Raw genomic sequence first — 143,134 nt, 5'->3', positions numbered from 1 at the left:
TTCATTTCTTCCTTTATTCGGAGCTACTGCCTCTCTGTTCCCAACACATTGTACATCTCAGGCATTCTTTCAGCCTTTCTGCTGCTCAAGGAGAACAAACCTACCTGCTGCAAGAAACATGACTCTCCCTGATGCCTGCTAGTGTTAAACCCCTGCTTTATTATTTTGGGACAGAAAACTCATCTTTCTCTTTTTACATGCTGCTGATCAGAAAGAAGGCATGTTACTGGAATATAAGGAGAAATATCTTTACTCCATAGATAAGTAGGGAGACAAAAAGATGTTATGCAAAAGCAGCTCCAAATCATTTCACTCCATTTCAGAAAAACAGTAAACTCATTTTTCTACTGCGCCCCATAAGAAATACTAACTCAAAGCCTCCCCCTCTGGGAATAAATTTCTTCTGTTAACAGACAGGGACTCAGATCCAAACCCTTTTTACCTTTAAATCCTCACACGTTATTCTATTTCATGCAAACAAAGTGTAAGTTAGGTATAAATAAGAATATAAATTCTGTATCACAGACAAGACACCTCTGTTTCTCTCCTTCTTTCACTCACTTGTCCACATTTGGTTTTGCAGCTTCTTCCTTTCTAGACCCACAGCAAACACCAGCAATCCCTGGTTGCTGCAGGTGCTTATTAATTTTGAAAGTGCCTGACAGATGTGTGCCTCAACATCTTCCCTTTTATCTTTTGGCCATTGCATAGAATGTTGTTACTTTATAGTGACTTTTAGCACTGTGTCTTAGCTGGGCACTCACAGTCCAGGAGTTCCAGCCTCACACAGCTCAGGCACAAACAGACTGGAGCTGGAGGAGGGCAGAAATCACTTCAGTCACTGTGTTTATCACAAATTTACCCAATGCAATCTACTTAACTGAAAACCAGAATGATATCCCTGGCATGATGGAATTTAGCTTTTCAGTACACATTTTCTCCAATTTGGCTTGAGAAACAAGGACCTTTTCCTGTAAAATTATGCAAAATGGAGACGCTGGAAATATGAAGAAGTAATTCCACAGGTGTAAAGTTGCACTATGGTGAAAATGAGTTTTCATACATCTAATTCTAATTGCATCCATGAAATAGGCATTTATAAGATTAGATTGCATCCATGAAATAGGCATTTATAAGATTAGTTCTACGTGGAAAAAACAAGTCCAAGGATAGCCTGTTCTGCTAATTTCTCTTTAATCATGTAAATTCTTAAAAGACATTCATGCATTTTAATTTACTCTCATTTAGATTATCTGTGTATCACTTTAATTAGGAATTTTGCCATTTTGATCTTCTGTCCAACTTAAAAGGTGTTCTTTGTCTTGGAAAAAAACAGAAGGAAGCCAAGTGATAAAAAAAAATATTATTTTCATTTTGCAATATTAAAAAAAATAAAATGGAACATACTCATAAAAAATGCAGCCAACCCTTTAAATTTAATTCAAATTTGCAGAAAATTTGTACCAAATAATCTGGGTTCTGGCTACAAAAACCTTATAAATAAATATTCCCGTAAGTAGTTTCAGTAAAAATTTTTTCAGAAACATTGAAAAAAAATTAAGTCTATTTTGCTGAAAAGTTTTATTTTTTCAACAAGAGAGTAATTCAGCGAAATAAGGCACGTACTTTTTGGGATCTAGGTGTGAAACAGCAGAAGCCACCTGAAAGCTTAGTACAGGATTACTTTAATCTTTGAGGGCGTGACTCCAAGCCCATTGATGTGAACTGATAATCTCCTATTGACTTCATTAGTTATAGGATTAAGTCCTTAAAAGATATCCACTTAGCTGGCAGAAGATCTTAACTTCAGACATCAGTGCACACATGACCTCTCCATGTCTGCATCTGCAGCACTACACCAATGTTTGGTGGAACAAGAGTGCAGCCCCAGCCCAGCAGGCAGCCCTACTGAGCTTTCCAATCCTCCTGGGTTTCCTTATAGGTGTTGCCAGCATTTCCACAAAATCTGCCTGACTTCTTGATGCTTTTTAAATGTCTAGCCATCAGCTGATGTTCAAGCTGAGTGAGTCTCCTGCTTCCCTGAGCTCTCAGAACTGAGAAAGTATCATCAAAGTGATCATTCTATGCTACAGACATTCACAAGCATTTAATATTCTGGCTTATATGCAAATAGTTTGTATCCTTACCTATTGTCTACTGCACACAGCCAGGCTTCCAGAAACAAAATTGTCAGACATTCTTGCACAGAGAGCAAGCTGCATTACTGGAGAAGAGATTTACTTCTACTGATAAGAAACAACTTTCCATCTGTTACACACTACCAAGAGGGTCCAGTGTATCATATAGTAAAGGTCCTTCTATGGTCTACAAGATTTTCCTATTTATTTTCATTTTGCAATGAAGTAAAAACTATTTTAAGGAAAAAATGCTTAAATTCTCAGGACATTTCAGAAAGGCAACATCAGCTAAAGCATGTGAATATACACAATAGCTGTGCTCACAGTATTCTTGGAAAGAAGGCAGAGAGAGTGGCTGCTTTGGAGACAGGTTTTTTATGTAGGATACATTTTACAGTAGGACAAAGGGTGCTTTGCATCACAAGGCAGTAACAAACAAGCCCATTTTCTGAATTTTCCTAGGAGGAGCTGCTAAAAAGAAAATGTTCTAGGCAGTCAAAACTGGTGTGCAGAATGACTTTAATTCATATCAAGACACACTGAGACCAGAAACCACCTGCTGTTAAGTCACCAGATCCAGCTTGTAGTGGTCCCCATTAGTACCAGGAGCAGTAACCCTACCCTGTGAATTATCCAGAAATGCTATTAGCTGTCCCCTACAAATTATACTGCAGAATTAAAACTTCAATTCCCCTTTGAGAACAATTAGATTATAATGGGAGCCAAGCAGAAAAGGAAATAACAAACTTCTGTCGCTTGAGAACATTACTATAGTGGCATTCCCCTGTTCAACTAGTTTTATTTCATAGTAGCTGTCAGGTGCTGTATGTACATTTGAAATGTGGGAAAATAGCTTAGAAAATATCACTCAAAGTAGGTTTAAGCATCTTCTGTAAACTGAATTACACTACTAAGCATATACAGGCACCGATCTAGCTGGGAGCACACACAAGTAATTGTAAGCATATGAGCCTCACTGAAGTCATGTGCTTAACTTTATTAATATAATTAATGTTTTCTTGGTTTGAGACCTTACAAGTCTTTGCAAGTCTACCTATACAGACTCTCTATGCTATATGTGCAGTTCTTTTTAGGGAGACAGCAGGACTGAAGTTCCCAACAAGAGAATTCAGTTGCTGTCTGTCACAAATTCTGTATAACCTGAAATCATTGCATCTTTGTGCCTCCACTTCCCATCAAAAAATTAGTGAAATCAATCCTTGTAAAAGCGCTTTGAGCTCTTAAAATGAAAAGTGCTATAAAAACTACAAATTATTATTATATTATTGAACACCATGTATGTATACACACTATTATGTAATATATAATATATGTATAATGCATATAAATTCTAACAAATGTATTTGTGTAATATCTGAGAAATGGAACAGTTGTATCTGGAAGTGATAAATACATAGAGTTGGATTTATTGTTAATCTGTGGATTTAATGATTTTTTTTAGACAAAAGGATGTTTAAGTGTATAATTGCTTTTCTTAATTTAATATATTTATGTAAATGCATGCCTGAAGTTCTGATTAGATAGTTATTCTGTGTCCCTTAAGCTAATAAAATATATTAAACTTTATCTTACTGTATAAGGTACACCTGCTGCTTTAATTTTTTTATTTTAATATTTTTATGACTAAATGCATAATTTAAAGTTCATGAAATTTTAATTCTAATCAGCTCTTTGATCTTTGCAGTAAAAGAAAAATGCCAGCCTTTTATATATTCTTTGAAATGTACACTAGTTTTATTTATATAAATTCTAAGATGCTTTCATAAAATGTGACTGAACACTGCTATTATTTTTGGAATGGGAAGTTTGGAATGGCGTTTCCTGGACAGAAAATGAAGACATCCATGTTGAAAAGATACCTGTTGCATGGCAAGCAGTATGTGAGTGGACATGCATCTGGAACAAGGGGACAGGCTTTGGAAGCACAGATATCTTGGAGAATTAGTTCAGCAACAGAGGGAGAAACATTGGGGTCATTTTTTTGTTGTTTATTTTGTATCTTCAGAGGAGCACATCAAATCAACAAATGTTAAATTCAGAGGTACCATTTCCAGTGGTTTAAATGAGTGCCATATAAAATGGATGCAATTTGGAATTCTTTCCTTTTCTCCCCATCCTAAGTAACAGATTATGTTCCATTGAACTCAACACCTGAGCACACACATGGGAGCAGGGCCAGCTCCACAGATCAGCCCTGTGGTTTATGATACTAGAGAACAGTTAATCATCACAACACTTCAATGCAAACTACACTTGCATCTGAGACAACAAAAACCACTTGGGACAGGGAGCTCTAAAGAGCCAAGGGCTTCTTCATACACACTAAGTTTGCTTTGGGAATGTGAAATGCTGTTGAATTAGTCTTGCACATTTAACTAACCTAAAGCCTTTAGCCTGTCCTGTGTTTATTTCTTATACTAAAGAATGAAGTATTACCAACTCTACAATATTGATGCTATCTCTACGTGTCAGATTGAAGCCAAAATAACCTTGAAATTTTCATGAAATTGTTTTTCCATTTTTCAGTTAGCTATACCATTAGTGATACGGGCTGGTGGCCAGCCAGAGAACTAGGATCCAAGGAAAATTTGAACTTCACCCAAATTTGAGGATATTTGGAAACTGTATTTTATTTCAGCTTTTCTATGAATAAATACAGCAGTTGCAGCTATGTTCTTTTAAACATATTTTCTTGAAAATTTTCTTCATTTGAAGAAGTGCTCAGAACAAGAAAACAGCTAAAATAATGGCAATAAATAATGAAGAAATGGCAAATAAATAATGAAGAAATCCCTGAGAATTGCTTAGATTTTTTACTGGGATCTATGTATTCATTTAGATATTAAAAAACATTCTGCAAGTTTTGTACATAATTACAATAAATACAGTGCAGCATGTAGTTCTGGTGACATCATGAGTCACTGAGTTTATTCTTGTAATTTATTAAGACGCTGTGAAAACCCACTGACATATTTATAAGCCTTGGAATTAACAGCTACCTTTCATTCCTTTTACAACACATAAGACATGAATTTTACTTAGAGAATTATATACACTCAGCTCCGTACGGCAGGACTGTAATTCTAGCTAAAGCTTCTGATGGTATCCTACACCTGAAGGGCCAAATTCTGAATCTGCTTTTGGATTTACCAAAGGGGGTATCCTTGGCCTCTTGAACAAGGCTTGTGTGGTTTGCCAAAAGCCATCAGAAATTTCAAAAGGAATTCAAAGCCTAAATGCACAATTCAGGAGCATTTTATGTTAATAATACAATTACTACTAATATATTTGAGTAAGTATTTAATCACTATTCCCAAAGCATATACTTTGAACAATCTTTTTATTTCCACATACAGCTCTGTTCCTTAAGTCCTTGGTTCTTTATTTGTTTTCTTATAGACATGTTGCTTCTCCCTTCTATTGCACTAAATTCAGTACATATTTACAAGTGTTTCAAGGGACTGATCATGGCACAAGTGCTTTTTTTTCTGTTTTACTTTAATGAAAACACTAAGTAATGGATCAGCCCCTGGTTTAACTGTAAATTAAAAATGCACCACAAGTAAGTAGGGTAGAATCTTTAGGATGCCAAAGAATCATTTTGGTCTCTGTGGTTGGATTTATTTATTTTGGGGGAAGGGTTGGTTTGAGTCATGTTTGATGACATGTCTACAGATGACATATGTCTCTGGCAGAACTGGGCAAAGTGGGACATAGCTTTGGTTTGAGAAACCTCACTCAACAGTGACTTCCTTGTTTCCTTGTTTTGGGGTGGTTTCTGGGGTTTTTTTAAGTTCTTTTTTTGTTTATTTTTTTGTCCTTCAGAGCTAGGACTACTCCTGGATTTTGCATGAATTCCAAAACTTTGGGCTAAAACAGTTGAATGATTGGCTCTTACACTGGTTCAGCATTCAATATTCAAAATTCAGATATTGACAATGTTTCAGTCATCTGCAACTCTTGCTTACCTTCCATTAGCACAAATTCACTTATATCAGCATTGTCAGGAGGCGAATCAGGCTCAGCAGTGACTTTCCCTTTTCACCCATTTTATATCACTTTAAATACATTTCACTCAGAAGTATCTGTCACACTGTCCCACAATGAAACTGGTGTCATTATCCTGGCACAGTTTGCTCCAGTTGCACACACTGGAGCCACATGTTTCACCTTTCACTGTGCACATTTGATTGCTCAGAGACAGACTGAGGGAGGCAATGTGGGATCTGTATGCCTGTTCTTCATCAGAACAAGAGGTGTGTTCTCCTTTCAGTATAAGAAAATTGGGATTCTGTGATATATATGCAAGCTCTTTCCACTTCAGGCAAGGGGAGCATACATGAAGCAAATGGCTGCCTTTGGTTCAGGAGATTTATAAAGAAGAGATCCAAACTGCACAAACCCTCCTGCAGTGGAATTCGTGCTTTCCTGGTGGGATGAATAGAACAGGTGCAGACACAGCTTTCAGGCCTTTAAACTACACCAGCCCAAATAAATTACAGCCACAGAGCATGTTTAGCAATTTCAGGCAAACATTAGAAATGCAATGCCCATGGTGCAGATAAAGTGCTTATGAAAAAGGTGGACGTAACATCTGTACTGGCACAGAACGCCTGTTCTGCAGTAATAGCTGCAAAATGCCTCCTATAAAGCATAGCACTGTTAGTACAGCTGCAGCTTTTAATAGCTATTGAATTTCTTGATCAGGGAAGCAGGTCCAGAGCAAGGGAAATGGACAAGTGAAACTATAAACTGCCATTTTACACCTATGAATGTAATATCAAATAAATGTGGCCGAACCCACTTTTATTTTTTTAAGAAATTCATCCCCAGAGAGGCTCGTGCTGGATCTTAGCTAGCAAGCCATCAGAAGGCACTTATGTCAGCCTAACCCTGAGGTTTCCAAGATGTATAGCTGTGCAGCCTACACACACACACACACATACACCTCTTGCTTATTGTATCTGTAACACAAACCTGCAGCCACACACACATGTTAATACCTCATGCATCATTTCTGCACTTACTCAGAGCTATTTGGTTCTAGATAGATGCAAACAAGCAGTGAAAAGGTAAAACAATAGGCAGCTTTTTAGATGGTTCTGCAAGAAAAAATGGCAACAAAGTGACTGAGTTGCACAGACTTCAGTATGGGCAACAGGATGCAACCAGTAAACTCATTACCATGTTAGCTTATTAAAATTATTCCAAAAAATACAGCTGTCTGGCATTTTCTCAGGTTTCTTATTTAAATACCTTAGTAGTGAGATGAATTCATGTCTAGGAGGCCCCTGTAAATTACTAGAATAATTTTTACTTTGCATTTGTAATTACAGCTTTTTGTTTCTGATGGAACTTCTAGGGAATTATCAGATTTTCAGTATACAGATAAACTGCATTTTAATATTTTTTAAGCTTATTGTCTTGCAAATTCTTCATGTCTTCTATTAGCCTGGAAATTAAATCCCTCACATAATACTGAGGCAGCAGTGGTTGCTGAAACTGCAGATTCACCCCAAATTACCCCAGATGGAACATTCTGAATATGCACAGAGTATTCTGACTTGGAGCCACAAGGATCGACAAGTCTAACTCTTCAGGAAAAGGCTCATATGGGATCGAACCTACAGCCTTGGTGTTGATGTCTCCCAAACACAGATTAGACTGGATTGGTTTGGTTGTTTTGTTGTGTTTGGGACCACTTTTTTCCCCAAAAGATAGCAGTTTTCAAGCTACATGCTATTAATGTCTACCCAAAATGTGGCTCAGGGCTGTGCCCTTCTGGGTCCCAAAGATCTTCGTCTACCCAATTTCCAGCACTACTTCAATATCCTGGCACCTGAACTCACTATGTTTCTTTTAATACAGCTACATTTTTTTTCTGGCTGGCATATATGCTCAGAAGTACCCGAACAAAATGGAGATAGATAATTATCTCCTTCTAAAAGCACTGCAGGATAAGACATACAACTGCCAAAGCTTGCTTGAGACCTTGGAGAATCCTGAAAAGTTAGTCATAGCCAGCACCTCAATTAACTTCATGGGTGGTGGTGCCAGTTGAATGATAAGAACACACTAAGATTCACAAAGAGGTGGATCTAACTGCTGGTTCCTTCCCAAGAAATTGTTTTGACTGTAGTCTTTCTGGTTGATTCCAAGGTAGAGTGAAGCCAGAAGTGATAAAAAGCAGTGGATCAAAAGAAGAGAGGGAAGAGCAGAGTCAGAATCTTCTGGCCTAGAAAGCTTATTTGAAAGTGTGAATTAGCCCACTAAATGATTCCTGCTAAGAAATTTGGATATTCACACTCTAGGAAGCAGGACCGAGTGCCCCATTGCCTCCTTCCAGTGAGTCAAACTCCCTTTTCTGCCTCTGAGCTCTGTTTTTCCAAGGTCTGTTTGCAGCAGGCAGCACTGACAATGCTGCCTCTTCCACACTTCTTCACTTAGCCCTCACTGGGGCAGAGCATCTCTGAAATCTGCAAGAAGTTTTGTAAAAGAATTAAGGGACAAAAGCCAAAGTGTTTGTTTATATGGAATAATCAGGGATTTTTAAAATTATTATTATTATTATTTCACATCATCTCCTCCAACCCTGGTAAAAGCCCACCTGCAGTGCTGCATCCAGCTCTGGGGATGCCAGCACAGGAATGACACAGAGTAGGTCCAGAGGAGATACACAAACATCCCTCATCATTGGAGGGATGATTTTCCTATGAGGAAAGCATGAGAGAGCTGGGGTTGCTCAGACTGGAAAAGGAAAGACACTGGTAAGACCCTGCTGGAGACTTTGAGTTCTTGAATGAGACTTGTAAGAAAGATGGGAACAAACTCTTGTGTGACAGGACAAGAGGCACTGGTTTCAAACTGAAGGAGGATTTAGATGAGATATGAGGACGAAGTTTTTTTACAAAGAGGTTGGTAAAAACACTGGCACAGGTTCCCTGGAGAAGTTGTGAATGGCCTATCCCTGGAAATATTCAAGGCTGGGCAGGGCTCTGAGCAGCCTGATGCAGCTGAAGACATCCCTGCTCATTGCACAGTGGTTGGACTGGATGGCCTTTAAAAGCCTCTCCTAACTCAGACTATTCTGTGACTGTGGTTTACAGTGTGGAGAAGACTAAACAGAAAAAGCACAAAGTTGTCACACAAACCACTAAGAAAATGTACAACATAAAAATTACCACCTGAGAGCTACAAATTTTTGGTTTTCAAAATCCACCTGCCAGAGGAAAGGTGTCACAGTCACAGAATAGATCCAGATCTGTGGATGTCCACAGGAGCTCTGCCTGTCCTTTCAGAGGTGCCATCACACCAACCCAAGAGATTAAAATCTGATGAGGCTGAACAGAGACTTCAGGAAGACAAGTTCAGACAGCAATGGGCTTCAGTGGAGCACATGACTATCTCTGTGAGTTTTGAGCTTCAGTCCCCTGACAAACTCCAAGGAAAATCTCAAAACAAAAGGTTTGCCAGATTATGGCAATAAGACATTAAAACCCCACAGAATTATACGACTCCTTTCATGCATCTTCTGAACAAGTAACAGAAAGCAATGAAGAGTTTTCTATGTTATAAAAGGAAATGAAAGTGAAGACAAGTGTTTGCTGAAGCTTTGAGTGACTACTGAGTTGAACGGAGGTCTGGGACACAGCTTTGAGTCAGCTGGAGTGTGAGCAGGAGCCCAGTGGTGGCATCAGGAAGTCTGGGGCAGCAAAGAGACATCCCAGGTGAGGCTGTGAAGCTCTACAGGACTGTTTGAACTATGACCTGTATCCTCAAGTGCCTACAGACACCTCACTCAGAAATGTGCTCTGCCTGCTGCAAACCCTGCCAACTGCAGCACAGGCACAGCAGAGGGCTCATCTGCAGCATCCTTACTCAGTTAAGCAGAACCTTCCAGAGATCAGAAAATGATCACTCAAATTAATAAGGATGAATTAATAATTCATATTAACCTTTTTATAAAGAGTAAAGAGAAGCAAATGAGATTCTGTCCTCTGACTGTTTTGAAAGCTGCCTGCTCAGAAAGAGTTTTCTTTCAATTATCTGTAATGGGAATATTAGCACATTTCCCTCAGTAATAAATATCTTACCAGAAATAGATAATGCTGATAAACTTTCCACAGCAGCTATAAGGGACAAGCAATTTTAAACAAAGTAATACTCTCTGCATTGCAAATATTTAGATTAACATAATCAGGGTAGTGATCAGCACTCCTATAAAATGACAGTGCACTATAGGATAATATTTGAAGTAAATAAACTGGATTTTTCCCATGTAAAATATTCTCACTGATTTCAATTAAATGTAAAATTCTCCTGCATTTTCTGCCTCTGTTCCCTACTATTACAAAATACCTGCTACATTGCATTTCAACGACACAGATAGGTTAGCTATTTTTACTTACCTCCTGCTTTGTATGTGGTCACAAAACATAAGGTTTGGCCTTCTTTCTGTTGCTTCTTGGTGACCAAATATTTCAAGTATTATTTTGGCTACAGCACAGTTTTGCACACACAGCATGTAAGCTGCTTAGCACAAAAAAGAAAAGGGATCTGCAGGCCCAAATCCTGCCACCAAGTGAAAAGAAATGAAGTTTAATCCCAAAACTCAACTATGTGTTGTATCAGATGTGTACACTTATGCACACCAGTGTATTTAACTCTTAAAATTTTGCATGCACAAAAATAACACTTATTTGTAAACTAGATAATCCTGCATCATCAGCTATATAAGTACAAACTACACATTTGTTAAAATATATTAAAGTGATGCCTCAGAAATATAGATGGTTTGACACATTAAGTCTAAGAATACATCTGGAGGGGGTAGTTCCATCTATCAAAAACTAAATATGTGTGAAAACACCTGGGAGTTGCTATTCCAACTTAAAAATTACAAGACACATTACAGAAGATGCTACCTGCAGTGTCCCATCCTCAACATCAACCAGCCATTACATCACAGATAAGAAATGAAAGAACATGGACCAGGAGGTTTCACATCCTAAAAAAGATTTAGGTCAAACTAATTTTTCAGTTTGTTTCTATCAAGGAATGACTGTAAGAATTTCCAAGCAATATACAGGGGAATACTTGGATAAAAGGAATGGGATAAAATCAAAGAAAAGGAATTAGAACCCAATTTTTTAAATCCTTGCATAGAAAAATGATGTCCTGAACAACCTAGAATGTCTGGCTTTTATTTCCTGGTCCTGCAAAATGCCCTACTTGCCAGCTTTACAAGTATAAGCCATTGGAATGGACACAGAGCATCTGCTTATGGATTTTTAAATTTCCCATAAATAATATTTTCAGAATCATATCTTGACAATAAAAATATTCTTTTCATTCCTACCTTCCTATGATATGACATGACAACCTCTCCAATGTTCAGGATACAAGAGAATCCTGCGTTATCCAGGAGAAATGTGTTTACATTTTTTTAGGCGTATCAGTCACTTGCAGTAGTTTTTTATTTCTCTCTTGATTAGTATATATCCTAATGCCTCAGAAGCCCAAATATGAATGTGAATAGATAAGCTAAAACCTGGGAATTTCAAGAGCAGTGAAGTGCATGCTTTCACCTCTCCCCCTTTTAAAAGTGTCAAATGCTTCCTGACACACTTGGGTCCTTGGAAATGGAACATATTTTCTCATTACGTTAATTAATGGGTCTGCCTGGGTGATATAATTCAGTATAAATTTCCTTTAGTATTCTGTCATACCTAAAAAGGATCTTATTTTTGTGATGTCTTTAAATTTTTATGACTTCTACTCTGTTTAGTCTGTGTGTAATCCTTCTTTTGAAACCTAATGTCCTAGAAAATCTGCAGGTTTCTCTCAAAACTGGCACACTCTGTAGTTTACAGTCATTTCATTTTCTTGCCTTCTTAGAACTCCCTGTAAGTCCTTAAGGTGCAGTTCACAGCTCAGGGAATTTATGATTCCATCTCCCACGTGAACCCGAGCCCTGTGATGTATTAAACCTGACAAGATGCCGCTCATTAATCTCTGAAATCCAGCCAGGTGTGATGTAATGAGGAGAGGCTTCCAGCTCAGAGAAGCCTAGCACAGCTCTCAGCTCAGCTTGATGGTGCCTTCCTTTACCTCATCTGGGAGAAGAAGTGCCTGGGTGGGGACTCTCCTGGAAGCATAATTCCAGAAAAATGTGGTTTGGGGAAAACAAGACAGGGGAATCTCTTGCCGTGCCAGTGCTTCTCAAACAGCTCAGCTTCTGCTTTCCTTTCATTTCCAGGTTAGAACACTAACTTGGTCATGCTGTCATGAACCACAACTTCCCAAGGAAATGGTTTGATGGGGTACATTTTTTATGTATGAAAAAAAAAAAAGGAGCATTTTAAACACTGGAGTCTCAGCTAGTGGAGGAAGCAAGAGCAGGCTCAGAACACAGAGCAGCAAGTACTACAATTTACACACAAATTCTATCTTAATCAAAACAAGGCTTTCATTTGGTTATGACAATTTACTCCTTTTTTTATTTTTATGAATAATTGCATCATTTCAACACAAAAAAGGGCAAAATCAAACCAGAGCAAATATAAGGAAAAGCTCAATATTTCCAGATCCTTAATGCCAATTTCAAAATAAATTGATAAATGTTATCAAATTTTACTTCATTAACAGCACATGGGGAATATATATTGAGTGAAAGTAAGACTTTGAAACTCATCCCTATGATGGCAATGGAAGAGACTGTGAATGAAACTCATATTCCTAAACTGAAAAAGAAACAGATATGTTTTTAAATATGGAAAGAAAGTGTGAAAATGAGTTTTTATACAGTCCATGATTTAGCATTTTGCATCCATGAAACTTTGAAATCCACATCCTAAAACAAGTTAGGCCACTAAGTAAACTTGCTGGTTGCAAATCATAACCAAGTTGGTCATTACAGTACTGCAAATGTGGTTGATTTTCAGAGGTTACTTGAATTGATTAATTTTATGCACCTGCAAATATAAATTTTGAGAACAAAGATAATTCCTACTATATCTACCCAGGAAACAAAAGACAGATCTTCTCAGAAGCATAAGAATTTGGGCAACCTTTGTACTACCTTTTGAAATTTCTAGGAAAGAATGCAGAGCAAGATTAGCCCTGCATTTTCTTCTGACCATGGAAAAGTTATGAGGAGAAGGCTCTTTTTTCAACTTGTCTTTCCAATTTTTTTGTAATTGTTTATTACTGCATTAAATTCTCTCTTGTCTATTTCAGAAGAGATTCTTCCTAGCTCTTCCTGACCTCCTCATCCATGGACAAAGTGAAAAACACAGGATAGAATAGTAAAAAAGATTGTGGAACTGGAAACAGATAGACTGGATAGCCAGGATTTCTATCCTTTACATGCACAGCTCCAGTCACTGAACACTGTCTTTAGAAGAGAAATTACATCAGTAAATAGATAGGAATACACTGGGATTAGTCTGCAGAAAAATATTATACCTAAAATTCTAAATGTCTAAAGGATTTACTGTATTTATGCTCATGACATTCAACTATTTTTGGCAAATATTCTGGCAATGTACTTTCAGAACTGAATAGGCAGATACTGATGGACATTTCCAGAAAGTGAATCATGTATTTAATGAGAAACCAGATTTTTAGAATTGCATTCATCCATTAGATTGGAAAATTCTCTTTTGGCTATATTATTTATCAAGCTAAGTTTGAATACAACATCAAATAAGTACTGCTGGTGAGTTGGTTGATTATCACAGAATCCCAGAACAGATTGTGTTGGAAGAGACCTTAAAGATCATCCAGATCCAGCCCCCATGCCATGGGCAGGGACACCTTTCACTAGACCAAGGTGCTCAGAGCCCCATCCAGCCTGGCCTTGAACACTCCAAGGATGGATTGTTCACACACCCACAGCTTCTCTGGGCAACCTGTGCCAGTGCCTCACCAACCTCACAGCAAATAATTTCTTCCTATTATCTAATCTAAACCTGCCCTGTTTCAGTTTGAAGCCATTGCCCCTCTCTCTGTCGTTCCATGCCCTTTTCAAAAGTCCCTCTCCAGCTCTCTTGCAGCCTCCTTTAGGTGTTGGAAGCTGCACTCAGGTCCCTCCAGAGCCTTCTCTTCTCCAGGCTTAATAGCCCCAGTTCTTACCATTAATTTAACTATATATCTCTTATTTAACTACATTAATTGAATTAAACATATAAAAATATTTAATGACTCACTCCAACCTCTTGAGAATATCTTAAATCTTCAGAATTACTTTGAACTCGCTCACAAAGAGAGAAAAAGTGATGCACATCAAATTAAATATCCCACAAGAAGAATTAATTTAGCAACGGTCAAGGTATGTTGCAACTTCCTCAGTTTAGATTGCATTCCTGCCCCGAGTTAACATTACATCAATTCTGGATCAATTCCTGCCTTGCAAGATAATCTGACACAAGAGTTCTTGTTTTTGCTAGAGGTGTGCCACCAATGCTTTATCCTGATCTGTCTCAGCCTTTCCAGACTGTTCTCTATTGCAGGAAAGGCATTTGGCAAAGCAAGAAATGTTTCTTGTTAGATAAATATTTAAGAAAGCAATAATTGTGAAACAAAAGTACTCCAAACCTCACACAATACTCACCACACTTGGATGCTTTTTTCCCCCAGCAATATCCAGATTTATCGCATTTCAAGTCTAAGAATAAAATTCCAATTTTCTTGATGCCTGGCTAACAATCTTCACTAAACTGCTGAACCCTGTAGGCCTCTTTTTGTACTAAAGCTACAATTTTTTAAGAATTCATTAGACCCAAGCATGATGGTACATCTGCGGTCAATCATTTCAGCTAAAGGTGGACCCAAACCCACTAGTGAATTAGTTACTTAATCCCAGGCTCTGTAAAAACTTGGATCCATCATGAAAACAACTGGTAGAACAAATCAAGAATACATACACTTCAGGAAAACATTAAACTGAAAATTTTGTCCACAAGAATGACAATTACAGAAACTGGCTGCAGCCTTAGCCTTGCAAATCAGGAACCACTGATGGTTTCAAGCTGAAAGAGAGGGCAGGTTTAGATTAGATATTAGGAAAGCATTCTTGACTGTGAGGGTGGTGAGGCACTGGATAAGATTGCCAGAGAAGCTGTGGCTGCTCCATCCCTGAAAGTGCTCAAAGCCACCTTGGATGGGGCTTTGAACAACCTGGTCGAGTGGAAGATGTCCCTGCCCAAGGCAGGGGGTTGGAAGTGGATGGTCTTTAAGGTCCCTTCCAATCCAAGCCATTCTACGATTGATTCTGTGTTCTATTCCATTCCAAATGATACTGAAGGATTTTGAAGGCTTAGATTCCTTTTAATGTTTTAAAAACATTAAGATTTATATGCTTTATGAGACACTTATCAAATTACTCACATAAGAAATAATGCAAGAGCTACTCTGAGCCAGGTTTCCCTCTCAAAAGTTCACTGATACATGGAGAATGAAATCTACAGCTGGAATTTTGTCTTTCCACAGTCTTTATGCTTCCCCTGCAGCAAAATAATGTTCTGGTTCGAAAAATATACACTAAAATATGTGATCAACAGATGTGGAAAAAACATGATTGGTATTATCCAACAGCTCCTTCTTTCTCTGCATTGTCTCAATCATTACTCTGTCCTCAGTTCTGTATGAACATCCATCCCTCCCAGACATATTTTGTGGCACAACCTCTCTTTACCTGAAAACAAACCCTGCTCTTTGCAGAAGCCTGTCTCGCTCCCCTCTGCAGATTCCCCTGAGCACAAATGCATGACTTACAGAAATGAGATATTTATTCACTTGTGCTGCACACCTGACCACACTTCTCAGTAAGTTTAATACAAAACCCCAGGTGAAGCAGAAGGCTTTTCTAAACATGTGGGAGTCTGTCATACCCATGCCCACAAACTATTTGCCCGTTGAGATATCCAAAATCTGTCACGGTCTTTAAAAAGTCAGCCTCTCCTGAAACAGAATCCTTCTCTAAACAGAGTGGGAGGTTAACTGATTTCATTCTATCTGCTTCTATTCTTTGATTTTATCTTTTAATATTAATATCCTTGAGACCACCCATCAGCTAACCTGCTTAACAAAACTTACTGCCCAGTTATCTGATCAACAATTGCAGTGAGGCAGAACTCCCTAAAAAGATCCATAAGGTAATTATTTAATTACATTCTTATATCATGGATAATTCAATTTAATTTTTTTATCTAAATATTCAAAACAATGTAGTGGATATAGGTTGATATTTAATATGGTGGGACACTTTAGCACTGAGATTTGATTCAACAAGAATCTTACTTAAGCCAAGTAGTTCTACTCAGATTAGTTTGCAAATAGTAAGCCCCAAATTTCTTACCTTTAGAACTTAGTAAAAAAAATTCATTCTCTTTAAATTTTGAAAACTTGATGTTTGTGATATAAATATAATTCCCATGCAATATACAAGATTTACTGAATGACCTAAAGTTAAAGGAGAATGAGAGGACTATTTTTGGTGGACTTGGTAGTGTTGATGTTTGAGCTTGATGATCCTAAGGGTCCTTTCCAATCTAAATGGTTCCATGATGCTATTTTTAAAAACTCTAAGGGGAAAACAAACCAAGAACCATTGTTGTATCTCTTTCTCCTATATTGCATATGCCATTTGTTTCAAACAGATTCTAAATGAAGGAAAGCTAAAATGGAGCATTGCTAAAGTTCTATGAAGCCTCATAATATTGTAAAGCAAAGGAGGCTTGCATTACAGACATTAAAATAGCTGACTTTTCCATTTGGAGAGCATATTACAGTCCAAAGCATAGGAACACGTTCTGAATGCATGTCTGCTCTGGAAATGCAGCTCGGTTGCAGGGCAGGAAATATGGGACTAATCACGTTTGCTTCGAGAGCAGGATTTATGGCTTGTAAAAGCACAGAATACATGCTATATATTGATTAAAGAAAAAAAGGCCCATCTAGTTGCATTGATGTGTTGTCAACACCCATGTCACCAAGTCCAGAAAACGTGCCACCTAGTGGAGCCTGTGCCCACCTCCTGCAATCCAGGGGCAGCCAGATCTGCTCTGGTGCCTCCTGCTACCTTGCCTGGGAGAACTGCTCTGCATTTTCCATTCCTCTCACTGCAAAGCATCCATCCTCCTCTGCCCTCCCTGCAAAACTTGCTCTGCTTACAATTTAACCAGAAGATTTCTAGGATATCTACTACTCGTGACTAAAAACACCTAAATAAACCCTGAACCAATACCAAAATTAGCGGAGCACAGAAAATTGCAAACAGGAAAAATCAAACACAGCACTCTCTCTGCTGTCTGCCTAAGAGTGGAATCTGAATGAGACATTATTCTAGTATAAGAAAATTTTTTCAGTATAAGATATTCCTGATTCTTTTCCCCTAACCAGAAGTAAAGGATTGAGATGATGAGGAAAGAGCCTTTCACTGCTAAACAGGAAAACAGACACATAATTCACATGCCTGGGGAAACAGCTGGGAAAATTAACCCGGAGGCTGAAGAAGGCAGATGAGACCAAATAACATCCAACTTCAGCTACCTAGAAGAGAGTAACTTCTGAGTCTAAATTCTACACTAATATGCAATATTCCACAGGATGACCTTATTTTCCAAAGATCCCAAGCATTTCTGATGGCAATACTATAATTGCTCCTATAAATTTATAGCACAAAACCAATCACCTCCATCTTTCACCAAAAGCTGATTGATTTTTTTTCCTGAATTTGAATACCAAAATATGTGGATTCTTTCAATCTTATGTTAAAATTAAAGAGTGGAATTGTTTTTTTATTAAGCATAATTGTATTAGTTATAGGAATAGTCCATGACAGAAGGCACTATGTCAGGGCCCTAGCTTGTAGATTGGAAAGGTAAAATGCTTGCACCTTAGGCAGGTGCAAAGATTAATAAATTATTCTATGATATCATGGAAACAAAAATTTCATTACTTCAAAAATATGCAAGTTAGGAGTTGTATACAATATTCAGTTAAATGTATGAAGTTCTCGGCGCTGAATTTCTCATGGAAGAATAATACTAGACATGTTCATAGATCCTAAAATACTCTGAAAGTTGTTTGGCGCCCTTTTCTCTAATTGCAGGAAACCATGAGGGTACTAAAATAACAAATAACTGACAGTGAGGGGTCATTTCACTGCACATTTGTCTTGTGCATGAAATTTCCTGAGTTTAAGGATCTTTGCTTCATGTAGTGGAAGGTACAGTAGGCAATAAACATAAGAAATGTCAGTAGAAATAGAAAAATGTCCAGAGAAATACAAAATACATTTACATACTGAGATTCTCTGACAGCTGCACCAACGTGCATTTCTAACAAGACCAGACCCACACAGATCTTAGAAGAATCACCTACAGACCATTTTCCCTTTATTCTTCAAAATTAGTTGTAAGTAAATACAACAGTGAGGAAGCAAAGGAACATAACCCAGCCCCCAGATAGCTCTGCATGGAACCATTGGGACTCTGGTCCAACGCACTACAAGCACAATTATGTGTTTCTGAAAAATGTGTAAGTATAGGCATTGCTTTAGCAGTCAGGGATTTATGGCAGTGCACAGGTTTCTAACACAGATCCAGCCAGGGCTCTGTTAAACTCTCTGTTTGTGCTTGGAGAAGGAGCAGTGTGTCCAGAGGAAACAGACTGGGTTTGGTGATAACAGGGGAATGCAGGCATTTCAGAAAACATCCATGAGTTAAGATCACAGGGATGGATATTAAGCATCTGCTCAGGAAAATGAACATCAGCTAGATTTTTATCATGTTGCCCTCTATGCTATGGTAAGGCCCAAATGCTCCACTTGAGTTGCAGCTGCTTTATTTGAGCAAACAAAAAATCAACCAAAGGTAAATTCCTGCCATGTATCCAGTCTGAAAGACTCAATGGGACAAGAAGCTACAGAATGCTTTCACATTCTGAAATAAGAAAAAAAACCTGGAAAAGAAGGTTGGTTTTCTTAGGTGAGACACAAAGACACACCTCCTCACCCCAAGATACAGCATGTTCTGGGGAACAAAAATAGGCTATATTTGTCATTTCTAGTAAAAAATAATTTCAGGTGGTTATTTTTTTCCCCTGCTGTCCCCAAGCCTACGTGCTTCTGCTGCCAGGACCCTAGCTTGCAGATTGTAAAGGTAAAATGCTTTCACCTTAGGCAGGTGCAACGATTAATAAGTTATTCTATAATATTGGCAGCTGCAAATTGCCCAACTAGTCTAGTGAAGATTAATTTCCTTTGCTCCCACATTGTCAAATGGTGATTTCCTCTTCTTGTAAGAATATTTGTTGTTCTGGTCAAAGTATAAGCAGAGCCACATTATTTCAGACTTTTGTGCAACTCAGTTTTCTCTCATGAGAAATGACAGATTCCTCAAGTTTGTGTCAGCTGAGAAAAAAAATCTAATCTAAAATGAAGAGCCTATTTCAAGGAGAAAGAATAAGCAAATTAGTTATCACACCTCTAATGTTTCCCCACAGATGTATTCCCTGTGCTGCCCAGCACTGCCCATGCTCACAGCCAGCCTGTGCTGACACACAGAGCTCCAGCAGCGAGCCTGGACCAGAGCATCCATCAGGAATTAACGAGGGATGAGAAAAGCAACTGGTAACAGTTAAAGCAAGTGTTCACAGGCTGCTTTGAATGGGTTGCTCTGCATTCTTTTGCAATGAACAGGGAAAGCTGTGATTGGCTCCATATGACTGGCAAAGGTGATGATTACATGACTTATGAGCAACCTGCCACAAAAAGCATTTATCTTGCAACATATGAGGTGTGTAGGAGGAAAGATGCTCCTCTAGAGGCACATCACACAGTAGTTACACACACAATTTAGTGAGGTGATTTTATAATCACCTCAATACTCATGTAAGCAAAGAACTTTTGCAGCCACAAGGCCATTGCAGGTATCAGAACTGCGGAGAAAGTAATGGATTTTATACTCCATTCCTGCTTTTAGAAACAAATTCCTATTAAATAATCTCACACCTTGGAACCAGCACAACGTGCCCAACTAATGACACAGGGATCCCACTTAGAGAAAGTGACAGAACTTTCCAAGTCAAAAGGAACAATCATGTTTGCTTCCTGCTGTGTGACACATTACCACAAAGGTCTCCTCTTGGCTTCTTCTGCTCTTTTCCAATCTATTGTAGTCTGGATTCCCTCTTACATTACAATTTTGGTTGTTTCCTCTTTCAAGTTAGGTTTCCAGATGTTGCTTACCCAATTTTTCCCTGCCACACAGCATCCTTTGCCTGAACTTCTCCACCATTCCCATCTGTATTTCCCCCCACTATTCAACTCACAATCTAAGTCAAGATTTTGAAACATGTTGTAAATTACATTAATTGGCAGTCCTTTCCTGCAGCTGTGTGCATTTCTTAAGACCACATACTTACAGGGCTTGGGGGCTGGTTCTTTTTTACCTTCTTTGGACACATTTTATACTAAACCAAATTGCACCTGGTTCCAGCACCACCTGAATAATCACACTGGTACCTTTCAGGGGTCCTAGCAGGGACAATTTTATAATAATTTTGTTCAGTATTCAAATGGGAGAGAGTTGGATCAGAAACTTATGAGGAAAACTGGATTATGCAGAACAGACTTGAATACTTCATGTTATCATAGGTAGCTCATCTATTTTTTCCTATGTGCTAAATACAAAAATACATTAATGAATAAAGAGCTTAAAAAAGGCGAGTTATGAGGTTCCCTGGTAAAAAAGTGAGGCTGCATGAGTATAGGCAAAGAGTTTTATTAGCCCTGCTAATAAGGAAAGTTTCTATTTTTATTTAGAATCAATTTAACCCACATAGCTTAGAAAATAATTATTTAGAAAATAATTTAGGTTAGCTTAAAATTACAATATTAATTTCAACAGTTCATTTTATAATACAGCCTCATAAATTAAAAGGAAAATCCTGAAATTATTCAAAGAAAATATGAATAAAACCTACAAGTCAGACCACAGCACTGTAGCATGCCAAAATAACACCCTGAATCTGTGCAATATCTTTGAGTCCTAAAACAAATTATTCAAGAAAAGATATCGTTTCTTTGCATATGCACTAGAAAAGAAAAGATATTGTGTCTTTGCATATGCACTAGAAAATGAGTAAGGAAAAAGTAACTAGGAAGAGAAAATTAGAGGGAAACATGTTTGAGTTCAGATATTATTGAGACTTTTCCATTTAAAACCAGGGGAAAAAAATCCCCTAGCTCTGTTGAAAAAATGAAAGAGTGCCATCTATATATGTGATTTATAGACATATCTGAACCAGAAAGCTCAAAGCCACTGTGGCAGAATACCTGTCACCAGTAAGGTTGTCTGCAGAAGACACATTTACTCTGACCTCCAACACCTCTTTCCCAGTACAGTTGAGTCTAAAATCTTGATTGCAAATCCAAGACACACCTGGAGTCACACAGGGAAACCAAAATTGCCTCCATCAGACATATCTGAGCTCCAGCAGTGATGCATCCTCCCCTGTTCAGTGATCAGTGCTGCAAATGAAGCCTGCTCATTCCCAGCTCTGTGTCCCTGTCCCTGCTGCCCTTTCCCTACACTCTGTAGTACCCTGGCTCTCCCCTGTACCCTTTTTCCTCTTTCCTTCATCACTTTCTTCTCACCAAATAATACAAATAATGACAACTGAGCTCAAACAAATGCTGTTCCTTCAAGGAGAGTAACTGCATGGTGGTCTCCATGCAGTTACCAATCTCCCCAATGATTGGAGGAACAAGGTATCCCTCAAATCTCTCTCCTCCTACCAAACAGATTTTAAATTAGTCAGTGTTTTAAAAAATATCACATGTCAAATTGTGAGTAGAGTGGAAAATGTAGTAAGTAATGCCTGTCTTCATGCATAGAAAAATAAATTTCAAATACTTGGTGGCTGCATTTCAATTTCTGTTGGCCGTACTGGACACTGGAGGGTAAAGAGGTTGACAAACAGCTTTCTTTTCATGTCTAGTAGAAAAATGATGCCACCTACTCCAAATCCTACAGCTTTTTGAGCTGTGAGACTCTATGGGCAACTTTTGAATGGCAGCATACTGACCAATTTACAGATGAATACTTGAATTCATGAAAAATAAAATAAGTTAATCTTATTTGTTTTCATCTGTTTTAGCAACAGATTTTGTTCACTTTTCCTCCAAGAATATACATTATTAAATCAGGTCTACAACTGCACTATCAAAAGAAGTACACGTCACTGATTTAAATTTTCCTACATATTTTTCTGTATCTTGCTGTGCTGCCAGGTTTCTAATACAGAGTTTCTGAAAACAAGGAGCTTGGTCAAGGTTTAAATTGATGAATATTTGAATGCAGTGAAGCTCCACAGCATTAGACCAGCAGGTCTGGTGATGTTGTGCACAAAGTAATGTTCTCTAGAAGTAACCCTGTTACAATTAAATTAACATGTAATCATACAGAAATTACATGCATTTTTTAGGATTACATACAAAACCCTGACAAGCCAAACTTATCTGAGGTTTGTCAGTGCCCCAACATGGCTTTACAGTGATTCACCAGCCTGCTGGCCAATCTATAATGAATTAAGAGAGCTTCAGCTGCATCCAGGGGTCAAAACCACTTGGGTTCAATTATCATCCAATCAACTAATAAAAATATAAATATTTTTATTTTAAAAAACAAACTTGCACTATCGATTGGGCTATGTGGTTTAAATCAGCTATGGAATTTGGACAAACAAGAACCATTTTACATAGCCAGCTGCACATCAAAAGTAATTTTGCAACACAAAAATTTTCTGGCCAGACCTGCCTTTCAGACAGTTATAGATCCCAGTGGAGGCATGGGAAGACCAGAGTTCAAATTCAGTTTACTATGGCAGTTCTCCCAGCTCTGAATCTCAGCCATGTGACTGGCAATGCTTACTGTCACCACAGGGGAGTCTTAAAAGGGAAAAGTGGTAGCTCTGACATTCAAAGAAAAAGCAAATACTACCACACAAAACTCGTGTAAGAGTAGAATGCTTCTCAGCAGAATTTCAAGCTGTTTCTCAGCATTGCGCTGGTATCTCATTGTTGCTTGAGAATGACTGCAGACATAGAATAAATTCTATTAACCCAGAAAAGTGCATTTGCCACCTTATCTGCCTCACTGAGCACACCCTGAATAAAGTGGATACACCATGAGGAGAAGGTAGGAGACACAATAACTGCATGTACATCAGCAAGCAGTGGTACTGAAGTCACTGCCCTGCTGACAGAGCAGTTACTACACTGGCAGCCTGGGGAACCAGACATGCTTGTACAAATACACTTCTTGAGACTTTCTCCTTCAGAATTGCTTTAGCTTGGGGCTGTGGATAGAACAGCAGTAGAGTATGGAGCATGCACTCCTGAAGTACAAGTTTCTCTTGGGAGGAATCCAGGTTTTGTCCTCAGGGACTTCACTGTGACACAAACCAAAAAGGCAGCAAGTGGAGACTACTGTGAGGTTTGTTTCAAAAGCACACCCATGATCTGTAATAAACATATACCTGAGGTTTAAAAGCATGGAAAAGTGTTTCAGGGGAAACAAAACAGTGCCTATTATGATCATCCTCAAATCAAAAATATTATCATCACAGCAACATATCCAGGCAATGGATTTAATACTTCTGTGCCTATCTTAGTGCAAATGCAATATTTGGAATGAATAGGTGGCATTTAAAATTTTGTTTTGCAAACTTTTCAAGTCCCTTCTTCCCAAATCCAACATTATACCTGTCTACCAATCACTATTCTTTTGTATTTTTCACATTAATGGGGGTTGGAAGGGACCTCTGGAGATCATCCAGTCCAACCCCCCTGCCAAGGCAGAGGCACCTGGAACAGGTGACACAGGAACACATGCAGGTAGCTTTGAAATGGCTCTATAGAGGCAGACTCCACAACCTCCCTGGGCAACCTCCCTGTTCCAGTGGTCTGCCACCCACAATATAAAGAGGTTCTTCCTCAGGTTTAGGTGGAACTTGTCGTGTTTTGGTTTGTGGCCATTGCTCCTTGTCCTGTCACTGGGCAGCACTGAAAATCACCATCCTCTTGGCACCTGCCTTTGAGATATTGATGTGCATGGTGAGATCCCCTTCAGCCTTCTCCAGACCAAACAGGCCCAGCTCCCACAGTCTCTCCTCATGAGAGAGAAGCTCCAGCCCCCATCATCTTTGTGGCCCTTCAGTGGAGCCTCTGCAGGAGCCCCTGGCCTTTCTTGTGCTGAGGGGCCCAGACACAGCACTGCAGGTGTGACCTCCCTAGGGCCGAGCAGAGGGGCAGGATCACCTCCCCCAGCTGCTGGCCATGGTCTTCCTGATGCTCCCCAGGACAGCAGGGTCCCTCCTGGCTGCAAGGACACACTGCCAGCTCCTGGTCAGCTTGTCATCCATCAGGACTCCCAGATCCTTTCCTGCAGAAATGCTCTCTTCTTATTTTCTTCTTCTTCTGTTAGTTTCTTTCAGTGAATTATTTATACTGAGTTCAGCACCATGAACTTAAGCACACAAACTACATGTTTATATCAATATAACTTGAGTATTGTTAATCAATCTGGAGACAAATAAGAAAAGGGAGCCCAGGCATTGTAACTTACACCTACAAAACATTTCTTATATCCCTATACACCCAGAAGCAACTGTAACACAGAGACTGAGAATTTTAAGGGACCAGGCACAGACACAGCATCTCTTCACTACTGAGAAGTATCAGAGATGAGAAGTGACAGTAAATCTAAATTCGGGATACTGACATTATTCAAACTGTGCTGCTTGTTTGTGACATCAGCTAGACTATGTAAATAGAGTACCTAATTCTGGCCAGTGCACAATAATAGCCAAGATGTGTATAAATGCTATTATCATAGAAGCTTGTTGAGAAATCAAAATACAGCATAATAACGCAAACAGTGTAGCTTGTGAGGAAAACCTACGCAACTGTGTAGTTGATTTATATTTCAATATTTGAACTAAGTGTCCAGCTTTCTATGCCAAAAGCACATCAAATATGATCAGATTGACAAGATACTTATTTTGGGGAGCAGTTTTGGAGAGCAGTCACCAGTACTGACACAAACAACCTCTCCTTAGAGGTCTTGGTTTTACTCATTTGTATAACTGGCAGTAATGACCTCCTCTCAGTTGTAGCATAATGGTGATTAAGCATTTAATCCAAACCTCTGGCAAGCTAATAAGCATTGCTAATCACAGACTGGAGGAACTGAGGAACAGGCTGACCCTGCAAAAAGAAACATTGTGTTTTACCTCTTCTGTCACTTCTGAAAATCTGTAAACTCATAAATGCAAAGTCATAAACTATAAAAGAAGATTACTGTTAGCGAACAAGAAAGATCCTTTCCATCCAAAATATTATTAAGATTTTGTGCAGGTCTTCTCGTTGCCAATTTTTCTCTGGGTAATTTAAAAGCAACTGGAAATAATGTTGTCATATAGCTGCCAATTTATACAGCATACACACAGATTTGAAAAACTTTCCCTGCAACTATCTTCAGCTTTGTCATTTTTCAATAATTCAGCATCATTCTCCACCAACAATAAAAATGCCACTGACACATCTTTTTGTAAAATGTGTCCCCAACTCTGTATTATAGAGACAGTGACAGCTATGACAATATGGCTTTGGCATTTAAACCATTTGGCATGGTTTTGCTATCAAAAGTGCATAGTGGAACAAAATGGTTCAAGAGTATCAAACAATACAGGAATTTTTCATCTTTAGATCATGTGTGACCTCCAGCCAGGCCATCCCTAGCTGGTGTGACAGTGACTCCCATAGAACAGACTGGTGTTTTAACAGTAACTATCACATAATCAACCATATCAATAGAATTACTGCAATAGTTGCAAACTTCTCTGAAAAAGCCAATCGAGAGTTCAAAAACCACATGGGCATTAAAAACCTACCAGACATTTGTACTCTTTTCAAATTACTTTCATAATTTCTTTTCAGTCTTACCTGCTGACAGCACTACAGCTTAAGGATAAGAACATTTAAACTTGTTTCAACAAGCTAACTCCAGGAGGAGAAACAATTCTGTGGAGGTATCAGCAAGATTAATTTGGTTAATTATCCTGCCAAAAAGCCAAGTGATTAGCTTAGCTAAGTGCCAAATGCAGGGAACATTGCACAAACACTGCTATGTGTGCTGAGCCTGTGCTGTACAATCACCAGATTGCCGGGCTGAACTGGGTTTGGGGGGCAAGGCTTTGGCACAGGGGTGCCTTCTGTGAGGAGCTGCTGTGTGATGCAGCCCATGCCAGCCTGGCTTTGGGATGACCCAGCTGCTGGCCAAGGCTGCCATGGTGGTAATGCCTCTGGGAGAATGCATTTGAGAAGGGGAAGGAGCCACTGAGCAGAAGCAAACAGCAGCCAGGAGAGAGGAGTGAGAATATGTGAGAGGAGCAGGCCTGCAGACAGCCAGGCCAGGGCAGAAGGAGGGGCAGGAGGTGCTCCAGGTGCCAGAGCTGAGGTTCCCCTGCAGCCCTGGTGCAGCCCATGGTGAGGCAGCTGTGCTCCTGCAGGACCATGGTGGAGCAGAGATCCACCTGCAGCCCATGGAGAAACCCAACTGGAGCAGGTGGGTGCCTGAAGGAGGATGTGACTCTGGGACAGGTGGGTGCCTGAAGGAGGATGTGACTCTGGGACAGGTGGGTGCCTGAAGGAGGATGCGACTCTGGGACAAGGCTGCACTGGAGCAGGCTCCTGGCAGGTCCTGTGCACAGAGGAGCCCACCTGGAGCAGGTTTGCTGGCAGGGGGGACCCACACTGGAGCAGTTCTTGAACAACTGCAGCTTGTAAGAAGGATTCAAGCTGGAAAACCACCCTCTGTGGGAGGAACCCCACACTGAAGCAGAGGAGTAGGAGTCCATCCCTGATCAGGAAGCAGTGGCAGAGACAACAGCCTGCAACGCCCCTTTCCTGTCCCTCTACGCTGCTGGATGGAGGGGAAGTTGGGAATCGGGAATCAAGTTAAGCCCAAGACAGAAGGAAGGTTGGGTTGAAGGTGTTTCTAAGATTTTATTTATCCTACTCTGATTTGCTTGGCAATAAATTGAATTAACTTGGCAATTAATTAACCCAGGCCTTGTCTGTTTTGTCTGTGACAGCAGTGGGTGAGCAACCTCTCCCTGTCCTGATCACCACTCACGAAGCTTTTGTTATATTTTCTGTCCCCTGTCCTGCTGATGGAGTGGCTTTGGTGGGCATCTGGCATCCAGCCAGGGTCAACCCACCACAAGAGCCTAAGTTCAAATGCCAAATGCTGGAAAACTGGTCTACACAAGATATGTGCACAGAACAAAATAATGAAATGAAGGACATAATTCAATTGCTGAGTCAAACTTGTAGTCATACTTTTTAAAATCATTTAGGAGATATATTTCTGATACATAGCTTATAGCTAAAATAATTATTAAGTTATTGCTCTCTCTGCATTATTGTCAGTTATTTTTAAAACAGCTGCAGAATTTCTTTTCAAAGAGAAAAGCAGTGTGCCATTTTTACCCTTCAGATTGGCAAAGTTCTGAAGAATACTACAAACATATCAAATGGTTTCTTTGCATGTTTTTCATCTAAATGAAATTTTCAACATACAAAAATTGCAAAATTTAGAAGGCGGTAGTTCACTTGAAGGCTTCTTCAAGTGCTTCCTAGCTCCAGCTACTTGGATTCCATGCAGTACCAATTTTTATCTCTGACAAGACTGTATTTCAATGATAAAGCCTAGCAACTGCACATAGAAAAAACAATAAAGATAAGAATATATGTCACAAGATGTAGCCCTCAGAAGGAATGGGACTATTATTCTACCATAAGTAGACAACTACCAATCTGATTGCAAAATAAAGTATTTCTGTTATTTTGAACAAATCAAAAATGGCCCACTGCAAGTGATTTTTTTTAACTTTCTTGTTAGAGTATGTAAAGAAAAAAATTATATATAGAGAAAAAACATTTTCATTCACAAGCTATAAAGAGTATCTCATTCTCCACATTATTTTAAATTTTGTTTTTAATGGGCAAAAAAATAGCTTGTATAGAGTGTACTTAATACTCTTTTAAATTAGGAAAGTCCTTCCTTGGAAAAGGGTCTTCCTAGTACAATTGCAACAGTCAAGCTGAGCCTCCATGGGAGCAATCAGGCTCACCAAGTTATTCATAAAGGCAGGAAAGACAAACTTGTTAAAAGGCTAACAAAGTTATGAGGAGGAGAACATGTTCTGATTCATGGCCCTGGCTGCAGTACAGCCAAAGGCACTGCTGTCCTCATGGGGAGAGTCAAAAGACACCAGGCTTTTAAAAGCCCAGAGGGCTAAAAGTGGATAACAACCAAAAGTAATGGCTTGAAGCCATCAGTACATTTCCTTCATTTGCAAAAAGGACTTCAATATGTGCTTGAAATGCTTTGTTTTAATTTGTTAGCTGTTCTGCAAAGGTCTCTTGATAATACAGAATTTTTCCACAATAAATGTTGGCCAGAACAAGTTTACTCTAGAGTTTTACTCTATCATTGAGCATTTACAAAATAAAATAAATTTAAATAAGTCAGGTTGGCCAAATGCAAACCACAAATCAAAAAAAACCACCAAGTAGGACCATCCTCCCTGCCAAAGCTTAATGTGACCTAATGGGAGAGCTGTAAGAGGTTAGAGTTGGTTTTTTATGTAGCTTCATGTAATATTTGGCAAACCAAACGGGCTGGGTCAGGACTCCTGATCCTTAAGCAAACATTTGATGTAATTTTTTTTCACTTTTTCACTATAATAATACTCTGCATTCTGCCCTCCTATGACCTCAGCCCCTTTTCCCCAGGGTGGGTCAGATTTAGAACCTCCTTCTTCACTTACGAGTGCCATTTGAATCAGTCCCTTCCAGATGTGCTTCACCTCCACCCACAGCAGGGCCTGCAGGTCCAGCAAAGTGCAGAGAGGGAAGGGAGCACAGGGAGCAGGAGCTGTGCCCTGGCAGCACATCAGTTGGCTCCCAGCTTCTGCCTGAGTTTATTATTCATAGCACTGGTGGGAGGGCAGGGGGCAGGGTGACTCACACAACATCTTGTCTAAATTGAAAACCAACACCAACCCACACCCCTGCAGCCGAGCTGTGGTGGGTCACTGTGGTCAGCTCTGCTTCCAGGGGGTGTCTGGGCCCCAGGGATTTTCTGCTCCAGGCTGAGCAGGTCACTCAATATCACTGAAATGGGAGAGGACAGCAAGTTTCTCTTTCCCTCCAACCCCTCCAGAGAAGTGACCTCCACTGCCTGTTCTCTCTGAGAGAAGTTACTTAATGCTTGTGACAAAAGTCAGCGTGAAGTTATTCAAAATATTTTATAACTTGCAGGAAATAGATAGGGGACAGTATAAAGACCCACCCCAGCACTCCAACTTAGTGCTACCCTAAAAATATATAAAATTAAATAACCATATTAACCAGAGTCCATCCAAGTAGAAAAAGGAATGTTATTTAGCCTGAACTCCACAATATTTCAAATGCAAGTGGACGAGAAAATTATGATCCTAACTACAGATTGAAAGAGTAATGTAGCATGGCAGAAGTAAAGAGCTGTGTTCTGTCAGGCACTGCTGTTGAGAAAACAATAGTTCAGCTGTGTAGGATTCAATAGCAACGTGTTTGCCTAGCAAAGAAAAAGTTAACATGTGTTCCAATGATATTTTAAACCAAAAATTCCAGTGTTTCTGCCACCATGAGATAACTACCTAAGGATACGTGTGTATCTTCAACAATGACAATATGACTTCTCTCACTTGCACTGCTGCCCAGGATTTCACTGTTTAACAGTTCTCTATCATCTCACCTTCTGCTTGCCTCTTTGTGCTATTTTTGATGACCAAATGCCTAATCCTGTTGTCAACACACCCTGCCCTGGAGAGGGTAAGGGCAAAGTGAAAAACCACAAAACCCCAGCACCTGGAACAGGTGCTCCCAATGAACAGGGAGCTGGGATGGGGATCCATCAGCACTAGCCCGGGGCTGCCAGGGACCTGTTCACTTGAGGAGTGATAGGAAGCTCCTGGGATGCTCGGGGTTGTTTCAGCACCTGGAGAGAAGCAAAGGCAGTGAGGACAATAGGGAATGTCCTGCCTGTGTGCTGCTGCAACCTCTACCTCCCAAGAGCTCCTTCTGCCTAGGATCCAACAGGGAGGAGATGCCCCATGTTTCCTGCTCAAGAGGGCCACAGTGGCCCCAAGTGGTAAGCAAGGAAAACTTCAAGCAGGAACCTGCAGGTCTTCCCACGGCGGAGCCAAGTCCAGAATTGAAGGAATGTGTGACAAAGCTGCCAAAAGTGTGACACTTGGCAGCTCTCCCAGCTGCCTTCCACTACTTCGCTTCTAGCCCCCAAAGTATCTGTGATGTGAGTAAGGGGCACTCTTAAGTAGCTGTTGGCCCTTTCCCACTGCAACTGCTTGGAAGGACTCTCGGCTTCTTCAGGCGTCACTGGGTTAAGGTGGAGAATGTGGCTCCTGGGCCCTCTGCCCACTCCTATTCAGATGGTGGAAAGCAGCACAGGAGATGGCTGGCCCCTCCTGAATTGAGGAAAGCTCATAGCAAAATTAGGCTCCCTTCTCCTCAAAGCTGCACAGAAGAAAATAAGGCAACAGCCAAAAATCTCTGCCCTCTCTTTCTCTGAACCCCGATGTCAATTGGAGTTAACTCCCACTGAGCTATGTTCCAGCTAAGGAGGGGAATAGTTCACTCTGTTCCACGAGCCAGTGTCCCCCCTGAGGTACAGACTGTGCCCTCACAATCTTCTTTCAGTACCTTCAATCCTGGCACCTTGGAAGTGAGAAACGTTGGCTTTAGCCCTTTTCCTTGTAGGTAGGATACTTGCACTCCAATGAAGTCACAAAAGCCATAACTATAGAAAAATCTCTCTCACCCTTGCTTATAAACTCTTTTCCTCTGGCTAAAATTAAATTTAAATTATTTCTTCTCAGTTTGTATTGATATTTCTAATATTTCATCTCCAGAGGGGGTAAAAACCCATCAAATTACCAAAGTGTTTCATATTAGGTTACGCTCTCCATTGAACTGAACAGCTCATTCACTCCTATCCATGTAAGGATAATTTTGTTTCACTGGTTAACATTAAAAAGTAATTATGTGTCATCTTTTACCCCAGAAGTTGAGCTTTGTACAAATATGCAGGTATTCAACCAACACAGCTAGCTACAAACCAAGGGAAAAGGACTGTTTGCATGCACTCAAAAGAACTCACAGAGGAGCAGAATAAAAATGGAAATATACTACACCTAGGTTATCACAAGAATAATTTAATTATTCAAATTATAATTTCAGTTGGCACAGATATATACACAATATTTATGAAATGTTTGAAATGTGTGAGCAGCACTTTCATATCTCACTGATAATTTGGAGGGCACAGGCATGCAATTAATTATGCAATTATCCAGAGGAAAAAGCAGCACTGCATTGTTTCAAGTGAACTCTTGCAGTTCTTTGGAACATTCCATCCTGCTACCCATCTGACATTACTGAGTTGAAATTGAGATATCTGACAAACAAGGTACATGCCACAGCTGGCTATTTTGTCATTTCTTTACAGCCCAAAAGATACAGCCTGATGCAGGGATTTATGTTCTTAGCCCTCCTGAGTCATTGGCTAATTGTGTGAAATCAGCAAAGTCTATTAATCCCTGTAGTAATCCCTGCTGGTAAAAAACTACCTTTTGTGATCTCTGAATGAAATGTAAGATATTGCCATTGCTTAGCTGACATGAGGAATTTAAAAGTAAGTTTTAAAACTGACAGGGCTATGTTAGGAAAACAACTTATATTTCCAAACTATAGACAGGTATTAATATAGAAGATATAGATGAAATATATTGAGGCCCAAATCCCTTCTCTGATTATCCCTCAGGAAGCTGTAGGCCAAAGTAAGACCATTTGTTTTACATGACCAATGTCTGACATTTGGACACTTCAAATTTAAATGTGTTCCCATATGGAATTTTTAATTGCATCTTGTCAGTGTGCTTTTAGTAGAAGTTGTCTTAACAGGGAACCATGAGGAATTTAGCTTAGTATGGAAGATAGTAATTTCTGCTGGAAAGCCCATGTAAGAATAACTGTGAAAAACCATACCTTTCCTTTTCTAGAATTCTGGGGTTGCATTTGGGCCTGAATGCCAGAAACCTAATGTTCCTTTTCCTACTGTCATCCCTAAAGAAGCAATCATATATATTAAAAAAAAAGTACAGAATTTTTATATTCCCACAATTTCTGTAAATGCAGCCACTTTCCATCTTCCTAAATTGAAAAACTTCACTCAAAAGTTAAGACTTCTCTTTTTTAAGATCCTTTCTCCATATTTATCTCCCTCTCAGCAGCACAAGTTCCTCAGGAGCATAACTCCACTCAAACACTCAAGCTCTATTTTCTCATCTGCTTCTGCATCTCAGGAGCCATTTCCTTCTGAGAGGAATTTCAAAATGGAAAATTGATTTTTTCAGTCAAGATCTGATGACTGAACCCTCCGTACAGTGTTCAGAGCATGGCAGGAAGTTGCCTTGCTTGAACTGGAAACTGTAAAGAGGGAATAATTTTCTTTAAATGTGCATCTCTTCCCTTGGTTCTCTTTGAGTTACTTAACTTAAAATTGCCATCTGTTTACACAGATTATTTTTAAGTATAGGGTTGAGGTTTTTGTCTTTCACAAATTTAATTTCCCCCATTTTAAAAAGAACTAGAATTTTTTTTTGAAGGAATGGGCTACTTGAGCACTGCCTTAATGTACAGGGAAGACTCCACTGGCCTGTTCTTATGTCTCTCATGAGTTTGTGTTCGATATTCAGTGGTCTCCAATAGAAACTTTATTGTATGGGTGAAAAGTAGCATGTCAGCACACAGCAGAGATGCTGCCCAAGAATTCAGTTTGCTTCAGAGCCCTGAAAAACACCACAGTGATTTTCAAGAAGTTGCTACTTTCACCACAAATCAAGGAGGTGATCCCAAGGGAGTATGGAAGCTCTGGTCATCATTCCACAGCCTGCTATTGTATCACAGGAGATAGGGACACAGAACAGTAATTCTTAACAAGTGTACAGAACTTCCAAATCTGCTTAAACACAGGGATTTTGTAGAACAGGATTAGTGAACTAAACCTGCTGTTCTAAACATCCAAACAAAAGTAGTTCAGCAACACAGTGGTACCATAATTGCATCAGGGGGCCTGTCAGAAAATTATTGAATAGCTGAAGCATTAGGTATTTTAAAATTTATTATATTTTGTGACCAAACTGGCAACTGCAGAGGGGTTGGGACTATATTACAGCGCAATAAAAACCTCATAAAACATTTAAACAAACTCACACATCTGCAGAGAGATGGGAGGTATTATGTAATGCAAGTCATTGCTAAAGTCACCTCTCACCCTATGAGCTGCTGCAGGAGCAATGCTCAGTATAAAGTACCTCTGTGGTTTCTCACTCTGTCTCACTCTCTCCAGCCCCCAAAACACACTCAAACATTCTTCTGCATGGATATTATTTACAAAAAGGACACCTTGGGTTTTTGAAAATAATTACAATTTTAAAAAAAAGTTGAAAATAAAAACTGAAAAAATCTGGAATTATTTTAGTTTAAAACAAACAAGTGTAGAGGCAGAGGAGATCCAAATCTCATTTCATCTTAATCCCCATACTAAGGAGGTCTTGGATACAGGTCTTTCCTTTAACTCATATCTAACAACCTCCAGAGGATTTCACTGGATTTAATAAAGAATATTCCGTGGACAAATTCTTGACCTACTTCCTAGGCTGGCATTCCTATTGTGTTTGTTCTTAGAAAATTTAACAAGAGCTCTACAGCATTCCTTTTGCAGATTGCCAGAAAGCTTATGTCTCAATTATATGCAAATGCAGATGATAATGTGTGAGGTAGGATCCACAATTTCACTCAGGGGACTACCTCAAAACCATTCCAACAATCAACAATACTCCATCCAAACCACAAAAGACAATGAGAGATGAGTGCTTGGAATGTTTTAAAAAATTATGGCCGCCAAATTGTTTGAAGGCAGTCAGGAATGTATACTGAGTTCTCATTAGAGTTCCTCCCTGGCTGCTCTCTTCACTGCAACATATTCAGATCAGCTCCCCAAAGACCCTTGATGAAATATTAAGTTACTGAGCTGGAAAAAACAAATATCTTCAAAGTTTCATTTCTTTCATTCTTGATTTTGTACTGACCTACTCTGAGACATGACCCAACATGGGATAAGAACACTCTGCAATGCAAAACAGCATAACCACCACCTTTCCTACTATTGAAAATAGCATTCTTTTTGCCAGCTGGAAGCTGAGAAGAAGCTTTGTAAAATGCTGAAATCCTTTGTAGCCTGGTGGTTTATATGAACAGATATTATCATAGAATACTGAAAACTTCCATCCACTTTGTTGTTAGCTTGTTTCTTTTCAGCTTTTATTTTCTAACTTAAAAATCACATTTTCACATATAAAGGTGCAGACCAACAGCATCTATAACCCAAACTGTTAGCAGTAAAACCACTATAAGTAGCATGATATGCTTCATCTTTCTCTAGACATTAGTAAGAATATTCCAACACAGGATAAAGGAATGAATAAGTGGGAAAAAATTCTACTTATAATGATGATTTCTAGGCTGTTAAATTGTTCCCAAAGAACAACTCAAGCACAACAATCTCTTTCCAGTTTTAAAAACATTTTTCAGAGCTATCATGAGCTAAAACATACTTCAAAAAAAGCTGCCAAAGTCAGCTAAACTCTAAATAACTTTATAACATCTCTCCTATATATTATTTGAATTATATATCAAAAGGTAAATTTACACAGTGTCTCTTGTTTACCAACCTACCATAAAATCATGCTGTGATCATGGATTGGAGAAGTTTTGAACTTTTTAATATTTTGGGAGAGACCTTGAAAGAGTTCCAGCTTTACCAGCTTATCTGACGAAACCAGCTTAGCTCTCCTATGAGACTCTTCCTCTCAAATCCCATACAGGGTAATGGAAAGCTGTTCAGTGAAGCACAGAACCCACCTGGCTTTGGGAAAAGCAATCTATAGGGGATATTCGGGTTGTAATGCCTCCATGACACCACAGAGTGGTGGGTGCAACAGTGTTTAAGCAGGAGAGGCATTCACTACCCAACCTACTTTTGGACTTCTGACTCAAGACTTTTCAATGTCTGTGATTGGTAAAGCTCAAATTCTCCTCCAGTGGTTTTGAAAGATCAACATTACCCTGTAAGACCTCATAAAACAAGCTCCTGGTCTTACAGTTTTGGGAGCTAGCCTAGCTAGACTCTGTAGGGAATGGGTTATCTCTGCTTAATCCTTCAGGCAGATCACTGCCAGCATGGTTCCCGCAAGAATTTAAAATAGTTCAGGACTAGTCATAGTTTATAAGGGCATTCAGGAACCACTGTGCTGGTTTGGGAGTGCAAAAGCTCAGCACTACTGTTGCTATCTTTCCTAACCATCTCTTGGTATGGCTGCTAACAGAGTGCTTTGTGTCAGTATTTTATGACTGTCTTTCGGCAGTCCTGCAGCTCCAAATTAGGCTTCTGGCCAAAAGGAAGGCTATGTGTTCAAAACAAAAACATTTAAATTACCTTTGCTGACATGAAAAAATCTGGAATGCCAGTGATGACTTAGATACATTCTAGGGTCCGTGCAATTTTTGAACTGAAAACTTTAAATATGGATATAGATGCATGTTCTATAGCTCAGTATCAGAAAGTAGTTCTGATGAATGTTTAGGGAGAAAGAAAAATAAGAAACATGCAAGCATAAACGACACTTCCATTGTCCCACATCTAGCCATGTGTGAATTAAGAAAGTTTCTGGGCTATTCATGTTATCCTTCATCCTCTGAATTCAGCAGAGATCATGAAATTATGATGGTCCCAAAAAGGAAATATATTGAAACTAAATAAAGTTTTAAAAATTGCGAAGTATAGCTCCAAATTTTCAATCCACAACAACTTAATCTAGAATCTATTGTCTAGAAGTGTGTTAGCTTCAGTGTGAGACAGAGCAGGCCCTAAGTTTGGGTAGCCAATGCACAACACAAATGTTACAGCTTAATTATTCTACAGTAATGTATGTTCAAGTTATCTCAAAGAATTGCTGACATTCCTAATAGACAACAATCATGGTATGTTACTTATCAATGAATAAACTCATATCATTAAAATGAAGTTAACTGCTCCTTGACTTCCACTTTCTGTTGGAAAAGGGACTTTTTAAAACCTTCAGTGCAACCTCAGTAAGTTCTTCATATCCCAAGTAAGTAAAATGGCATCTTTACTAAAGTTGCTCTTGTTGTCTTATATATCAATGTTGTCTTCTATATCAAGAGCTCTATTACCATTATAGTGCAAGGATTCCACATCACCAGAGTTTGGTACCTCCTCGATGTTTCTCACAGGCAGCTCCTCTAAGCACTGACTGTCACTGGTCCTTGCAGCAGCCATCTGACTCCAGATCCCACCAATCCACTCTTTTATAACACTGTTCTTATTGGCTACAGGTGTGGCCTGTTAACATCAGGCCTGCTCCTGATCTTTAGTGATTGGTTCAGCTGCAACTCATTTGGGGATAAGATTACATTCCATACCACCTTCATTTACCCATACCCATGCATCCCCCTATATCCTCTGATGGAACTGTTCCTATATTTTTCTAATGTAGAAACAAATCCTAACTTAACATTCTCCCAAGAGTGCAAAAGCACAAGTCATTTGATATTTGTGTACATTCTAAAATATGATTAACAAATATTTATCAATAAAAATTGAGTTTGTTTTCCTAGGACAGACTATCAAGGAGTTAGTTGCATCTTAGAGCAATGCACAGTCCAAAGTTTCACAGTAGCACAGTATTGAAAAATGTATAAATAGCACTTGTTAATCATGAAACATCAGTGGAACTGCCAGAATGAAAAAACCCCAACCCTGAGAAGTAAAATGACATCACATATTAAAAAAATACATAGATATTCAAGGAAAATGCACTTTTCTTTAAGGAGCTTAATCTCCATTAAGTGAGGGATTTTGCAGCTTATTAAGACTGCAGAACTCCTAAATACAGAGCACAGACTAGCTGCAGCTTTCTTTCAAACTAAGTAACACAAGCTGCATATAGAAAATTGGTCAGCCATGGTTTTTATTGTGCACTGAAGAACAGAGAGAATTCAAGCTCAAATAACAGTGTCTTACTGTTAAAGCAAATGCCATTTACAAGACTGTGTTTTACTAAGTGTAGAAATCACAAAATGTAATTTAAAGGCTATTTTACAGTATTCCTGGAGGAAATAAATCACTGTTCTCAGTAACCAGTCTTATTCCTGTGATGTGCAATAAGCAGCAGGACAATGCAAGACTGCTGTACCTGATGCCCTTGGCTGCTGCAAATGACAGTAATTCTGGGTCAGTCAGTGAAGACTCTTCCATTGATATAACAGTGTAAATCTAGCATCAACTATGAGAAGTTTAGTCTAGCTTAATATTCCTTCAACTACGTATGAACTGATAACTAAATTAGTACATATAAAATAGTACATATAAATTTAATTTAATTTAATTTATTTTTATTATAAATATTTAATTTAAATTATATTTTATTATAAATAACATTTTATTTAATTTAATTTTTAATTTAAATTAGTACATATAAAATTAATATACTTCTATAGGCATATATAAGAAGGAAGTATAGACATGATGACTTAAAGTGTCATCAATCCTGTATCTCTATCATCACCTCTCAAAAAAAAAAAAGTTTTCATGACTGTGATTGTCAAATGAAATGTAACAATGTTAGTTTGTTTGTGAATCAGCTGTATAGAGGAAAAATAGGAATAAATTGAATTATGAATTCTAATTTTTGGTCTGCTTGTTTGAGAACTGGGCAATTGGAAGGATGCTACAAAAATATTTTTGAAATTATCTGGAGACTGATATTCCTTCAGAGTATGGAAGGAAAGTAAGTATCCCATAGAATAATATACTAATCTATTCCATTTTACAGCTTGAAAAAACTTTAAAATACTAGATATTTCTATTGAAATGGTTTGTTGGATTTTTTTAAATCACTTTCTTCCTTCATTTTCGACGCAGTAGAAAGTCTAGAAATTCTAGACTTAATGACAGTATGTCAGAGGACACGCCCTCTTGGGAGAAAATGAGCTCTGGAGGCATCACCAGCTAAGTCTTACACTTTCAACAAGTGCTCATTACTACAGTTCATCCAGATCCTGAATTCTGACCTGCCAGAGAACAGCACATCACACATCTGAGGAGGAGATGAACATTCAGTTTTAAATACAAAGAATTCAGTCTCAGCCCATGTGCCAGCAGTAACTGGAGCTGTTTCACACAGCAGCTAGTGGCTGCTGAGCCTGTGTGCCCACACCATCTCAGTTTTCACAAATCTTACTGAAATTCAAGCAGAAGTGAGGCAGGGGCCACTCTGGTACACACACAGGAGGAATTAACTTCTATCTGGCTTTTATGCCTGCACCAATATGCCACAGTAGTGCCTGGCAGCTTATCAGCAGGCCTAGCGCCTGCTGAGTGTGTAAGGAAAGTAACACCTGGAAATTCTCCAGCTATTCGTAATATTGCTCCTCTGTCAGAGGAGGCCTGACTAAAGATTTGGAACAATTGTCTTGAAAGTGGACATGAGAAAAGTCTGCAACCAGAGACACTTGTCCAAATGACAATTATGATTCAAATATCATTGATATTAGATACACTCATAAATGAAGAAAATCTAAGTCCACGTTCTGACTTCTTCATTCCTGTCAATTAGACTAAGAATCACAGAATCACAGAATCACAGAATTTTCAAGACTGGAAGAGACCTATAAGATCATCTAGTCCAGCCGATGTTCTAACTGTTCAGCTAGATCATGGCAGCAAGTGCCACATCCAGTCTTTTTTTAAATTCTTCAAGGGATGATGCCTCTACCACCTCACTGGGTAAATGATTCCAGTTTCTGACCACTCTTTCTGTGAAGTATTTCCTTCTTACTTCTAACTTACATCTAGCTTGACGCAACTTGAGACTGTGTCCTCTTGTTCTATCCGTTGTCGCCCGGAGAAAGAGGCCGACCCCCAGCTCACTACAGCCACCCTTCAGGAAGTTGTAGAGAGTGATGAGGTCACCCCTGAGTCTCCTTTTCTCCAGGCTGAACAACCCCAGCTCCCTCAGTCGCTCTTCATATGGCTTGTGTTCCAAGCCCCTTATTAGTTTCGTTGCTCTCCTCTGGACACGCTCAAGTAACTCAACGTCCCTCTTAAAGTGAGGGGCCCAGAACTGGATACAGTACTCCAAGTGAGGCCTCACCAGTGCCGAGTACAGGGGAAGAATGACCTCTCTGTTCCTGCTGGCCATACCATTTCTGATACTGGCCAGGATGGCATTGGCCCTCTTGGCTACCTGGGCACATTGCTGGCTCATATTCAATCGACTGTCAACCAGCACCCCCAGGTCCCTTTCCACCTGGGCACTATCCAGCCACTCCATCCCCAGCTTGTATCGGTACAGGGGATTATTATGGCCGAAGTGCAATACTCGGCACTTGGACTTATAAGAAGTATCAACACACCAAATTCTGGGTGAGTGATGTGGCTAAATCCCCACTGACTACAGCCTTATCATCTCAGTCAGCCTGGTCTCCTGGAGCAAGAAAGTGTGATTTTTTAATTATTGAGAGACTTGTTCTATTTGTACATAAAAGATACAGGACAGATGATAAGTTGGTAAGTACAGGCTTATTGAGCCCATTTGGTCCAAGAAAAACCCATCTGCACAAAAAACTCTTCTAACAAGGGACTTTAAAACTCTTAGTTGTGGATTAAATGGCTAACTGTATTCCCATTGCCCTTTAGAAGCATGAGAAATCCAGGAAAAGAGGGTGGAGTAAGCTGAAAAGAAGTTAGTTACTCAAGAACAGTTTACGCCAATTCATAAGAAAAATCAGAATTCTTTCCAAAAACTGAGAGTTTAAGTGAAAGTCACAATCTGTGTTTAGACCATTTGTGTGGGATTTCATATTGAGGAATGTATTTGTTTACTTTTCAGGAGAAGCAGCCATACTTACTGTAATCCCACAAATATATGAACTCTGTTAAAACACATTTCAGTAGCACAGTCCAGGAATTACCACTCCACAGTGCAATTTTTTACAGAGCCACATTATAATGGGGCTTTCCTTCTTCTCTTTGAACATTTCTTTCTCCTACAAGGAGGGCTGTGGGCACCATCCCCAAGATCCATCCTTGAGAAGGGTTTTCTGTGCTTAGGCTTCTGTTCATTTATAGATGACATCTCACTTGTCACTTTAATAATGTCATGGCTCTAAATAAAGAAAGGGTCCAAACATTCAAATTTGTTCTCCCTTTCCCAGAGAGGGAATATCTTACCATTTGCAAGATAATAACATTGAGCTTGAGTCTCAATAAACATAAAGATGTTGCCACAGAGAATCAGCACTATATCACAGAAGGTATTCCCTGAAACAGCTCCCAAAGATTTGCTGTTTTGCCAGCCAGTGGAAACCAGAGTTCCAGGCTGGCTCAGCTCCCTTGGCAGTGTTTGGTGAGAGACTCCAGGAAAGAGTCCTCAAAGGGAACAAGTTGAGCATGGAGCCATGTAAGACTCATCTACAGCAAATGTCTTGGAGATGGATTTGCTTTACAACTGGAGTGTGTTAACATGACACAAATGGAATTACACCACAAATAGAATTGCAGCCAGTAAACCTACACCAGCAATGTGTGTGCTGTGATTTCCAGCAGGGATACCTCAGGACTGGGGTGCAGACACAGCCAGCCCAGAGTCTGAGATGGTGGTGTAGACGTGCACCTAAACACCTCCCTCTGCACTATGGAGGAAAGAGGAATTCCCTCACCCTCACCCACCCATGTGCAGGGCCAGAGCTCACCAGCCTTTCTGATCCCGTGGTTTCAACCCACATCTTCAGAAAGAATGCAAGAATGAAGGAAATTAAAAAGAGGAAAACATTTTATTGATTTTTCATGTTAAGCTGATCCACTTGAAGGGAATGTTCATCAGGCCAGCAGAGGGAAGAGAACACAATTTTTCCTAATTCCTAGAGACGTGCCGAAACAACCAGACCAGAGTATTTTCCTCTGCTGGTTCATAAACACACACACCAGTGACTCATAACTCCTAATTAAAATCAGATGTGGGTGATTCCATAGATAGGCAGAGGAAATTAAGCAGTGAAAACACAGGTCCTATGGTTTTCTGGCATAGTCAGATAACAAAGTGGGCATTTGGAGATTTAAAAACTGTATTAAGAAACGAAAGATGGCTTTTATTTAAGCCTTTAAAAGATGACTTTGTGACCTAGGCCAGAGCTGACATAGACACAGGAATACATGAAATTCCTGGGGCTGCTCAGGACTCAGAGGAGCCCAGGGGAAAGACCACTGCAAGTTTTCTGGTGCAGGTATCTCTTGGGATTTTGCACAGCTAAAGTCCATTCCAAAAGATGGAGAAATTTATCCTTATTGTTACACCTACTTCATACAACATTTCTGCCAAGCTCTAAATTATCACAGGGGAAGAGAAAGCTTCAACTAAAGTGCCTGAAGTGCCATCAAAAATGTAGCAAAACAGAGCATTTTTCTGGAGTTCTTAGGTTCACCTCCCATGCACAAATACACCTAAAAAAGCATCTCTGATCAATTGAACAAAATCAATGTGACATTAATAGAAACTCAGCTTTTTCCCATCTTCTGGAGGCAAAAGAGCATTGTCCCCTCTCTTCAAGACAAACTGTCATAAACTAGACTGGCAATGGCAGGGCCTTCAGAGTATAAACGTTTAAGTATTTATGTTAAATATGTCAATATTGCTTTTATCACTAATTATATTTTTGTATTGCAGATCTTTTCTTTTTCTCTCAGATTCTTATTTCCCATAAATAACTTTAAGTTAAAAGCTTCGTATATGCTAACTAACAGAACAATGGGTGACTCACTCCTTTTCTGTCACTAGATTACAACAGATTCAGCATTTCATGTCAGGAGAGGAGTTGATTTAGTGCAATTTGACAGCATCAATCTCTTTTCTTACTTGGAGTTTGCTATCATAGTCCCTGCCTCACCTTGTACCTTGAGATCTGGGATATAGCAGGTAGAAGAGAAGGTATCATTTGTTAGCTTTCTGCCACACAGGGAATATTTTTTCCCCATGAAAACTCCTACTCCTAAGTGCTCTTGATACTGAAAACCTCCTCAGCAGGACGGAAAATACAGACTCAGGTTTTGCTACAGATTTGTTTCTTCAAATTTTGACTGTACATCAGTTTTGATTGTCCATAAATGTCAAAACTAAGCACCTGTAACTTTCTGCACGTTTTATACTCTCTGAACATTTTTACTTCAGAAAATCTGACACCATTTTATGACATATAATAGTTATTTCCAGAGCAATAAAAAGAATTTTATACTCAATAGCCACCTCTGACGCATGGAATAAGCCTTGAGCAAAATTAGGTCTCTGATGTGTCAATACAATATATTAAGTAGAGATTAATGAGCTTCATCTTAGTCCTTAAGTTAAATAATTGATGCACTTGTAACAGTCCTTTGAGACAGCTCTGACAAATATTGTATTTTATTCAATGTTAATTTTAGTTGCACTACTGACTTTTAGGAGATTGATTCTGCTAAACATATATGAGAAACAAAAAGTGCAAACTGTCATTATTTAGATTAGTGTGCCAAGACTAAGCTGTTTTAAGCATAAACTGAAGCATTCAGTATCACAATGCCTTCTGCATGGTCCTGCAAAGTTCTTTGGAAGAATTAGACACAAAACAATCACACAAATCCCAAAGTTGTAATTTGTGATTAGAAGCAAAGTGCTACAAAAACAGGAGTCTGTTTGATTTTGCCTCCCTATAATAAGAGGAAATGTGTGTGTTTAGGGAAGATTAAAAACTAAAGGTCTGCTGAGTTTCTTCAGCAGTCACAAAGGTATTTCAACAACTATTTCAACTTTCTATTATTTTATATTACATTATAAATAACCTAAAAAACACTGTGTTTGGAGTTTTAATGAATAAACCACTGTAGAAAGTGCTGTTCATCATCAAACATAATTTTCACTACGCACATCTCTTGTAACTTCCTGTGTCTCAGCCAGCATATCCCTTTACTACTATTCACACTGAATTTTTTGAGAATGATAAAGTACAATGGTATCATGCTGCCTCATCCACTCATAGAGTTAAGAAAATGTTAATGTTGTAGCAGTTTTAAAAAAACCCAAGCTTTGGTCCTAACCCTTTGAGTGGAAGTATCCTCAAGCACACTGTCATTGACAAAACCCCCTGATTTTCAAAGTTATTTTTCTCTCGTTAGCAAAGTATAGCCTAACAGTGCCTTTACTGTAGTCTTGCATAAATAATAATCATTTTTCTGTACTTTTCCTATGACAAATTTATTTTCCTATATGCTTTTACTGGCTGGTGCAGTTGGCATGGCTTGACTGACAATGAGCCAGAAAGATGTTGAGTGTAGGGAAAACTCACAGCTCTCTCAGCTGCCGGCACAGGGGAGGGGAAGAGCACAGCAGAAGTGATGCATTCAAGCACAGCCCTGTGAGTTAGCATTCCCTGCCTGCCAGCTTGGGAACACTGCTGCCAGTGCATGCGAATGCAGATTATCCACACCCCTGTAAAATAAGAGAAGGTGTTGGAAACTAACTGCACAGAAAAACACAGCAAAATGTTTTAAATATTCATCAATTGTATGAGCAAGTGAGTGCTGTTATTTGAGCCCAGGATTTTAAGAGGTGAAGCTGATTTGCAAACTAAAATGTGCTATCATGCTTAAAACAAAACCTGCTAAGGATGTTTACAGCACCTGTCATGTTTTACTGTGGTTTATTGCCAGAACAGAATTATAGCCCTATTAGGGCACCAATCTGATGTATTCTTATCCTTTATGAGAACACCACTGCATCACAACACTGTAGTTGAGTATTAGAGAGAGCACCTTAATAATTCTATGTGGTGAGTCTATCAGGTGATACAATGCCAAAGGAACCAGTGAAGTTGGTGGTACTGAAAAATAAATTTGTATGGCAACAACTCATTAAATCTCCAGAGTCCCAATTCACTACAAGCTGGGCATGAATGATTTGAAGGTACAACTATCTATGATTTCAGTTTTAAGATAACATTCAAATAAATTTTATGAATTTTCATCTGCACATATGAAGAGGAAACACCAAAATATCTCTCTGGTAAACAGGTTCCTCTGATTTTTAAACAAATCCTAGTTACGCACGTGCCTTCAGAAAAGTAAATTAGAAAAAGTTCAGGAAGTGACAAGAATTAAAGAATTTACACACACACATATTAAAGAATTATTATCATGCTTTGCAAAAAACAGAGGAAAATCCCATTGTCAGATGAGAAAAAAATAGTTCTGAATCAGTGACGTTGAATAATAATGAACACGTGGTTTTTCTGATCTAAGAAAGTTCAGCAGACCTAATAAAGACACAAGACAACATTATAGGTGATAACACAAACATACAAGCAAGATGAGCTAATAATCCAGTCTCACAAATGCCCATAAATTCTTTTTCTTCTTAACTTCCGTGGAGCTCAATAAGCTATGAAATCCAGGAGAAAAACAAAAGCATACTCTAATGAGAAGCAGATGCCAATTAAAAAAGAGTTTATCTCAATAAATTCTAAAGGAGACATGGACAAAAGAACACATACATTAGGAGCTAAAGCACTTTCTTTCTGAAATCTGTGATGGCAGAAACCAAGATGAATATGACACTCTCTGACTGGCCTAGGTTTACTTGTAAGCAGTGTTGACCAAAAAGTGCATCTCATAGAGTACAGCTAAGATCCAGTTCTGCATATGTTTGAAAAGGAATGGCAGGGAGGAATACAAAGAGATTTTCTGCAAACACAATCAAGTAGATACCAGAGCTAGAAGTGGAAAAGCTTTAGAAGCTAGAGTACTTGATATTTTTGAGAAGCAGGAAATGACAAGTTCTGTAGCAAGGAGTTTATTTTAGTGGAACAGCAGTAAAAGGAATGACACAGTGGAAGCGTTTTGTGTGGTCCTGTTCATATTTTCACTGGATGGACAGAGTGCTGATTCCACCATAAGCTTTTATTAACAGCCAAATCCGACAAGATGTGATTTTAAGCTAAAATATATACATATATAAATTGTTTATTATTTAAATTTCAAAACAAGCCTAGCATTCAGACTAAGAACTAAGCTCTTGCCAATTTTGTAGTACATAACACTACGGAGGTTATGTATCAGTCTAAACATTTTCTCAGTGTACTGTGATGAGAAAACAGTTAGGGTCTTTTTCCTCCTCCTTTCTTAAACATACTCCTCCTCAAAATTTTGCTTTTTCCTGTTACTGAAATGCAATATTTAATTATCAAATCATAATGTTTCTACTCTCAGTTGGCTTTACATTCTACACAAGTTTTGCCAACAGCAAAATGCTGAAGGACTTAATAACTGAAAAATGTACAAATGGCAGCAAGAAATAAATCCATAAGGTCCATTTGATTCAACAACCTGTCCCTGACAGGAGCCCAGGGAAGTATCCACTGGGTTATTTGATATTTTCAAGCACTTTCTAGTGCTATGGAGGCTACTCTGAACAGCAGAGAAAAATCTTCACCTTTGAACCTAACACACACACATTCCTTTTCCCACATTTGTTGTTCCCTGTAGTCACTTTGTTTCTCCAAATTCTTGTTTCCCTTATCCTTTTCCAAGCAAAAGTTGTTTGTTCTTGTTAGGACTTGACACCATCCTGCTCCTAGAAAGGCACTGGGGTATTCCAATGCCAGCAAGCAATTCCCAAGGGAACAGTGTAAGAGGACAAGCATGTAATGGTATTTCACACAATACTCCAGAAATCTCTAACAATTTATGGTCTTTCTTTTGGATTTCATAATCTTCAAAGGATTCTTCTTCCATGAATTTGTTCAGTCCTGTCTAGAAACTATGAAGAAGCTTAAAATGTCTCCAACCTGCTTAACAGATTTAAGCCACCCAGCTTAAATACAGCTTTAAGAACAATATGCTTTTATTTATTTTGAACTTCTGCTGACATAACCTGATATCCTCTCATTTATGTACTGAAAAGTCACAGGGAGTGGGAATCAAATCAATCTCTACTCACTCCACAGCATTCATGATTTTAATCAGTTCATTTGACAGTGCTCAGTTTTTAGCAGGCTGCTTTTGAACAGGTGTGTGAAACAAGGAATTACATTCAGAGAATGGATTTGTTTTGAGTAGCAGCACTCCTTTCTACCCCAATTCACCCACCCTGATGGTAATAGGAGCTACCATGAATTATGTGGGGAAAGACTTTGTATGCCTTAATTATCTACCAGGATGAACAGACTGGCTTGGGTTGGTTTTTTTCTTTGGCTTAGGTTGTTTTTTCCTTTGGCTGCTCTTATTTTGGGTTGAGTGCTTCAGGACCACCAGAGCACAAAAAGGCTCCATATGATCCAAATTGTCTTTGTCAAGTACTTTCTTGCCCTCAGCAGAGCTTTTGCATTTAGGAGGTGGAGATTAGAAACTCCTGGTAGCCCAGATGTGCCCTGGTATTTCAAGGCCAGTACTTTGAGACAGTAAAGATGCTTGAAAGGTCTATCTAGCAAAGAGAAGCTTGCATGACAGAAAATACTGGCTTTTGAACACTTTTTAATAGATTGGGCATGTTACAGCCTCACACCAGGAATCAGTGTGCCCAAAGAGCCCAAAAAAGCCTGCAGTAATGAAAGTGTGCCTGGGTGGAAACCCAGTGCAAATCTAAGGGGAAGGGGGAAAGAAAGAAGGAAAGTTTAATAATGCCAGAGCTTGAAAAACAAGAGTGTGAATAAGCCTGGCTCACAGGAGCAGTTCAGGAGAACTGGGCAGGAGGAGTTACTCTGCTCCTTTTATTACCATACAGATGCAGGCTGGGGAAGATTCACAGCAGGGGCCTGCAGACAGTGCCGGGTTAAAACCCTCTCAGAGCTCACCCTGGGACACTGCTTCTCCAGAACAAATTCCCCCTGGAAGCTATGAAAAAGGACAAAAGAACAGAGATATTTGCAGTACAAATACCCTTGGCAGGCTAGACCTATACAGAAAGATACTTCAACTACACTGGGGAAGCAAATAAATTATGTTAAAAACTCTGAATCTATAAACTCCAAATAAAAATAGCTATTCTAATATACTGAAGCTTAGCTAGTTTCTGTAGAGAATGAATTTTATACCAAGTGGGAAGGTCCACACAAAGTGACAAAGCACACTGCCCAGAAGATGCTATTTGGTGAAATGTGAAACATTACCCAGGGTTCACCCCCTCACAAATCTCTTCCGAGTTTCTCAAAACTTAGCCAAATTGCAACTCTGTTAGCTGAAATTTCCCATACCAGCTGTCTGCCTCAGGCTGAATTTATTTTTGAAAACTCCAGCCAAAACTATTCAGCCATTTCAGAGAAATGCTCTCACAATCTTTTATTTGGAAACCTTTAGCACTCAAATGCTTTAGAGATTCTGAAATTAGATGGGAACAGAGAGAGAGTAGGAGATGTACACAGAACCATTTATGAAAGTCTGCTCAATTTTGGCCAAGCCTAAAAAGGCAAACCCCACAGAACAATCCTGAACATGATCTGGTGTGAAGCTGCAGGGCAAAGTCAACCTTTTGCTGTAATAGCTGCTTTCAGGTACTGTATCCTTGGGCTGAGTATTATAACCAAAACCAGGAAAGTTTCTCCCCTGTGCTCTCAGTAATCTCATCATCTGTGACTTCAGCAGGATGGGAAGAGAGCTGACAGGCAGAATATGCATTATGCAATGTGGGAAGGAAGCATGTGGTATTAGTTGGGACTAGCTGGGAAAGAGGAAAATTTGCAGGATTAGTGGAGGGAAAATGGAAAATTAGGGGATTTGGGGGGAATATCGAGAAAATGAGTAGTGGGTGAGAAAATGTATGACTAAATAGGATACAAAAGGCTGCCACAGTGACTGAGAAAGGGACAGAGAGTTCAGGGGAAGGAAAATGGGGGTGAGGGTAAAACTAAAAAAGCACTCTGACTTGGAGATGAGACTGGGGCCAGTTTGAAGACTGGGTAGGAGGCAAGCACTGCAAATTAACAAAGCAGGGTCCAGACACAATGATTTCTAGAGGAAAAAAAATAAGGGCCATCAGAAACCGGAGAAATCAACTAATTGAATGCAAACTTTTGTCCCCAATAAGTGAATGACATTGTTTTTAATGGAAAGATTTTTTTTTTCAGGTTATCTCTTGAGCTGAAAAGAATGAATGATGCAAGCAAGCCTCTGCCCTCAGTGACATCTGAGAATGCCAGGTATTTTCACTAATACTTCAGAAAATCTGAACCAGATCTCTCAGAGTAAATCCTCCAAGAAACAGACAATGAGTGATCACCTATGAAAATATTCAAGTGACTTTGTTAGAGTCATTGTGTGGGAAAATAAAGATGGAGTCCAACTTTCCAAACAGCAATTTGTCTTAATCAAAAAACCATGTCCTCCCTTTCTGCAAGACTTCACCTCATTCACTCCTTACTTTTCAAATTTCCAGAAGTAATGGACTCCTTCCTCTATGTTATTTTGATTCACTGCTAAAATAAGGTGGGGAAAAAGAACACACAATCATATAAAAAAGACAGCATAAATTATGGGAACAGGACGATTGTACAAACTATTAACATAGATAAACCTGTCATTGCAAACTTCCTAAGACATGTATATCAATCTTTTTCCATTTAGTGTGCAAGAACTGACTCTCTCCTGACTTGCACTGGTTTAATGAAGTTGCCTTTGCTTCATGTTAACAAGAGAACACAGTTATTAATTCTTCTATCTAGAAGAAATGAAAACTGCAGTATCTGGAGAAAAGCAGTCTAAATAGCCATTTATATACTGAAAAAATATTTCTGAGAGATCCAGGGATGACACAAACACTTTGTTGGTAAATATAATAGACATATAATTTCCTGTTTTTTCAGGTATATTCAGATGAACTTATCTCCTTTTAGAAGTAAAACTACTTGATAAAAAACCTTCATAAAATATGAAAATGAAAGAAATAAAAAAAAAAAACTCATCACACATAGGGAAGAATTAAAAGTAAATTGTTACTGCAGGTAGAAAAATTAGGCTAAGGAAGAATTAAAAAAAAAGACCAGAAAACGAAAAGAAACAATATTTTTTATTACCTACCTCACTGCTTTACTGTAAGGCCTTAAAAAACTACACTGAATAATCAGAGGATATAAATACAGTAGGATTGGGAATGTGGAATACAGCAACATCAGAGCACAGGTACTCCCACTGAGATTTACATCTCTACCTACGAGGAAGGTTTAGAAAACTTGGGACTTAGCTGAGAAGAGACAAGAACATAGACTGGTTTTTCTATAAATCAATGAAAAAAATCCAACAGAATGAAGATACACATAACTTGTACTGAGAGATGAGCTATCTCTGCTAGAAGATTAACAATAGCCTGGAAGCTTTCAGTAAGATTTCAGTTTAAACCTTTACCTCACTAGCATTCCCACTGGTTTTCCAAAGGAAAAATGCACCTCTAGAAAGTGCTGTAATTGTCCCCTCTCAACTGCCAAATAATGGGAAATAGTAGAAGACAGAACAGATAAAGAAGAATAACATCTGAAATACTTAAGAGTAGTCTCAACTAAAACTAGAATAAGCTTTAATACTGAGTACAAGAGGTCACAAGATCCTGGCCTATATTAAAAATCACACTGATAAAGATAAAAACACTGTAAAAAACCAAAAATCACACCAAAGAAAACATGAGGATTCAATTAAATACAATTGAAATATTAGATTGTATGAGTTTATTTGTTCCTAATAGAAATTCTCTTCAGAGATGTGTGCCCCAGATTAAAGATTCTACTCTGAAGTGCCAGAATGAACACTTTATTTTATACCAATTTCAATGGCAACAGGAGAGCAAACTGAAGTAGTTGTGTAGACAAGCAGGTAAAATCTTGGCAAGAGATAGTAAGCTCACCTTTTACTTGAAATTTCTAATCAGTTTAAGCAAAGAGAGAAACACAACTTTAAAGGAAACGGACAAATACAGAGAACAAGAAAATTCCTGTCCTGAGGTGTTTTCTAATTAAACTGCCCAGACATTACTTTGTCATAAATTATTTGCTTGTCATGGCAGTATTTTTGTAGGGTGAATGAGACTTGTTTATAGAAGCTTTCCTCTCTGTTGCTTCACACCACAGATTATATACCAGTACAAAAATATGGTAAATACAGAAATGAAACAGCCATTGGGAATTTTGTTTAGATCATTCTGCAAGCTAGACATTGTCACCTGCACAATATCAGTCATATACTCAAGAACATTAAATATTCCAAAAGTGAAGTGTTACAGAGCAACACTGATGCTTTCATCTTATACACGGATTTTTTACCTTCTAATTGTAAAAGATTTCCATAAATTACATGTTCATGCTACATTGCATGTGTATGGAATTTACTCCTAATTTTGTATATTGAAAGAAGCATCTGAGAAAGAAACTTCCAAAACTGCTCCAGGTTTGCCTCTTTTTATCCATATAACTGGGGAGTCACTGATCCCACTTAATTTCCTTAAATTAGAGTATTAAATATTGGCTAAACTGTTCCCCTACAGTTATTTCTAATTATTATTATAATCATATAGTTATTTATAATTAACAGCAGTAATTCAGTTCATTGGGATCAGAGTTCAGGTATTTAATGTTTCCAACAATCCCAAACTTACTTTCTCACTTCATATATAATTACATCTGGATTATATCTTCTAGATGCATCAAGCATTAGCATAATTTTCATTACCTGGGCTTTGGGGTTGGGGATTTTTTTTTTCCATTCTTCCATTAAACTAAACCATGCTAATACTGTTGACTGCTGCAAGAGAGGTTTATTCTTTGGTGCAAATGGAGAAACTGTCACAGGCAATTGTTAGGCTGACGTAAAACAGCTCGTTGAAATGTCAGCCTGGAGTTACAGCAAGTATGGCACATGAAGGATGACTTTCAATTTGCTTCCATGAACAATGTGTAATGATGCTTTATGCAGCTTTATAAAAGCACCTTAACACCTTTCTGATCTAAACCAGAACACTTAAGTATTCCAAACCAACAGCAGACCACCCAATACCTTTGCCTGGAAGCCTCAGCAATCCCATCTTTAGAGGGATATACTCTTAATATTATGAACATTTTAATTGCATTTCGATTTTTATCTCATGCTCCAGCAAAAAACTACTGCATTTAATTAAATAAGTAATGTGGTAGTTAAATAGTAAATAAACATCTATTTTTGTGTATACATACAAAGGAATGCAAAGCATTTTTGTAATCAATGCATCAATGTTAATTAACCATTAACACAGAGCGACAAAACTTAGGAATAAGAGCACAAAGGTTACCAGGAATTAAACAAGTCAGGCTCTGAAAGCACAGCACTGCACTGCTTGTCAAAACCATGGGCTCTTCAGAGCCCAAACCTCCACTTCCCCCATGCAGGCAAGCACATGCTGAGGTCAGTCTGGGTGATCCAGTGATCCCAAAGAATTCAGATAGATTCTCCTAATGCTGCAGAGCTTACTAGTAAATTCCATAAAAATATCCACTAAAAATCATCTCCATAATTCATTTACACAGCAAAACACAGTAATACTATGATGAGCATTTATGCTTTCATTTAGGCCTGGCAGAGCAATGAACTCTTCTTTTGTGTATTACTAAGCAGACCCATCCTGAAAATACAGTTTATATACACTCACCCTTTTTGAAGCAAAGACACATATTTATGGTTGACAAATGGCTGAAGTGTTTGGAGCTTCCTGAGAAGTTTACTAGAGCAGCTTCTGACTCTCCTCCTTTCTTTACAGGATGTTGGACAATTCAGCTCTAATTACAAGGTCCAGTCTTATCACCCTGACTCACTTCAGCTGACATGAATTGCCTGAGCACCTGTTTCACTTGCAGTTTTTGAGTCCAGGCAATTACAATTACTGCTGCCTACTGCTGTGTGAAAGGTGGGGATTTTTCAAGCAATGACCTAATGCCTGGAGCTCTGGCTTGCCCTATGAGGTGAGGCAACAATTTGCCTTCCCAGTACACGGCAGCTCTCCATGGTCCTTCAGTCTCTTCCATCACTTCATCCATTATGCCCAAATTCATGAGGTTTTGCTAATCAGTACTGGCAATCTCAGTATCTGTCTCTCTCTAACTTGTAAACAGATTTCAAACCTAAATAATGTTTCATCTTAAACTATTTTAACACAGGTGAAGAAAAACAACTACCAACAGTAAGACTCACTTCAGGGAGGTAAGAACAAGCACCAAGGCTCAGCTGAAGAGTTTCAGCGGTGCATCTGTAGTCAGAGTGCTGGCAAAAGGACTACAGACTAAACCAGAACAGTGAAACCCAAAATACAGTTTAAACTTTTAAATAGAATCACATACAGAAATTGCATTACTGAAAACTTTGTCTTGGAAGCAGGATCATTATCTGAAAATCAGCTTCACAGTGAAAGGAGAAGATAGATAGTGATGATATGGCTTCAACATCCAGCTCTGCCAGAGATTCCCTATGTGAATTTAAACAAAACAGAAATGTTTTGCCGTTCTCCATTTTAGAAACCAGGAGCAGCAAATACCTCTTTCCTCCCTCTCCTGCCATCTGCCTTTTTTATTTACACAGTGGTGCTAAGAAGACACACAGACACCACTTAGTCAAAACACAGGTATAGTCCTTCATTTCAACAGGAGTTCAAGATCTGGTGACTCAGTCACCTCCCTCTCTTAGCATCCCCAAAGGAAATAAGCTAAAGTTGAATTAAAAGGAAAGTTTTTACACTTACACTGGGAACCAAATTTGTTTTCTGTGAGGCAGAAAGGCCTAGTGACCTTCCAAGAAAAGGTTTTAAAACCCCTAAATTACTACTATTTGAAGTGATGAGTCAGATCACTGCCAAGTCATGATTTTTCAGGACAAATACATCTTCCATTTCATCTGTCATTTATTCCAGTATTACTTGTACTACTCGATATTCATCAGGTGCTTCTTATACAAGAGAAAAGAAGAAAGTGATAAGATTCCAGGCAAGTGCATGCCTGAAAACAGTGAGCAAGGAAAAGAAGCAGCAGCTAAACACAATGTATGTGTAAGTAACTTCCTGAATGACTTGGCAGCCCAGTTTGTTTATCCCAATTCAAATACTAAGTACCATATTCATACACAAAAGGCAGCAACTTGCTGTATTTTCAGACACACTGATCTAGGATCTCATCACTTAAAAATCAGCAGCCTTATGTGACCAAGTGCCAAAAGTGTTAAAAACCAAATGTACTTCCACAGATGTTAAACACCAGTGCAATGCAATGTATCTACAATTGCTACAAAGCAACACAGAAAAGATTTCATTTGGATTCAGAATGGCCACTGCACTTGTTTCCAAGTGAGTACAGATTCCTTCTCCAACAGTAAAGCTTGACATAACCCAGCTTACCATGGGTATCATGGATTCTTAAAACCACTTGAACACAATCTGTCATTTCAGAAGAGCAAGATAAGTAGTCAAGCTATATTTCAGCTTATTCAACGACACTGCCAGAAATAACAATTCCAAATTTTTGACACAAATGTTGGCCACTATCCTGCATGAGCATCCATGTCCTGAAAAAAAGTCAATAAAAGCTAGAATACCTCTCTAAAGATCCAAAAATTATGGCTACTGATGGAAGGACAGAAATAAGAACAAGGCTGTGCTGACTGGCTTGTTCCTAGCTTACTGGATAATGTTTGGCACAGAGCAGTATTAGTCTAGATATAACATTTGCAGAGTGACATGTATGAAAACATAAATGTTACTGACCAAAGCATAAAATTACCAGAGAATTATCTGTGGTAGAATCCTTAATCAGGAAACAGTGGCTTGACAAGGCAAAGCTAGGATGGATAACTGCCATCCTAACTTCTGGGAGAAAACCAGGGAAATTCCATGCAAAACAATCCATAACTTAGCAAAAGTAACTAGATAAATCCAGGAGAGGTATATTGTTGTTTTTTTAAGCAGAAGACTATGAAGTGGACATCAAAAGTACATAATTTGCTTTAATTAAGTGAATAGGAATGCACAGCTCTCTGACATAAGAAAATCCATAGAAGTGACAGACTTGGTGAAAGGCACAAGTTCAGCCAGCTTCTGCTGAACAGGAATTCTGCACTTGATCCATCCTCTAAAGGGAAAGGTAAAGTTCCATTAAGGTCCTTCTGAAATGATTGAATCCACATTTAAATAGAACCCCAAACTAGTCATGCACTTCTCTACAAGATTCCCTACCAAGAAATGCCCTGCTTAATGACTCTCCTAACTACTGTGGAATTCTGCCACAAATAAAACTTTTCAATAAACAACAACTTCATCAAGTATATAAAACAAATTTCAACAGTTAAATCTTCCTCCTTCTTCAACAACCTTCCCATTTTGCCCTATTTCACCTCCTTTCTCCTCTGCAGGATGATGCACAATTGTTTGATGAGTCTCCACTATTATTAGCCTTTCCTTGCTCACAAATAAGAAGAGTGACAAAAGTTTTCCTTGGCTGAGATTAGTCTAGATTGACCATCAACTTTCCTGGTGCTATGAGGAAGAATGGGTTTGATCAGTACCAAACCCTTTAAAGGAAACCTTTGTACTTCAACAACGCCTCTTTCTAAATCTACCCACTTTTTAAAAAGCTTAAATTACTAATGATTAGATTATGAGACATTAGTAGAGGTGCTAAATATTCCTAGTTACAGCAAGCAGACAGAGCACACATTTTCCTTGCAATGCCCTTTATTTAAAACACACATTAAAAGAATTCTGTGCTCTGAACATGAGATTACTTGTGTTACACTCAAGTTCCCAGTACTTTAGAAGGTGCATTGAACCACCAGATTTATTCCTACATAGCTGTAGGATGCCAGAGCATGCCTAAATCACCTATTTTCAACAGCTATCATGTTCTAGATGACCTACACTCAATGGATCTATATTAATGCATGTACTAAGTTGAATAATTTGGAAAGGTTTGGTTTTCTCCATATCATTGTCATCCTCACTGCATTATCAGTCACTAGAACAGACTCCCCAGGAAAATGGTTATGACACCATGCCTGTTACAGTTCAGGGAGCATCTGGACAACATTTAGTCATATGGATTAGTTTTAGGTAGTCCTGCAAGAAGCAGCAAATTAGACTCTATGATCTTTCTACGTCCCTCCCAGATATTCTGCAATTCTATCATTTACTTTGTAGTTACAAGAAGGCTAAATCCATGCACACAGCCACTGACAGAAACAACCCTCTAAAGAAAAGGATACAACAAATTAGCATAAGCAATACTGGGAAAATACTACTGGTAATGTCTTTAGATCATGGCTGTTCAAGAAGAGGAGCAACTTTTTAAAGAGTTCATTTTTAGGTAAAGGAATGAACTATTTCCATGCATGATCATTAGGGGAAGAAATCCTCCCCCAAAATTATATCAAATAAATTATTGATTCCTACCCAGTCAAACACATTCTTTAAAGAGTGCCTGGATTGTTTTTTCTCTCTCAGAGAGTACAAGAGCACTCAGACTCCTAGAAAAAGAAATAAAATTACAGATTCCAGCATACTGTAACACAAGATTATCTTTATTTCAAAACTGTACAAAGTATAAACAAAAAGATATAATTACACTGAAGTAAACTCTGCTCTTTAAGTATCTGAATACTTCAGCAATGATATGGTCATGAAAAAATACCTTTATTGTTCCTCATGAGGAAATTTTATCTGATGGAGCGATACATCATGAAATCTATTGTGGTACATCTGGGGAATTTCCCAATGGAGCTCTCCTCCACAGGGGTGTACACTTTGATTTGCCTCATGTGAGTGTCTCTCCCATTCTGGTGGTTTGCCAGAACGGCAATCTGGATCATAAAGGTGCGAATGGGCTTCTTGTGGGTGTCTGTCAGAGGAACATGGATCCAGCCACTGGGTTCCACTAATTCCAGCTGCTGCCAAAAAACAAGACAGAAGAGCAAAACATTCAGAAACAGTTCACATACTTCATATAAATCACCACATATTAAACCCATTTAATAAAGTAATCTTGTTAATCACATTTTAGTTAATTTTCAAAATAATTTGAAGTAACAGAGTTGAATACTCATAGCGGATTTACTGCTCATGTAAATGTATACAAATTAATTTGGTTGTCTGCAGTTGTGTTTGCTTTTGCCTTTCAGAATCTGCTCCTCATTTTGTGCCCTAATCCTAAAATAAAAATCAATATAAAAGAATACAGAGTTCAGTATAAATTTAAGAAAGTAAAAGTGTAGCATTTGGACCTTCTTACTGAAGAACAATGCTCAAACATGACAAAATATGCATTTAAAATTGTTTTATCTAGGCACTCTGAAGTACAATTGAGTGACTTATGTAGGAAACTAAATGAACACAAAGTTCTGGATTATCAGAAATTCCTTAGATTATTAGGGGGACTGGGGCAGAGGAAAAGGAAGGTGACAGAGGAAAAAATAGAGGATACCTCAAACTTCATCTAATGTATCATGACCAATTAATGATTGCTGCACATTTAACTTGCCTTTTATACAACATACCCAGTGTGACATGATGATTTTATCTTTGTCCATTTTAATCCTACACAAACCAATGTTAAGGCAAGTAAAGAACAGCATTTTTTTAACTCTAAACCACATCACTGACACAACAGATTGTTGAAACAAACTGGATGCTACACAGAGCATGGCAACAGCTTTTGTTTAAAACTAGCTGCACAACTTCAAAGCACAGCTCAAAACACACATGGAAGAGCACACAAGTAAATAAAAGTCCTGGGGGGGAAAGAAAACAAAACACAAAACAATTGTCCACCAGCAAGTGGATTCACACAGCTAAGCAAATAAGAGTGCTGTTCTTAGCAGCTGAGTTCCCCTAAGGAAGATGTATGTGCTTTGAGCTGCTCAAAATTCCCATCTTTCTCCCAAAAATACTGCATGACACAAGCTGTCAAATGCCTTGTTTATGCTGAAGCTTTCACAAGACCCATCTGAGAGCTACTGGTTCAGAGCAAACATCTTGAGAAAACAACCCAAGAAACAAGTAAAAAAGTTTGATGAGCACTTCAGTTTAAAGTAGCAGACAAAAAAATCTTCTACACCTCCACCTTAAAAGTAAGAACAAGGAAAAAAACCCAACAAATAACCGCAATCCAAAACTCTCCACTGCTGCAGACTCTCCAACAAATTATTTCCAAAGCATTAAATTCACTAAACCTTAGCAGCAAATCATTTCACTCTGGGAGCTAGACATTTCCACAAACACAGTCACTTATTTGCTGTAGCACTGTCCCTTTCAAAAAAGTTGATTTTTTTTTCCACAGGAAACTTCAGGTCATGGCTGACTTTACAAGGGGATTAAAAAAAAAGATGTCTTGCTGAAGCAGCTTCACAAAGGAGAAATTTATCATGGTGAGGTGGCAGCAAACAGCTTAAACAAGGATGCTTTCCATCTTCATAGAAAACAGAGGAGGAGGATCCTCCTAAGACTTTATTCAACTACTACTAAGGTAAAGTGACTGTGATTTTGAAGAGAATTACAAGGCTACTGCTAATTAAACTTGCATTTTAATATTATCCTCAGCGTTTACAAATTTTGACTGCTAATTCAAAGTAGAAAATTTGAGTTCAAGAGCTAAGATACTGAGATTTTTATGCTTAGGTCAGTATGAAACAGATTAGTTAACACTAAGTAACTTTAAAAAAAAAGGTAGGAAAGCTAAAAGTATGGCATACTTCCCAATGCTTTGTTTCATCCCTGATCAAGGGAGGTAGTTCTATGTTCTATTCACAGCATGTTATTTTCCAGTGCTGCTACAAAGGCAACCAGTTTGTCCCCAAGTCTTTCTACAGGGATGGGACAAGTCATTCCTTCACGTGTAAAACTGGCAACTGAGGCGTTAGGCTAATCAGACTAAAAGGTTCCCTGGCTCCAGGTGTCAAACTTCACGTACTCTGAGCTGGTTTTTACTGTTGTGAGTGGAATACAAGATTTTACAGGAGGTTTAGCTCCCACTGAGCTCACTTGCAGTTCTGCATTTCTGCAAATAGATACAAGTTCTCAAGCTAGCTACAACACAGAGTCTGAGCAGCCCCCTAGGAGCAGCCACTTGAGTGCCTCTTGTAGAAACACCAAGACTGAGCACAGACAGCACACAATTCATCAAGCACCACTGATCTGTCTTGGCCACAAAGACTTTTTTTTATTTCCCCAAATCTCAGCTTCCCTTACTCCACATTTCTCAACTTTCCTAACAGATGAATACACAACCTTTACTTGTACAAATCCTGGACTCATCCTCAGAATAGGCCCCTTTCCCCATTCCAGTCAAACAGTTGCCTCTTGGACAAAACACACAACACTTGTGATGAAGTTGAAGGCTAGAGTGTAATAAATGCAAATGTCAGACTTCAATGGTTGAAAAAAGTAAGCTCTTGATTTCTGCCCTCTAACATTGCTGTACTGACATTTGAGACTAACTTTTTTTTTTAATTGATGCTCACATAGCTCATTAAAACCCTGATACCCGCTCAACTACTGAGGTTCAAATGCAACAAAACCAAACTAAACACTCAGTAGAAAAGGAAGTATTGTTTTGCCAATATGATACACACATTTTTTGTGACCAAAGGAATGGTATAAACCAGACACACACACTCTCCCAAATTCTTCTCCTCCACATCTGTCATGCTCTTTCAGATGAGTGAAACATTTTGTGTTTCCAGAGGGCCCAGGTCCGTCACCAGGGAGAAGGAGCAGGACATGGGAAGAGGCAGGGGTGATACAAGACACAAACTGCCCACTCCTAGCTCCATGTCAGCACCCAGACCCAGCCACCACAACTCAGAGCAGAAGTGGGATGAAATATGTGGCTCTACTCTGCCTGGAGCATTCCCAGTGTGAACAGAATCTAAAGGAAGCTTACTGTGAAGTTTTAAGAAATTCCTATTAAGCCCATGCAAATGGCAATCTTTCAAAGCCTTGTAAACTGGTCTGGAAATTTGGGTGGATTTTTACAGGGAGGCAAAAGGCACATCCTCAACACAAAGGCTGAACTATTGCCAAATTTCAAATCCTTGCTTTAGAGCTTGGGGGCACTGGAGCATCAAAGAAGGACACCAGAATATTCTCACACAAGCAAAACAGCATACTTTTCACTAGCCTTGTTCTTGGAACAGAACTGCCTTGGCTGAAACTTTCCAAAAAATTCAACCCAAAGCAGCTATCTCACAAGGAAAAATCTGTCTGAACTGAACTTTGGCAAAAGTCAAAGTAACCAAGAGTTAAGCCTTAAAATGGAAAAGGTCACACAACCTTAAGTACAGGTGGTATTGGCAGCTCCACTCAAAATAAAATACCATACTTGAAATCCATTTCAGTTGACTTTGCTCAAAGTCAAGGTTGTTCTTTAAAAGCACAGACCACTGTATGTACATACAGACACACACATATACAGATATATTTACATTTCACCTCAACTCTATAGCATCAGTCCACTACAAGCAAATACTAGATTATGTTGCCTCCTGTATTTTTAATCTTATGCAGATCATTAAGACTCAATCATAGTAAAAAACTGTCTTCCAAGAATTTTTTTAAAATCAGCTTTATTACTAATCATCTGAGCAAAATTAAAAATTCAAAATTTCTTTCTGTTGTGTTTTTCTAGAAAAGTCTTTTTTTCAAAAAAAAAAGAAAATGTAGGAATGAATCAGTGCAAGCTAAGTATTGGTAACTCAGGACACTTCCTGCAGCTCTAGACTAATCTTGCTGTACAATATACTAAAAGCCCAGGGTTTGTGGCTTTTTTATATTTGCTTCTAACACTATAAATTTTGTGACAATTGGAAAACAAGAAGACCATGAAAGTCAAAATAAAAGAACAAAGGGATAAAAATTGAAAAGGAAAAATCACTCACTTGTCCTCGCTGCTGTTATATTCTAGCTCTTCTCCTGCTTTCTCTCCATTGCTTTCTTATTTTTCCTGTCCTCTGCATGCTACAGCTTCACCTTGGGACATATATTCCCAACTCCAGGAATCCACATTATTTGGAAAGCCAAAGGAAAATTAATGTTCCCATTGGAATTCTCCTCTCCAGCCACTTTAACAGCCCTTTTTCTTCATTTTATTGTACAGTCCAGAGGTTCTACAGAATTCCATACATATTTGGCAAGGCTACTATTGCAACTAATGGGTGCCCTACCATAGAAGAGGCAAACCACACAACAAAATAAAAATTAAAAAAAGAAAATAAGACCAAGGCAACTTGAGGATACTCTTCAGAGAGATGACTGAACACAAGACCAGAGCTTTTAGGAGGAAACTTCTTCTATAGTCACTAGCCTCCTTTTAGGCTATGAAGTTACTTACCCAAAGAATACTTTTCTATAGTATTCTATACTTTATACTAATACTTTTCTATAGTATTAATCCTACCTAAATTGAATATTGACCTCTTTTCCATACTCAGTGATATTCTGTTTATATTCTGTGGTGTCTCCAAATAGCATATAACTTTAACTGCTATTCCTACTAGGGTTACAAATGCAACCCAAGTTTTTGGCTATATTTACAATAGGCTAACATCCTTGAAATGAGACTTGTTTTTTCGTGCCCTTTAAGGGTATCTTTTGTGAAAATATATAGAGAAAAAACTCACTGTAAGTAGTTTTACATTTAGTGTAATTACAAACCCATCCCAGATGTATGCTAGACAGGGCTCCCAGCTCAGGGGAACAGGAAGAAAAAGCAGCTCATTTTTTCCCCCTGGGCAGTGTGTGCAGATGTACTGACAGAGAGCTGAGAATTCTTCCTGCCATCACAGCTTTAGCATGAAACATTATTCTGAGATGTTTGTACCTCATCAAATTTCCATTTCATCAACTTTACTACTAGATTCAAATGGCTGTTAAATCAAACAGCATTTAATTTTACTCCTCCTACTTTTCTCATAAAACTGTTAAAGCTGCTTTTTGTTTTAGTGACTCAGCCAACTATGAAATTAAAAGTAGTGGCTAGACTCTTCACACATATAATTTTGTCTATGTGCATAGCTAGCTCTTACAATACAGTTATTATAAAAACCTAAGCTTTTCAAAGCAGGTGTTCTCAATAAATAATGTATTCTTCCAAGCAGCAGATTATAAAACTAAGTTTCAGGGAAAAGAAACGCTATGTTCAGAAATTAAATATTTATCGGTACATGAACTTTCCCATGTAGGAAAAGGCTTTTTCCTGTTTAGCCATTGTTTTGTACAGCTATCCAAATATGTTTTCACAACAACTGGCAAGGAGAAAGAAGGCTGGCTTAACTTCCAAAATCCTGTTTCCATAACGGCCATGTCCTACCATTTAGTTACCAGGACTGAGAATCTGTGTGCTTCTGCATAATTCCAAGTATTGGAACTGTCAACACACGAAGTAGCAGAGCTTGGGCTTCAGCCATCACTTCACTTAGGAAGGAAGAGAACCAGTTAATAGCAGTGATGCCCCAGTTCCAGCAGAAAAAACGAAGCATGTCCAAAAGAAACTTGGTGAGTTCCAAGTGAGCCAAAGGAGGGACACCACATTAGCAACTTAACAGGGAACACAGCAACAGGCTCAAAGGACCCACTGTGAACAGCACGCTTGTGTGCTCGGATGAAGCAACGACCACCTAGGGAGGTGCTCTGTGGTCTTAATCAGCCACCTCCTTAAACAGTCAAGAAATCTCATTTCAGTCCATTAGGCAAGAGAAGTTTTCCATTCTTTTAAACAGCAGTTCCTGAAGAGGCTAAAGGAGCACAGCCCATCCCCTCAGGAAGAGTCAGCTGTGGACTTGGGTAGACACAAGATCAGTTACAGAATAAGCTATATTAGAGAGTGAAACCTGCAAAGTTCTTATCTTTTAGTATCCTATAAGCTCTTTGTTCAAATAAAGTGAAAGAAATGACCTTTGGGAAGATTGGGAAAGTTGAAAAAAGGTCCAGATGATCTTTGCAAGAAGTTTTATAGAACCTCCTTCAGACTATTTTGCTACAGATTAAAACACTAATAATTAATCAATGCCCAGGTGTTAGAAAGTTGTATGCAATAAAGACAAATAAACACTCAAACCAAGCTATAAAGAATATGTAGGAAAGTAAGAAAAGTAAATCTAGAAAAGCAAATCTTTGGTGGGTCAAGGATTAGTATTCACAATGCTCAAATACAGATTGTTATAGTGCCTTTCTAAATTTCCTGTTTGGATTACTTGAGCAGCACAAATATGTTGGACAACATCAGTGGGTTGTGCCACATTGCTGCTTTCCGAAGGGAGCAGATGATGTCAATTGAGCCATGTATGATGCAACCTAAACTTCATTTGGCAGAATGACTCACCAGCAAATTCATGAAATGGCCTTAGTGACTGGTCCATTTTGATATTCTTTAGAATTGGGTGCCCTGATTATCATTTCCCCATACAGTTAAAAAGGAACCCTTTATTTGGTTCTGCTGAGAAACCAATGCAATATCTTCCAAGACGCACACAGTTGATGCAGGCAGAATTTCAATATTACACCAGGAATAAAGTTAGGAAGAGCTGAAATTTAATCCATGGAACGGTTAACAGGGAAAGTCAGCTTTATGAATGTCCTTATGGTCTGTCTTTGAATTCTGCTGAAGGCAGATGAAGAACACATAAGAGGACAACAGCTAAGTCTCAGACACGATAGAGAGCCTCTGGTGAGGAAGCATGCACATAAGCCTCCTGTCCAATGGAGGAAAGGGGTACAGTGGCACTCGCTGTGGAACACCAAGAGCTTTGGGACATGGATTCACAGAAAAACAGCTCTTTCAAAAGCTCCAAGTGACAAAGAATCCCAAATAATGATGCCTGTAAAGGGTGAAGTCTGTGCTGAAGTGCCCACATACAAAGCTCCTGACAGATGAAGTCATGGATGGTCGGGACACGTGTGGAGGAGCCCCTGTCCGTGGTACTTAAACAACCACCACCCTCCCATCAGTCCCACCTCTGCATCTGCTCACAGCACTTGCACAGTCAGGTACATCCAGCCTGACAGACAAATAAATAACCTGCCAAATGCTCAACCTCTGTGAAATTGTCAGCCACAACTGTCTGACTCGACTGTAATTTCAGAAAATATTGTCTGCTTAACTCTGGGTGGCAGGAAAAAAAAAAAAAGGAAAGGGGAAAAAAATTTACAACAGTCTTTGAATACTTCATTCTCTAGAATGGGGCGGAAAACAGCTCTTCATTCTAGAAAATTTACCTGCAGAACCAACAGAAATTTGTCACAAACTGTTTACTAGGAAAGTCTCTGGAAGAACGAAACACTGTTCTCCCATTTGCTGTGCAATATGCACTTTTTTTTAATATGTTCTACTGTGAAGAACGAGAGGCAGCTCAACATTCATTACAAAAATACATACTTCAAGAGGTATATACTGCTTCAGAGGACAAAAATGTTGAATAGTCTTGGACAGTTTGCTTTTTAGTCTTACCTTTTTGAAGTCCTATTTTTAAGTGAGGTCATTTGAACTTTCACATAACACTTTATGCTGGACACATCCATAAATTAAAACTCGTTAGAGAAGGATTGCTAGGCTGTGTATGCTTTAAGTGGCAACCATCCACTGGAACTTCAGAAAAAAATAAAACCCTTCTCCCTGTCCCTTTGAAAAGCAGAATGATCCAACCAGCAAATACAGAATGACAATGCAGTCTAGAATGGAGTTTCATATGTGCAAGTATGGGATTAAGGCCTAAAACTCCAACACAAACCTTCTACCCACAGCAGGAAGCTACCTAAGTTTAGTTTGGTATCAGCTTAAAGAGATTCCATCTTAACAGGAATCTGTTGCTCCAGAAGGAATACTGCCTCCAATTGAAATCAACCATAACAGCTGTAAAATTTTGGATCTCTGATTTAAGAAAAACTTAATGAAAAGTTAAAAACTTAAAGAAAAGCTTTCATAACTCATTTAAGAAGCTGTCAAGAGTAGAAAAAGGGAAGGCAAACACACTCGAAGTACAGCAGTACTCTCCTGCAGGGACCTAATCTCACTGCACAGCTGTCACAAGCCCCAGGAATGCCATACCTTTGCAAGGCCACTGCAACACTGAGAAGATTCCTGGTATACGGGGAATTCCTTCACACCTACAGGAACGTGACTCCAGTGTGAACCTGTTACTTCCCCTGAGCTTGGCACACAGTACACTGAAGATGAAAAACCTACAAAAATATTCTTGGCTGACAGTATCAAAAAACAGGTAATGCAGCCCAAAACAAGCTTTCTGCCTCAGTTTGTCTATTTCTGGTAGCTAAGATGGATAAAATTTTAGTTGCAGACATACTGGAACAGACTACATTTGGACAGTCTGGCCTTAAAAATGAATGGCAGAAAATCCACGGTTTGCTGCAAGTATTTTTGAAATTCCAGCACTTTGAAAGAAGAATGGGGGACTTTTAAAATTTTTTTTTTTTTTTTTAAATCAGGGTACTTAACAATTCAAATTATCAGTAGCTTCGACTACTGATAATTATTATAGATGCAGATGTGAGAAAAGAAACAGTACATTTAAAAAACCAACCAAAAAGTTACTATAAAATAAATGGCCAACGCTGCCCATAGCATATTTAGAAAGAACTGCAAATCTCCTTTAGTAAAAACAAATGTTTTCTATCTTTAGGGAAGCACTTCAAATTGAAGGTTACCTCACTGCAATATTGTCACAGACATGTTTTATGAAAAATCTTTTTGCTAGGATGTTTTCTCCTGAGAAGCTGAGAGGCCTCAGGAACAAAATGTAAACAATGATTATCTGCTGCTGTGGAATGCAACAGGTGGATCTGTGATTGGTCTCATGTGGTTGTTTCTATTAATGGCCAATCACAGCCCAGCTGTCCGGACTGTCTCTGTCAGTCACAAGCCTTTGTTATCATTCCTTTTCTATTCTTAGCCAGCCTTCTGACGAAATCCTTTCTTCTATTCTTTTAGTATAGTTTTAATATAATATTATCATAAAATAATAAATCAAGCATTCTGAAACATGGAGTCAACATTCTCGTCTCTTCCCTCATCCTAAGAGCCCTGCGAACACAACCACACAATATTTCTTTTTTTTATGGACAAGTAAGTAACTAAGGAGAAGTCCCCATGAGTACAAGGTAACTGTGTAGGGATCCTTCTAAGTAGGAATCTGGCAGATGATGACCAACCTGCTTTTGAAAACCCTCAGTAACTTTTACCTGATCAGAAGCTTGGGAAAAAACCCAACTATCAAACATAACAAAAGCCACTACAACTTCCCATGCTCACTCAAACAAATAGTACCATCTGCATTCAAAAGTTTGTAGTTGTAACACAAAATAGTGACAAAAGTATAAAACAAAATCCCATCTGGTTAAGTATGTGGACTAAAGTTTTCATAACAACAGAAATAGGGCACACAGTTCTTAAAGACAATACATTACTAGCACTTTTATTTAAGTTTGTATCTTAGTCATAAATTTGAATTCTCACCCCCAAGCACTGAAAAGCCCTAAGAGTTCCCTCTAGTGAGATAGCAAAATCTTTGTCCCTCCCTTCAGAGCAGCATTCACCCAAAGCAAAGACATCATCTCCTACAACTTCCAGGTGAGTCAGGCTGCTCTACTGAGGAGAGGCAGGGGAAACCAGCAATGGAAGAGGAGACAGCTACACAAACAGAACAGAATCAGATTGAACTGGGGTAGTGGAACATTCTACTGCAAAGTCTGAACATATATTTAAAAAAACATTCTGAAGCTCAGGTGAATTTGCATTACAAATGGAACTGCTGACTGAAGAATAGGACAAAGCAGCTGCCTTATATGAAAGGCAACAGAACAGGCTGAACTTGATGATCTTAGAGGTCTTTTCCAACTTAAATGATTCTATGTTTAATACCACAGAATCTTCCAAGAAAGGGAGTATACACAGAATTTTCTATGAGCAAGAAACAAGTGCTTTGAACAATGGCCTTATGCAAGAGGACCTTAAGGCAAATAGAATAAACACATTAAAACCTAGAAAACAGCAAAGCATAAAGGGAGAAGTCCTATGAATTCTTTTCAAACTAGAACTGCCGGGGACAAGCAGGAACAATATAAATGTATTCTATGGGTGCACTACACAAATTGTTTGAAAATGAAAGTAAAGGCTGGAAAACACTTCTGGGAAATAACTAATTTTACCAAGGGGCAGAATTTTGCAAATTTGATGAAAACTGTATTGCAGATGTCTGCAGTTCCCATTTCTCCTACATACATAATGGAATGATACTATGTTTGTGTGAAAGTGCAAAAAAAAACCCCAGGTCATAATTTACCTTGAAAATTGTTTAGCCATATCCAGGAAATATGTCTAGACATAGCTACAGTTAAATTATACAAAGAAAGTATTTGAAAAAAAAAATTGTGCAGGGAATATTAAAGATGTAAGTGCCTGAAAACAGGCCACACTGAGTTAATTCTGTATCAAACCATCTCAAATAACTTAGTGGCAATAACCTAGTGAACACATTTCATGCCATGCACTTTGCATCTGAGAGAATGCAGAAAATTAATATGGGAAAGGAACAAATGTCAAAAAATGGGAATATCATGGTATTTACAGAAAGTCCACAGTAGTAGCAGCCAGCTGCTAGCTCTCAAGCACTCTTTATAGGTGAGGGGAAGAAAGTACATCAAAACCAAAACAAACCTCATTCCACTCATTGAGAAGGGCTATTACTACACACTGAAGAGAACTAGATTTCTTATCTTCTACTAGAAGACAGGCCCATAAAACTGCATGGCTCTAACTTTTTACCTGTTACACAAGATTGTAGGTCCTGAGCTACTTCATTTGTCAGGAAAAGACTGGAACAAATTATACCTGAGTGCTACCAAATTAAAAAACCCCTACTCATTCTTTACCAGCAAGAGGAGAAGTTGTTGATTTAAGACACGAAAAGCACTGGGGTTAAGAGAAAGCATTTCTCCTGGTTTCAAAGGAGTGGCTTGTTTCTGAGAATTACAGAGGGCTATCTCTCCCAAAAATCAAGGAATTTAAAGGTCCTAAACCTCTGTAAATAATCCCCAAATCCTGCAGAAGTACAGTATGCAAACATTTCTGTGTCTGGATAAAGAGTCCATGGATGCTCAGTAAAGGCAAGTGGGGCAAAACCTGATGAACTTGAAGATTACTCAAATGTGTTGTAGCACACAATAAGTAAATGCAGAGTAGCATTTCACAGGACCCAGAGAGTAATGCTCAGCTCAAGGAATATTTACTCATTGGAAACAAATCCAAAAGACTGTTGTGAAAACTATTTTGTGCAAATTTAAAATGCAATGCAGAGTCTCATCTCAGAAGATCCCAAATTCATAAACATGCCTCACTGGAGATATATTTTCATACAAATGAACTTTAAAAGAGAAGAAATATATCTGTCAGAGGTTCAGCTGGATGGTTTTATGTGAGCCAGAATACACTTCCATAAATTTGCAAAGCTGGAATCAGAACTGTTGACCAATGGAAGCATTTAATTTTACATCTAAACAGAATTTCTTTAATGTACTGGAACAAATGCAGTAGAGCTTTTATTTTTGCTTGTGTTTTCTTACAAATCAATAAGAAGGCGTGTCCAAAAAAAACCCACAAGGCTTTTATCTGTTATTTTATGTGGAGGTCAGACTTGAGACTCTGCTTCTTTCAATTTATGTGAATTTTATTTCTTGACTTCCTCAAGAATTTTATTTCTTGACTCCCTCAAGTCACCATTCACTCAAAAAATATACAATTTTAAAAAGGTATTCAGTGGTGCTATGCACTGTCCCTTGCTGCAACAGCATGTCTGCTACAAACAGCATCTGGAATAGCCTCAGTGCCACATCCTACAGACCAAGAACATGAGTTCTTCACCATGACCTGTAGAAGAATCAAAATAAAATTACATCCTAAGTAGGCTCCTGAAAAATGAGGGGGCAGTGGAAAACAAAGCATGAGAATGAGTTAATTAAAAACTTGTTTACCAACAGGCCTGCTATGTGCTCTAGAGCTACTGTGGGGTGTCATCTTACTGCTTAGCAAAGTGCAGTCAACAACAAGAAGAGGGAATTGGATTGCAAATCTATGTGACTTACTGTACATCTACTGTGGCTACACATGCTCCTCTGCTTAATTTATTTCTGCTATGCAAGTAAATCTTTTAACTCCTCATGACACGATAAAGAAATAGAAGAAAGCCCAGTAATTCCATAATAGAAGTTCCTGCCCCAGCAGTGCCAGATCTACTAAGAGCTGATTTATGAAAACCTCTGTTACAAATGGTGACCATCATAATCACAACAGAGACCTGGTCAAGGAGAGGGAAGCCTACTTTGAATTTTTACTACATCGTTTCCTCTGTTACTGAATTGCAACTCTTTTTGAAACAATGAAAAAATAAAACACGTTTTGATTTTTACCTTATTAAGGTAAAAATGATGTGCAGCAACATCATCTTCCTAAGTAACAGATTAATCTCAAGTAAGAGAAACACATTAAAGTTTTCTGCATTTGCTAGTAGAAATAATCCAAAATATTCTTCACACTCACAGTTGAATTTGACCTCTGACAAATACAGAGTGGGGGAAATAATAATTTAAAAAGATGTATTAGGGGCTATGCCACATGATCCACTCAAAAACTGTGACTGTAAACAGCATTCATAAAAAGCTTCAATAAAAACTGTATTTGATAACATTCCTTTGACATGAGACATAAAACACTCCAGAATTCATTCTGAAATAAAATAGGACTGTTAGATAAACCTACTTTAGGAACTGAATGAAGGCAGATAGAGAGCACAGGCCCCCAAGCCAGACACATATGATACATTACCATTCTCACTCCACCCTCTCCTGTGTGTTTGCATGGAAAATGGAAAAAGCATGGGAAAGGTTTTTCCGATTCAAACACATGATCTTGGTTATCTTATGACAGATTAAGACACAAAACAGCCCTCAGAAAGAAATAAATTTATGCTTCATATCTCTAGAAACATTTCCATGCACTACTTGAGATAAGGAACAGGATAACAGCACATTCAATCCCTTCCCACCCAATAAAGCTCAGCAAAGAATTGAATGTAGACTCTGTGTAGCAGTGTTCTCATCAAAGCTACACACAGACATGTGATCCCTGACCAAAATAACATGGCAGTAATCACAGGAGCAAGACCTCCCTCTGGAAAGAGCTGCCATGGTGGCAGCTCTGAAGCAGCTGAGTCTTACAGTCCAGAACCCTGGATTTGTTCTAGATCTCTACCACCTGCCAGGTAGCATTTTCTTCTGAACACTGAGGATTGCTTGAATTTACCACATCAACAGAAATCCTTTCAGCACTATCTACACAGAATACACTTGTTCCTTTATTTCTACCTGAATTAATGGAAATTTTTTGGTTGCTGACCTGACAAAGCATGGCACATCCTGTGCATTTAATGGATTTGGTTTGGATTTTTTTAAATCCTAATTAATAGCAATACCTGATAACATTGCCACAAGGCAGTATGCACTATAAATAGCCAAGTGTGACCACATTTCTATGGATGCAAATAAAGGTATTATAACGGGGAAGCCACACATACAGAGAATAACTGGTGGGCAAATTTGCTCCTATATTCTTTTCAATTGGGGCCACTTCCTCCCTCCAGCCTGCTGCCAAACTGCTGGTTTGGCAAAGGGTGGTGAACACAGTCACAGGAGGTTTCCAGCTGCTGGTGCCTACAAGTAATTCAAGTGAAACAGAAAATGAGGTGTGCTGTGCCAGCTGACCAGCACCAGTTGAGATGACAGCATAAAACTTTCTTAGGTACCCAAGAAAATTCCCATTCCTTTCATATCCTTTCTTCTGCTTAAACCAAATTAAATGTTGACTGCTGGCTTTACTCCTTGGAGGATTTTAATACTATGTTAGTAGGAGCACCCAGAGGGATCAGAATCAGTCTTGGATTTGACCTTACTGGATGTATTTAGCACCTCTAAATTTTTGAAAATATCTAGTGCTCCCTCCAAGGATTACTCTCCACAGTTAAGTCTATGAAGGCAATCAGGCACATCAAAGATGATTGTTTATAATTCACTGACTTTATCCTCCCAATCCTATTTCACAGTGTAGAAAAAAATTGTTTGAAGGGGAGAAGTTTCCCAATGGTGAGCAACCTCTCAGAAAGAGGAAAGCAGGAGTGAGTGAGCAGCATCTTACTGTCAGCTTTGACACAAATTTAAGGATGTTTTTTACAACCTTTAAGCAAAAGATGGTGGTGTGACTCCCACAATGTCTTCACATTTGGAATCCAAAACTAGGAGATAATTTTGGAGTACTCAGGCCTAGGGAACTGATAGAATGGGAAAGAGCATGACTATAGAATGTGGTAGGGTAGAAGAAGAAGAAAAATGAGACTGAGAAACAGCTCTTTATTTAACAACTCCAATGCAGTTTATTAACAACTCCCTTTACTACAGAAGAATATAATTTCCCTTCCAAATACAGGTCTGCTGCACTTTTCCAAGATCTCCCTCCTAACATGCTGCCTTCCTGAGATCAAAGAAGCATCCCTTGTTTCACACAGTTTCCTCAATGGTCCCCACCTCTTGCTCTGCTAAGTAACTGCAAGGTCAGATATCTAGAGTCCACTTCCCCAAGAGCCAATAAATGATACAGCCAGCCAACAAATATTTTCATTTTCCCTAGTTCAAACCTTGAAACCTTATGTGACCAGGAACTCCTTCAAACACCCAAGTAAAAAGCTGCATTAAACAGTTTGCCTAGCAGGATCTCCATCCTTCTATCCAAGTGCAGAGAGATCAAACACAAGAGATAAAGTGGATGTTGCTACATGCTCCAGTTTGCAAATGCACAGTATCACATGTTTTATAAACCACAGTTCAAATTAATTCTGATCAGCTGAGGGGGTTCACCTGACTGAGCACCATGAAGATGTTCTAGATGAGCATCACACTGACACCCACCATAAGCTGGAATGCTGGAGGCGCTTGGATGTTTGAAAATGTCAACTAGACACCACACTTGCATTGAAAAAGGAGGGAGAAGGAAGGGAAGGAGTTAAATATTGAAGTAGGGATGCCAAGTATGAGAGTGTCTTCTGTCATGCTGTCACCTCCCCCTCCATCCACCCACCCACCTTATTCCTCACTCCCATGTTCAGTCTCAGAGAGAAGCTTAAAGGAAGAGAAGAGCACCCAGATCTTTCTTGTTACAGCTTTTATGTTGCCAAATCCCTGCTTGCTTCTCTTACTTCTGAAACATTAATGATTATCTGCAAGAAGTATCTAGTGAGCCTACACTGGTAAACTGTAATTAGAAATCCCTACAAACTTTGAAAAACCATTGACCAACAAGTATCCCTGTGCACTCTCCAAACACAGAACCTTTACTCCAACAGGAACTTCCAGTAAAAAATGATGTGTGAAGAGCAGACACTGATGTTCACACAAGCTTACTGCATACAACCCAGCAGGCGATTTTTCTGGGTTTTTTGGATTATGCCCCAAAGGTGCTGGCACAATGGAATTTCAATACCATAACTGCTTATTTCTCTGTGTGCCAGCCTCTGAAATAACAGGTAAAAAGGAAATAAAATACACATAAAATAAACCTTCTCTTTTTTAAAATTACAGGAATCACAAAACGAAATGTTTTTAATTCTCTAGTTCAAACGATGTAATTTATAACCATGACACAAATAGAGAAGAAGCACAAAAGAAGGGAAAATACAGAAATAACATAACGTTCCCAAGGTTCAGTTTACAAGGACCTCACACAAAGTTTTTTTTTTGCAACTCTTACTAGAAACAGTATTATTTGCTAAAAATGCAGTAGCTGCCAAAAGCTATGATCCATCTAAAGCAAACATGTTTAAGATGGAAATAGAGTGTTAATGCTGAAGAAAGACAGAATTGAGTATACAAGTTTTCTTTTTAAATTGTGGAAGCAACTGCAGTACAAAGTTAAGTTTGTTTTTCATCTTCCTGAGCAAAAATTGATTGCATTTGCAGATAAGCACCTAAATTAGAGAGAAGTTCATTAAGACAATAACAGAAGTAATCAAATTTCAAACTTTCTAATTAAACCTCTTTTTCCTGCAGAAGGTTATTGGGAATTCAACACTAGCCTTGGTTCACATGATAGAACAATGGGAAAATTTTCCGAATGGTTGAACGCTAACCCTGACAAGTGTGGAGAGCCAACTACAATACATTATATGGTAGCATAACCTGCCACCCACGTTGCTGAGAGAACAGCTTTCAAACACATGCACCGAGCTGTAAAACCACAAAATCCCTTATTACACATTGTCCCTTACTTAAGGTGAAATACACTATTCCCCCCCGCCTCCTTTTACAAATCTTGGTGGGTTTTTTTAAATCTTCATCTCTGAAGTTTATTTAGCAGCTAACTGGACCATTTTTCAGACTTTATTTTCCAAATGCCATTTTTCCTGTTTTGTTTTCTAACCAAAATAAAATCATGTTTTTATAGTACACAGTGAAGCCTGTTGTGTCTTTCACTGTTGTTTTTTTCATACTACTTCCACCTGTGTGACATTATCCAAACTTTTAAAAGGAAATGTCTGATATATGACTAATTCACTTGTGAAGACTTATTTCTGGAGTGAAATATTTTCCTTTTATTAATGGGAAGATGCATGACTCATCACTGGGTAAAGTAAAAAAATGGTTCCATCGTGCTTTTTATTGGAAGATCAGATATTCTAATATTTACTGTGATTCTTTTCCACTGTTATGCAATCTGAATATATTCAAAAAGATAAACTGCCACAGCCTGTGTGGTTATAGACCCTGGCATTCATGGAAGTCAACCATTGCTGCAGAATGACAAACACACTCCACCCTCATTACAACATGCTGTGGTTACCAGCCAAACACCTTTGCCTTTTCTGAAAAGGCTACATTATAATCAAAGCAGACCAGCAAAACAAATCATACAGGGGGACCCAAGGGATGGTAAAAGTAGTAACAACTGGTAGAAAGCATAACTCTGAATATGGAAAGTGAGCTACTTAATGGCCTGAGGAATGCACACAGCCTCACGCTGCAAAAGGAGCCCACTGCAAACTGCTGGTATGTACAACTTTCCTGGTTAATTATTCCCCCTCCTGCCCCCTCCCGCTGCACATGTCTGCTGCCTGAATCACTGCATTCCAAGATAGTTAGAGGATATACACAGTTTCTTCAGGGGTTTTCAGTTGCAACTTTGCTGGCAATGGGAATTTTATTTGCAAGTGTTTCTATTCTACTGACAAGGTCAATTAGTCCAAGGAACTATTGGTTGTTCTGTCTGATAGCTCTGTGTATTCATTCAAGCAAGCACTTTTATAACCCACAATTGAATGCAGACAGTTACCCTTGTAAACACGACTATCCACTGGGATTTTCACTACATTTTGAGCATGTAAAAGAAAAACATGCTTTTCTTCCCTCAGCCTGATAGCACATAAGTTTGATTACAACTTGGAAATTTCAGGCAGTGAAGGGCATGGGGGCTACTGTTTTAAATAGATATGATCTACAATCATATCTACATATCATCAATATGCATATTTGGACCAATTCCTAGAAGCTAAAGAACACACAAATTTGACTGATCACTCTAAGAGCTCTATAAATTTGGTAATGCTATCAAAGGGAGAAAGATCAGCATCTCTGCTGTATCCACGCATTAAAAAGAAAAAGCCATGGTTTAAAAGAAACAAAGCTATATGTAGCACTAAGGGCTAAAGGCTACAAAAAGTGTTTTCACAAAAGCCAGAAGCACAGTGTGTGTGTAAATCAGCTGCAGAAGCTGGTAGAGTTAAAAATAAAATTAGGAAAAAAACTCAAGACTATTTCACAGCTCTAGCCAGAACTCTTGTACATGAGCAGCATGGCCATGCCACTAGCAAAATGTGCAAAAAGCAAAAATGACAGACCCTACTCTCACAGAACTTTTATTAACATATACATGTGCTCCCTTCACCATACAGGTAACTCCCTTTCATAACAGGATCTTCTTGTGAAAAAGAGATCCTTCATTTATACTAATTAGGAATGGTAAAGGTGTTGGCCTATTGGTACAACGATCTCCATTATTGAAAACTTCCCTGCATAAATCTTTCAGGTATATAAAGAAGGTAAGAAACTATCACAGAAAACCAGCAATTTTCCCCCAACTAATACAATTACTACTCTACAACAGTATTACTACACTACATACTTCAAAAGAGTGCTAGAGAATATGTTCACCAAAATTTGCAGTTGGTTTTCCATATAAAAAGTTCAAGCATCTGGCTCCTTCCACTCACACACACAGCACTACATGCAACCTGTTCATGTCCACTAGAAGATTTGTTTAAAGTATTGTAATTAGAATACAATAGTGAAAGCTTGCATCAAAGCCAATGAAAAATCCCCCCATTATGCTGGAGGACAGTTTACCTGCACTGATAACACACAATTTTAAAAATCTGAATTTTTAAGCCACTAGTACCAGAAAGATTTTTACAGAAGTAAAATATTTAAAAACCAAAGATTTAGGGGAAATCTTTGTAAATCCTCCTACAAGAACTTCATGCACAGAAGAGATGAAACAAGGTAATCAAACACTTGCTACAGGAAGAGAAGGTGGAGGTGTGACCTAATTGTGGCCTTCCAGTACTTAAGGGAGCCTACAAAAAAGAGGAACAGAGGCATTTTACAAGGGCATGTAATGATAGGACAAGGGGGAATGGCCTTAAACTAAAATTTAGATTAGATCTTAGCAAGAAATTCTTTACTGTGAGGGTGTTGATTTTCCAATTTCTTTTCCACAGTGGAATTTGAATGAATAATCACAAAAAAGGTTGTAAGTGCAGGAGAGGTTTTCACACATATGTAACACTCAATGCTTCCATCAGTTCCTAGGCTCTCTGTACTTGAGCTCCCTCGAGGAAAGCTCTGTACTTCATCAACTTCCTGCCTTCCATAGAGCTGCTGCCACATTGTTTCACATGGCTTTTCCTCTGCTTCAGAGAGTAAAGTCAGACTGACAGAATTAAAAATACAGGGCCTCTTCAAGGTACCCTTGCCTAATTGAGCCCTTCTGGGGCAAGAAAAGGTTCCTTCATAGATTTGTTACTGAACACTCAGACACAAAAGAAAAAATATCTTTTATATGTACCACAGCATAAAAGCCATGTTCAGTTTTGCTCTATAGAAGAGATGCTTATTTCTCTTAAAATACTCCTTCATAACAAGGTAAAATAAAAATGCTTAACAATTTTATAGTGTGTGGGCCAAAATAATCTTCCAGTGTTCTACTAGCTCTCACGTGGCCTCCCTATTTGTATACACACATCTCATATGCATAAAAGGCTATTTCAATACCTGCACTTTTCATGATTGCACAGTAAGCTCTGATCTGATGTCTTACCATTCCACAGTATCAAAGGGCAGGAAAATTGTAATCCTGTTCATAATTTCCACAGTCTGAAGCATATATTAGTTATTTCCACAAATACATGATGAAAAGGTCATATCACCTACAGTGATGATGATATTGGCAGGGAACAGTGATGTTACATCATTTAATTTGCCTTCTTTTCGTAAAGATGAGTTCATATGAACATCTCAGCTGGGGATTCACTAAATATCCTCTGCTGGGAGGTGGAAATTTGCAGAGTACAAATGGAAATAACCTTTTTTCTGAAATTTGATTCCTACCCATGACAAGGCTTAATAAGTAACCAGTACCAGTGGAGCATTCTACTCCCCTGCTTTGCAGATTTCCACCACCAGTAAACTTCAGATGAACAGAACAGTGCATCTGTGTGCATCCTGAAGAAACAAATCCATACTCAGCCAGCATTAACAGCAAGATAATCAAAATTAACAACTCGTGTGATGATTGTGCTTACAGAACATCCTACAGACAGGAAAGATTGAAATTCTATAAAACTGAAGTTTACTCAGTCTTTTCTTAGCATGAAGAGTACTTTGCAGAAAGCAGACTGACTATTTTTAATTGACATTCTGAACCCAAAGGTCAGAATTAAGGGTCAGAAATGCTTCTTTTCGTGAGTGGAACATAGATCACAGAGGAATGGTTTCTAACCAAAGTACCTGAAGCTTAGTCAGGAATCTAAAGGAGTAACAGCTCCTTCAGAGTTGTTCCACCTTCAGTGGAAAGCAGTTTAAAATGCACCTTAGAGATGTTTGAATAAAGACCCACAAGAATACATTTTCTTGGCTGATTACCTTGCAGCAGCCCTATGATGAGCCAGGATGTCCTCACTCCTCAGGATCTCAGTCTACTCCATGTACAGAAAACAGGTGAAGATTGCTCACTGCTGCATTTCAGAACATGTCTGGCTAAGTCGAACCTCTTCCCTACAGCCACTGGACAGCAGAGGAGTAAAGGCATAACACTGGGCATCCCTCCTTAACTATCCCCTGGAAAAGCCTCCCAGCTGGGCATCCCTCCAGTTGGTAATCCCCTCTCTAGTGCAGAATTTCCTCAAACAGTGAAGAAGGAGCCCTGTCCGTGGTGCTCAGGCACAAGCCCATGGCACCAGGGAGGCTGCTGGGCTTGCACCTGCTTACAGAACACCAGGCAAGGCCAAAAGGGATAGAAGAGAAACTGAAAACAAACCAGACAGCAGTCCAAAGGAAAAGCAAACAAACAAACAAAAAACTCCAACTAAAACCTAAAACAAAGGCCTCATACTGCTGCCAACAAAGGTGTATTAAGATTAAAGGGCTTTTACCTGAGTCTGTGTAAAGATCCTACTTTATAGGCTGACAGCAGAAAGCACTATTAACTACAACATGTGTGTGTATATATATTATATATGGATTGAGACTATACCCTGAAATACCACCTGCACTTAGCATCAAAACACTTAATCTCCTTACAGCACAATGAACTGCTGAACATCTGAATGTTCTGGAGAGGTAAAATGCAATAAACAGGTGAGCATCAGCACAAGACCAGAGATCTCTCATGGACAGCATTTCACTCATATCCTTTGCAATAGGTTATTTTCATATCATGAAAAAGTGTAATAACTTATGTCCTGAGGAGTCTGGATGCTGTTCCAAAAATGCCTCTACAGACTATCTGGTCCATCCAGACTGTTTGTACCATCATGTAGGAAAACTCCATGACGGCAAATGAGAAAATATTTGCTCTCCAAGCTTGAAGCTGTGATACAATGGCACTTAAGTGCCAGAGGAGAAGGCTGGGTGCATACACCTTAACTGCAGTGAGCAAGGAATAATTCTGCCAGATTGCAAGGGCTGTTTTCACCCTTACAATGGGGTACAAACGAGGGGGAAGAAACCTCTTTTTCTGAAAATAAATTCATTTTAGGTTCCAAACAAGATATGCCTATATACTAGAATACAAACTAAAGCTGATCTTGTATTTGTGACAAACTTTAGCTCAACAGCATATTGCATTGTGTTGAAAATTAGACCATTAGGAAAGAAAACACATTCATTACACACTATGAGTTGGGCAAGCATCCATGGAAAAATATAAAATGCTTTAGCCTGATTTTCCACCCAGTTAATCAGTACTGAAGCCAATAGAATCACTGTATAATTAAGCAGATTTCTCTAAAGAGCTCATAACAGTTCACACTGCTTTAATAACCTCCCCATGTGTCAGAGAAGCTGAAGCAAGTTTCAAGACTGAAGGAAAATTCAAGAACCAGTATCAAGCATTTTAGAAAATATGAAAATTGATAGCAACATGTAACATCATGGTGATGACAGTCACAAGCATTTTACAGCATCAGAATATTGTATCTCATTAATAAGAAGCGTGACCATATTTTCTCCTCAGTTTGGAAGTAAAAAAAGCACAAGAGCATGTGGCATGCATAAGAATTACTCTGTCATGCATCATGTTATAGTCACATTCATATACCACAAAAAATGCTAGTAACTTGGTTCATATAGAAGCACCATTTTTAACTACATACATTATGCATAGAATCCCGTGTTTGGCAAGAAAAGAGCTAAAGAAATCCTGCCTGAGACACTGGAGAAAATTAATACACTTGCTATACATTTTATTCCTTTACAGATCTTTAATACATTCATCACACACATACCCTCAAGAGCAGGAGTTTACCACTGTATGAGAAATTTAAGTTAGGCAGCAAGATGTACAGTGCTGTACTAAGCATGACTACAGAAAGGACAATAATCATTTAGTTATTGAAAGGGCAGATAAAAGTGCAAAAATCAAAGTGATCATTAAGGACAACAATGACATCTAGTGGATACTCGGGAAACTGACCCACACTAACAGGTGAAAGGATCCAGCTGCCCTTCCTCAGACACTGGGCAGCTCCCAAACTGCTGTGATACAATTAAGAAGATGGAGAGAATTTACCACTGATCAAAGTCAAAGTAACGTGAAGATTTATTTCTTCCAAAAGAATGTTTAATTATTTAAAGAAAAATAAAACATGTCAAGAGCCTTCCATTTGATATTTAGGATAAAAGTGTAAGTCAAAACTTGAGAGAACATCACAAATCATTGAAAGGATATAGACAGATACATAATGCTAACAGACATCTCTACTACACTATTTTTTAGTCCCACAGCATCTGCAGCTTTGTACTTACAACTTCCTCTGGGACTTAGGTTTTCAGTCCCAACAATCCCAAGTGAAAAAAATAAAAATCCCAGAAGTAAAACATCAAGCCACCATTTAGCACCACCCTTTTCTAATCATCCCAATCCTTCTGTTATTGTAACACTTGCCATATAAGGCTGCTAAGTTAAACCTTCCCAAAATACCAGCAAGTGCTGAGCTCCAGAGAAGAGGAATTTGAAACATGAGGCTACCCTGACCCAGAATGAGCAAAGATACCTGCTCATAAGTGCCCCAATTAGTTTCCAAGGTGGACATCTACCAAGATCATGGATTATTTCAAATCTGCTTTTACTGTTAACCAAAAGGTAGGCAAACCAAGCACTTAAAGCAATTCAAATCTTATCACAGTTCTGACTAGAAGCATCACCATAAAAAATACTAAATTTGATCTTTTTAAAAATAAAACACTAACAAATCTGTCTCATTCAAAATCTTAAGCTGATCTGAAGAACAGAAAATTGGATTTTGTTTCATATTGTTAAAAAACCTCATCCCATCCAAAATTTTTGCATCTTAATAACTGTTGAGCATTAAAAAGAAAAATAATGAAAACAATACTCAAAATAAAAATTTATGAACATATTCAATTACAATCATGTTTGGTAAAAAGAATCTGAAAAAAAATAACAGAAACCAATCTACTAAATTTACAAGATAAAAACTAAAAGCAAATATCAAAATAAACCCAGCCATTTTCCCCCTTCAACACAATGCCATATTTTACCACCACAAGCTGTTTTATTACATCAGATGTCCTAACAAGAGAGAATTGTTTTAAGATAGAATGCAAAGCATCATTGACCTACCCGGATTTCCTGGAGATTATGAAAATTATTTCCTACTCTGACAGAGATCTTGCTTGGAGTGTAACTTTCATCAGATTTGTAGTCTGCATAAATACATAAGGTCTTCACTGTTGTTTTTCTTCTGCAAGAAGCAACACAAGCTATGTAAGCATCATAAAGAAAAATATTTGGGATGAGTTTGTTGCTATCTTGCTATAACTAAGGATTTAAATGTTCTGGAAATGAATATATGTGTGCCTAGTGATTCATAAGAAACTTGCTGTTGAAGAACTAGGTGATTTTCCACATTACATTATGCACACAGTTGATTTTCACCATTCTCCTTTGCCTGCCTTCAGGAATGTCAGTATACCAAGAAACAGATGCCAAAAAAGCACTTGTACATAACGAAGCTTAAGTTAGGCTTTTCAAATATGGGCTCTCTTATTACACCAAGGCCTTTTAAAAAAGTAAATTTAAAAGGGGGACAAACATCTCTTCTCAAGTTTTGTTAAAGAAAAAATACTGAAAGCATCCTAAACAGGATGGAATAAAAAAAAGTTTCTCAAACTCATTTGTTAGGTTACATAGGAGCCATCTACCCTCCAAATGACACTCACAGACACAAAATAAGGACATAAGTCACCTTACATGAGTAAATGTGATGCTGTCACAACTGACATACCAATAAACATTCATTTTCATAGCTTATTTAGATATTTAGTGATCATAACATTTGAATATCTCATTTTTGGAAATGCTATCGGACTTCTTACCAGTTGGGTAACAGAACTAACCCATGAGTTCTTGCACTTGCTGAATTCCTATCTTATCTGAGCAGTACAAAGCACCCTAACCCACAGGGAGTATACTTCAATACCTAAATTGGATGTTCACCAAATGAGGCTGTGATCCATCTGACTGCCAGTAAGTTTCTAGATTATCATCTCGTAACTGATCCACTCCAAACCCTAAGAAAAAGAAAATGTGATAATCTTGAACATCCCATTTCTGTGATGCAAATGTAGCTCTTCTTCAACTGTCACAAATTAATGTCTTCCAGGTTGCAACATATTAGGAAATATATCTAGACATCCAAGGTGCACCTATGCTTTTCTGACACAAAACTGAAATAGGGGAATCTGCAGAGGTTCAACACTGTTGAGGTCTGTGGGGTGCAAATCCATGCCAACATGTCCTGGAATTTCAAGTGGTTAAGTAGTAATTCATAGTGGTTGCCAAAGCAATAATTAACAGTTAGACTTTTCCACATCTTCTGTAACTTAACTGCTGAACTAAAGCAAAATCATTAGCAGAGACCATTCACTATAACATTTTAGCCAAATGCAACATTTTCTCTTCAAGTCATGTCCCAAAATATTTTTGCTTTTTCAAGTACTAGCTAGAACAGGCAATACATGGCAAAACCAGTATTCCTAAAGGTTAATGCCATCACATTTGAAGAAGCAACTCCAGCCTTGTATTTTCTATTCCCTCATTATCCTTTTACTAATTACATCCTTTTATTGATTGTCCACACTAGCTACAGTTTCAATATAGCAGCAGAAGTTTAATAAAAAATTTCCTTCACCCTGTTTAAGCAACAAAACCACAAGATTTTTTTCTCCAATATTCCAGGATTTCAGACCAAAGTCATTCAGCCTGAGCAAAATATTGTGACATAAAGAGATCACTAACCCTAGGGTGCAGCAAGACAGCTGATCAATTCCCAACAGATATTTCTGAAATAGCAACTCAAGCACCCCAAGGGGAAAGAATATAGATTTTCAGGTATTTTGAGCAGGTATAACAAACTGCCCCTCAGGACCACATGTTTATTTTATTTGCAGGGTTTCAGGGCCACCCTGTAATGACTGAGCCCACACAAAGTTTCAAAGTTCAGGCAGAACATTTAGGTCTCCCAGCTGCACAGTCATCCTTAGTTAAAAATGGAAGACACCCAGACAAATTGCTAAAGCACAGAAACAATTTCACTGTGCTGGGTGTGATTCTGCTTACATTGCTTAGTTTGTTCACCATGGAAATGAAAAGAAAAATTAATATAAAATATGTAAGAGTTCTGTTTAGTTCATATCAGATAGTTCCTCATAGAAGGATTTCTGATACAGTTAGAACTTTCATATTGTATCACATATAGAGAGGGCCAACATTATTCATAGTAACTACAGCCTACACTACAGCATTTTTACTGCTTTTTACTGCCAAAACATAAATGTACATTCAACTTTTTACATCATTGTTGTGATTTACCTGGCTTACAGGATGAGAGAGACCAAACTGCTTGTGAGCCTATTTCTCTAACAGTACCAGTCCTCTCCAACTGCTTTGGATCAGCACCAGGTGGGGTCTTGTTTGGGGTGGTCATTTCTAGTGAGAGAAAACAAGGGAGTTAGTTGACATGTTTTTAGCTTGATGGGAAAATTAAAGGATTTTGTTCACATAGTCAGTTTAATTCTTTGGCTTCACACTTTTAGAACAGCCTACAGACTTTATACATATTCACACAAATATTTTTGCATGTCTATTGAACATTTCATTTATATCTATAAAGTAATATGTATAAATATATAGAATATATATGTGCAATATATGTAAGAGGTTGCATATATGTGTAAATTTTGTGTCCTTAAGAACTCAATACATGCTTGCAACATCCATAAGACATACTTTACTTGTATCATGCTCATTTATGCATACAGAGTTAGGGTTTCAGAGTTTGGTTTTTACAGTTCTGTTTTTTAAGAAATTAAAATTGCAAATGTTAATTTAAAGGCTAGCAGCACAACTTCATTTTCTCCCACAGATACACTTAAAAGTTCTCTTAATCTACAAATTCAGAAACTAGAGCAAGAGATACTTCTCCCCTAAAATAGGAAACAGGAGCTTAACAAATTGTATGATTTGTAGTAATTGGTTATAGCCACATTTATTTATGGCCCATTTCCTGAATTTTATAACTTCATCTGGAATCATTAACTTGTGACTTGCACTGTCCAAGTAATCACACTCACCCTCAACACCCAGACCATCACCACATACAGGACAACTTAATTAAGCTGGGCTTTGTAAAGCACAGAGCACTTGACTATTTCCTAGGAAGTAGCTTAAAATATTCTTTTAAAAATTCCAAAGAAACATAAGTTGCATGAAAAGAACTACATTAAAGCTTCAAATTACCATAGAGCACTAAAGAGTCAGAGAGTTAGAGCTGACCTGCCATCCTTTGCTGACATGCATGACATCACATCATGCTCTGCTAATCTCTCTTCCAGTGCCTCTCCCAGACAGCAGACAGGGACTGAGCCAGGCTGGGACCCACAAGATCCACTCCTCACCCACTACAGAACTGACACCAGGCACAGACAACATTGTCTATGCACCAGTGACACTGCAGCTACAATGTCCCACAGGACATCTGACTTCCCTAGTGCACAAAACACTTTCTATTGGCCCCTGAGTATTTTCTTTTAATTTTGCAAACATAAGGCTTGACACAGACATTTTACCTGCTTTCTCATATACAAGATTGCAGTCCTAACTGCCATAAACAAAATCTGAAGAGATAATTGCATGTGTAGAAAAATCTAAATACTGACAACAGCAACTGTCACAAAAGGCTTCAGACAAAATCCTTGTTCAAACACCATCCTCTCAAAAGATGTTGGACACCACACAGCTAATCCTACAGATATCACATATATATTCACAAACATATTAATTCTAATGCCATGTAAATAAAAAAAATTACAAATATATAGTTCGTAGCTACTTGAAAAACAAACATTCTTCACAAAATGGTTTGTAGTGGTGGAAGGGACCTTCAAAAATCAACTAGTCCACCCCCATGCTGCACCAAAATTCAAACTATGTTTATTAGGCATTGGGGAGACTATTATCTCAGACTTGGGAATTTTAAAGCTCAACTGACCTTCTAATCCAAACTCTGAGCAATTTTTTTTTTTTTTACTTTTGTGACTGAACTAAGAGAGGTTGAGTTGCATTCATTTTAATTCACAGATTTACACAGACACCAAAAATACTGCTCTTCCAACCTCTAAAAAGATACAAAGAAATTTCAACCTCACAAAGTAAAGCTAAATTGTTCACTTGTAATTCAAGTGATCACATCTCAAAAACATCATAGAAAACATCTTTTCAATATTATCACCAGCAAGACTAGACACTCTTTTGACTTAAAGAGAAAATGAATGAAAAACTCCAAATGCCACCCTTAAGACACAAGGACTATGCAAGCATCCCATGAAAACAAGGTAAATCACAGAAATTACATTGCTTACTCAGATTATACCACAAACTTGACTATATATGCTTTTAGAAAAAAATTACTGGAATATTCAAAGTATGCAGAACACCTTAAATAATGATGTTGAGCTTTCTTATAAGGGTCAGCACACAGAACAAAGTTCTAAATAACCTAATAATGCAACACTTGTATTGCACTGGTTCTCAAATATTGGAGGCATTACATTTTGGAAGTCTGAAATACACAGCAAGAAACATCATTCCAGTTCCCTACAGTTTTAAACTGAGCTTACTTCTTTTTATCTAACAGGAAAAGATTCTCAAACCCCAAAATCTCAACTCCAAACCACTGCTGGCAAATAAATCAGCCACATATTGTGTACTAGTGATGGGACAGACTGAAAATTTTCAATGGCTGAACTAAATGAGTCAGATTTTCATGAGGGAAGTTCTGCTCAAGAACAAACATTCTGGAGAGAATGTAGCTCCCCAATACTCAGAACTTTAAAACCTGAACGCTGAGAGAAGTACTAAGGAAAAACAATATAGCAACAGGCCAGCTCACTCAAGTAACACTTCTGGACATTTTACTAGCAGAAGTAAATGTACCTCATTTTAAATGAGACATCAATACTTAGCTCTAAAAGGAATTTAAGTCACCTACTAAATTTTTTCTTTGCTTTTTTAAGCTGCATAAAAATAAGTAATTTTTGTAGAAGGCCTTCTCCTTGACATGTGCTGAAAAATGGAAAGACACACTGCACCTCTAGAAGCATTGGCTGGAAACATCTCTGAATTTCAATTCAGTTATTCCAAAAGATCATTAACAAGCTGCTGTTTCCTTATTAACAGCACGAATATATGAATGTCTTCATGACACGATAAAGGCCACACTTGCATTTTGCCATTTTCCCTTCTGTGGGGTTTGCACATCCTTTGCTCAAGACAAAGCAGCAGCTTTTCCCCCCATTCTTGATCTCTTTATCCCTTATCTTTCTCACAGAAGTTCTCTCATTCCAGCCCTGTAACAGCCAATTGAAGATGTTTCAGCAAGCAGAGTTTATGAAGAGAGTGAAATGGATTTAAATGGTTGGCCAGTCTGCCTTCCCCAGCCAAAGCAGCAGGAGGCACCTGGAAAAGCTGCACACCTGGAAGCAAACCCTTGTGTAAGCACCACACAGCCAAGAGGAGATACTGAGGCATTCACCATGGGCCTTTCCTACTAAAGCTCCATAAAAATCCAGGCTCAAGGAAACTTGCAGGTTCCAAAGCAGTTTTCCCCTATTAAAACCTGCAATTCCACCACACTGTGTGCACAGAACTGTTTAAATACACACCTGGAAGGGCCCTTGAGAGACCTGACTGTGCCTGAGAGATCTGAGAGAAGTAAATGTCCAGATATTTACTTCTCCAGCAAGAGATCTGTGGACACCCAGCTTCAGGTTTCATCAACCTGAAAGCTAAAGATTTTCCTTTAGCATCCAAATCAAGTATCACCACCTAAAAACAAGCATCTCTTGATCTACAGGGAACTCAAAGACTTGTTAATCACTGGTCTTTACACAGCAACCCTTCTACTGATGTGAAGGCACTCAGCAAATTTGCTCTGAGTTTCCTCTTTTCTAGAGTGTCTATGCCTTTCAAGTTCCCCTCATAAAGTTTAATAAACCTAATATTCTTGCAGAGTCTAGATTTCCACCACTGTTGTTTAAAAAAATAACCAGACCATTTTAGCTAAGGCCTTTTATCATCTGAGTAATCTCTTCCCTTGCCTTTATATTTACTCACACTTGTTACTGTGACAAAGCAACACCTGGGTAGTTGAAAGAACATAATTCTCAATTAATACTGGTTTTATGTGCATTACAGTGCTCAAATGCAGTATAAATGCCCAGTGTTTTCTGGGATACTGTTTGCTGTTCACTGACACCCTTTCCACTAACCAGGCCTTTGATATTTTTATTCCTGTGCTCTCCTCCTCCCTCAGTTCCTGTGAATTGAGCTCAGTTACACTGATTTCCAACCTGCTACCAAGCTTCTCAAGGTGGCCTTTAATTCCAACCCTTGCACAGTGCTTGCAATCCTTTCAACTTGTATTCCACACTCCAGGCAACAGTGAAAATACCCTCAAAACTGAACTCTCCAGGAGCACATTTCATGACACCACTGTTTAAAAGAGTCATTTACAAGTCAAATTCAAAATCTCTTAAAAAAAATCTTTAAAAATAATTATTTTCAGAGCACACTTCAGTAGCTTGAACAATGGCAGAAATCCTGTAAAACTCAAGGCAGACTCCTCGTATTCCCCCCTTATTAAGTGCATTGGCTACTGTAAAACATAAAGTTTAATCCTGACTACTTTCAACAAGCCACACTGGAATATTTCCTGTGTGCACACTGATTTTAATTGTCCTCTACTTATTGACAAATTCCCTTCCCAAACCAACTCCTCAGAATCATTCAGGAGATCAGAGATCATGTGGCTTTTCTCTCTTTTTTTATTCTTTTAAGAAGTAATACTCTGATTGCATTCCAATCATATAATTTTACTTAGTTTTAGCAAATATCTGACTATAGCCTTTCCAGGAAAACTGAACAAAGGCTGCACTGACTGCTTCAGCATTTTTACAACATCCATAAGACTGTTTTTCTTGTTCTTAACAGAAGGGAATTTCATACCTAAGATTCCCTGATTTTCTTAACTGCACTACTCATTTACAAGCTCTTGTCCCTGCTCTCATTTCTTTGGCTGGACCCTTGCTCTTTAAAAATCTCAAGATATACCTGAAAACCAGCCTCTCACTATGCCTCCTATTTTTTTTATTAGGTGGAAGATAATTAATTAATAATTAATAATCATAATTAATTAATATTTAATAATCATAGTAACTGTTCAGCAGCACCTTATTTTAACTGGCTCACCTGTACATTTGATCCCTCAGATTATTCTTTCAATACAACTTCAATAAACTTATTATTTTTACCCTGCCTCCAGTGCATAGCTTTAAGCCTATTAGTGAAAATTACCAGACTTTCATTGTCAAAAATAATTCCATTATAAGGAAACATAACTAAAAGAATTAAATTAGCAGTTTTATACATATATTTCTAAGCAATCTAAAAAATAATTTTTAATACGTTTTTGGGAAAGCCCAGACTTTCCAAAGTTACCTGGTAGAGCTACAAGCAGTTCCTCAAAGAAGGCAAGCACATCTTTACAAGGAGTGTAAAGTGTAAATATTAGGTGCAAGCTGTCGTGAAAACCAAGAGCAACCAGAGGATGAAGCCGCTTTGAAAAACCAACCGGGAGCCATCCCCTCACGACTTGGCTGCAGGACTTTCGATTAACATTATTAGTTATAACTGTAACAATTATGAATAAACAAAACGAAAAGTAACCAGATTACAACACTATGCTGAGGCCGTGGCCCTCAGGCCTACAAACCGCTTTGGTATCGGAAACGAAGCAGCAGCAGCTACTCACGGCTCGGGCCCGCCGGATCCCGGCCCGGCTCCGCTCCCCGCCCGCGGGGGCGACGCCAGAGCCCCGCACGCACGGCGGGAGGCGCCCGGCCGGGCAGCCCCACACCCGGCGCGAACACAGCCCCTCAGCCAGCCCGGCTTCTGCCCGGGCTGCACCTTCTTCCTCTTCCTCTTCCTCTTCCTCCTCCTCCTCCCCTCACGGCCCCAGCAGAGCCGCAGCTCGCGCCTTTCCCACCTGATCCCGCCGGGAGCAGCCACAGCCGCCGCCGCCGCAGCGGAGGGAGCGCAGTGCGCGCGCGCCGCCCCGCCCGCTCCCCTCAGGCGCCGGGGCCGCCCCTCACACGGCGCCATGGGCGGGGCGGGGCCGGCGGGAGCGCCGCGTCCCGGCTCCTCCGGTGCGGGAGCGAGCCTGGGACGTGCTCGGTGCTGGGCATGGACCCCGAGCTCCCGAGGCGCCTCCTGGAGATGCTTCCCCACGGGAAGGAAAGCGCGTAGTCCAAGTGTTTCAGATGCAGATGACGCGCTGCCCAGGGCCGGTAAAGGCCAGCAAGACCCGGGTGTCGTCCCTTGTGTGGGAGCAATCCGTGGGCACGATCACTACTGGAGGTGGTATTCTTAGTGAGGTGATGGGCTCCCAAAGAGAGTGACAGTTCTTCCCGATGGGAATGAAAGCACGTAGCCCCAGTGTTCCCGGTGCAGAAGACACGCTGCCCAGGGCAGGTAAAGGCTAGCAGGTTCAGAAGACACGCTGCCCAGGGCAGGTAAAGGCTAGCGGGACCATTCTGTATTGGTACCTTTCGCGTTGTATCAATCCCCGGACGTATCCGATATTGGAGCTCGCTTCCTAATGCCGAAACCGCGGTCGTGAAAGGGAACGAACACCTTTCCTTGAGAAGAGAAGCACCGGTCTTAACTGTTGCTGCTGCCTGTCACCACCTGCCCGGCAGAGGCCAGCGAGACCTTTCTGTCCCGGGAGCTCCCCTCAGAGCGCGGCCGCCGCTCGCAGGGCGGGCTCGGGGAGCTCGGGCGCCCCGACCCGCCCCGGGAGGCTGCGCTCCCTACGCACGGCCGCGCTCTAGGTCTCCATGGTGAGGACGGCCGCCCCTCCCTCCCCTGCTGTCCGCGGCGAGAGCCGCCCTTCCTTCCCTTCCCTTCCCTTCCCTTCCTTCCCTTCCCTTCCCTCCTCTCCGTGGCGCGCGCCAGGCCCCGCCCCCCGGGCCCGACGGCCATCTTGGCCGGGTGGCGGCGGCGGCGCGAGCACGTTGCGCGCGCGGGCCCGCGCGCGGGATCACCGGACGCCGTTTCCCGGCCGCGGCGCGAGGGCGCCGCGCGCGCTCCCACCCCCGCTGCCCCCGGCCCCGCCGCACCCCCCTCACAGCTCCCGGTAAGCAGCGCCGGGGGGAACTCCCGCCTTCCCGCACGGGAACGGAGGCGGTGGGGAAAGGGCCCCGCTCCTCGTGGTGTGCTGCCGGCCTGGGCTCGGCCTGGGCGGCGGCCTCGCCCGCAGCACCGTGGGAGAAGGGTCGGCTCGACCGCGCCCCGCCCGGGCCTCAGGGCCGGAGGCTCCCGGGGCTCGGGGCTCGCTGCCGGCGTGGGCACGGCCCGGGCCGGCACTGCCTGCACACGCGGCACGTCATCCCCCGCGCCTCGGGTTCTGTGGCAGCGGGGTCAGAGCGCCGGCCCTGCTGTGGGTATGGCTCCCTGTGGAGGCAGCGCGGGATCCTCGCCTGGCGGCGCTGGCCTGGCTCTGGGAAAGGCAACGCCGGCATTTTGCTCCTAGGAAAACTGGGAACTTCCTCCTCGGGCTAGGGGGGAAGGCCGTATTTTGCCTTCTTTTGAGGGAAGCTGATATCCACGTGGGTGCTTGTGAGGTGGTGAGGAGATCAAGCCTTCCTGCAGGTGCGATAAGATAGCGGGGTAAGGCTGTTTTCTGCGAGGTATGTGTAAAAAAAAAAAAAAAAAAAAAACAAAAGAAGAAGCCGGCAGGGCTTTTCTCAAGGACCATGGTGGTGTTTCCTGCCTGGAATGCACTTGGATACTTCACCTGCAAGTTCCTGTGACAGTTTTCACGCCCTAATTTAAGTTTCCCTGCTTTGGTTCCTTCTGTAAACTGCAGTCCTAAACCAGTGGTCATGAAATACTTCCATTAGTTTCATTAGGTTGCTAATTTACAGGTTCGTTCTCACGCATTTCACTTCATGTTAAGGGGAAATGTTAAAGATTGAGTGATAATTAATACTGCTCAGCACAAGCTAAACACACCCACTCGTTCTGCAGCGTCAGTATACTTGACCATATGCTTTCATGTTAACATATTTTCTTATTCATGACGTGTCTTATGAGTAACATAGTGATTTAATACAGTAGGGAAATCTGGGGCATGTCTAAACTACTTTTTTTACATTGCCTCGGTTTCTTAAATGAGAAAACCTTAAGCATAGACTAGTTCTTGTATCATTTACTGTTTTACCTATAATTTCAATTTTCTTTGGGTATTCTAATTCTTGGCTTTATTGTCCTTGTTATGGTGTGCCTGTATGTAGCCCATTGGCAGTGGAGTTGAGAGGCAGTTCTCAGTTGCTTGTTTTCAGTGGCAGCTGGAGATGCTGCTCATCCTCACTTCTTTCCACAGCCCTTCTCTCTGAGGTCTCATGCACTGTAATTTTGTGAAGTGTTCACTGGTTTTGTGCAAAGTAACCAAAGATGGCACAATTCTGAACCCAGGCCTTCCCTTCACATCTTTCAATGAATGGTCTCTGGTTCTGTTTCAGTCTTCATTTACTTTTAATGTTTAAATTTTTCTTTGTTTAAGTCTGAATAATTCAGTGGAATTACAAATTCTTCTCAGTCATAATTGCCTTGACTTAGTAAATTATAATTTTGCTCTAATGCATGAGAAAGAAATATTATTAATGCAAGCACATTGCACATGTTCTACAGATTGTACATTGCTGTTGCCTTCTGTGACAGATAGCAAGGTCTGCACGTGGGCAACTTCTTTTTTTTTTTTTTTTTTTGTAATCTGGTGTGTCAGGGTGTGCAGCAGCTGTACCAGACAGCCTAAGAATGCTGGCTTAGAAGGCTTGTGATAACATGTTTGGTGTCTTATTTTTAGACAGGTTTCATTTTTTGTACTAAATTATATAATTGAATGTAATGGGCAGCTTTTGGCTTTAATGAATGATACTGACAGGGCCTTTACAACATTTTCTTTTTTGTCTAGCCAGCAGTTTTTAGTCATTCCCTCCTTCCTTCACCTGTGTTGTCAGCCCATGCTGGGAAGATTTTCTGCTGCCACACCATCATCATTCAATAACTCAAATAGCTCTTTACCCTGGTAGTTAGTTGCAAATTAGTATTTTCATACTCTGTTTTTTATTCTGTTCTTCTTGATATGGAAAGGAGAAGCACAGTCATGAAGTCAAATGCTTCTGAGTACCAGTTTGTCCTGCCCCTGAAGTGCTGACTGCCCTGCTGGGTTACTGGTGTGCTGTAACATTGCTGATCTGTGTTCAGTCTCCTGAGAGTTCTACATCTGTTCCCTGCAGTCAGACCATCCTATTCCATATGTTAATTTAAATGCCACTCAGCTACCTGGGTGGAAATATAGAACTTGAGTTCAGTCTGGTTTTGGACAGTTTGTTTATTTGTTTCTGAGTTCTAAGTAGATATTATTATTTTCTTTTGTGGGCAGTTGTCATTATAGATATCAGCACAGTCCTGGAAATAATACAGAAGTTCACAATTTTTTTTTTCTGAAGATGGTTAAGACCACTAGAGAGTTTTGGATAAACTGACACTTGTGTCACATAGGTGGGAGCAGAGGGGGAGGAGTGTGAGATGTGTGTCTCCATGCTGCTTCATTACTTCTGTTTCCCCCCTGCCCCCACATACTCTAATAAATGCTTAGTGTACATACTTAGTTCACTGACCCCTTCAAAACTGTTCACCACAGATTGGGCATTTTTGTGTAAGTTAGAATTAGCTGTAAGTTAGAATGGAACTTACATGGGCATTTTCCCAAGTAAGTTAGAATTAGAAAAATTCCCAAACTCGGGCTGTTTTATTGCTCACCAGCCACAGTCTGATTCAGCAGCGAGTGCAAACTTCAGTGTGATTATCCTGCCAAGAGTGAGGAAAGCTTGCTGAGGAGCTCGGCAGGAATTGTGTGTTTCAGGCCGTGTTTGCCGTGGTGCCTGGGAGCAGCCCCGTCCCACTCGTGCTGTGAGCTGCAGGCTGAACCCCGCCCGGAGGGTGGGTGGCTGAGCAGGGTTTGGGGGCTGGGGAGGGAGCTTTGCTTCTGGGGCACCCACAGGGCTGGCTCACTGCTGCCTGCAGCTCAGGGGGCAGATCCACCGTGCCCTGTCTGCTCAGGCCGTGGAGAAAGGGCCCCTTGGCACTTCCCTTGGGAAAACAGAGAGGGAATCATTCACCCCCAAATACTCTCTGTAAACTGCAGGATTTTAGTGAAAGGCACTGGGATGTCTTCCCAAGGAATGGATCTTTATTTGAAGTCATGACAACATCCAGTATCTGTCCCCAAGAAAATTACCCTGACTAAAGCACCTTTATAGTCTTCAAAAATACGGTTTTCAGTTTGTTGTTTCCTGCTGTATTAAAGTGAGAACTGCAGACTCATTATTCCATGCCTGTTTGCCTGGTCTATGGATGCAATTTCAGTGTCCAGCCCTACTTTGTCAGTCTGGTCTGACAACACAGAACTGTTGAATCACTTTTAATTTTTTTTCGTATATTCAGTCATTTATTTGAAAACATCAGCTGTGTTAATAGGTCTTCCTGGCTTAGGAAATTTAAATTAGTAAAGGAAAAAAAAAAGAAATGTAAGTATAAACTGCCACAATATGGTTGGCAGTGTGAATAGTTACATTCATTTATAGGTGATGAAGAATATCTTCTGACATTAGTTTTAAAATACTTTGGAATCTGAATAAAGGAATAAGACTACCACTTTTTAAAGGAGCCACTTAAAATGTTGGTACCTATGGTAGTAATGGATTTAAGGATACAATAACCTCAGCTTTTCTGACCTTTGCTGTTGGATGTCCATCTTCCAGATGTTGCAGTAGTAGCTGGAGGATTCCTTCCAACTGAAGTTTATAGAATTTAACATGATGTGTGCCATACACCCATTTTATTCTTGCTTCCTTCATGAGTCTGCAAGTCACAACCTTTCTTCCTCCAACAGCCATATGTAGTAAATATAGTCTGTAAACCATTGGAGGAGGCTTTGGTTTGGTGAAGCAAAGATGAGCTGGGCATCCAAAAAAACCTTTCCTTAATTAGAGATGTTGGAATCCTTTGGATGCAGCTGCATCTTTGCACTGTGTGGAAACCTGAAGTATTTCCAGACTTCTTCCCAATTATATCATTGAATACTGATACTGCATTGAAATGATTTTGAACATGCATCATCTGTAGGGCTGCCATCCCTTTATTTGGTGAGATGGAAATGCTTTGTACTTTATGGCATTTCTTTTTACAAAAAAAAAAAAAAATAATTTGCAATATCTTAAAATCTTCCAAGGGCCTCATAAGTTGGTCGTCTTTGTTCTGGAGCTGGAGGGAGTTGTCCTTAGGTGTGTCTTGTTCATAGGAAAATAAAAGTCATTATTATTGTTATTTTAATTATTATGAATTAATATAGTAAAGGAAATACAAATGTACTTTAAAGCACATTTAAAGTACTAGATTACATTTAAAATTCTCTGCCCTTCCCTCCATTTGCTGCAGCTGTACAAAGTCCCATTACAATCCTATGTACATTACAAAGAACAAAGAGGGGCTTATAGAGAGGAAAACAAGTCATAATTTCACTTCTTTGCATGCATTTAGTTGTGATTTCAGGAATATTTAATCATCTTGTACTCCACAGAATTATGGAGTTTTTTATGTTGGAAAAGACCTCCAAGATTATTGAGTCCAACCATTAACCCAGCTCTGGCTCCTGCCCTGTGTCCCTGAGGGCCACATCTACATGTCTTTTAAATACCTGCAGGGATGGTGACTCAACCACTTCCCTGGGCTGCCTGTGCACTGCTTGTCCCCCTTTCAGCAAAGAGTTTTCCTGACATCCAATCTGAACCTCCCCTGGTGAGATCTGGGGCTGGTTCCTCCTGTCCTGTGCTGTGTTATTTTGCAGAAGAGCCCGACCCCCCTGCTGTCTGTACCCTCTTTTCAGACAGGTGTAGAGGGTGAGGAGGGCTCTCCTGAGCCTCCCTTCCTGGGCTAAACATGCCCAGCTCCCCCAGCCTCCCTCAGAGCGGGGCTCCAGACCCTTCCCAGCCCCACTGCCCTGCCTGGGCTCGCTCCAGCCCCTCTGTGACTTTCTGTAGTGAGGGGCCCAGAGCAGGACACAGCGCTCAGGGGATGGTGCCCCCAAGTCCAGGGGGACAATCCCTGCCCTGCTCCTGCTGGCCACACTGCTGCTCATCCAGGCCAGGATGCCACTGGCCTTCTTGGCCACCTGGGCACAGCTGGCTTGTGGCCAGTCACTGTCACCAGCCAGCCCCAGGTCCTTTTCCAAAACCAGGCAATTTTCCTTACACTCTTCCCAGCCTGTGGCACTGCCTGGGGTGGCTGTGACCCAAGGGCAGGACCCAGCACTTGGCCTCACTGATCCTCATGATCCCCATGGATCCAGCTTGGCCAGATCCCTTTGCAGAGCCTTTCTATGTTCCTTATAAAGAATTTTACTTATTTTTATTTCAATCTATTATAGGCATTGATACCATATTAGGAAATTAAGCAGGTAACTGTAATTATTCAGATACTAATGGAACTCAAGATTAAAGAACCAAACATCATCATGAATGTCTGTTCATATTGCCTGGTTTACTTTTTATACTCAGTTAAAATTTTTCACTTTGAAAACTGGTTTACATTTTACACTGTTTTAATCCTTTAATACAGAATATTAGCATACAGTTTGTAAATGTATATTCAATCATATCCTTAGAGTAATAGTTGTAGTCACAATTTGTCAATGTGGACAAGGGTGCTTTATACCAGGTAACTTGTAAAACTAAAATTTGGAGCTGTATAGATTCTTATGTTCTTACTACAGCGTGCTTTTTTGGAAACAAATCCATTTTCAGATAAATCACAATTTTATTTCTACACTGGAAAAATAGTAATGGGACAGAAAGGTGATGTTAAAAATTTGTGCAGTTATCTACACATCAGTACCCTTGTTATTTGTATCTCTAACTTTGCTGTTTGTCATGTTGCTTAAAGGAGGGGAAAAATAAAATAATTTTGCATTTTTGATCTCTGCACTCCACTGGCAATAACTTAGGTTAGAGTCTGTTCTCTGTGCTGTTAGTGACCTGATCTCTTACAGTGTTTTTTGCTTTTGTTTTTTTTTCTTTAAGATCTGGAAGACTCCCACTACTCCTTCTTATAATTGGTATATGTGTTTAACCCTAAATTGTGCATTATGGCCGACAAATTAACAAGAATTGCTATAGTCAACCATGACAAATGTAAGCCAAAGAAATGTCGTCAGGAATGCAAGAAGAGTTGTCCTGTGGTTCGAATGGGTAAGAGATACAGTGTAACAAAGTGTTGGAGCAGTTGGAGGCCTTTTAAATCACTTCTACTCCATAGAATGAGCTTTTTGTAACTGATAGATTTTTGTGTATCATTCAAGCTTTTTTTTTTTTCATAAAGCTTTTAGAAGTATCACTAAAAGCTTAAACAATTCTTAGTAATAATGACACTTTTCAAGCCTTTGCATAATTGAAGCTTCAGTGAGCGTTCATCAGTTACAAGGTCCTCTGTGAACTTTAGTAGGCAGGAATTCTGATTCACCAGAAACTGGATTGATCTTATCTTACTTTTTTTCACCAGGAAAACTTTGCATAGAAGTCACATCACAGAACAAAATAGCATGGATTTCAGAAACACTTTGTATTGGTTGTGGTATTTGCATCAAGGTAAAAATTAAACTGCTTTATTTAAAGTGCTACATTTTCCTTATTTTGTTATTATATTTAGCAATGCATACTGTAACTTCAAAAAGCAGTTTTCTTTCCTGGATTAATCAGACCAAGTTAACTTACTGTTTATAGAAAGTGAAGAACTGTGTCTCTTGACTGAACTGGTTGGGTTGCAAGGTGTGGGTTTTGTTTGTGGCTTTGTTTTTGCTTGGCCTGGTTTGGGTTTTTTGTTTGTGTCTGTAGACACCTAGCAGCAGACAGATGTTTTTTGTGAAAGGTGTAGAATATATGCAGTGTGCCTTATTTGTATTGTAGACTGACAGTCTAAACTGCAGACTACTAATTTGTAAAATGTGGCACAGAACTTCCTTGGCAGGTTGACCATGTAAAGGAAATTTGGTAGAGGTCCATTTAAAAATATAAATGCACAGCTGGGTGTAGTACAACACATAGGCTTTTGTTAATAAATTGTGTGCACTAATAACCTATAATTTATTTCAATTCCAGAAATGTCCTTTTGGAGCCTTGTCAATTGTTAACTTACCTAGCAACCTGGAGAAAGAAACAACACATAGATACTGTGCCAATGCCTTCAAACTTCACAGGTATTTTATTTTTCAAATATCAAAGAGACAAAAATATCCAAGTTTTTGATAGTGTAAACATAGTGCACATCAAAGTGTTCTTGGTTCTTACCCCAGTAGCTTCCTTTTAGAATGTTAGTTAAATTTTTCTTATTAAAAAGTATTATAATGAAATAAATTAGTGATAGGGATTATTTTACAGAGCCCCTATTTTAAAACACACTGCCCTTAAGTATTTCTTATGCTCTTCTATTTTTAAGGAACTTGATATGATTTGGGTTAGATATTTGCAAGTTAACAAAAGCTGTAATAATCAGAAGGTCTGAAAATGGCTTGCAGCATTTACTTGCCCACTGAGTGTTGGTGTGTGATGGCATAAATGTAACACAAACTTACCAATGTTTTGTACAGGTTGCCTATCCCTCGTCCAGGTGAAGTGCTGGGATTGGTTGGAACCAATGGTATTGGAAAATCAACTGCCTTGAAAATTTTAGCAGGAAAACAGAAGCCAAATCTTGGAAAATATGATGTATGTATCAGCAATAAAAAAGAGTTAGCATTTTAGGTAGCTGTTTATTTTTTTGGACTGAGTGTTTGTATCTGTGAATGTGATAGATTTGTAAGGTTGTTGGCACTTTGATATTGACAGCCAGTGACCTACTCCACACAGGACCAGTAGTAGGAGGTTATTGCTAACAATTTGCCTTCTTGCAAATTGTGTATATCTCTCAAGAAAGAAAAGGGTACTAATTGTAACTCACAAAAGATAAAAATCAGAGGTAGGTTTCTTGAAGTTGTACTTATGGGCTTGGGGATTTTTTAATCCCAGTCTTTAAAAAAGTCACGTTTTTCTCCCTGCATAATTTACCTGTTCCCATCAGGAATTTCCATAGCTCAAGTGTTGGAGTTTCTTCTAAGTTTCCTTTGTTTTTTATCTGAACAGCTCAAGTGTCTGTGAGCACTTACTGTGTATCCTTGGGATCTCTTAGGCATTTTTATCTTTGATTCTTTTGAGGAAGATTTCTCATAAAGTATGTTGTTATTGTAAGTTGTGGTTGAAGGTATTTCCCACTGTACACTTCAATGCTGAGCTCTGAAAAATCCTTAGTTTCTTCATATTGCTAGTTACTTAGAAATAAGACTTTTTGAGAGTGAGACTTAAAACTTGTAATCTGCTGGTATTCATGGGAATTCATAATCCATTTTCCTATGTGTTTGCTCCAAGTCCAACTGCAGCCAGTAAGCAAAACATTTTACAAGGGCTTTTTTACCTAACTCTACTCCAAAGAGTGAATACATTAGAGAAAGGGCATAAGTAATAACTATTAGGACTCCTCTTATCAGTATTTCAGATGTTACTTTCTTACCTTCAGACTGCATGGGGATAATTGAATTCTGATGCACAGTTTTGTCCTTCAGGAAGCACTTGTAAGAACAAGTGTGCTGATACTTTCTTCAGCAGTTTCTTTACCTGAAAGAGTAATGTTTTATTAAACTGTTCAGTCATGGCTGCTACCTAAAGCTGCAAAGAAATAGTAATTTCCCAGCTACATTTTACATTCTCTTTCAAGTTTGGTTTATATTCTTTTGTGGACTTCTTCTTTCAGGTGGTAGTATTGCAGGAATAGCAAAACTTTTGACTTTCTGAATGTGTACTTAATTGAATTACCATGCTTCCAAAATCAGACTTTGCTGTGAAGGAGCCATATCAGTATGACCACAGAAACACGTGGTATGAATTGAATCTTCCATGTTGCTTCTGCTCTAAAACTGATGAAGCATTTCCTCTGTGTATTTGCTTGGTTTGGAAATATGACTGTGCCAGTCTGATCCATACTGTTTATCATCAAAGAAATAAACTCACCACCCCTCAGAGTAGTACAGTGTGCAAGGGGGAACTTTTTCCTGGGTGATTGCTCTGAACAGTTCCTTTTATTTTCAATGTGTCATTTTTCCTTTCTTTTTTTCCCTTCTGTTCCTTGGAAATGTTTGCTAGAACCAGAGAAGATTACCAGATTTGTTGCATTTTCTGTGCTGGTTCGTGCTTTTACCATTCCAGTCCTTTTTCTTTGGATTGGCTGTATCAGATAGCTAATAAGTGTGGTTACATGAATCCATGCTGTCATTTTCCCCATGAAGTTGTTTCAGTTCAGTAGCTTCTTAGCTGTGCAAATTTAATTTTTTTGGAAGATTAGTGAAACCTGGAAAAAGAAGGTCTCTCTGAACTTTGTTCTTAGAAGGCTTTTGCAGATTTTTTTGGTTTGTTCTCTTACAAGCATATTCTATTTGCCTTATTGATTGGAATTTGAAATTAGGGTTCCTTACTATGTTTTTAAATGGTATAAGTAAACCCAGGCTTTAATTTTTCACAGGATCCACCTGACTGGCAAGAAATTTTGACTTACTTCCGAGGATCTGAATTACAGAACTATTTTACCAAGATCCTGGAAGATGACCTTAAAGCTATCATTAAACCTCAGTACGTGGACCAGATCCCTAAAGCTGCAAAGGTGAGACATTTCATGAGTTAATAGAAAGCTGGGAGCTTCTTCTGTAGTACTTCTTATGTGTTTGAAAGTTTTATTTAGCAGCATAACTCAGAACTGTTTGAAATTTTTAATGTTGTTTGGGGGTTTTTATTATTTATCACACAGGGAACAGTGGGATCAATTCTGGATAGGAAGGATGAAACCAAGACACAAACTGTTGTGTGTCAGCAGCTCGGTAAGTAATTTTGTACAGTCAAATTTTAAAGCATTTGAGAAGTTCATATTTACTGAAACAATCAAGTTACCACAATATGATAGAGCATGTAAATTATACCAACTCAAAGAGAGAAAAAGTGCTTTAGTGTAAAGCCCAGGGCATGCTGTAATATAAATAACACAAATAATCCTTTCTGGTGGCAAACTAGTTGATACATTCTAGTTAACAGAATGTGATGCAGCTTCTGTTTCATAGTAGAAAGTGCTTATTTTTAAATCCAGAAAAATCCCACTTAACATCTGCTGCTCTTGCTTGCTCACAAATATGGCAAAGAGTGAGCATCCCCCTTTTTACACTGCATGTAAAAAATATTATCTTAATATTCCACACTCTCCCCAAAGCTTGTATGTATCTAATTTTAGTGGGAGTAACACTGACTTCTGAGATTAATACAATTAATAAGAACATCTGCATAGTCCAGCCCTAGTAATGTTTTGTAGGTGTTCTGTATTTAGTTGTTACTAAGTTTAGTTGTTGCTAAATTCACTGTGGGATTGTTTTTGGTAGAGCTGGGTAGTGAAGGTGAGGCTGCCATTGTGTCACCAAGAATGTGGTCTTTGAGTCCCACTTAATTTATTAATGACACAACCTATTCTTGAAATGTGTTCGTTAAGCTGCTTAGAAAATACCTGCTTCACCCATCTCCTGTAAGGTTTGAGGGACTTGATTTTCAAGAAAATCAGAACTCTCCAGGCAAGCCTGACAAGAAGCACTGTCAGAACTGGTATAGTTTCTTTTTAGGGCCAGAATCTTCACCAGTGTGGTGGAAAAAGAAATAGAAATACAATTCTTCGGCACGACAGGAAGCAGCCATGCAGCTAATGCTGCAGAGAAGCCAGAGCTTGCTGTGACTTAGTATTAGCAGTATGATACTGATGCTGTGTAAAATGAAAGCTTATTGTCCTTCTGTTTTCTTTCCTTCTCTGTAGAATGTTTGCTATGTTTATACATGTTTTGTAGGTAATAAACATATGGACTGTTCTGTTGGTTATCACATACCTAAAATTAATCACTTATTTGCAGACTTAACACATCTGAAAGAAAGAAATGTTGAGGACCTTTCAGGAGGAGAACTTCAGAGATTTGCTTGTGCAGTTGTTTGCATTCAGAAGGCTGATATGTATGTTTAATTTACTTCTGTTACACATTGCTTCTAATAATCTGTCTCAGAATATGGTCCTCAAATTTACTCTTATTCTTAACAATAATATTTTCTATGAAGTAGTGAAGAATATTTTAAAATTATTAAATAATGTTTAAAAATTATTTTTAGAAATTTTGCCAGCTCATCAGCTGAAAGCCATTCTTACTTCATGTTTAATCTCTGGATTCTGTATACTTTCATTTATTGAGTGGAAATAGCTGATTTCAGAAGGCAGTGTTAGATTTCAGTATCCCAACCTCATAACCTCTCCCTAATCCCACCTAAATGTATCCTGTTGGACGGCACACCTCCCTTAGCCTCTCCGAATGAGAAAAGTACAGCTGCTTCCCCACCTCTTAGAACTTGAGTCCCTCCTCTCCTGTCTTTGCAAGCAGGAAATTACTGTCTGATCTTTGTTGTTTCCTGACTCCTTGGGACCATGAGAGCAAGATCAGAAGAGTTACAGGGTTTTGGTTTTTTTGCTTTTATGAATTGTTGATTGGTTGGTTTTGTTCACTTGGGCTGCTGTTTTTTGTTCAGTTGATGTGAATTTCAAGTGGGTTTCCTTGTTCAGTTTTCTCTTTTTAGAAAATGTCCTTCTTCCAGTCTTCTAAAGTATTTTTGCACTTTTTAGTTCATTTAGTTAAATTTAAGGTAACCTTTATTTAAGTTAGTGCATGGGAATCCTAACTGCTGATTTTTGTAACTTTTGATAACTTGGATAACTTTGTCAGAACTTTTGGGAAAGTAATACTTAACTCACTTTCACGTGGCAGTCTACAGAGAATAAAGGCAGGTGTGCACAATGCTCATTTTTTTCTCCCTTTCTCAATATAAATAATGATTCTTTTTTATTTCTATTTACTTAATGGTTGTAATGTTAATATTATGTTTGAATAAGTAGAAAGCTTGCATTCACTAAGACTTCCCTCTTCCTTTTGGGATTAGCTTCATGTTTGATGAACCTTCCAGCTACTTGGATGTCAAGCAGCGCTTGAAGGCTGCCATCACTATCCGGTCCCTCATAAACCCTGACAGGTAAATACAAGTTCAGCTGTTTCACCAGGCTGTTATAGTGCATGACTGCTTACAGAGGGAAGAAGAAGTCCATCCCCTCAGAAGTGCTCACTCCTCAGTATGACACACTAACAGATGTTCCAGATATTCCAAGTCTGTAATATTCTATTCTTTCGCATTTTGGAAACTTACTTCCTGTAGTTTCTGGTCCCATTTCAAAATCCTGTAATAAGGATAGGAAAACCGTGGTGATTACTTTTCACCAAAGGGATGAATATTGCATCCCTTTCTCACAAAGATTTTTATTTTCTTAAAATGTGCTAAATATTTTTCACTCAAATCAATCAACATCCTTCCACTTAATGTACATAAAGAATCTGCCAGTTCATGCTGAAGATGGACTTGAAATTTATCATTCACGAGCTTTTTGGCAGTTTAAAAAATGCTGGTGAGAGATATGAACTCTCTCCTTCTTTAGTATAAAGTGAAGAAATCATATTAACTAAAGATCATGTTGATAGCTCTTGTTTATGCAAGACTAGATTAAGAAAAAAAGAAAGAAAAATATTTTGCATTGAGATAAAAAAAGCATCTCTCTGGCTTTGTTTTTCAGGTACATTATTGTTGTAGAGCATGATCTAAGTGTATTAGATTATCTCTCTGACTTTATCTGCTGCCTGTATGGAGTGCCAAGTGCTTATGGTGTTGTTACCATGCCTTTCAGCGTAAGAGAAGGTAACTCTTGCCATATTTCTCTTTTTAAACTTTCCCAAAAAAAGACAGCAAAATGCCAGTTGTCTGCTATATAAACGTCCTCATCCTGTCACAGTTCAGCAATGAAAAATCTGTTTGATTTTTTGCAGAATTTCTGTGTTAAATGATACTTAATTTGTAACTCAACCCAAAAGCCTTCATTTTCACTTGCTATGGACATAATTTTGATACTTGCAGGTGTTTTGTAAACAGTGGAGTTACACAAAAGGCCCTGTAAGTAGTAGAGAAAGGGCAGGAGAGAGGTTCACAGTACAGAGGTATGTAGTGTTCAACTGAATTGACCCCACTTGTGGTACTGAGACTCAGTAAAAACTGGCTTTAAGAGAGTGGGCCCAACAGCAGGAGTTCCTTTAAACCCCACACACATCACTAACAGTGGCTTTTCAGGAAGAGCTGCTCCAGCCATTCTGTAGTTTAGTAAGGCTCTTCTTCATTCAGTTTGCAATGTGCATGCCTTAAAAGAGGAGGTCTTGTTGCTTCTTTTAAAGCATTAAAAATCCAGCATTCTCATTATCAGAATGAAATTTGCAGCCAGGAATTGAAATTCATCTTGTTTTACTTTGTTGCAGACCTTTCTAATGATCTTTTTTCCTCCAACCATAGGCATAAATATTTTCCTAGATGGCTATGTTCCAACAGAAAATCTAAGGTTTCGAGATGCATCTCTGGTATTTAAAGTAGCTGAGACAGCTAATGAAGAAGAGGTTAAAAAGATGTGTATGTACAAATATCCAGGAATGAAGAAAAAGATGGGAGAATTCGAACTATCCATAGTAGCTGGAGAATTCACCGATTCTGAAATTATGGTGATGTTAGGAGAAAATGGTAAGTGCAATTTATGTTGGAAACTACTTCTCCAGCCCTGGATATGCTCCTAAAGCCCTTCTTCCCTTTGGGAGCCAGGCTTCAGAATTACTGGGTTTGAGTCAGGTTGAACTGCTTGTTGCCTGGTGAAGATAGCACAGAATGAGCCCCCTGAGTAGGAAGAATGTGAAGTTACTGAGTGTTAACAGTGCCACTGTGTTGTGTTTGTTACCTACCCTGTTTTACAAACTTAGGTGGTAGTTTTAAGATAGTGCTATCCATTGCTGGAAGATAATATAGGAATTCTCAAAGCAATCTAATTTTAAAATGTATTCTTTATTACTTAGTTGTTGTTGTATCAGTGACTTGTTAGAGGTCTAAATTACTAAAAAGTGATTAATGTGTAACTTGTATTTTATTTTATTTTAGGAACTGGCAAAACAACATTTATCCGAATGCTTGCAGGAAGACTTACACCTGATGAAGGAGGTAATGTGTTACACCCAAGATGAAACCTTTTTAAGGATACTGGAAATTCTCTTGCTTACATTATTAATTTTGTCTTTTTATAGGTGAGGTCCCAGTCCTAAATGTCAGCTACAAACCACAGAAAATCAGCCCTAAATCTACGGTACATTTCAGCCTTATTTATTATCGTGTTTGCTACAAAACACACATACAGAAATTATTTTATGCCTATTTTGTAGCTGTATCTATTTAGATAGATTTTTTTATTATTCTGTTTCTGCTTGTTTTCTTGTGGTGCATAAAACTGAATGGCAACATTTTCCTTTTGCTAGGGAAGTGTCCGTCAGCTGCTGCACGAGAAGATCAGAGATGCCTATACACACCCCCAGTTTGTAACTGACGTGATGAAACCTCTTCAGATAGAAAACATCATTGACCAGGAGGTATTAATTGCTTGAATCAACATCCTCATTGCCTTAACTCTGAGCCTGTACCTGAACTAAGCCCAGCCTTGTTTCCCCCGCCCCACCAGGTTCAGACGCTGTCTGGTGGTGAGCTGCAGCGTGTGGCGTTGGCGCTTTGTCTGGGTAAACCTGCAGATGTGTATCTGATTGATGAGCCCTCGGCTTACCTGGACTCTGAGCAGCGTCTGATGGCTGCCAGAGTCATCAAACGGTGAGTGCACGTGCTGGCCAAGGAGCCATTATTTGCACTAGTATTACAATGAGCTCACATTACTCTCTCTTCTTTTCTTCTTTGCCCTCATTTCAGTTTCATTCTCCATGCTAAAAAAACAGCTTTTGTGGTAGAACATGATTTTATCATGGCTACATATCTTGCTGATCGTGTGATTGTTTTTGATGGCATTCCTTCCAAGAACACACTGGCAAACAGGTAAGAGATTTGTTGGGATTACTAAACAAGATTGTCATCCCTGCCTGTGGAAATTAAAGCTGCATCCAGGACTGTCCTGAGGGTTCTGACATTTGTTTTGAATCATGGAACAGAAAATGGGATTGATCCTTTCCTACAGGCTGCCTAAACCATAGTTGGAGCAGGGTTGAGGAACATAACCAAACCCTCAAAACTAGACCAGCCTTAAGCAATTGCATGATGGCTAAATAACAATCAGAAGAGATCAAGGAATGAAAAAAGTACCAACTGTAAACTACCCTTCTGAAAATAACTTCCAGCTGCAGTAGAAGAAAGCAGTGTACTAATGGTACCTGTATGCAGATGTAGTGAAGGGCAAGTCTTAATGCCATCATGCAGTGTGCATTGATTTACTCTTTCAGAGCTGTCCCTTTTGATGTCTACTTTTGTTCCTGTTAGTAATTTCATGTAGATCACAGAGACTTTTCAATGAGCAGCCTTATCAGAAAACAGGCTTTTAGAACACTGAGTACTTGGCACACAAGCTAGACGAAGTAATAAACACACTGTCTGCCATGGCAATCTACCCTGGCTGGGGTAGCCAGGTGCTATTCCTTCCAAGAACACCCATGTTGAAATTCAAAAATCAAATTCATTCATGGATATTGAGAAAGTTATGTTATGATCTTTGCTAGATTTTGGGTTAGGTTTTTTGTTTCCTTGAATGTAAGTGTGCCAGCACACACATGTAGATACAAAATAATAAGAAAGAAAAGGTCACAGCTGGAAGCCACAATGAGACACTACTGTCATCTTTCAGCAGCATCTGAGATAGGGTTTGAATAAAAAGGTAGCATGTCAAATACAGCTTACATTTGCAGTTCCAGACCTGAGTGAGCTCAGGATGGAGATCAAAGTTGCCTGTAATCATATGATATAAAACTTCTGAAAATATAGCTAAAATATTATTCTCTCTCAACAGTCCACAGACTCTCTTGGCTGGAATGAATAAGTTTTTATCTCAGCTTGAAATCACTTTTAGAAGAGACCCCAACAATTACAGACCAAGAATAAATAAACTCAATTCCATCAAGGTAAGAGAAGACTACCTTTGCAGTACAGGAGCTATGATTGTTTGATACGAAGCCAGATTTTAAAATATGGAACAAAATGAAGATTGACAGGGTAGTTCTACTGTGCTGGAAAAACAGCATGTGAAACTAGTAAGATTTTGTAATAAGGGAAGCAGAAAGGAGTTTAGATAAGTGTCTTTTATTTCAGTTATGTTCAAGTCTGCCAAAGACTGCTTCAAGTAATGGTGACCTTTTTTCTCTTCCCAAGGATGTGGAACAGAAGAAGAGTGGAAACTACTTCTTCCTGGATGACTAAATATTGAATCCCAGCATCTTTTTAACTGGCATCTAGACATGCGTATTGGAATCTAAACAGCTGTGATGAGATGGCTCAGATCAGGTTTTAGAACAATTAATCTTTTGGAGCTTAAAATCTCTTGCTGCATTTAACATCTGAGATAGTAGCAGTAAACATCCTAGTCTGAGTAAAACTGCCACTTTCTATATTTTGGTGACACAGCCCTATTTTCAGTGTAATAATTTCAAAATAGACCACGTTGAAATTGTGCAAATGGGTCTCCTGATTTTTCAAAATTTAAGGGAAGTTTTCAATTGAATATATCCTACTCATGTACCAAGTACTGACTGAACTTCCTCATTTTAAAATAAATCTTTGAAGCTGTTTTCTGTATAAGAGGGAAGTTTACTAAGAATGTCATGCTACAAGAGTGACTCCTCTTTTAAAAAGGTTGAATCTCTCGGGCTGAGGGTTTCAGAAATAAAATACCCACGTAACTTGTGACACTGCAGAATTTCTTCAATTACTAATTCAGAAGTGTGTATATTTATATAATGTCACACACCCTTTTCTCACACTGAAGGTCACTATGCCTTTTTTTAGTCATCTGTCCCTGTGCATGTTCTCAGACCTAGGGAGATGAAAATAATCAGTGAAATAATCCTAAAGAATATAAACATTCTTTCCATCTATCCAACTCACTCTTCCATTAAGTTTTCTTAAGGGTAAGATGCAGGAATTACTTTTCCCTAAAGTAAAAATCTTTGATCCTTACTATGACAAAAAAGAAAAATAATTGAATAAACATTGTTTAAAAATTTCCCTATGCACTAAGGTCCTTCAGGGAACAAGAAGGAAAACTTGAATATTCCTGCTTACTTAAGCAGACATGCAAAAAACAACTTTCAGGTATGTGTCTTAGAGGAAGGAAGGGTATTTTCCATTCAACAGTTCTCTGCCTTCACTGGCATGTGAAAAACATGATGAGAAAACATGGCTTTGTTCCTTGTTTACATTTTTGCCTCAGAAGCTACAGAAAGGAGTGGAGGTAATTTGTGGGTTTTTGCCATTCTGTGTGTTAGTAACATGTTTATTTCATAACCTTGGCAGTACTGAGCATTATATCCACACTGCCTCTCTCTGTCTGTAACAGCAGTGCACCTGTACTGCAGCAGCACAGGGACTCTGAAGTGCAGGTACTGAGTACAGCCCTACACAACCATGCTGGTCAGACAAAACTTCCACAGGCTGACTAAACTTGTTCTCCTCTGCACAGCCTAACTCCCTGTGGACTGGAGTTGTGCAATCTTCTCTGAATCAGTTGTGATAAGGATAAGGTAAAGATGTGGTTCAGCTGTGTGTCACGCAGCTGAATATTACATGTATTAACAGGAGGATCCTCCAATTAAAACATCTTGCCGCAGGCCAGAGGTTGGGCCAGTCAGTCTACTACTACTCCTTCAGCAAGAGAGGAAACCAGACTTACTTGATCAGCACTGGAGAAAATACACCTACACCTTCCAGTCCTTCACTGTCCTAGAGTAGCAAGGCAGTGTAGGCCCAGGTGAAAGAAGTTGTTTTTTTAAATGCAAATACTAAAAGCACATCCCTCCCAGTTACTGCCATGCATCTCTTCCCCAGTGTTTCCCAACAGATTTCTGTGAGAAGTGTTCCTGGCTTCATTCTTGCAACAAAGCTTGTGATGAACTACCTGCTCTAGGACAGAATGAGTAGTTCAGTGACTGCTGCACAAATTTGGGGTAGAGCTAGAGTTTCAAATTCACCAGTAAACTCAACATGTGGCCCTCTTTATGATTTTGAAAGGAGTTGAAATAAACAGAGAATCTCAATGGTAACAACAGTTAAATGCTTCAGTGCTTGCTTTGTTCTCCACCTGAAAAAGTGAAGATTGCCTCTTTTGAAATCCTGAATGGAAAAGTATTTAGATTAAAAAAAAAAAACAAAAAGCCTCCAGCATGACCCGTAAGAACAAAAACCCCAAACTCATTATGGCTGCTTTTTGTTTGCTGCCTGCCATCTGCTGGTCATCATTCTACTGCTTACTACAACTGGCCCTGTAAGAACAACATTTCATTTCATGCCATTGCAACAGGTTTAAATACATACATATAATTTAAAAAGCAAGTGAAAAGACAAAACATTTATTTTAATTAGGGTTTTATACATAGCATGCATCTGAAAACAAACTCTTTATCATGTAACTATCACTCTGGTATCTGCACCAAGGGTGTACAATCTCAGACACAATGAATGGGTACCGTCACCTACACTACTGTATACAGAGATATAAAAATATACACAACAGTTCAATTTTACAGAGCAACAGAGCTGAGTGAATACTGTGCACACTGCACTCTCCGAGCCTGGACAGCTGAACATCCAGGCTGCAAAGGCAACAGGAACACTGCAGAGATCGTAACTGGGCTCAGAAGAAACAGCATCAGAACTCTGACACAGTGTAAAAATATAAGGCAGAAGCCACTTTCTTCTGAATTGTAGGGAAGAGCAGAGCACACTGAGACTCTCCATTCTTGCTTTTAAAAGTAGTTCCAGCAAGGAGTTGTACATGCAAAACATCAACAGTGCAACAACAAAAGAATACTGAACAGTAGCTCAATCGTACAAACTTAAAAAAATGTAACATGTACTTTATGCATCTCCTCACAAAATATCTAGGATTTGTCAGTGCATTAGTGTTAAAGTGGCATTAAAAAAACTTCTGCTATTATAACAGATGCAGAATTATTTTGGAAATGCATAGCATCTACATTTTTATTGTCTTTGTAATTATTCAGTTGGCATAGGCACCATTCTAGTCACACCAGCATTAAGAAGAATTCATGGTGGAAACAGCCATTCTTATCAGTTCATACACAGGTATTCTTGACCGCTTGTCTTGATTTTGATTTCAACAAATAAATGCTTTTTTAAATTCAAAAATATACCCTATGATTATGAAAAGAACTATATACAACATACCTAAGACACAGGGTTAGCTGGCTGCCATACGTGTAACACACAAGAGAAACATTCAAGTTTGACAGATACTTTTTTCTTTTTGAGATGAAAGGCCTTTGGGTTGGAAGCATATCAGAGACAACAGTGCAGTAGGCTGAGAATTCCTTTAGCTCAGTTCAGAACTAAGGCATTGTATGATAAAATATACATTTATATTTGGTGCAATGTTACTGTCAATTTTAGGATCTAGATCACATCAAATGCTGTCATTTGTCACTCTAGTAAACGCACATACCATTTTCTATCACAAACGGAAACCTTTGTGGGGAAAAAAATTATCAAACACTAAACCTATTTTTTTTCCTAATTTGACATTGAAGAAAAACTGCTAAGCCAAACAAATTCTAGAATCCCCCCCAAGAACCCTATGGTAGGACTTGACATCCTCCTAAGTCTTTACTTGCGAAAAATTAGCCCAAAATTAAACATCATTGAACTTCACTAAAAAGAAATTAGGATTTTAAACTGCTACTTCAAATTACTTTTTGCTTAAATTTTCCAATTATCCAGTCATTTTATGCTTGCTGCCCCCTCTGATTATCTCCCAATGCTGCCCTTCTCCTGTCATTTCTATATGGCTGCCCTCTAAAGTTTCTCTGATACTGGTAGCTGTCATCTCTGCTTCTGTTGGGTGGTCCTTTCCAGGCCTCCTCATTTCTTTGGAACTGGTATCCTCCCCTGCTGGAATAACCCCTGTCAGGTCTGGGCCTTCTGCCTCCTCCGTAAGTCTGGTTATAGAACTGCTTGGACCTGCCGCTCCTCAGCATGTCGGAAACCTCCGTGTCGTCCTCAGAGCTCTCCTCCCTTGTTCTCTGGGCCCTGCTGTCCGGCTGCGCGTTCCCAGCGCCCTTGGACTCTCTCCCTTTAGCAGGCCTCTCCTTCCGGCCGGGAGTGCCGGCTTTCAGTTCGTTTTTGGGAGGTTCTGCCAGCAGTGCCTGCGTGCTGGGCCCTGCCGTCGGCCTCTCTGGGCCCTGCGTCTGCGGAGGGCGATGCTGCTGCCCGGCTGCTTTCTGCTTAGGAGCAGCAGGACTGGTTTGCTCCAGCTGAGGTGCCCTGGCTGAAGTGTCTTTTGGGGTCCCTGCAGCAGCCACTGGGAATGGGACTGTATTGGAGCCACTGTTGGTCTTCTGGAGCTGCTCTGCACAGTTCACTCCAGGAACTGGAGGGCTGCACTCTTTGCCCATGTACATGCTGGCAGAGGTGCCAGCTGCTGCCTCTTTGTCCTCAGGAGACAAGACAACGTTAGGTCTCGCTACTGAATTCTCAATGAAACCCTGAACTGGGTACCCATACCAGAAGTGAGGAAAGAAAGGAGGTGCTATTGGAACGGCTCCTAGGAAGTGATTGTGTCCAAAGGGAGGCTGCGGGAACATATTTTTCCCTCTCAGGGACTCCTCATAGTTGGCATGAAGAGCCTGCGCTGGATTCTCCGGTTCGACACAGACCTGTCCTTGACTTTCCGTCACCTGAGCTGAAGGTATGATCAGAGGCAGTGATGGAGATCTGTCAACCTGTGGAATCTGACCATTGGACCTGGCCTCGGTCTGGACAGCAAAGTGCCTGTTTGGTCGTGCAGTGTCGTTTTCGTTCTGAGCGGGAGCAGCCTCCTGGAACCAGGGGTTGTGCGGATACACAGGAAGGGACACGTTTGGGTACATTCTACAAGCAGCTAAATAGGCCTGGTGCAGGGGGTACAGGTAAGAATGGGGTGCCCACATGGGACAACTGTATGCCTGCAAGACAGCAGGGAAGAAAAAAGATTTCAATCAGTTATTTGGTCTTTTGAATGTTCAGGGAGACATAAAAGCACATCAGTCATTTACCATTTCAAAACAATATAGGAGATAAAGAAAAAGAATTTTCTTTACAGTGACTGCCCTCCATTCTAAATCATACGACTCTAGGATGGTGTTCTTATTTTTTGTTTTCCTTCCAAATGCAGTTGAAATGGGCAACAGTTATGACCAGTAAGAAAACTTAGTATCAATTTTTATATGGTTAAAGACGTAAAGCTTGACTTAGTAAGTCATACTCCAGCTATGTTTTTGAAGAGAAACATTTCAAACTCATTTTCCAGAATCACATTTACTAATTGGCAATTTCTTCTACTAGACCTCACTTTGCAAAGGCCACTACAATGAAGTTGTCCAACTCAGGTGGTGACCCTTTCCCTTTTCTCTACTTCCATGTCAATGAACTGGACTCTGTAGAGACAGTTCCTGGAGCAAACCATCCTGGAAAGCCTATGCAGAACTCCTCTGCAGGAGCCCCTTCCCTCTCAATGGGCAGGGGAAGGGTGTGGGCAGGGTCTGGAGCAGAGCTGCAGACAGACAATGCAGAGGGCATTTCCCGGGCCTGCTGTGCCCTGGGACACCAGCAGAGCAGCACAGCCACTAGAACGTGGGCTGGGACCAGCAGATGGTGCTGAAGCACCAAACAACAGGCGAGAACCTCAATAATCCACAGCAGCAGTAAGGAGAGTCCCAAGCATGTCAGCTTAGGAAACTCAGGCTGTTTGAATGCAATGGAGTGACAACTTGCTAATTAACGACTTAGGGATTTCCTATTAAGCACAGAGACTTCTATTAGGCAGAGGAATCAAATTGACATTGGAAACTGTGCTGAATATTCCCTTTCCATGCCCAGACACGAAACAATATCGTTGCTATGGCCAAAGTCCCATGAAATAAGCCCAAGAGCTCTCAGCACCTTGCCTGACAGAAGGAGTAAGAAGGTAAAAAAGGAACATTATTTTGTGCAGAAGGGAGAAAGAAAGCAAACAACTTTGCCTTGCCAAGCAATGGAAAATGTTGGGTTTTAGCTAAGCCTCTTCCCCAACCTCACCACAGATGTGCACCACATTTACACATACACACTACTATAATTACTGAAAGGATAGAATACTATTTTCATTAACCTGAGCCAAAAGAACAGACATGCAGGGTACTTAAGGGAGTGGCCCCAGGGAAAGATTTTGGGATCTGCACCCAGTGGCTTTGCCAGTACACAGCCATGGTTGAAGTCCAAGGGCATTTTCTCATTCCCTGTATGTGCCATCCAAAAGAACCATCTTCACATTCACAATTTATCTGTGACTTTGTAAAGCACAATTTGCTGGCTGTGCAGCCACAGTTGGAAGCCAGGTCTCACTATGCTACTGATATGAATTTGAATTCTGCTGACTTGAAGTGTACTGTGGACAACTGCTGGAATCCCAGTTAACAGAACACAAAATAAGGAAGTATTTCAATCTGAAAGATGGACTTGAAATGTACACCTGCAGCAACAAATTTTCTGCACTCTGAGTGCCAACAATTATTCACAAGTGGTTTTTGTAACAAAAATGAAAACATAAGGAAGTTTGAAGAGTTACCTTCACACCAAGATTGAAGAAAAATCTAAGAATATTCTTATCTAAAAAAAAAATGGAAGAATATTTATAAGGACCTAAAATATTTCATCTGATACAAAAACTTCATGAAGTTCCATTTCAGTAGAGAACACCAATATTAAGTTACTACTTGCATGTCTTCAATTGATTAAGTTGGGGTTTTTTGCCACAGTAAGGTATCTAGAACACAACAGCAGTTTAAATTTCAGTTTTAACAGTTTGTGAACTTCTAGTTGTTAAAGAAACCCTTCACTAAAGAAACACCACTGTGCAGTCAGACATGAGATGTTCTTTATGGACATACCTTGCATTCATAGTATGCCAAAACCTGTATTTTCCCAGGTCAGTAAGGAAATGCTCAACAGCTTCCAAGCTTTTAAAAGACATGAGCAAACCTATTACTCTGACAGGAGCACTTCTCCAAAGATAATTCTTTACATGCATAAAACCTCAAGTTATGATGGTGCAATCTAAGAGCTACAAAGTGATCCTACCAGATTTCCAGGTGTAACAACTTGAAACAGTCACAGTGTTGGCAATACAAACTAAAGAGTTACAACTCTATTCAATATTCCCTCCCACATCTTAAATCACAGAATGACAACTATTGGATCTTTGGACAAAGAATGACAACAGGACCAAAAACAATTGTGTTTATGTACATTTTAAGAAAAGAAGACCTATTAGAAAAAATAGTGTCAAATTCAGACTTCTCACCTTTAGGTAAGTCATCCCCAGTACTGCACAGGGAGTAAGGAGGTGCAACGGCTCTTTCTCCCTTTTCATTAAAAGGGAATCCTGGGTAGAGTGGATCCTGGTAGGGATTCAGAGTCTGAGGCAAAGGCATTAAAGGCTGGTTAACTGCTTGTAGCCACACAGGAACTCCAGCACCTGAAGCAGATGTTACCTGAGCCTGTGATACAATAGAGTCAGGTCCTGTGGCTGGTCCTGGCATCAGTGAAGAAGCAGGTATTTGAGTTGGAATACCTAGAGGGAAAAAATCCCAAAACAGATACATATATATGTATAGAAAGAGAACAGGTATCAATGCATATCTATAGATATGTATATATAGATAAATAATCACAAACCAAAAGACATCAGAAAAGCAGGATTCAAAATGCAGAGAATAGTTTTCAGAAAGATTGAAACAATTTAGCTAAGCTTTCCAGAAATAGCTAAATTGATCTCATGTTTCTTTTTTAAAATTATGAATGCCAGAAGGAAATAGGAAGGAGGGAAGAATGGGTGAACTGAAACTTTCATGTGAATCCCTGAAGTTCTCATTCTGACTAGTCATTTAGAGTCAACTCTGAATCTGAGTTTAGATCAACTGGGCTGCACATCTTCTGTCACAGACACGGTCAAGTGAGATAGGATTGTGACTGTCTCATGTGAACAAAGCAGGCTGATCTGAAAGCTGGCTCTTGTACAGAAGCAGCAGTGTGAGAGAAAATGCAGGTCCTGATCTAACGAGCACTACTGATTCTAACTCCACAGACCACAAGATATGCACAGCACACCAAAACCCTTTACACTGGCTTTGCAGCTCAGGTCCAAATGGATCTCATTAGTTTCAGACATACAAGTCCCAAGCTGAGTCCTCAGGAGTAAACCAAGGAGCCTACTCTTCATGGGACACAGAGCACAAACACTTACCAGGTTTCAACATGCTGACAATATGTTCTACCTTAAGCAGATCCTCAAAACTCAATGCTATCCCACTCAAGAGGAAAAAAGGCCAATGAAGTACACAACCCTCTTGTACCTTTCAGGTTGGGAGTCAAGCAAACTGTACATACAGGCAATCAAAGATGTGTTAAAACTCCTATGAATGCCTGCCTTTGGAATGTGAAATTATACAAGACACTGTCTCCTGGGTCTATCTTCAACTTAGTAAGAGAGTTAAAGTATTTTCCAGGGTTAGTAATTTCTAATTTATGTTAGTATTTCTGCAAACCTGCTGGTCCATATGTTGCTGGCTCACTTGGCCAAGCTGGCACAATGGCTGGTACAGAAGGCACTGCTGGAGGTAAATGCACCTCAGAGAAGACTGGAGAGGGTGTCGGAGTGACGCTGGGCAAGCACTCGGTCAGGTTCTGGAAAAACAAACAAATCTGAATCCCATCATGGCTGGTGACCCTGAAGAACTCACAGCCTTATCTGGACTAGCACCACACCCACAGGGAAGTGCTAACTAGGAACATACCCAAAGAGACCTGAGCTGCATCACTGTGTGCAGATCTCTGAGCTCTGTCCAGCCATGCCTGTACCACAGAGCCATCAGTGCTAGAACCACCTCCTCAAGCTTTACATTTCAGTATCTCCCACCCAAAATAAAAGCCACCCTCACAAGCAATTATCAATAACCTCAGAGAAACCTGAAAAGGAAAAGCTAAAGAATTTAAATTTCTACCTTGGTAGAAAGATATGAAACAACCCCTCTCTCAGAAAATAACAGATCTACTTTTCTATCAGGGGTTGTCCTTTTATAATCTATATGCTGGACATAACAGATTCCTAACTGTAAATATGAAATTTTAGCATTATCACCATAGAAATGACTGTGTAATTAAAAGCCAGTATTGTGATACATACGTGGCTGTGATGGAGCTCCCCTTTGTCTGAAGTCTCCTGACTGGAAAACTTTGAAATCAAACAAACATTTCTTACTTGCTCAGCAAGAATCGGAGAATCTGTTTTGACTTGTTCCAAAGGAGATGAAGCTTTTGGATAACTCTCATCTTGACTATTCTTCTAAAGCAAAGTTAGAAACAACATACACAGCTAGTCTAATAGTAAGATCAACTTTACAAAGAGTTATTCACAAACAGTAAACCACACTCCATACAAAGTGGGCTAAGCACCCATCACATATTATACTAGTGTGACATTTTGCTCATTGAAAGGACAGCAAAGGTTAAAAGCCAACAAGAGGCCATAAATCTTCGCTGAACTTCAGAGCTCATGGTCTGTTAGCACAATAGCTATTAGCAAACATCAAATCTTCTGTGGTCCCATTATACTGGAAGTACAGACTGTACTAAGCAATTACAAATCCAGATTTGTAAGTGCTCTCAATAGCCCAGGTTGGAGGACTCTGATTGCAGAGAAAGACTAAGTATAGGTTACAGGGCTGAGGAAAGCTGACAGAAATACAAGCCTCCAGCCTTAGGAGTATTTCACTAAAAGCTGTAAAGCAGCAGCAGCAATCACAGCTCTAAAGGCAGCTATTGCTCTGCTAATCATGTATCAGAGAAGCAATAACATTAAAAAAAAATTTGGTCTTTTCTTTAAGATTACCTCAGATGAATTTGGCTCAAGCTTCTGACTTAAGTGGATCTGCCTGGAATTTGACTCTGCAACACCAAGACATAACCTAGTAAATGAACCATTACACCACTTATGGCTAGCAAAACTTAAGCCAGTTAGTTTGTCTTTCCAAAATTAAACTTTCAAAACTAAACCTATACCTTAGTATATAACTACTTCAGAAAACTTAAATTTCTATTTTTACCAAAGATCAAAGCATCCTAAAACAAACACTTATTTGGATAGTAACAGAGCAGCTACTTCAATCTGGGTTCTGCAACTCTACAGGAGTTCTTTAGTGATGTTTGGAAACCATTTCAGTGATGCTTGGGGAAAGCAGGAATGAAATGCAGCTGTCCCTTTAAATATATTTATCCTAAAGTGCTCCTAATGAAACAAAAGTCTGTACTTTTCCTAAAGGGAAAGTGCTCCGATTGGCATTTTCATATTGAAGTGCTAAGATAAAAGAAGCTCAAAGTCTTGTCTACTTTTGACTGATTAAAAAAAAATTTAGAATGTTGCAGTGGATTAAAAGATCAAAAAAAGTTTTCAGACTGCTGCAAAAAGTTTCATTCCTCAAGCACCAGCAAACACTTTGGTGGGGAAGACAGTTAAAAAACAGGTGTGACATAACAGGATCTGAACAAGCTCTTCACATTCTGGCTTATGTTCAGACCTGGCTACCACTGCTTGTCAATCAAACTCATGCCCAGATTATTCAGTAGTAGATACAGACTTTTTAAAAGCTTGTTATATACTCTGTCACAACTAGACAGCAGTATAAATGGAAACAGCATTGATTTTGAGAATTACTGCCAAATCCCCAAGCAGCAATAGAAATCCCTAAACACTCAGAAGGAAGCATACTTGATTCCCATAGGATTGTTAACCTAGTTTCACAAGAGGCAATGCAAATGTAAGTGTCACAAAAAGCAGAGAAAGCTGGACATGCCATGCCCTTCAGCCAAATTCATCATGACAGTGGAGTCTTTACTTTTTCTCCAGCTTTCCCTACGTGAACATTTCTTTAAAAATGTGAACGTTCCTTAAAAAATTCCTTTGCAATTAGCAGAGATTTACTAACTACCTCCTCCTGGCACCTACAGCTTTCTTCTATTACTGCCATGTTCCACTTCCTCACAGAGGAGGAAAAGCTTTAAGTCCATGAAGAGAAGCTGAAGTGTTGTAACCGACTGGGGGGAGAGAGAAAACCCAAACAAAATTTTGACCATGTGACCAGAGATTTTTACTGTAAACAGGTTTGTTTTTCCAACCCTTCTGTACCCTTCTTCTCCACCTCCTGTACCAAGGTATGCTAATTCTTAACCATGCCACAGTAAATACTTTTACCTGCTTCATAAATTACTCTTAAGGCTCTTCCCACTGGCACTTTCTGCCACACACTCTAGAATTTCAAAAGGATCTAATTTAGGGTAGCTTTGACAAGTCTTAGTTTTTCTCATTTCTCTTCCCATTTACTACAAAAATTCCAGCCAGGAGTCTACTCTCTCAGCCACATTCACAAAGCAGGGAAATGTACTTTCTTCACAAACCACACCCTCCAGCCCAGTTTAGTTTGGCACTGCTACTTAGGATAACTTTCCCCTCATTGCCTAAACAGATGCCCCATCTTGAATAAATTCAATTGCTGGTAACAAAACCAAGCAAATAAAACCCATTTAGTTTTACCTTTCTCCTTCTGCTCTTCCACCTCTGCTGTCCACTTGCTGTTTCTTCTTTCACTATTGGAGAACTTTTTCTGGTTTACATTATCCACAGTTTGTGTAGCAGCCTGACAGACTAACTGGTTCTGAAGAAGTTGACAAAAGCAGAAATATCACTTCATGTAATCAGTCCAGCGACACCTTACGATCATCTGCTATGATACTATTATGCCTTCATGACAAATACTATCTATGTCTGTAATAGGCAGAAAGGGGAAGGGGGGGAGTCTCTGCAGGATACTGAGCCATTCATCTGCTCTTTCACATGCACTGCTACGTTTTGCCAAGTGCCCTTTAAGAGCATTCGTGTCACTAGCTGACGTGACAAAATCTGTTTCACTCAAACAATAAAGCACATCCTCCTCCTGCAGGTGAGCAAATACAGCAAACTGTTACTGCCCAGGAGAGAGCAACCTCTGTCTTTCACTAGGAGAAAGACTGAAGCCTTTCTTCCCATCCTTGTTTCTGTTTGCCCTAGGATTTACACCCAAAAAGCCCCACACATCTCTGGAAGAATGTGGAGAGTAGCTCTTTACCCACAGGATCTGCTCGCTTCCCTGGATGTACTGACACTCCCACCCACTTTCATTAAAATTGCATCAGTAGAATGATCTCTCTAAAATCCTACAAATACAGATGCTCACGTGTCTCCCATATTTACACACCTAAAGCACTGTGTGGTGGACACAAATTATTATATACTAGGCGTATTTTCTTATCTTTAACATATAAAGCATTGTAGATACCTGTGCTTCTATTTACAAAGCAAGTGCAAAACAAATATCCCTCATTTCTGAATTGCAGTGTGATTCAAGGACATCAAACCAACGGCTAATGAAAGGTTCACAGGCAAGGTTAATGACAAGGAATGCAGCATACATTGCAAAGAGCAGGAAAAGCTTGTTCATCCCTCTGCTGGATCTCGTAGAGGGAGCGGGACTCCTCTATGGCCTGCTTCTCCCTGCGCTCCTCGGGGGACAGCCCAAAGTAGTGACAGTCCCTGCTGCTGTGGTGGCTCAGCTCCTCGCCGCGCTCGCGCTCTGCCTTCCTGCGCACGGGAAACAGAGAGCATCGCTCACACCGAGAAACTCTGCAGCAAACCAACACTAACTCCTGCCTCAGGAGAAAGGAGGATGCAAGTATGGAAATAGAACTGCTGCAGCAGCCCAAGGAATCAAAATGCACTACCAACAAATGCAGGTGAAACACTCTTTTAATACTCCTTTCAAATGTTAAGTCAGAACACAAAGCAGTCCCCTATGACAGGTTCAGCAGAAGCTGAGGGAAGATCTTAGCCATGGCCAAGAAACACTTGCAGCATTATTTCAGCCCCAACCAAAACACCCCAACAAACAAAAAACCCCACCCCACACAACCAAAACCATCAAATCCACAACCCACAACATCAACTTCAAACACTTTTTTGCCCCAGGTAGGGCAAAGATGATGCTGATCTAAAGAGCAACTCGGCACCCTCTGTATGAAATCAGGCAGAGCTACTCAACCACCAGAAGAGCTCAGTGCTTAAATGCACCTTTCGAGAACAACAACTACAACATAATCTAATATCCACTTTCCAAGAAAAAAAAAAGTGGCTTTGTAGGCAGTTTCTGCCATGCACAAAAAAAAAAAAAAAATTTTTCCCCTGCTTGTGTGTATTCTTAAGGACTTGGGGCACTTCCTAAGCATTCAATGGCAATGTATTTCAGAAGAGTATGCTGGAAGCACCTGAAGCAGATACCCGGGCTGGCAGAAGCTCAGTTAAGAGCTCAAGCCAGGGAAGATGCTGTTTGCAGGTTTACCTTGCAGACTGGGAAGGAGTCCTGCCCGGAGCTTTCTGCTCAGTTGAGGTCTGATGAGGTTGGGGCCCAGAACATAAAAACTGGTGCTGCCTGGTTCCCACAGTATGCTGAAGTCGAGGAGGTAGTGCTGACTGGGGTTTGATTGACTTGCTCTGATTCTTTGGCCCTCTGCACTCTGCATCTGTGATAACAACATGAAAACAGGTAAGACTTTTGTTTTAATCATACTTTTAAGCTCTTTGGGACAAAACATCTGACAAAGGAGGTTCTGCCACACAAAGACAGGTACAGTCCTACCAGGCTGAGCATTCTGCCCCCATGTTGGGTAAAACTTTTTTATCTTCTTCCCTGGCACAGTGTTCCAGCCCTCCATAGGAGAGGTCTGTGGAAGAGGTTTAAGGCTCTTCAGTGAGACAGCATGCCTACAAAACAAGGAATTATGGAGGGAATAATATCTTAAAAGACCAGACTAGGGCTTGCATACATTAATACCACACGTTCACTAATACTGACAGATCTTTCCATTTTTGAGAACATTGTTTTCAAAGTTATTTGCCTTTATGACTACACTCAAGCAATGTGTAGAACAGCAAACCCTTTTTTATTCCTTTTTACATAAAACTAGCAAGTTGACACAAACTTAGTAAAGAATGATCAGCCATTTGTGAAGTGCCTGCAGGGCAGACAGAAAAAGAGAATGATCCCAAAAAGCAATATAATTAGGTAAAAGCAATATACTTAGATAAATTTATTACCAATGTTGCAATAGGTTCCAAGATTAAAAGATGTTACATTGATGGTGTATATCCCAGAACAATTACTGCCTTTTTAATTGAGGATGCTAGAGATGGTCCAAGCAACTGTTTGCATTATTTGAAAGGTTATTTATTTATATATTTATTCTATAGTAATATAATAGTATAGTATATGCTATACTATATAGTAATATAATATATAACTATAATGTAATATATTCTATATTCATAAATAATGTAAATATATAACTAGTATAATATATTCATTATATATTTACTTTATTCAAACAGGTTAAATTTCAATTTAAAAAGGATTCAAACTGCAAGATAATCTTCAGATCATCATAATTATTTTTTTAATGGTGACCAAATGAGATAAATGGGCATTTTTCCCATTTACCTTGACTGAAAGTGTTTCCTCTTCCCAAACTACAATCAGTGTGGGGTTTTTTGACAGGTTTTTTGATAAATCACAGGACTTCTAGCAGAGCTCAAGATATCTCAAACTGCTCTCTCCCTGCCCCCTCCCCACCAAAACACATCAACAAACAAAAAACCCCACCCCACACAACCAAAACCATCAAATCCACAGCCCACAACATCAACTTCAAACACTTTTTTGCCCCAGGTAGGGCAAAGATGATGCTGATCTAAAGAGCAGCTTGGCACCCTGTATGAAATCAGGCAGAGCTACTCAACCACCAGAGGAGCTCTAATGGATCTTTTCATATTGAAAGCTTGTCACAAATCCAGCATCTAATTATTAAGTCTAAGCAACACCTTATTAGCCTGCTGTCAATCTGTTTAGGAATGAATCTTGTGCATAAAAATTAAAATACTATTGATGTAACTACTATTCTACTCTACAAATAATACCCAGACTACTTGGCACTACAGAAAGAAGTATGAAATGATAATCAATTTTTCCTTGTTTAAATAGTATGATGCTTTCTTAACAAATCTGTGGTAGTACTGCTCCAAGCAAAGAAACAGATACATTTCAGGGGCTGAAGTTAACTCTGAACCAAAGTAATGCTTTCTTCACTTTGTTGCTCCCTTCCAAAAGAGATTAAGCACTCACTTTGCTCCAAGCTCTTCTACAAATACAACAACTGGCCCATTCTCTGAACAAACTTCTTGAATATGGGCATTATAAAATTTCCCATTATGATCTAAGCGCACCTGCAAAGAACAAGAGTGAGAAAAAAAAAGTGGATTAGCTCCACAGACAACTGTGAGAGGAGCTAGCTCTTTAAAATATAAACAATAAGAAACAGAAATTTTCCTCTGGGCAACAGAAGACCTAAAAAATACACATCACAGTTCAATAAATGAATCAAAAGCCAATCTTCAACCCCTATTGCTTCTTCAAAACAAAATAAAAATACTATTAAAACAAACACACACACACAACACTAAACAAACAGCCCACAAACAGCTTGCTGAGGAACCCTACTTAATGAAATATGCTTTTCAAAACCACATGAGAAAGTTAAAAGCAATCAGTTCAGTCAGGCTTTTCAGCTTTACTGAAAACACTCTCTCTCACAATAAAACTCAAAGCTTTTCCCTATTAAAATCCACTTCACTTCAGTGAAACGTAGTCTAATTAGGAACATAATGAACATCAATTACTTCAGGAGTTACTCTTCAGAAGGTTTTTTTAAGAACAATCAAAAAAAGTGCTATAGACATGATCATAGTGTTAGTTGTCTGACTGACATTCTATGTTCTTAAAACTCTTCTGTTGTATAAAAAATAAATTCCTTAATGTTTCACTACAGTATTTGGCTTTAAAGTTGTATTAATTTGGTCAACTCTAATTTTCACTATTCACTTCATGTTTTCTTCCCATGTTTTTATACTATATATTTACTGTCTTGCCACATACACAGAAATTTTGACAGATAGAGCATGTAATTACCAGAGTGTTTTCTCCTAATAATATCTATAAATAAATACCACACAAGACAGCCTTAGGGTTTTAAATGCACATTTTAAGCCTGTACTATGAAGCAATAAATAATCAACTCAGCATTAGTTTGGTTTGGTTTGGGAGCCAGGGGGTTTGAGGCCTTGTGGCTTTGTCGAGTATTTTGTGGCTGGGGTGCTTTTTAGGTTTGGAGATGTGTTTTCCCTGCAGTTTAGTCACTATGGTTGATTCCATCACACAAATAAAAAAGTACAAACTGAAAGAGCCCCTGTGCTGCATGATTAACCCAACTGAATATTTTGTCATTAATATTAATAACTTTAATAGATGGTCAAATGCCCTGGAAAGGAACACGTTCAGCTGAGTACCACCAGTTTAATTAACACACTTAAGGAGACTAATCTACAAATTCAGAATTTAATGGCAAACCTTGATTGTTCTTAAGCAGCAACACTTAATACAAATCTTAATAGAATTTGAAGACCAATTGTGTAACACACTTGCAACACCCTGAGAAGAAGAAGTGCCCAAAACTTCAGGATCTGCAGTGACTAAAGCAAGCTGTACTTCATTACTTGGAAGTGCTGAGATTTTTATCAAAGCTAATATACACAGAGCAATCACTATTTCCAGTGTCAAACCAACACATGGACATACAGTTCCATGCTTAATGTTAAGGCTCCCAGTCACCTTACTACATATACTCTCAAGAGTTAACCTTGTGATTTTTTTAATGGAGCAAGATTGCACTGATCAGTTGTACACCATGCTGTAAGTCATGAACACAGCCAACAATTAAAGGACAAGTACATCCTCAGCTGAAGACACAAGCTAAAAGTATTTATAAAGTAGCAATATCAAAATAGTTAACAAAGAGGGAAAATTGACATCTTGAGCAAAATGTTAATGTGTCTATAAACTACAATTCAATGTTACTTACTTTACATTTATCTCCAATGGAGTATTGCATGCCAGCAGCAATAGAAAAATCTTGTTTTTGCTGATCTGGAAATAGAGAAGCAGTAATATACTGTTAGTTTAAATATACCAAAAGGATTACTTTTGTGATGCAGTAAAAATGCAAACCGGGTGTTCAGGCCCCAGATCTGCCCAGTGACCCATGTGAGGAAAACCAAACTAAAAACCCAAAGTGCCACTTGCATCAGTTCTTCAGGAGGGCTTCACTTCCCACAGCTGCAAAAGCTGCAGCTTTCAAGTATTCTGTTACTCACCCCATCTGGATCGGAGCCAAACATCGTATTCAATGTTTCTGTAAACCAAGGGATCAAGTGATTTCAGAACCTTTTTAGGCAACACCAGCGAGGTGGGACTCCCATTGCTCTCAAGGTGCTGCATGGAACACAACAAAGTGCTGAAAGGTCAACTACACAGACATGTCCAGCTTGGCATATTTCAGTCACAGGGCTCAAGCCTTGTACTGACACACAGAAATGCTGAAAATATATAGAGCATAAAGAGCTTTGAAAAAAAGAACTAAACTGTGTTCTTTCAACCATGCCAGAACAAATCTAAGAACTAAGCAGCACTAAAAAAGGACACTTACCCACCTCGGAGCACATCAAAAATACCCATTACTTTCCAAAGAAACAGGTAGTTTTTAGGATATTACATGTTAGGAAAGCTATTAACTCAAGAGTCTCTCATGAACATTAAATACCAAAAATATAGCCAAGTACAAGTTATTGGAAAGAAAATAAATCAAAATGGATAAATACCTTGTTGCCAGAAAGAGACTTCATGCCATTCATATCACTGACTGTTGTAGCTTTACTTCTGTAATAGGACAGAGGCAAGTTATGTTTTCATAATGAGCTACAGCATTACTAAGCCCTGAAAATCAGGTAAGACATCTAAAGAGGATAAAAAAGTGACACTACCATTCTCTATATATTTTCCTGACAATAAGCCTATCACAGAGTATCTTCACCTCTTGAAGTGAAAAAGCTGCCTAAAACAGAAACTGTAGCTTTCTTTGATAAAGAAGTATGATTTTGGGTTTAAGTACAAATTTTAGGAAGTCTATCTTATGTGTGCTTTGCTGTCACTTAGGGGAAAAAAAAGCAAGGGGTGGAAGACCAGGGAAAAGTCCTCTTAAAATTTTTGCAACTACATGAGGAAAACCTTGCAAACGTAGACATTTAAAAAACCCCTCAAAACCAAAACCTACTCTGTTAGTTAACTTCCATCAGGCATTCTAATTTACTCTTATTTTCTACACCTGACATCACTAGAAAAAAACTTTCCACTGAGAAAGTTCCAAGTATTTTTCCTACAACAGTTGTAGGCAACTGTCAGCATTAACTTCTCCCAAAACTATTGCACTTAATAACAACATAATTGAAAAGTTTATAAAATGAAAAGAATCTTCTGGAAAACTAGCTTATGAAACATGCTGAAATCAACTTTAGGATAAGCAAAAGATTTAGGACTTCATAAACTCAGCAAAGTGTCTGTAATTTGTGTTAACTGGGTCAAGAGTCACATACACACACGCCAGCCCCTGCATTATAGGACATGTGGTTTAAATCAAAAACATTGAGTTCCACAGTCTCCAGTGAGCACATGACCTTATTTCCAAAGGTGCTAAGGAGGTTAGCAGGATATTTTCTTAGGAATCCCAAAGATACAGAGTAAGGCTACTGCATTTGAATCCCAGGAAAGCTCCAAGAACAGAAAGGAATAAAGATTTCCATTAGCTGACATTTAGCTATAATAATTGTTTCCTCAGGCAGAAATATTTTGTATTTTAATTGGCAACATTCCCTAGTATTTTTTTTCACACAAGCTAAACCCTTTCCCAGATCTTTTTTTTTTAACTTGTGATGATTTCCATTATCTTCCTTTCTGTTGTTTTCAACCTGTGGGGGAAACCATCTCCCAAAAGCTCAAAGAACTTCTGCTGCCACATGCCACACACCAGAGCCCTAGGGAAAGACTGTGACAATCAGTAGGAGGGGATGTGATCTCTGATGCAGCACCAACTCTGCAGTTTCAGTGGAATTTCACACAAGCCAGAGTTAAGGATCTTATTAAACAGAAGAAAAACTGCCAATAAGTAAGATTGCAAAAATGGCACTGTGAAGGACAGACTGTGCAAAACGAGTCAGGTCTAAATCTCAAAGCTTGCTGGAGCATCCAGCAAAAAGAATATAAACCCAGATCAAAATGGAGCAAGCTGTATCGTTATGTCTGCATCAGCTTCACCTCAAGCAGGTATTCCAGCCCCCAGATGTGGAAGGCACACAAGTTGGATCAGATTCCTGTAACTCTACTCAGTTGCAGAGTAAGCCAAGTCATTCTCAGAGACACTGGCACCCTGACAGCTCTCCCAGGGAATTCTGCTACTCTAAACAGGAAGAGGCACATGTTGCAATGGCAAGAATCCATTTATGTAAAGAGACTCAAAGCTAGACTGCAGGAAGAACAGAGGAAGGCCAGAAGCCTGTCCTTAGGTAAGTGAAGATATACATTGCATTCTTTCACACTTCTAACCCTACCTCTTCCTCCTTCTTTTCTTAGTAATTTTAAATGTTTCCAATCCTTACTATTGGATTCTACTACCCACCAGAAATTCAGAAAATTCATTTAATGTGTGTTCACAGGCAACTTTTCAATTTCATTTACCTGTAGCTGTCATCCTCCGAATCCGAAGCAGACACCTCACTGCTCCCATTACTTTCCTCTGCCACACCAACAGCACTAAGCTCTGCCATGATTTTCTTTACATCCACATCAAACACTTTCTCATAGAGCAACTCATACAGGAGAGCTGGGGAAGAGAAGGAGAAAGTGGAAGAGCAAAATCAGTTACCAGCTGAATCAGTTCTCATTCCACCACTTCAGACGGTAATCACACACTGACAACTCAAACTGAAAACCAAGCTACTGAAAATGACTACAATAAACTTCCAAACAAAGCCTTTTCCTGAAGCCTAACAATGATAGCTTCAATATCTTTGGTAAAAAGATGTTTTTAACTAACAGCTTGATACTTACACTGGCACAGAGCAGCCTTCTCTGCATACTCTATGGGATACACAATATCATAGTGGTTTCCATTTGAGAAACACAGCAATACCTATTAAAAAAATCACACAGATATTTCAGGCATCTCAATTATTCATAAGTACTACCTTTAAATTCAATTTAAGGCACCCATGTGCTTTGTTATCTTTCAGGATCTCAATGTGTCAATACAACAATCAACATGTTTGGTGGATGTCCTTTAAACCAAACAGAATTTGAACAAAAGCCCAAAAAAATTTACAACAGAGATTAGTGTCTGAAAATTGATTTTTACAGAATTTTGTATTAGTAGGAAGATATGCCACACCCTAAATACCTCACATTTATTTAACAAGAAGATTGACAGCACAACTGCCTTAAACATGTACAAAATAAACTGCTAAAACTGAATTCTCAGAACTTCTCATTGTGTTGAATAATGAAAGTCACACACAACTACTTGCTGTTATAAAGTAGTCTTACTTCAGCCTGTCACAATAGCCATGACTTTTATTTTTTTTTCCTTTTACCTTATCAGAAAAGCCATTTTCAGTTACACGTGAAGGAGAAGCATTTGGCTCCTGGTATATTATGAAATCTTTCCTGGAAAAAAAAAGTAACAGTGAAGAATTTATTTTAAAAGTAGTATCAATCAAAATTTGAGCACTGAAGTCAAATTCAAAGGAGATACATAACCAGAGGAAACACCTAGTGGTTTCTCTGCTACAATTAATCTCTATTGTGATTTTTAAACTTAAATATTTTCCCTCTCTCCCTTTCATCCATAATTTTCTCTTAGAATTTGAAGGAGGTGACAGGCTGCTAAGCAAAGAACTCTTTCTCACATAGGCAAAAATGTTATCAGTCATGCAAAATAATTGAGTATCTTAACAGTTTCTGGATTAAAAAAAAACCATTTTACAACTACTCAGAAAAAAGCAATTCTGAAAGGAAAAGAAGACCCACCCACTTCACGGAGCAAAGAAAAATTTACTAGATAACCAACCTACATTTGTGAGAGGTCTGAGGAGTGAAAGGGAAATCAAACCTATTTGTACCGAATTTCTAGGCTATGCCTGAAAAGTCTGAAAGTCACTTACTGGAACAGAAGAGGAAATTCTTACTTCCCTTAAGTCTGCCAGCACACAGGAGAAGGAGCAGCTCTTTCCCCCTACCTCCACCACTATTCCTACTTTCCCTGAGACTCTAAATTGCCTTTTCAATAGAAGCCTGTCTTCCCAAAACAAGCTCAGCAATAACTACTCCGGTGTGCTCACCTCTGCAGTGAAATACTTGATAAGAGCTGCATCTGTGCCACAAAACCGTCCTGATGCTTTCAATGGATATTTTTAAAACCCACTGTTATTAACCAGGATTTGTCTCTTTTCATTTATCAGCTGTGGCCCTGGATACCAGTGTGGCACGACTGCAAAATAAACTGCTCCTGCTTATGAGAATACATTTCTCATGGCCAGAAATACAACAGGTCATGACCATCCAGTTTCTGATCTGATTAAGCATCCAGTTCTGCTGACTTAAATTGAGTTATATCCCTCCACAACCTGGCTCAGTGTAACCATCAGCCCTTCTCACTAAGCCTCTTGAGCCAAGCTTTGCTCTGACTTTCAGCTCAGTCCTCCCCCATCCAGGCAGGACACGCAATTCTGAGCTGGCCCCTTCACCTCACAAATGCAAAGACAGAATTCCATACAGTTTCCCACATGTAGCACTCAAAGTGCCCAAAGGTAATATTTAACTAGTCTGATTCTTTCCTCTTATCAGCTGTCTCATCAATAGACAAAGCCATTAATTTACAGTAAACATTTTGAAATTCTGAATTGTTAATGAGTTTATAAACAGCAGACAGTGAAGATGCTGTGGATTACTCACTCCCTTGCACAATAATTAGAAAGCAGTTATAAATACTCAGCATATTGTTTCTCACTACTTTGTGAAGAAAGATTTAGTATATAGGAAATGGGTACAGCTCACATATGAGCAATAGGGTTAGTACTAAAACCTTGGTGAGTAACAGGAAGAAAAGCAATCTTCACAGAAGAACCAGGATATTGAAATTAACAAAGTAATAACTGTATGAGATTACTCACATCTGGCTGTGCAGGTGAGATACATGGCATTATTGCAAACTCACTTTTCTATTTTTATTTAAGCTATTGACAGCTGCAATTCTCAAATATATTTATAATTTTACAGAGTATGGTATAACATAATTCTATCTTTGCTGTTCCAACTGATTTACTAACAAAACAACAGAAATTATCTCAGCAAAACATATTGAAAGGTTTTCTTACTTGTACATAAGAGAAAGGGCACTTATTTCTACTTGTCCAACCCATTCCTGTATTGAAAGCAAAAGAAAATTAAGTTCAAACAAACACACAATTATACCTCCTTATAAGCAGATCAAGAGATGCAAGAAATCATTGTTGAAAATAAATATATGAACATTAAATCTGTTCAGCAAGACATAAAAACACAATTCCCCAAATCATTTTACAGTAGAGAGTACATACATAAAACTATATATTCACGTAATTCAAAGACCTCAGTTCAATCAAAAACGCTTCAGAGGAAAAAAAATCCAATTAGCCATCAACTTCAACAAAAGTACTTGCATGCTATCATAAATCAGGTCTAACATACCTGCGGATTTTCCAAACTTTTTAAATAATCTTCAAATGGCCCCTCTATGAACTGCATTAAAAAAAAAGAAAAAACAACCATCAGTATTTAGTGACTTTTAATAGTGCAGCATATGAATCCCCAACATGTGACCCACTGTACCAATGGGAATGTACCACTGGAAATGGAAGTCTCCCCTGTCCTCACAAAGCTCACAATGTAAATATAAAGGGGTGTAGAGATGAAGGAATGAACAGCCAAACACACAGGTCTGCCTTGCAGAAAATAACCACATAAACAGCTGTAAAATAAACCAAACAAAACCCCCAAAAAAGAAACTCAAATGGGGAATCTGGAAGAAAGAAGAGATGATGTGATGCAGATGTTTATAGGCAATTCATCTAAGGCATGCAGAGCATCACTGAAGAGAGAATTGTGGACTTGAACTCCAACATCTTGTTAAATAAACAGCAATGGACAACCAGAAACAGGAGTCCCATTTCTGCAGTACAGAAGCAGTGGTAAGATCTAGTACAGCCACCTCACACAGCACTTCTTCCTCTGTTCTGTATCACCTCAAACTGCTTTTACTTTCAGCAAAGGATGCAAACAATCAGGCTGCACTTCAAGTGCCAGCTCAAGAAAGTGATCCTTCAACTGCACTCCCCACCACACATGAGGAGGCCAAATTCACATCTGCCAAGAGCAGAGACACAAAGATGCTGCAGTAGCTGAGACATCTTAACTGCAAAGTGTTTCAGCCACACAGGCCACCGAGAGGCTGCTTTTAAAAATTGCTCTTTAGTCTCTATCTTCTTGATTCACCTGAAATAAAGATCTGCAGAGGTATAAACCAAGAAGGAAATCTCTCAATGAACTCGAGTACAAGCTGGATGGCCTCTTTACCCACACTGATTAAGAAACAAGATAATAAGGAGAACTGAGTGGAGCAATGAGATTCAACGTTCTGCTTTAGCCATTTGGAAGTGAGAACAACTAACCAGCCTGGCCCAAAGTTTTAATTTAGATAGAAACAATCAGGTGTGAAGTTAAAAAAGGTGGATCAGCCAAATATGATCACAGACAGCAGTTACTTTTTGTGTCAAAATTAAATGACATGAAGATAATGCACAGAGGAAGAAAGGAAGGACACCAAGAAGTTCCCATGGGAAACTGAAGAGTTAAGAGAATGAATGTAACACAGCAGCAATTCAAGATAACACTGCAAGAAAGGCTGAGGATGGAAATGAAGATGGTGGCTACACTCCTGAAATCTTGGTTATAACAGCATCAGTGGAAAGAAAGACACAAATTTAAGCTGAAATTATAACAACAGGCAGAGAGTGAAGGAACTCCAGGAAGCACCACCATGTCAATAGAGCATAACTACTGAGGAGGCAGCAAGTAAACAGCTGAACCATGAGATTAGGGAAAGAGGCATTTGTTGTTTATGCTGTTTGGGTTTTTTAAAGAGATAACTGGTATATTTCAGGCACAAAACACAAAGCAGAGTGAGAGACAGAGGCAGCAAAGGAGATCAGCAGAGCTGAAGCAAGGTACCCGTGGGAGGAAGAACATTGGGAAATGAAAACAAATATGAAACACCTACTCTCACAAGAAACTTTTAAAAAGGAGACTCTTGCAGAAGGACAGCAAAAATGGACAGAGGACACGTCATACCTGGGGATAATGTCTGAGAGGGAAAAAAGAACACTGGGACCAGGAGTTTGGATGAGAGAAACCAAAACAATACTAAAACTGTACTAAAACCAGCTAGGGCTAATAAAGCAGTGATGGTCAACAGCAATATGGCTAATAACACATATTTAAGAGTCAAAAAGGGCATGGAATTTCAAAACACTACACAATGGAAAAATAGAACAGAAGTAGAGAAGCAGATATTGGAATGAGCGGGGTAATTCTGGAAAGAAAGGGATTAAAAAGTCAGCAGTGAAAAAATGAAGTAAAAAGAGAGACATCCAAGAGTTAGAAATGACCAGAAGGAGTCAAGTCAGAGCAGCATTGTCCCAGAGAGATCTGCTGTATTTTATATCATTAATTTCTGGTAACTTCCACATTTATGTGATCACTCACATGAGAGCTGAGGGTACTATGTCAGAAATTACAGCACAAAGACACACCCTTATTCCTGCTTTCCTTCTCTTCCCTATGCCAGTGCATACCTAAAACAGTCTTTGCATTTTGGGTCTGGGTAAATTTAGAACAGAAAAATAGAGTAATAATCTTCTAGTAGCAAATCCTTACACATATTCACTCCCCTTCTGTCTGTCCTGGAAATCAGGTAACAGTACATACACTAGAACCCATACAAACAGAAGCATCATTATTGATTAATGATCTTTTAAAAGGAAGGGAAAAACGGGATTTGTAATGTTACACCAACAGCACTGACCAAGTATAATGAATATCAAAACATTTTACATCCATGGTTGATGAAAAGCTTAGTTACAGATGCTTAGGGGAAAAAAAACTACAGTGCCAATGCATAATAAACTGCAGACCCTGAAAAAAAATTCACTAATCTGATCAGTCAAATCCCTTATATACTGGAAAAGCTATTAATTAGCACAACAAGAACATTTTACAACTTTTATTAAAGTAGGCATTAGACCAAACTAAAATCCCAATTATAGTAGCTTCACTATAGACTACTGAAGATTAAGTTTGCTTCTCTTTCCTCATGAGCATTAAAAACTTCTCCCACACCACATCACTCCAGTCCAAGGAATACATAAGTCTCTCCAGGCTTATGAAAATGAGTTACTACCACACATGTGCTAATTAACTTAAATAGCACCAACTGGCATTTAGCTATGATGAATATTGCCACAAACATAGGGAAGTGCAGAATATACCAAAGTGGAAGGGATAAAGTAACTTTTCTGAAATGCTGGCAAAGAAAACAAAAATACTTACTGCTTCAAATTTCTCCCTATTCTTCCGAAGATAGTCTACACAAGCCATCCTAACATCAATGTGCCGAGACTGAGAGTGCAACACCTACAAAGGGAACAAGACAACAAGGTGACATTGGATCTCAGGAGTTTTGATGACAGGCCACAAATAATTAATGACTGCTGTCTAAATACAGGCTTGGAAATACTCTAGTTTTATTTTTAAGAATATTTAATATGCATACTCATTCAGCAGCAACATCTTCAGGCAAGTCAAATCTCAATTACTTAATAAAAAATTAAATAACTGCAGAATTCACAGGTTTGTTAAATTCAAACTTTCAATTTTATGAGGATTTACAAAGCAAATGAATAGCATTTATTGTTAATCTTTAACTGCCTCCTTTGTAAAGGGCTTCAGTTAACTGAAGGAAGTTACAGCAGGAATGGATGAGGAAGCCACCTACCAACATGCATTCGTTCAAACGAAATCCAAGCAAGTCTCACAGCACCTGTTTACCTTCCCTTCAAGAGGCCTGTTGGCCAAACACTTTTCTGGAAGCCAGGAATTCAGTTCCCTAAATATGACACCTGCCTTCTACCTCCTGTTCAAATCTTTACTGGAAAACTATTACTTTCATCACATTTTACAAGTTATCTCAGTACAACGTAGGGAAGCCCCAGACAATTTAAGTTGCAGCGTTTCTTGCAGTCCTTACAAACGACCCTGAAAATAAAATACTTCCAAATTCAGTTTTTCTGAATGAAGAGTACAAAAATGAGACCAAATCTGCAGATAAACACTTAATAACTCTGAATTAAAGACCTTACTTTCTTAGAGGCCATTTCCAATCTAAATGATTCCATAATAAGAATGGGATGTTAAAAACATAATAGCTGAAAAAAAGTTCTATCCAACAGTGTGAAAGAAACTTTCTATGTATTAATGAAAAAGTCAGAATATCAATATATATTGTATATATATCTATTCCCTTGAGATAAAAAAAACACCCACTTCCAATACATAGTATTTGCTTGCTTGAACTTATCAATTCAGTGGGGAAAGGAATTTTATTAAAAAAGTGATCTGTTATAATTAGCACAGGAATCTGGGTTCCCACAATCAGAAGCACCAGAGCTCCCACTGCTGTTTGCTTGTACTTAAGACAAGATGACGCTGTCGCTTTTTTCCTTTAACACTAACACTGAAATGGAGGAGGGGAATTCAACAGGAAGAACAGAAAATAAATTACTCACTTTCTCTAATTTTACAGTCAAGTAATTAACAAAACTAAGAACGTGGCTTTTCAGCTCTAAATTCCTTTTCCTGGACAATCTCATACCCAGCAGCTGTATTTCGATGTTGAGATCTTACACTGAAAAAAGCTCTGAGGAGGCGGTGGAAGGTCAAAAACAGATAAGGATTTCTTGGTGGCAGGAGGCAGCTGAACACACAGAACTTCCCTCACCTCGCAAGGTGGGAATTATTTTTAAAAAGTCACGTTTTTCACCGGCACACGACCACATAACCTTAACCTACACCTGTCTGCGTTTTAACACTAATTACCACCCACTAATGAGATCCACTTCCCATGCCTTCGTGAGAAGGAGCTTTGTTTATGTAACCGGTTACCTGTTCGGCCACAGCCCTGAAAAGGCAGGAGCCATCCTTGGCCACTTTCTTCCTGTACAAGCCCTGAGATCGCAGGTAGCGGTCCATGGACGTGTCCCCGGGGGCGTCCCTGCCGCTGCCGGGCTGGCTCTGCTCCCCTCCGCCGGCCCTGCCCGCCGCATCCATGTTCACCGAGGAGACGGCCGCACCCCTCCTAGTCCCACATGGCGAGGAGCGGCCGCGGCGCGGCTCCGGGGCCGGGCGCAGGTGCAGCGGCCGGAGCGGTGGGCAGCGCTGCGGGAGCAGCAGCGGGAGCGGCAGGAAGAGCAGCAGCCGGCTTCACGTTGTCCACTCGCATGTGGGGAGCGCGGGCAGAAGCGGCAAAGTTTCCTGCGCAGCCCGGACTCGCAGCTCCGTCACCGCCGCGCAGGGCCGGGGGCAGCTCCGGCGGGTCCCGGGCGCGCAGCCGGCCTGCGGGCGGAAAACAAAAGGGAAAGGAAGGACACGTGCGGCCCGCCGGGAGGGAGGGAACCAGGGAGGGAGGGAGAGAGAGGCGGAGGGCGCAAATAAGAGCGTAACCTGGCGCTTATTTTCACTTTCAGCCCGGGCGCTGCTGGGAGCCGTAGTCCCGGCGGAGGAGGAGGAAGCGGGAGGAGGCGGACACAGCGCCCGGGGCCGAGCTGTCAGCCTTGCTCCCGGCCAGGATCATTCCATTGCTTCTTAGCCTAAAACCAGCACCGGGGGGTGGCTGGTGAAAAACAGCATTAACCCTGTAGTGCGCGCTCGCAGCCCACAAAGCCAGATGTATCCTGGGCTGGATCCAGAGCAGCGTGGGCAGCAGGGCAAGCCGGAGGGGGGACTGTCTCCTCCTCCATTCCCCTCCGCTGAAATCCCACCTGCAATATTGTGGCCAGCTCTGGTGCCCCCAGCACAAGGAGAACACGGAACCGTTGGAGCAAGTCCAGAGGAGGCCACGAAGTTGATAATGGGACTGGGGCACCTCCCCTACAAAGTCTGGGCTGCTCAGCCTGGAGAAGAGAAGGCTGCATGGAAACAAACCTCCAGTATCTGAAGGAGACCTAACAGGAAGCAGAAAAGGGACTCGGAACTGTATCGATGGGACAAGAAATAACAGGTTCAAACTCACAGGGTGGAAATTTAGGTCAGCTATTAGGAAGAAATTCTCCACTGTGAGAATGGTGAGACGCTGGAGCAGGCTGCCCAGAGAAGCTGTGAATGCCCCATCCCTGGAAGTGTTCAGGCCAGGTTGGATAAGGCCTTGGGCATCCTGGTCTAGCGGGAGGTATCCCTGCACAGGGAAGTGGAGCTGGGACTAGATGATCTTTAAGGTCCATTCCAACCCCTTCATGTTCTATGATTTTGTATGAAATCTAATCCACAGTATGTGGGGTATGTGCATTTAGTTAGGCTTTGTTTGGCTTGGGGTTTCCCCCCAACAGATTAGATTTTTAAGATTATTTTTTAACTCCAAACACTTGCAGGAAGGAAGATGAAAATAAAACAGAGATAGTAAAAGAGGGCTTGATTGAAAATGAGATTTTAAAAAGCCACAGCCATTCAATACTTTTAATGTATTACTTTTCTTGTATGCCACTCCTAGTTGTAAGAAGCCCAAACATTCATATCACAATTGCATGATTAAATTTTGCTTGGCATTGTAAACGGGATTTGAAAGGTTTTGATGCACAAAACATGACAAAGAAAGGATGCTCTTCAAACTTGTAAGGCAGCTTGAATGGAAACCCTGATTTTTACTTTCAGCTGACAGTAGTAAGCCTAGGGAGGGTGTTGACTTGAGATCCCTAGGTAATAATAATAAGTAACTTATTAAATAAACACAAGTTACAAGGCAGCCTAATTCTAGTGCTCCAGCAGCATCACACCATCTTTCCTAACAGAAGCTCAGGTTTGCCAGAAAACAAGGAACAAAAAACAAATGCCAGTTCCTGATATCTCTGTATCTGTAGACAAGGAGAATAGAAAGTGAAAGAAGTGAAAGCAAAGCTCTACCCGCAGCCAAGCCTCCAAGACAGAGTGAGGCAGCACAGAGATGGATGTTTCAGGCAAGGAAGGGGATAAAAATACCAGCAAGGGGCTGGAGGGAAAGCTCCAGCTTCTCCCCAGAAGATGGGAAACATCATCCAGAAAGACTGAACTATAAACAGTTGATGCCACTGACTCAGCTACCACATTCACTCAAGGAACTCGGGGCAGCAGAGTCCTGCACGTGAGAACTGCTTCTTCTGTAGATAAAAGTAATTTGGATGCTTTTGAAACCTATCAAACTGGTGTCCAGTTACAGACTTTCTTAGGAATATCCAATTTTTTTACTCACTCAATTTATCATGTTTAGAGGCAGTACTATGCTCTAATATTTAACAAATCTATCTTCTCATATATTTCAGCCTTTTGTCATTGTGATTCTATGGGCTGGTGAGGGGAAGGGCAAATGCCTTTCATCACATCTGTTAGGCTAAAGAATGCCTATACATACCAGGCCATTCAGTATGTGACAGGATGTAAATGTGGTTCTGATAAGTGAATACACAGAAAATTAGAGCATTAAAGTTGTCTAGTTATCAGTGTTCTAAAATCCTGCTCTTCCTGCAATCAGCCCCTGAGGCTGATGAAGTGATGATGACCCACAGAGCTTTTTCCAAGTACTGCTATACAAGAATCACTCAATTTCTAAAGAGGTTTAGTTCTCAATGAAGGAATCTACTCTGTACACATATTTACAAAGGCTCAAGGAGAAATACACCCACCCAAAGGCACCTGAAACACCTCAGCATTAAAATAAATGCTCCATCAAGATAAGAATGACCAAATTATAACTCAAGAGTCATTACAGATGTTGTAACTAGAGTTCCTGCAGATGCTCTAATTAGAGTTAATACAGATGTTCTAATTAGCCGGCAACTCTATTAACACTTTCGACCAGCACTTACACCACGTGCATCAGCTCCAGCCACGAGTTTCTCCTCTCGCTGCCCCTACCCTGAATCAGCCCAGGAAGCTGACTCAAGCTGAAAACATTTTTTCGGGGGGGGGGGGGGGGGGGGGAAATAAAAAATCTAACTTTATCTTTAAAACAAGATTGCTTTTGTGATCCAGGTCAGGGCCTGCCTGTGCTACACCTGGGCCAGCAACCTTGGGCAGAGCAGCCCGGCGTTCCCCGCCTCGCGCGCCCTTTCCCGGTTCGCCACGCGCCTTCTCCCACCCGCGGCTCGGCGGGCCAGGCCGGGGACGGACACCCGGGCAGGGCCGGACCCCCGGCCTCCCGGCACCGCGGCCGCTGCCCCGCCGTGCCCTGCCAGCCCCCCCGGCACCGCCGCCGCCGGGGCCGCGCTCCCACTGCCGCCGGCCCATGGCACTTACCGGCCCCCTCCTCCTATTCTCCTCCCTACGCGCGACGCTGGCAGTGGCGGCAACGCCTCGCGCTCCTCGCCCCGCCGCGGCCCCGGCACTTCAATCTCCCGCGGCGGCCGCTCCGCCCGCTTCGCTCCCGGTGATGCGCCCGCTGCCAGCCCCGTCCCGTCCCGCCCTCCCGCCGCGCCGATCCCCCCCCGGCCGCCGTTGGTTTGTCCCGCCGGCCACACCTGCGGCTCGCACCATTCGCCGTGCGGGGGGGCGCCGGAGGGGGGAAAGAGGCGGGCGGGGAGCGGGCCCGGGCGCCAGGGCGGCGAGCGGGGTGTAGTGCCGGGATGCTGCGCTGGGATCCGGCCCTGGTCGGCTTGGAGGAGCCGGATGGTGCCGAGGCGAGCGGCAGTCGCCACTTGCCGGGCTCACCCTCAAGGCCCGCAGTGGTACAGCCGAGGAACCTTTCCTTCCCCTCACCCAGCAGGTCCCAGCGAGGGGCGGGAATTGCCATGTGCTGCGTCTGAGGGCAGCGGTGCGGCCCGGCCGGAGCGCCCCGCTCCACCTGAGGGGAGCGACGTGAAACGTTTCTAAGCGTGTTCCTGACGGGCCAATGCTTTCCTTAGTGAGGTAGCGGCCCTTACAATAGGTGTGGGGTAGGACAGGGGACACCCCGCGCCACGCTGGCCGCAGGGATCACCCCACAGCCAGAGAGAACGGAGGGGACGCCCCACAGCCACACGGGTTTGGAAGGGACGCCCTACAGCCACACAGATTGAAGGGGAGATGCCAAGCCACACAGGTTGGAGGGATCTCGCCACACCAAAAAGACTGGGGGGGACACCCCTCAGCCACACTGGTTGCGGAGATCAAGCCACAGCCACACAGATTGGAGGGATCACCCTACGGCCACACAGGTTGGGAGGATCACCCCACGGCCACGCAGTTTTGGGGGGTCACCCCTCAGCCACGCAGGTTGGAGGGCACATCCCCCAGCTGGCTGTGCTGCCAGAAGGAGAAGCTGCTGAGCTGTGCCCTCGGTACGTGCGTGCTACAAAGAGTGTGTTCTCCTATCCCATTGCTCTTCCTTGGAAATGCTCTAGCAGACATGAAGAAATATGTGAAATGCTTGTAAAGAAATAGTGGGAAGGTTGTGAGAAGAGTAAGCAAGTGTGTAGCAAATTCAAATTCGATTTTTTTTTTCCCCCTTGACTAAAAAGCTTATTCAGGCTGGGAACTCAAAAGCAACGTGGCCAGCAGGGCAAGGGAGGGAATTCTGCCCCTCTGCTCGGTGAGAACCCACCTGCAGTGCTGCACCAGCTCGGGGTCCCCAGCATTAAAAGGGTGTGGGACTGTTGGAGCGAGTCCAGGGGAGGACCATGGACAAGCTCAGAGGATTGGAGCACCTCTCATATCAAGACAGGCTCAGAGGATTGAGTTTTTCAGCCTGGAGAAGGTTCTGGGGAGACCTTACCTGCCGCCATTCAGTACCTAAAAGGGGCTACAAGAGAGCTGCACAGGGATTTTTTTTTTTTTTTACAGGGGCCTGTAGCAATAGAACAAGGAGGCGTGGCTTTAAACTAAAAGAGGGTAGGTTTATATTAGACACTAGGAAGAAACTCTGGGATGGTGAGGCACTGGCACAAGTTCCCCAGAGAAGGTGTCGATGCCCCATCCCTGGAATTGTTCAAGGCCATGTTTGATGGGACTCTGAGCAACCTGATCCAGTGGAAGGTGTCCCTGCCTGTGGCAGAGGTGCTGGAACTAGAACCTTTCCAACCCAAACTGTTCTGTGATTCTGTGAGTCAGCTGTCCTGGCCAAGCTCCCTCCCAGCTTTTTGTGCACTTCCTCACTGGCAGAGCATGAGGCTCTGAAAAGTCCTTGACTAAGGGTAAGCACTACTTAGCAACAACCAAAACATCAGAGTATTTTTCTCATGCTGTATCCAAAACAGAGCACTGTACCAACTACTTTAAAAAAAAATGAACTCTATCCCAGCCAAATGCAGGACATCATGGCAGAGGTGTTGGAACTAGGTGATCTTCAAGGTCACTTTCAACCCAAACCATTCCATGATTCTGTGATTCTCTGATCAGCACTCAAACACATGATCAAGCCAAAGAGTTTAGGGGGCATTAATAAATAAATACTTCAAGCTAGCTAGCATGAATATTAATAGTGGTGATAAAGCCTGATGCTTAAGGGAACACAGTTAAAAAAAAAAAAAAGAGGTGGATCTGGTTATAAAAAAATATTTTAAGTTGCCAATTTGCTTGGTGGTCCATGATGAGATTTGTGTCCTGTCAAACCCCAGCCTGAGAGACAAAGAATGTCAGAGTTTGAGTTGTCTCAACCCCTTCTGAACTGAATCTGAACAGCCTCTTAAAAGTTTTAGTTTAATTCTTGCATGATACCATTTTATTTATGGATGTCTGTGTGTGGACAAACTTGGATTTAATTCTGCTGATGAAGACTAGGCCTGGATTTCGTGTCCCTCAGGCAGAATAGAAGTTCAGTTATAGCAGAATATAGTAATGGTTGCATTATTCCTACATGCTATTTATAGCTGCCTGCATCTTTGTGCTTCATGTGTGAGACAAAGGTTGTACACTCCCAGCATTTGCCAGCAATTCCTTCAGTGCATCTCAGGGAATTACAAAAAAATGCAGTCTGCTTGACTTTGAAATTTACAAAAATTTAGTAATCATATAACATTTTTCCTTCAGGAGAGCTTTGGTCAAGGCCAGAGTTTTAAAAGATTTAATGCCACATTGGATTCAAGGCGCTCAGCATTCAGGTGGACAGCACCCAAAAAATGGTGGGCTGATGGCACAGCAGCAGCTCAGTTTCTCAGCACAACAGAGCAAGCAAAAGAAGGGTTTGTGGAATGAATTCCTGTGGGAACAACAAATTAATGCTGTCCCACATAGCATGAAAAAGACAGGATAAAAGGGCTGCGTGTGACACGAGGGTCACCCTTCTGAGTTATACCAGAAGTATTATTTATGCTGCTGTGAAAGGTGTGTCTTCAGATTCTGGGCAGAATATCCCATTGCAGGCTCTAATTTGGGGAGGAATATTTTCCTTGGTTGGATTTTTTTTTTTTTTTCAGACAAATGGTTACCATTCAGTATAACACAAATGACAAAAAGCATGTTGTGGTAAAAGCTGTTCCTTCCACCCTTGAGGAACACTTCTTCATAAACTGTCTTGAAGATGTTGTTCTGAAGATTTGTAAAGTCAAGAACTGCTGAGAGTTGAGGCAAGAAGGTATTTGAGGTAAATGGATGCTCTAAAAGCTTTCAGAACTCCTGCATGGTGGTACTACAAGCACAGGAGGAAGATGGCAGAACCATAGCAATTAAAAGCAGCATTTTTAGTGGTGTAAGGGTAGAACATGAGTAATTGGCTGTGAATTGGGGGCTCTCACTTTAGGTAATGTGAATGGCTAGGTACATTGTACTAAAGAAGTCTCTTTTCACAGTTTCTTTATGCTACCAGAGCTTTGTACAGGGTTTGTGTGGCAAGGTTTTGGCAGAGGAGGCCCCCAGGGGTGGCTTCTGCAGGAGGCTGCCAGGAGCTTCCCACACGTCCGAGGGAGCCAATGCCATAATCCTGTTTACAGAAGTAACTGTGTGACTGCAGCTAGAAAAAGCCAGGAGTCTGGCAGCAGTGTTTGCAGAAAAAATATTTCCTGCAGCTTGGAATGAGTAAACAGTCACACTTTGGAGGAGTGCTTTAAATCAGTCGTCATGAAAATTAGTCCTAAGGCACTGAACAGAAAAGTTTGATTGAAATGATTGTTTTTATTAAATTACCGTTGTATTGTGTCTCAAAGACTGATTTTTCACTGTTTGGTAACCATTAAAATGTGCTGGTTATGGTCTTCATGCATAATTTACCGTTTCTTTTTGCTAGCAAAGAGAATGTGGTACAGTTACATACACCTGAGACATTTCAGACTTTAACATAACATCTTAATTTGAACGTACATTTCACTGTTTGGGAAGATGAGGACTGTTTAAGTTCTTTTTTTTTTCCCCTAGGTAGTTGTTACACTTTTAGTTGTGGCTTATACCAAACTTCTAGTGGATAAATATAGGAATTGAATATAGATTATAAAATATAGAATATAAAAAATATAGAATATAAAAATAATCTAGAATATAAAAAAGAAAATAATGAGGAAAATAAACCCTCATTATAGTTGCTTTTAGTTGAATAAGATAAATGTATTTGATCCTTCTTCTTAAGGAGATTCTCTAAATATGTTTTGCATTGAAAAAGCTTTTATTAAAAAATGGAAGTATACTTGCAGGAAGAGAATGTGACTGGTTGGATCTCTCAGTCATTCTAGTGTGTGGAACTAGTAGAGATCATGCTGCAATCTCCACCTCTTCTTTATTTATGGATGGAAAGAATGGAAAAAAATCAGCAGAGGCAATCCATTTCAGTGAGCTGATTGAATGAACAGAAATGAAGGAAATACTGCCACCTTGCTTGCAGAAAAAGGTGCTTGTCAGAAACTGGTTCAACCAAGATTAATCCTTCAGCAGCTTGAACAGAAAGTCCATACTGTTTAATAATGCTACTTCTGTAGTGTTAGTATTATTATTTTGTTTTGCAAAGCAAGCATGTTTAAATTAAATTTTAAATCAACCAACCTGATTAATTTTATTCTTATTATTTTATTTTAGAGACCCAGAGAAGTTACCAGGGAAGAACCATTTTTTTGCCTTACATTTAAATCAGGCACAAAATCAGAGTCTTCCAGAATCGAGGTACTTTTCTTCATGCGTGTGGAGGCTGTATGTGATTGGGGGAGCCTGTCTTTTAACAAGGCAGGAAAAAATATCATTCAAATATATAAATCTCTAATATTGCAGCTGAATATTTATTCTTTGAAGTGTGTTGGAAGGGGCAGCAATTCGTAGCACTATCAATTTTGTTTAAAGTAAGTGCAAGTGCATGAAATTATATTCATTAATAAAATCAGAATGAGTCAGGTTAGTAATGGACGTCTAATGTAAATAGAAAAAAATACAAAGAGATGGACTTTGTAGGAGCCAATTGCTGAGTAATAAGAATTATTTTTGTATTTTGGCATTCAGGCTGTAGCCTTGTGTCGCCTGTGCCGTTTGAGCCCCAGAACAAGTGACAATCCGTGGCGTTTGGGGGCAGTGGTTTGTATTCCCGCGGCTGCCAGGGCCGGGCCGTGGGGTGCAGTTCAGCTTTCGGTCGTTAGATGCCGGTAGCTGCCCGCGCATCTCGGCTCTGCGTTTTCTGACGTGCCCCAGCGCAGGGATTCCGACTGGTGTTTCGGCAGTGGAACACAGGCAGCGCACTCCATACATGCTGTCCGAATCCAAAAAAACCCAAACACAATCTCCCTCCCCAAAAATCCCCAATAAAACAAACCAAAACTACCTCCACAACAGAAAAAGAGGTTTTTGACTGAAAGTGAAGGGTGCAGCCCAGCTCCAGAACACAGGACTACATGATGTCCATCTCTCTGAGCTCAGTCTGTCCCCAGCCATTGTGCTCCAACAGCTCTGAGGTGTAAATAAAGCAGCAGGGGATTGCCAGGTTGTTCTCCCATTTGTTGTGCCCTGCCAGCTGAGCACAGGCACAGAAATGCATCTCGTGTTGGCCTGATGCCACCAGAGGCTCTTTGTATGCATTAGTGGCTCCCTGTGCTGGGGCAAGGTCAAGTCCTGCTGTTGATGTGTGCAGGGACAGAATTGCAGTGTCTGCTTGTGATTGGGATTGTGCAGAGGAGTGCCACTGACAGCACACTGCTTTGCTGAAAATACCACTGTGATCCTGGGTTCTGTCAGTGCCTGCAAGCAATGCTCTTTAAACTGTAGATTTCCCTCATGCTGTGTTGCATTTCAGTGGGATGCAGGCCTTCTGCACGTTTTCAAGTGTAACATTCATGTGCATTTTGTGTAAGAGTTAGTATTAATTCAGCTGATGGGGACAATTTGGGGCATTTAAACTGTGTATGCCTCTACTGCAGAATGGTTTCAGTGATAAGCCAAATTAACTGAAAAGGAAAACAATGAAGTAAGGCTGCCATAGTTAACAATGTGCAGTTCCTCCTTAACTGCAGACCTTTTCAGCCTTTTTTTCATCTCAGTCTCAAAACACAGAACCTCTTGAGCAAGAGCTTCCCTGTCCATTTTGTACATGAGGAAACTGGAGGACCAAAGTTGGATGATAGGTACATGATCATGCAGTAAGTGTCTGATCCATCTGGAAATGAAGCCTGGGTGGGTTCCTGATCTCTGTTCTTGTGCCTTCACTGCCACATTAATTTTTCCATTTGCTGTACAGCTTTATATGGTAACAGTGGTGTTGCTGTTTTTCACAAGACAGTCTGAGCTGGTGTCCAGATTAGAACAATGGCCATGACAACTGTTTTCTCTTTGATAAAGTACCATAAAAATGCTCAGTGCTTTCAGGCAAGCACATGTGTCAACAAAGAATGCAATGCCTGTTCCTTGACTTAAAAGTTTCTTTTGTGAGCGTGGAGTTCAGACTTCACAGGATGCTACTCCATGGACTGCCTCTGCTTTTTCTGAAGTCAGTGAGGCTGCAGCTATACAAGTGAAGTCTGATTTTTGCCTTCTAGTTTCAAAGTAAGCATTTAATAATCAAGGAGACATCAGAGTGTATTTTATGCTGGCTTTTAACCCAATGATATGCAGCACTGCAGCTGAGAAGGCTTTCATTGCAGCTATGTCTCAGCTTGACTTGTAAGGTTGCTAAAAGAATGTCTTGTTCTCATGCCATATTTGTCTTGCTCTTTTTTTTTTTGCAATTTGTTTGCTTTAGAGAACAGAACCAGACGTAAGCATCTGTTTCCGAATGAGGTTGGGTATTTTGGGGGGGATTTGGGGGTGTTTTCACCCAGTGTTACAGATGGTTTCACTAAAGAACATAACAGTTACCTGAGTAGCCCAAGGTGATTCAGTGAACTGATCAAACTCCCTGAAAATGTTAAACTCTGCTGGCTCCTTGTCTTTTAAACTTGTCTAGCCACTAAATTGTGTTGGCTCCCAAATGAAACAAAACTTTGGGAACTGGAAGTCACTTTTCATACTGGTTAATTGCCATTCTCATGTGGGAAAATT

The 143,134-nt window shown here is 39.7% G+C and overlaps 3 protein-coding genes across 18 annotated transcripts; 1 reads left to right on the top strand and 2 right to left on the bottom strand.

The window, feature by feature from the left end:
- Positions 1–56,005: 56,005 nt before the first annotated feature.
- Positions 56,006–88,764, bottom strand: ANAPC10 (anaphase promoting complex subunit 10). Of its 5 annotated transcripts, none has more exons than XM_059470411.1 (5): positions 88,503–88,764; positions 82,213–82,329; positions 80,822–80,912; positions 79,963–80,083; positions 56,006–56,392 (listed from the first exon to the last, which is right to left on the bottom strand). In XM_059470411.1, exons 2-5 carry the CDS (start codon positions 82,325–82,327, stop codon positions 56,162–56,164), a joined length of 558 nt encoding a protein of 185 aa, XP_059326394.1. In that variant the 5' UTR covers positions 82,328–82,329; positions 88,503–88,764; the 3' UTR covers positions 56,006–56,161. The 5 variants fall into 5 exon arrangements, with proteins under 5 accessions (XP_059326394.1, XP_059326396.1, XP_059326392.1 ...); XM_059470413.1 differs by lacking the exon at positions 88,503–88,764 and adding an exon at positions 87,944–88,011 and having other exon boundaries at positions 56,006–56,389; XM_059470409.1 differs by lacking the exon at positions 88,503–88,764 and adding an exon at positions 87,944–88,005.
- Positions 88,765–88,914: 150 nt separating this feature from the next.
- Positions 88,915–105,971, top strand: ABCE1 (ATP binding cassette subfamily E member 1). Its single transcript, XM_059470756.1, has 18 exons — positions 88,915–89,092; positions 95,100–95,267; positions 95,578–95,663; positions 96,174–96,271; positions 96,662–96,779; positions 98,623–98,760; positions 98,905–98,974; positions 100,040–100,136; positions 101,109–101,198; positions 101,791–101,912; positions 102,555–102,776; positions 103,185–103,244; positions 103,328–103,386; positions 103,556–103,666; positions 103,756–103,898; positions 103,995–104,117; positions 105,079–105,190; positions 105,438–105,971. The coding sequence occupies exons 2-18, from the start codon at positions 95,165–95,167 to the stop codon at positions 105,483–105,485; spliced, it is 1,800 nt and encodes a 599-aa protein (XP_059326739.1). The 5' UTR covers positions 88,915–89,092; positions 95,100–95,164; the 3' UTR covers positions 105,486–105,971.
- A 1,642-nt stretch (positions 105,972–107,613) lies between these two features.
- Positions 107,614–136,175, bottom strand: OTUD4 (OTU deubiquitinase 4). 12 transcript variants are annotated; one of them, XM_059470745.1, is made up of 22 exons: positions 136,019–136,175; positions 132,641–133,090; positions 131,030–131,113; positions 128,114–128,164; positions 127,762–127,808; positions 125,980–126,052; positions 125,441–125,522; positions 125,069–125,213; positions 123,160–123,217; positions 122,656–122,773; positions 122,364–122,428; positions 120,572–120,672; positions 119,033–119,157; positions 118,736–118,916; positions 117,813–117,981; positions 116,899–117,019; positions 115,201–115,256; positions 114,496–114,654; positions 113,858–113,996; positions 112,615–112,884; positions 111,880–111,920; positions 107,614–110,239 (listed from the first exon to the last, which is right to left on the bottom strand). In XM_059470745.1, exons 2-22 carry the CDS (start codon positions 132,803–132,805, stop codon positions 109,022–109,024), a joined length of 3,468 nt encoding a protein of 1,155 aa, XP_059326728.1. In that variant the 5' UTR covers positions 132,806–133,090; positions 136,019–136,175; the 3' UTR covers positions 107,614–109,021. The 12 variants fall into 12 exon arrangements, 10 of the variants coding, with proteins under 10 accessions (XP_059326728.1, XP_059326732.1, XP_059326734.1 ...); XM_059470749.1 differs by lacking the exon at positions 136,019–136,175 and having other exon boundaries at positions 112,615–112,729; positions 112,805–112,884; positions 132,641–133,229; XM_059470751.1 differs by lacking the exon at positions 136,019–136,175 and having other exon boundaries at positions 112,615–112,729; positions 112,805–112,884; positions 114,571–114,654; positions 132,641–133,229.
- Between the last annotated feature and the right edge of the window lie 6,959 nt (positions 136,176–143,134).

Source organism: Ammospiza nelsoni, chromosome 4, assembly GCF_027579445.1.
Source record: "Ammospiza nelsoni isolate bAmmNel1 chromosome 4, bAmmNel1.pri, whole genome shotgun sequence".
NCBI classification, from domain to species: Eukaryota; Metazoa; Chordata; class Aves; order Passeriformes; family Passerellidae; genus Ammospiza; species Ammospiza nelsoni.
This window is presented reverse-complemented; position numbering and strand designations above follow the sequence as displayed.

Coding starts and splice junctions, on each gene's coding strand:
- ANAPC10 (XM_059470411.1), bottom strand. CDS start 82,327: ATGACCACCCCAAACAAGACCCCACCTGGTGCTGATCCAAAGCAGTTG. Junction 80,084..80,821: donor TTGGTGAACATCCAATTTAG/GTATTGAAGTAT, acceptor TGCTTCTTGCAG/AAGAAAAACAACAGTGAAGA. Junction 56,393..79,962: donor ATAATCTCCAGGAAATCCGG/GTAGGTCAATGA, acceptor GTTTTTTGGCAG/CAGCTGGAATTAGTGGAACC.
- ABCE1 (XM_059470756.1), top strand. CDS start 95,165: ATGGCCGACAAATTAACAAGAATTGCTATAGTCAACCATGACAAATGT. Junction 103,387..103,555: donor AAATCAGCCCTAAATCTACG/GTACATTTCAGC, acceptor TCCTTTTGCTAG/GGAAGTGTCCGTCAGCTGCT. Junction 103,667..103,755: donor AAAACATCATTGACCAGGAG/GTATTAATTGCT, acceptor CCGCCCCACCAG/GTTCAGACGCTGTCTGGTGG.
- OTUD4 (XM_059470745.1), bottom strand. CDS start 132,805: ATGGATGCGGCGGGCAGGGCCGGCGGAGGGGAGCAGAGCCAGCCCGGC. Junction 117,982..118,735: donor ACTCCTTCCCAGTCTGCAAG/GTAAACCTGCAA, acceptor TCCCGTGCGCAG/GAAGGCAGAGCGCGAGCGCG. Junction 117,020..117,812: donor CTTTTCCTGCTCTTTGCAAT/GTATGCTGCATT, acceptor CAACTTCTTCAG/AACCAGTTAGTCTGTCAGGC.